The 128856-nt window shown below is 39.1% G+C and overlaps 2 protein-coding genes across 9 annotated transcripts; both read right to left on the reverse strand.

Moving 5' to 3' along the window:
* Positions 1–7151: 7151 nt before the first annotated feature.
* Positions 7152–60190, reverse strand: rnf44.S (ring finger protein 44 S homeolog). Of its 8 annotated transcripts, none has more exons than XM_018256095.2 (11): positions 60059–60148; positions 30476–30654; positions 30013–30214; positions 27124–27291; positions 21376–21543; positions 17538–17699; positions 17114–17229; positions 16557–16644; positions 16355–16476; positions 14606–14705; positions 7152–10662 (listed from the first exon to the last, which is right to left on the reverse strand). In XM_018256095.2, the coding sequence occupies exons 2-11, from the start codon at positions 30577–30579 to the stop codon at positions 10600–10602; spliced, it is 1293 nt and encodes a 430-aa protein (XP_018111584.1). In that variant the 5' UTR covers positions 30580–30654; positions 60059–60148; the 3' UTR covers positions 7152–10599. The 8 variants fall into 8 exon arrangements, with proteins under 8 accessions (XP_018111584.1, XP_018111579.1, XP_018111583.1 ...); XM_018256090.2 differs by lacking the exon at positions 60059–60148 and adding an exon at positions 35473–35838 and having other exon boundaries at positions 30476–30647; XM_018256094.2 differs by lacking the exon at positions 60059–60148 and adding an exon at positions 35473–35608.
* A 34799-nt stretch (positions 60191–94989) lies between these two features.
* LOC121402042 lies at positions 94990–118888 on the reverse strand. The gene is made up of 2 exons (XM_041587771.1): positions 118775–118888; positions 94990–98336 (listed from the first exon to the last, which is right to left on the reverse strand). The coding sequence occupies exon 2, from the start codon at positions 98290–98292 to the stop codon at positions 94990–94992; it is 3303 nt and encodes a 1100-aa protein (XP_041443705.1). The 5' UTR covers positions 98293–98336; positions 118775–118888.
* Positions 118889–128856: the final 9968 nt, after the last annotated feature.

Genomic DNA, 128856 nt, shown 5'->3' on the forward strand with positions numbered 1-128856 from the left:
AATCGGACTTTTAAAAAAAAAAATCACATTTTTTAGAATTTATTAAACTCTGGGAACAAAAAAGTCAGAATCAGAAAATCCGGCATCTCAGACCTGTTGAGGTTGCATATGAGTCAATGGGAGAAGTCCCAGTGATTTTTTGATGTGCTCTGGGTTTCGTGCAATACCCCAAAGTTTTCAGGCGAAAACTGTGAAAATCTGATTTTTTCCTGCAAAGCACGTTTTCAGGAAAATGTAATAATAAATAAGTGTAAAAACCAGAGCAGGTTTGATCCAAGTTTCTAGCAGAAAATATGGAGATAAATTTGGACTTTGATAAATAACCCTCCTAGAGTACAAAGAAAATGGAGCACCGAAAAGTAGAGGTTTATTGAAAAATCATTTATTCAATGATTGATACGAATTATATGTCCTATATGTTTAGGACATATAATAGGCTGCCTGCTTAACGCGTTTCGTGGCTACTAGCGACTTCCACAGAAGCTAACGGCCTCCTACCTTGATCACCCTTAAGAAAGTACAAACCCCTTCCATTATACACATTAACCCTTCCCACTAGAATTAGAATAATTTAATTTGATCTGGTTTATGCACTCCTTAAAACACCGAAAGGTAAACTTCATCGCCATTTAATTTCACTTTGAAACCCAACATGTTGAGAACCTTAAAGGGATCCTGTCATCGGAAAACATGTTTTTTTTTCAAAACACATCAGTTAATAGTGCTACTCCAGCAGAATTCTGCCCTGAAATCCATTTCTCAAAAGAGCAAACAGATTTTTTTATATTCAATTTTGAAATCTGACATGGGGCTAGACATTTTGTCAATTTCCCAGCTGCCCCAGTCATGTGACTTGTGCCTGCACTTTAGGAGAGAAAAGCTTTGTGACAGGCTTCTGTTTTTCCTACTCAATGTAACTGAATGTGTTTCAGTGGGACATGGGTTTTTACTATTGAGTGTTGTTCTTAGATCTACCAGGCAGCTGTTATCTTGTGTTAGGGAGCTGCTATCTGGTTACCTTCCCATTGTTCTTTTGTTTGGCTGCTAGGGGTGGGGAGGGAGGGGGTTATATCACTCCAACTTGCAGTACAGCAGTAAAGAGTGATTGAAGTTTATCAGAGCACAAGTCACATGACTTGGGGCAGCTGGGAAATTGACAATATGTCTAGCCCCATGTCAGATTTCAAAATTAAATATAAAAAAATCTGTTTGCTCTTTTGAGAAATGGATTTCAGTGCAGAATTCTGCTGGAGCAGCACTATTAACTGATTCATTTTGAAAAAATGTTTTTTTCCCAGTATCCCTTACACATCAGTTACATAAACCTGTTGCTATTTTAATATACAACAGAACCAAATTGCAACAGTATATATCAATTGTTAACAAATCAAAGATGGTAGAAGGACACTTCAAAAAGTATCCAAAATACTCGATACATTATGAGATAAAGCAGTTAGTAAAACCATGATATCTCCCACTCCCTATTCATGCCCCCATATATTTTGGTGGTTCTCAGTTGGTGAATCGAATAGGCTTCTCTTCTCTACTACACCTACTAGTAAATGATTTGCCATGTAGAAATATAATTTCCACCAAAACCAGTGATTGATCAGGTAAGTGACGTTGGACTGCGATTATTCTGAACACAACTGTATAACCATAATAGTGTTTCTGAACCAGTTTTACCCGTGCAGGAGAACAGTACATTGTGTAATCCAGTTTGGCACTTACAGCTACTATGTATTGTGTTATATAGGAAAGTTTAAACTCAGGGGATGTAAGAGTGAAGTCCCAGTCTTAGAGTGAGGCCTGACATTAGCCCCATGCCCTGTGCAGTAAATGTTGTGATCCCTCACTGTCCTGCTCTTCCACTCACCATCATTGGGCTCTTCCTTTCAGCTGCACTTCATCAGTTCTATATCCAGTAGAAAAGGTAACTGCACCTCCAATCAGATTTATTGAATGAAATATGGCAGAAGGTTTTTTTCTTTCTCATGGGCACTGTCATTTTGTAGGCAGCAAGTGCTGGTGAGGTCACTGGGGAGAACCAACTGATTTGACTTGTAATTGAATGAGCACTTCCACCATTATGTTAATGCTTTTTGGCACTGCTGTGAGGGGGAACTATTGGAATTCACATCATTTAATGCAAGTGGATATACAGGTATTGGAGCCGTTATGTGGAAACCCTTTATCCAGAAATCGCTCCCATGGACTTTTTCCTTTTTCTCTGTAGTAATAAAACAGTAGCTTGTGCATGATCCCAACTAAGATATACAGTAGAACCCCCATTTTACATCCCCTAATTTTAAGTTTCTCCTCATTTTACATTGTTGTTTTGTGCTCCCACCTTTATATTATGCCTAATACATTTCCCTGATTTGACATTTCCTGGATTACGTTTTCTGGTCTCCTGAAAAACGTAAAATGGGTAATGATGGGCAAATTTGTCCCGGAAAATTTTCCAAATGCAAATTTTTATGCCGGCGTCAATTCGCGGGCGTCAAAATTTCAAAAAAACTTTGACGCCGGTGAATTTTCACGTGGTTTTGCTAATTTATTCGCCCATGACTAAAAATGGGGGTTCTACTGTAATTAATCCTTTTTGGAAGCAAAACCAACCTATTGGGCTTATATAATGTTTACATGATTTTCTAGTAGACTTAAGGTATGAAGATCCAAATTATGGAAAGATCTGTTATCTGAAAAGCCCCAGGTCCTGAGCATTCTGGATACCTGTGTATATATAGTGAATAAAGTACCCCCTTTTGTAAAATATAAGGATATTATAAGTTACCAAGGAGTTTCATGACCATATAAAAACACGAGGCTGAAGGCAGAGTGTTTTTATACAGGTCATGGAACTCCGAGGTAACTTCTAATATCCTCATATTTTAGAACTGGGGGTACTTTATTTATCATAATACACACATTTTAGTGAGTCATGTAACAGAAATGACATCACTACTCACCGTTTATAACTGATGACATCACTACTCACCGTTTATAAGGATATAATTTACAAGATATTCATGGCTTCTGTGTATTATATATATATAATACACAAAAGCCATGAATATCTTGTAAATTATATCCTTATAAACGGTGAGTTCTGATGTCATCAGTTATAAACGGTGAGTTCTGATGTCATTTCCGTCACATGACTCACTGAAATTTGTGTATTATAATAAATAAAGTACCCCCAGTTGTAAAATATGAGGATATTAGAAGTTACCTCGGAGTTCCATGACCTGTATAAAAACACTCGGCCTTCGGCCTCGTGTTTTTATATGGTCATGAAACTCCTCGGTAGCTTATAATATCCTTATATTTTACAAGAGGGGGTACTTTATTCACTATATAATACACAAAAGCCATGAATATCCTGTAAATTATATCCTTATAAACGGTGAGTTCTGATGTCATCAGTTATAAACGGTGAGTTCTGATGTCATTTCTGTCACATGACTCATTGAAATTTGTGTATTATAATAAATAAAGTACCCCCAGTTCTAAAATATGAGGATATTAGAAGTTACCTCGGAGTTCCATGACCTGTATAAAAAAAAAAAATATATATATATATATATATATATATATATATATATATATATATATATATATATATATATATATATATATATATTTTTTTATTATTAAGCCTCAATGTTTCAATCCCCCACAGGGATCCCCCTGTGGGGGATCGAAACGTTGAGGCTTAATAATAAAAAAATTTTTTGTTTTTTCACTAAAACCCTGTGAGTGCCGCAATCCTTGTTCACTGCTTATTTCCCATGCTGGCACCCAGGTATTAATTTTCTCTACGGAGTGCACCATTCCTTTGGTTATATATATATATATATCTTAAAAAATCAACCATTTATTTTTATGGAAACTGCTCTCAGCACAGGTGCTGGTTCTTGTCTATTTCAGTGCAACAGTTTTGTGACAAGCACATGCATGCTTTATGGTAATTGCCATACAAGTGAACCAAAAACAACCCTGGAAATTGTGGTAGTTGTATAATTTGCTTTAATTTACTGCCTTTCTAACTTTTTTTTTTTTTATTGCTTTGCAAACTGAATAGCTGGGAAATAAAGTCAGGTTGAGGAACTCCAGTTGTTAAACCACTTGTTTTCAGTTCAGATCACAAGAAATAAAGAATTCTTTCAATGGCTTTCCATATTTTTGATTTTTCCAGTTTTTCCAAAATGTGATGTTTTTAAATGTAATGTTCCCGTCTGCTCGGTAATCCAGAAGCAGTTTCTGAACTGTTAGAATTTGCTCAGGAATTCTGCTCAGCAGGGCCAGACATAAGAAATGCATCAACTAAATGTATCATTTCAGAACAGTTAGGGGCAGATTTATCAAGGGTCGAAATTTCGAATTCATGGGAGTTTCTAAAAATTCCCATTAACTCTCAAACAAAAAAAAAAACGACCAATCGAAATTTATTAAAAAAAAAAAAATCTAATTTTTTTAAAAAAATGGGTGAATAGGATTCGATTGAGTTTGATTCAAGGTTTTTCACCCAAAAACTCCAAATTGATTGTAGGAAGTCACCATAGGCTAAAAAACACTAATTCGGCAGGTTTTAGATGGCGAATAGTCAAATTTGAATTCTTAAAGGGACAGTACATGATACATTTCAAATTCCTATTTTGTTGGACTTTTCGAATTACACTAAAATAAACTCGAAATTCGAATTTTCAATTCAACCCTTAGGGGCAGATTTATCAAGGGTCGAAGTTCGAAGTTAAAAAAAACTTTGAATTTAAAAAGACCAACCGAATAAAGGTCGAAGGTTTTTTGGGGTCGAAGTGGTCCGTTTTTTCGGCCTACTTCGAATCGTACGATCAAAGTAATAGCGCCTTCGATCTACTTAGATTTGAAGTTTTCCCCCCACAAATCCCCCATGGGCTAAAACAGCACTTCGGCAGCTTTTAGGTGGCGAATGGTTGAAGTTTTGAAAAGACAGTACATGATAAATTTCGAAGTTTTTTTTTCAACTTCAAATCGAAGTTGGACTATTCGATGGTCGAAGTACCCAAAAATTACTTTGAAGTTTTTTACATCGAAAATTCACTTTGACCTTTGATAAATCTGCCCCTTTGAGTTGGTGACCTTTAAAGGAGAACTAAACCCTAAAAGTGAATGGCTAAAAATGCCTTATTTTATATAGAGAACTTATTGAACCAGCCTAAAGTTTCAGCTTGTCAATAGCAGCAATGATCCAGGACTTCAAACTTGTCACAGGGGGTCGCCATCTTGGAAAGTGTCTGTGACACTCACATGCTCAGTGGGCTCTGAGCAGCTGTTGAGAAGCTGAGCTTAGGGGACGTCACAAATTATCCAGCAGAAAATGAGGTTGGCCTGTTATATAAACTGATGCTACAAGGCTGATTGAAACAAAACACCCCAGCACTCCCATTATATAGCCTTAAAGGGCACCTATCACAGCCAAAATCAAACACATATAAACAATCTGACCAGTACAAGCTAAACACATTTAATCAAACTACATATATATATATTTTTTTTTTTTTTTAAGATGCAGGTTTTAAAAAACAATCCCTTACTTTGTCAGATGGGTTCTTTCACTGAGGGAGTCCATACTGGCACTATAACAGTGACTATAACATGCACATTTCAGCCCAGAATGCCTTGTTTTAGTAAACTCCTCCACTAGAAGTATCAGGAGATTTCCCTATCTTGTGCCCTGCTGGTAAAGTCATTATGCAAATGAAGGGCACACACTAACTTCCAGCAGGTGGCAGCACTACTGAACAGCAGCTAAAACAAAGGTTTGGCTGATTTAGAAATAGCTTAGAAGGGTTGCTAAGCAACCAAGGAATTTCAACTGAGCATGTGCGAGATTTCAGAGCTACAGCTGGCTGGGACGATATAGGTAGGAGGAGCCAGTGAAATCCAAGATGCCTGCCTCAGCTAGAACTGCAGTGGAGATAGGGGAGATCTTGCAGAAGGCAAAGAGTGAGCTGATCATTACATTATACAAACAATTCTAACTGTTTTAAAAATCGGATTTCTTGAACTTTCAGTGTATGTAGCGCACCTGTAGGTGTTGGCAGTAGTATATACGAGTCTGCTTCAAGACCTTTAAATAAGCCTCCATGGGTCTCTACAATTTAGAAAGAAGAACCCTATTGCAAAGGCTCACCTCCACGAACTACACTATAAGGGTAAGGCCACACTGGGCGTTTTGGGGGAGATTTGGTCGCCTGGCGGCGATCAATCTCCCCAAACACCTTCCCTCACTATGCGCCAGCTAAAATGAAAAACCGCCGGCGCTGATTACACGCGGCGATTCGTTTTCCGAAGTCACCAGGTTTCCTTGTGAGGCAACTTTGGAAAACAAACCGCTGCATAGGATTAGTACTGGCGTTTTTTCATTTTAGCCGGTGCAGATTGAGGGAAGGCATTTGGGGAGATTGGTTCGCTGCAAAGACAAGGCGATTAGTCGCCAGGCGACCAAATCTCCCCAAAACGACCCAGTGTGGCCTTACCCTTAGACTGGCTTCTTTGATATGCACTCAGAATTTTGACTTATGTAAGTGCAATAAAGTTTTAAAACCTTTTAAAAAAAAATAAAGGCAAATTACACTATGGGCGCTGTACCTGCTTTTTAATGTCTTTACAGAAAAAGGAATACCCTGGAGTTGATATTGATCTGCTGTTTTGAAATCAACAATCTTATAAGTTGCCAATCCCACCAGAGAGTGGAGAAGTCCCATGCTGATTCTTACTGATTGAAGAAAACACCATTGCACCTTATTTTAATTCAATTTACCTTTTGAAGCAAGCACTAAAAGCACTTTGTTTGACTTCATTATAATTTTATTTTGGAGATAGCACCTTGTAGAAATCACTATAGCACTTTAAAATACACACAAAAAATCTGTGCATTGACTTTCAATGATTCAAGACACACTGTGTGATTGCACTAAATATTAACAATATTGCACTAGGTTCTGTTATTTGTTTTTTCTATAGCCTGTGGAGCTGATCTTTAAATGGAAAAAGTTGGATTGATCCCAATCCAAGAATTCTGCATCCTAGTGAAAGGTATAACATACAAAGACAGCAAGCTCTTCAGTCCTTGTGAAAGAAATCCAGGAGAAACACATTCGTTTTTGTCCTTGTACATTTATTAGTGAAGAACCCTCTCAATTCAGCCACAACATTAAAAAAAATAAATGATTGCACTACCAGGTCAAGCAAAACTAGCAACTTTCATTTTAAAAAAAGTACAAATCTGTTAAAAATTTCAATCAGTATACACATATATATAATACAATATTACTAGTTATGTTAAATGCTACAAACCAATATGATTCCAATGGAATGAAGGGAAAAAAAAACACACATACTTTGATAGCTTCAAGAACCATTTTCTATATATTAGCATTTTTTTTTTTTCAAATACATACATGGGAAATGAGGTAACCAGTAAATGTGCAAGTACCAAAAGCCCAAAATAAAAAGTTTATAGAGAGAGCTATATCTATATATGTATACACACACATATAGATATACAGTTGTAACACAGAAGACACCTCCGGGACCCTGAGTAAGGGAAGCCACGACTCTGGGGAGGAGCAGGAATATTAGTGGGAGCAGTAACTGAGAGAAAACAGCCCAGTGTGAGTAGGAGGCCCAGGAGGTTGGGATGATACAGTAAACAATCCACTATATCCCACCATAGGGGTAAAGAAAAAAGAATTTGCTTAAAAAAAGTGGCATCTATGCAGCAATCAGACATCCTAAACCAAAGGCTTGTACTTGGATTGATAATGAGGTTAGAAGCGCTGCTCTATGGTGTTCAGGTTCCCAGTCATCAGAACCTCGAGTTGACTCTATACAACGGAGCAAGAGGGCGGAAGGACGGCCAATCGTTTTATTACAGGAGACTTCGTTCATTTGTGTGACGGGCGCCTCCAGGAGTCGCTAACGGATAGAGGCAGCAGATACTGCGGTTGTCGGACTTGTGATAGAATTCTGAAAGTGTTGCAATATATACAGTAAGACCTTTGGTAACTTGTGTGCTGTAAAACAAGTGCTTTATGCGGTTTCTCTGCTGCAGTCCGACAGTTACCCCTGGAGACTTTAGACTGGCCCTGGGGATTTATCATGTGGGCGAGGGAAAATGTCTCAATGCTTCATTCATGCCCCGGAGAGGGAATATTAATCACTGGAGTCATATGGCTTCAAACACCAGGCCTGCAGGTCTATGGAGAGGACATTGGCAGTCGTGGTAAAACCCAGAGCGAAATGACAGGGAACCATAGAAATCACAGTTTGTACATACGATCTTAACTCAGGATAAAGATGCAGAGGGGACTGGGTTCACCATGTTGTGTATGTGTTACTACACTATATAATGTACAGTTAGGATTCCAGTGCATGACAAAACAACATACTGGGGCTCATTTATCAACACTGGGCAAATTTGCCCGTGGGCTGTTACCTATAGCAACCAGATTTCTGCATTCATTATTCTTCTTGCAGCTGGATTTAAAAAGCTAATCACTGATTGGTTGCTATAGGTAACAGCCCATGGGCAAATTTGCCCAGTGTTTATAAATGAGCCCCAGTGGACTGTGTGTTGATGATCTGCAATACATTTGCAAATGAAAAAGGAAGACATCTGTAAAGCTGGAAAAGCAGCCAATCCTTGAATGTCAATAGACAGCCGAGGGTTTGTGTGCCCAGAGACCCGGAATTTATCGGCGATATTGAGGGGTGTGCAGGATGGAACCTCAACAACTGAACATCTCGTCCCCTGTCCTGTTAATGAATTAAGATTAACCCCTTGCCGGTCAGCTAGAGGAGATGAAATGTGAGCCAGGTTTATTAGAATGATTTCTTGTTTTTACTTCCATGGTTCCAGGATTTGAGCATGGACAGCTGCATAAATGAGCCTTCTTGCCAAAAGGGAATGACCAGAAAAGAATGAGAATAAGGGCAGCCGTATATGTTGTGACACTATCCACCAACACATTCAGCGTTATCTGGTCCAGTATTCATTTCTCTTTTTATGGTGAAAGTAGTAAACGTTTGGTCTGAAAACACACAATCCCTGCCCGAGTGTGACCTTTAAAAAAAAAAAAAAAAAAAAAAACATTCATATCCCTACAAACAGTTCAGGTGCCTTCTGCTTGGCGAACAAGTGCACAGCAGGAACGAGCGCAGCAAGATACATACCCCTATATAATGCTTAATCCCACCCACCCCCCTCACTTCACTCCACACACGGCTGAGGGTTAGCGGATACCATATTCCAAGCTGCTCACACATGCATATTGTGAAACATTAAGACTTTCTGCCCGACCGTTAAACATGTACATAGATCGGAAATGCTTGGCTGGCTCTTGTCGTTTCTTTCTGTTCTATCATGCAAATTCAAACTAAAAAAAAAAGATACAAATCGATAAATAAGGCAGCCGCTCGCCCAGGTTCCCCCCGTGGTCCTGACTTACACGGGAGCTGTGGTGGGGAAAATGCAGGTACATATAGTGCAACACACCCATAAAAACACAGCTTGGCGTGCATCAGTGTGCCCTGTCATTGTGTAACCTGCTGCCAAACAAAATATAGTAAGGAGGCATTACCAGGGCTCTTCATAGCAGAAAATGACATTACAGGCTTCTGTTCCCAGTAGCACTTAGCCGCTAGCAGAGGGGACTAACCTAGAGCCCACACTGGGACAGTAAAGACATCACATTGGTCCTATGAAGGTGCAAAAACAAAGAATCATTCAGCTATAAAGAAGATACCTGGAAATTAGGTGGTGAACCAAAACATTCAACTGTGACATTGACATAACACTGAATGCAGCTTTTTCTAGTTGAACTGTGCCTGGCATGTTTTTGAGTAGGAAAAGTGCTAGAGAAGGAATATCAATATGACTTGAGCGATTCTTTCCCAGAATCGAAATCTCATTTTCTTTGCAAGTCTAATTCTTCTCACAAATAAGCCACCGTAGGGAACTAATCCATGGCAGGCAATCGTCGTGAAAAAGAACAAAGACCCTACCTCTGCAGTAAAATGGGTTAATGGAATGCTGCCATACAACAAGAATGAAAGGAAAATAAAAAGCGCAGCTAGGGCTCAGTGCAAACATATTTAACGAAGCAGCGGTGACTAGCCCCTCACACAGAGAGCTTGGCAGCAGAATGACTTAAAAACAGGGTTGTCCCTGGTAATGCCTCGAGATTCCCATAGGGAGCCAGCACAGGCCCTCATGAGCCAGTCTTTTTCCTCACTGGGAGGCGGAGAAGGAAACTGTTGCCCTTTCAGACCCAATATATCTCCAGCACACCTCCGATTCCTCCCCATGCCCACAAATGAGACAAAGCAGGGGCTGGAAAGAATTGGGGTGTAGAGGTAATAGGGTGGAGACGGTGGAATGTGCGACTTGACACCACCTCCAGATCCAAAGCTGCTATATGTCCTGGCCAAACGACAGACGCAGAAGAAAGGGGCAGCTGAAGCATCCGAGTCAGGCAAGGAGGCTGGTATGTTTTGTGTTCATCCCTCTGGGTTTGTGCGCCAGCTGGAGGAGAGGGCAATATCCTTTCCTCATTCCCCATCTCTGTGAGCCTCAGAGGCATCAGCCCGACAGATGGGACATGTGCGATTTGACTGGAAGAAAACCAAGACGTTAGTTCTATCCATTTAGCTGTGCATTATTTCACAACACAATTATAGCCATTCAACACTCCAGATCACTGCTGAGCTTTTTCTCTAAAATGAAGCCAAAGCATCGAAATCTATAGACGGCTTTAAATGTGAAAAAAAAACAAAAGATTAGGGAACAGAATCTGCACTAGGTTTTATTTTTAATGGCAATACTGTAAAATGCTACCGTATTGTTTGATGTAAACATTCATGGTGCTCTCTGTTCTCTTGGTTAATATTTTTAGCGGTTTGTGAGATACCAATTTTAGACTGCTAATACCTACCTGGCTATTGCCTCAACAACACTATCTGGAAGTAAGAGTCAGCGACTGATTTTACAGGAAGTTAAGTAAGGGTCATGGACACTATGGGGGATATGTAATAAAAGGCATTAAGTTTGCCCAGTAGCTGTAACCCACAGCAACCAATCAGCAGGAAGCATTTACTTGTCACCTGTTCAAAAGCTCCTGGACAAACTTACTGCCTTTTATTACATATGGGGGTATAACCTTTAAAGGGAACGGTTGAGCCAAAAGCCTGGTATTAGTCTAAAATGTATAATATCTCAGAAACTACATAGAATAGAATACTGTAAACTGAAAGTGGTCAGCAGACCTCAATGAATACATTTTTTTGTTCAGGCAAGTTTATTGAAGGTTGAGTGTACAAAGTAGATAGCAAATCACAAAGCAGGAAAAACCTTTTAAATGTACGTTGAAATCATTTATGAAAGCAAACACACGTTTGTCATTAGCAATAAATGGCTTATACCTCAGGAAGATCGTCGGGTGATTTGATACAGGGGGGGAATTTTTTAAGACAGGTACCCGAGATACAGTTGTATTCAGAATAATAGCAGTTCAACATCACTAACCTGATGAATCACTGGTTTTGGTAGAAATTATATTTATATATGGCAATTAATTTACTAGTAGTTGTAGTAGAATAATAGAAAACCAACAGACCCAACAGTCATGACATGCTGCTGATTCTGTGTAATCGAAACATTGATTGAGGCTTGTGCCAAATAATAATAGTGTGTTCCAAATAATATCAGTGTGGAGTTCAAATAGTGAGGTCATTCATTCTGGGAAAAAAACAAGTGTCAATTACAGCCCTTTTTTAAGGAAGGAAGGCAGCAAATGTTGTGCATACTGGTTATAATACATTTTTAAATTGGTAAAATTGGTCGTTCCAGACATTGTTCAGAAGAACAGAGTACTTTGATGAGTTGATTGAAGAGGGTAAAACATATAAAAAGAAGTGCGGAAAACAATAGGCTGCTCAGCTAAAATGATCTCAAATGCTTTCAAATGTCAACCAACACCTGAAAGACGTGGAAGAAACTGGAAAACTACCATTCGAGTGGATAGAAGAATAGCCAAAATGGCAAACAGTCAGCCAGTGATCTGCTCCAGGAAGATAAAAGAAGATCTAAAGTTACCTGGGATTTTTACAGTGAATGTTTGAGTTTGTAAAGAAGAATGCAGATATTATTTTGGAACAGGCTAATATTCCCTTTCTGTGAAGGAATGACACAAATTTGATACACATTTCTTCATGTTTTGATTTGAAATCGAATGTGCAGTGTTTCCAATGGATTTGCGTGTATGGAAATAAAAGCTATAAGAATTTCAAGCTTTAGTATTTATAAACACACTGGTATTATTTTGAACACAACTGTATGTTGATATCTTGTAATATGGCCCTTCTTTTAACATAAGGTATTTCATAGAGCCCAAGTTAGACATTTTAGAGATCTAGAGGTCTGAAGAAGGTGGCTCAACAGATCTCCAATTTAGGGATCTCCAATCAGCTTACGTGCTTTAAAGGAGAAGCAAACCCTAAAGTTAAAAAAAAAAAAAAAAACTACCCCCCACCCTACATAGACCCACTCTCTAGTTGCTACCCCGGGCAATTGCCCCTAAGTCTTTACTTACCCCTCGGTGCAGATTCTGTCCAGCGGAGTTCACAGGCGCCATCTTCAGCTGCTTCGGAAATCATTTACATGACTTTCAGCGCATGCACAGTTGTCGCGAAACAGAAAATTGGTCCAACTGCGCATGCGGCAATACGACACTTACTTCCCGAAGATAAGAAGATGGCACCCATGAACTCCGTTGGACAGAATCAGCACAGAGGGGTAAGTAAAGACTTGGGGGCATTTGCCCGGTGTAGCAACTCCCACACCCCCCACATGTGCATAAGTGCGAACGTGAGCACATGACGCATAACAGAGGGGAGAGTGGGGGAGGGGGGTTGAGGGTCCCTTGGGTGATGCTAGACTAAGAGTTCTAAAGCGGGAGAGTACCGATAATAATTGGGAAAGACATGTGCCTGCGAGACAAAGATTGTTTCAGCCTCATATAAAATAACCACTGTTGCTGGCAGAGCAAATTAGGTGTAAAACCTTAGGTGTAGAAGTAAGGCTTGTACTGAGGAATACCCAGAATTTAAATACCCAGAATTAATACAGTGCAGGGTCCCCCACTTGCAAAGGAATGTCACCAGAGATAGTTGCATAGCAAGGTATAATATAAAGAGTCAGGGAGCGCACCTCTGAATATATTTTTTTATTTTTAATTTAGGTAAGATCCCCTTTAAGATCCTGCCATGTTTCTAGGAATGGAAGATATTGCCATTCTCTGCTTCATTGCTAAAATAAAAGGACATGAAGTACATACATGGCATCAAATGTTCCCAGCAGCAGTAGTAGTTTAGACTGTGAAAATTCTATCAGTAGAACTTCACTATGCGCCTATGAGTAAGTGCCCATTTTATGCACAAAACATTAGGCTTATGTATGTCCTTTTTAACTTTACAAATATTTGGGCTACTGCTTAAATAGTAGTTGGTCTCTTTGTAATTTTGAATCCTCCGCATACTGTAAAAAACTATTGGCAACCCTTGGACTGGGGGTTTCCCTGACGAGAGACCACTTTATGACCTATAATGTTCTTTTCCTTTCTGTTTATCAGCAGAAACTTCCTTATGTCCATCTCCTGCTGCTTGAATTAATATATCTTTGAAGCCCCAAACTGTGCTGGAAAACCAAGTGTTTTTGTGTTAAATTATATTGCCAAACACACAGGACACTGCCCCTAGCGCATTTATTAAGCTCAGTCTACTGACACAGCAGAGTGTGATGTTCATTTATTCAGCAAAGTAGAAACGAACTAAAGAAGGATTAGCTTGTCTCTGCAGAATATTCAACAGCATATAGTAAGTAGCTGCTTTGTATTTCTATACATACTCCTTTGCGTTGATTTAAGAAAATCCACCACTTTTATTTGGTTTACATAAAGGTAGAACATTTTTCCCACAGCCAGACACTTGGAATTCACCAAAAGACATTTAAAGGAATAAAGGATGCCAGTGCTATTTGTTCAAGCTTTCTAAAGCAGACTATACATGAATCCTTTAGAATACACAAAAGCCATGAATATCTTGTAAATGATATCCTTATAAACAGCGACTAGTGATGTCATCAGTTATAAACGGTGACTTGTGATGTCATTTTTGTCACGACTCACTAAAACTTGTGTATTATAATAAATAAAGTACCCCCCGTTGCAAAATATGAGGATATTAGAAGCTAACTCGGTGTTCCATGGCGGCCTTGGTCATGAAACTCCTCGGTAACATAATATCCTTATAGTTTACAAAAGGGGGTACTTTATTCACTATATAAACAACAGTATGAAGAAGGCAGAAGCATTTTTGTTTAGTTCACCCATTTATCTGTCGCTTAAGCTACTGAGCTACAATTCTAGCATCCCATGACAGCAGCAGTGGTTACGTTCAGTAGTTGGAAGCATCAAAGAATTTCTTTTATTTTAAATAAAGCATATACTAAACCACACAGCCATTTTTTTGAATGTACAATAAATATATACAGGAAACCTACCTTGAGCCACTTGTCGACACACTTTGCGTGAAACTCGTGATTGCAAGGTAATACTCGGAGGAGCTGCCTGCTTTCAAAGTCACTAAAGCAAACCACGCATCTAACAGGAAAGATCAGAAGTGGTTGGAAATGAAGAACAGCCATGTGCAAGTGTAAAAACCGTGGAAAGTATTTAAAATGAGTTCATTGGTTTTTAATTATCTTCCTTCCTTTTTGAGGACAATGCAAGATAAAAAATCAGCAGGGGTTGCGAATTTGCAAGGCACCCCCAGATAATTCTAAATGTTAACAACAGTTCCCCAACAAGAGTTCCAATTCTGCAGAAATGAACACATGAGCACGTGTGCAGTATACACACAATTGTTATGTCTGGATTTTTTGCCTATTCAAGAAGGCATCCAAGCTCCTCCACCCTTTAAAATGCATCAAGGGAATCTGCAATCGTATCATCATAAGACAGCGTCTTCCTCATAGTAAAGAACCATTTGAACTGCTGCAGATCAAAATCTTTTTATAAAGGTCTCTCACATCTTTGCATAATGCCCTCTACCATATCTGAACAGTGTTATGTCCTCTTAAAGGTGCATCTTATCCAGAGAGAACAAACCTTGATAGTCATTATCCAATTCCCTTAAAGGTCATGTAAAGTCCCTCCACAAAAATTTAATCCGTGAACAGCATCTTTGAAATCATTAGATAACTGCCACTCTAGTTGTTAAAAGGCCAACAGTAAGGCTGCAGCATCATCTTAATCCTTAGAAATCCTTCTACTCCTCTAACCCCCTCCCTCAGGAATTTGCTTCGGCTGTTGGTTCATGAGCATGCTCAGTTCTTCTCAGCTCAGATTACTAAACACACCTTCCAGTTTAACAACCAATGAAGAGATAGCATTGCAGATTCCCATAGAAACTTTAGGGGGCACATTTACCTAGGGTCGAATATAGATGGTTAATTAACCCTCGATATTCGACCGTCAAAGTAAAATCCTTCGACTTCGAAGTCGAAGGATTTACCGCTATTCCTACGATTGAAGGAATAATCGTTCGATTGAACGATTAAATACTTCGAATCGAACGATTCGAAGGATTTTAATCCATCGATCGAAGACTATTCCTTCAATCAGGAAATTGTTAGGAAGCCTATGGGGACCTTCCCCATAGGCTAACATTGGCCTCGGTAGGTTTTAGGTGGCGAACTAGGGGGTCAAAGAATTTTTTAAAGAGACAGTACTTCGACTATAGAATGGTCGAATAGTCGAATGATTTTTAGTTCGAATCATTCGATTCTAAGTCGAAGGTCGAAGTAGCCATATTCGACCCTTCGAAATTCGAACAATTTTTCCTCTATTCCTTCACTCGAACTAAGTAAATGGGCCCCTAGCTGTCTGATCCTATTTTTTACCCAAACCACCTCTTCTAAGCTCAGCTTAACCATTACAGTGCTCAACCCCAGCAGAACTTTTTATCAAAGCATGTTGTGCCTGTGTAAACCTGCATTCAATGAACTTTACAGCGTACATGTCCTGTTTGCAGATGTCAAGTTACTGATGATGTGACAGACAGGTGAAAGCTGCTATTTGTTTTAGGAAAATGTGATGGTACTGGCAAATGGAGGGGGTATATGCAGTACAAATTATGTAGCTTGGGTGGGGAAAATATGCCCAACTTATATACATGGGAGGACAATGTAGGCTTTACATGTCTTTTAAGAGATATGCAACACAACCCAAATACCAAGCCCAATACTCACAGCGTCTGGTCAGACTGGTGGCTTTCAGCATTGAAGCGGTAAGAGGGAAGCTGCTCAATATTGGCTTTGGTGAGTCCCCGTGGCTTTGCCTCTCCTAAACGTTCAGCCAAGTTCAGCAATGCCTGGAAGAAAAGACAAACATATCAGCTATAAGTTTGCAGGGCTTTAGAAGATTTTCTTTCTGAACCATGGACAATCTTACCTCATAATTCTCCATTTCCACATCATCCACATCCAGATCAAGACTGATGGCTGGTCCAACTGAGGCAGGAGACACAGGAAGCATGGAACTGGGAGATAAATACATTTTAGAAAAGGTAAAATATAGATCTAAGAAAGAAAAATATAAAGTTTTTTTGGATTGATATTCTAGATGAAGGCCGAAAAACCTTTTGGAGCAGGCCCTTTATAAAGGTGAACTTCCACCAGGCCTTACGCGTTTTGTGTCATAAACACTTAATCATAGGCTATGATTAAGTGTCTATGACATGAAACTCATAAGGCTGTGGACACAATAAGCACTCTTCACTGTGAACCATTTGCCTGGTGGAAGTTTGTTTTTATTGAGTGCCTGCTCCAAAAGGTTTTTCGGTTTGTTTGTTCCCCGTGCTGAGGGCTCAGGGCGGTGCACCTGGGCCTCTTCGATTTTGTGGTGAGTAATCACTTTACATTTAAGACTTATCATTCTAGATGAAGGCAACTGAAATATTGTAGAACCAATGAATGTTAGAATATGTATATGGTGATAGTGAAACTTACAGGAAGTAGGGCAGGAAACTTGGGTAATAAGATGGGGGCAGTGGAGGTGGCGGCAGTGGTTGTTGCAGGCGATAACGCTGGGCATTTAGTCGCCGTGGCATCAGATGAGCATATGGCTGCAAAAAATTAAAAAGCACAATTTATATGCCATCATTTTAACCAGTCCTTTCAATAATTTAGCTGAAGGCAACAATTTGGCCAAGTATTGAAAGATAAGGTTAAACAATGACATTCCTTAACAGACCTACCTAATACAGTGCCAATGGGCTTTCATGAAACACTGAACAGTGTGGCAAATTTTATTCATTGAGTATGTCAGGAAGTCAACATAATAATAACAGAGGCAACACCAGGTAAAAAAAGATTACCAAATGCACAAAGATACTGCAACAAATAAATGTCTCTGCAAAAGAATCCAACTTACCACTGGAAAGGATAGCTCCTGGTGCAGGGCATCATGGGAGAGGTAATGCATGGGCATTGAAGGAGGCAGTGCAGGTATAGGATGGGAGTGGTGGAATGGGAAGTTGCCCATGTGATGTTGGTCCCCCCGAATATCCAGCTCATTGTCTATTCTCTGTAGAGGCTTCATTGTGAAAATGAAAATGGGAAAATAATCATTGAGCAATTGTTTAAAACACATACACACTGGATAATGTAATACGTTTTTCCAAGCTCAGTAATCTACTGCAAGTGAAAAGTTATTTGCTTTAAAATAAACCACCAAATGCTATTATTCTTAGAATTTACCAATACCGTTTATGAACTTTCATTCCCAGAGTCTCTGAGGCACACCAGTTGGAAACCACTATTTCACATGTATTTTCGGTTGGCAAAGAAGCTCCCCATTGTTACTGTTCAAACTGTCATTTACTTTAAAGGAATCTACTGGTCACTAGGAGTTTTCAGCACGAAAACTCCCAAATATGGTGTAGGTGGCTATATTCTGTATGCAGGGCCATCAGGGGGGCACAGGGGGTACAAGTGTACCGGGCCTGAAGGGGAGCATGGCAGTGCTGAACTTTTCGAAAGAGCCGGGCCCCCCTTGACAGCGCCGAAGCCGTGCCGCCTCCTTCCGAAGTCCCGAACAGCCGAAATTGAATTCCTGAAGCGGTGAAAAGACCCAAAGTCATGAAAGGAGGCGAAGTTGAAGTCCTGAAGCCACGAGTTCAATTCTTCTGAACACCGATGTGTGTTTTTTTAATCCCCTGGCCACCAATGTATTATTTTAATACTCTATAGGCCCCTGCCACCAATGTTTTTTTTAAAAAAAATATTCTTTGGGGCCCCAATTTATTTTTTTAACTTGTAAGGGGGCCCATTTATTTTTTTAACTTGTAAGGGGGCCCTGGCACCAATGCTTTAAAAAAAAAAAAAAAAAAAAAAATTATGGGGGGCTCTGGCCCAAATATTTTTTTTTTTACTTATAGGGGGGCCCTGGTCCCCAATAGCTTTTTATAACTTATCTGTGTGTGTGTGTGTGGGGGGGGTTTTACCTTTTTTAGCGCTGATGTCTGTGTGGTCTTTTAACTGTGATGTAGAGTGGGCGGAATCTGGGGCAGGGCTTGGAGCAGGGGTGGGCCCCATGATTATTTAACGACCGCCCTGCCTGTATGCCACTTTACTAGGATGTTGGAAGCTGTAGCTCCAACATATGTGACAGCTTAACAAATAGTTCTGCATGAAGCCATACTATTCTCCAAGCAGTTCTGCATGAAGCCATACTATTCTCCAAGCTTTCTTACAAATGTATTCTCCACTACACAGTCCTTTACAAAGATTACTTACAAAGTGATTTGTATTTTAGATGCTCTTAAAATATACAGACCGAATATGTTTGGGGACTTATCATGGCTAGATTTTTTCCATGCTAATCAATGAAACTTTTTTCTTAAGCATAGTTTAAATTCCTGCTTGCTTACTATATCGTTTTCTTGTACAAAAAAAAAAAAAAGGAGGCCTCAAAGCACCCGAAACCTTTCCAAATGCTTTTTATAGTTAGACAAACTGTACTCTCCCAGTAAATGTTTGTTTCCAGTAGGGATGCACCAAATCCACTATTTTGGATTCAACTGAACCCCCGAATCCTTTGTGAAAGATTCGGCCGAATACCGAACCTAATCCTAATTTGCATATACAAATTAGGGATGGGAAGGGGAAAACACTTTTTACTTCCTTGTTTTGTGACAAAAAGCCACGTGATTTCCCTCCCCGTCCCTAATTTGCATATGCAAATTCGGTTCCGGGCAGAAGGATTCGGCCGAATCCTGCTGAAAAGGCCGAATCCCGAACCGAACCCTGGATTCAGTGAATCCCTGGTTTCCACGCAACACTCATGAGAATCATACATACATACATACATACATAGTTTCACTGATTTTTTTTTGCCTGAAAATACACACTCTGTATAAACCGAGGGGGCTTGTCTCATTAGATACTACATGAGTGATCATTTGAATTTTTTTCAAGGATTGTCTTCACAGGAATGGGATTAAGACAAACTTTTCATCCTGCATTTACAGAGCCTCAGGCTCAACTTGATGTGTCATTGATCTGATGAAGCACTGTACAGGGGTTATTTATTAAACTCTAAATGCCTAAAAAACCCAAAATTTTAGTTTTTTTTTAGTGTAAAATACGAATTTTTTAGTGGGAAAAAAAAACCAACATGAATTTTTATGGATTTATTATACCCCGAGGATGGGAAAAGTCTGAATCCCAAATCTCACACCTGCCAAGTTTGCATATAAGTCAATGGGAGAAGTCCCAAAGATATTTTGACCTGTGCTGGGTTTTGTGCAATAATCAGAGTTTCAAGTTTTTGGGTAGAAAATGATTTCGGGTTTTTTTTGCCACATTTTTTTCCCCGCAAATAAAGTTTTCAGGAAAGTGTATTGATAAATAAGGAGAATAAACACGTGCGGATACGGTCTGAGTGGTTTTCAGAAAATGTTGAGATAAATTCGGACTTTGATAAATGGGCCTCCCCAGTTCAGAACTAAGTTACTATCATATTGATAAATCTGATTACTAGAAAATAGTAAAGTTTAATTATATCTGTGTCCATTCAAGAGCTTATAAGGAAGAAAGAAGTGTATTTTGGCCCTGGAACACACGGTATACAGAACTAAATGTCATGCTTGCAACTGAATGTACACAAATCACCCAAAACACTCAAGCAAGGGGACAGCTGCATGTCATCCACCAGAATAACAAACAGTAAGAAGCAGCGACATGTTTGTTCACCATTGTTCTCTGCTTAAAGAGGTGGTTCACCTTCAACCTAACTTTTAGAATGGCCAATTCTAAGCAACCTTTCAATTGGTCTTCATTATTTATTTTTTATATTTTTTAATTATTTGCCTTCTTCTTCTGACTCTTTCCAGCTTTCAAATGGGGGTCACTGACCTCATCTAAAAACAAATGCTCTGTAAGGCTACACATTTACTGTTATTGCTACTTTGTTTTACTTATTTTTCTGTTCAGACCCTCTCCTATTCATATTCCAGTCTCTTATTCATAGCAATGCATGCTTGCTACGGTAATAGGGACCATAGCAACCCGATAGCTGACATTACTAAATAGAGAGCTGCTGAATAAAAAGCTAAATAACTCAGAAACCACAAATAATAAAAACCAATTGCAAATTCTCTTGGAATAGCAATCTTTACACAATACTAAAAGTTAATTTAAAGGTGAACAACCCCTTTAAAGGGGACCCGTCACCCAAAAAAATTATTCAGAATCCTATTTTATCACATTAGTTAAGCAAAATGAACTACACTTTATAAATTATTTGAATCTTGTTTCCATCAGTCTGGGAATTCATAATTATAGCGAGCAGGCAGGAGCCATTTTGTGGACACTGTTATTAAGGCCAGTCTTGGATCATCTCAGAATCTTGTTTGTGCATCAGAATGGGGGACCTGATGTCCATTCCCATGCCCTGGCTACACAATTAAATGGTGATGAGAATGGGGGAATATGTGGAAAGCAGTGACATCTAGGAAGTGCTGAATGGAAAGTGAAAGTAATTGTCTGCCCCGCCTCTATGCAGAAGGCATAGATAAATGAGCTTAAAACAGCTACGAATGTTTTAATAAAAAATAGAAATTGGGAGTTCATGTTTAATTTTAAAAGGACTTTTATTATACAACTTTGTGTGTCTGGGTGACAGGTCCACTTTAAGGGCAGTGGTCAACAAAACGCCAACAAAAATGTTCCAGGAACCTCATATATAAAAAGAGGCAGTATGTGCTTACCATTCTCTGCGGCTGCACTGTAACAAACGGAGAAAGTGAAGTCAGGTGAGGTGGCTGGTGTGGAGGCAGTGGTGGCTGAGGATGTAAAATATAATGTTCGTTGGAGAGCAGAGGAGGAAATGGCTGGTAAGATACAGGAAGCTGCTGCATGGTGCATCCTGGGATCAGCTGGAATGGAAAAACAAGTTGCTGACGGGTAATCTATATCTCGCCTTCATTTCAGTCTAAACAGCTGGTAGCATAGCTTGTTGTCTTTACAGGTATGGAGAGAATGCTCGGGACCTGGGGTTTCCCGGGATAATGGATCTTTCTATAATTTGGATCTTCATACCTTAAGAAAATCCTGTAAACATGAAATAAACCCAACAGGCTGGTTTTGCTTCCAACAAGGATTAATTATATCTTAGTTGGGATCAAGTACAAGGTGCTGTTTTATTACTACAGAGAAAAAGGAAATCATTTTTAAAATTTGGATTATTTGGATAAAATGGAGTCTATGGGAGATGGCCTGTATTTAGGGGCTTTCTGGATAACAGGTTTTCGGTTATTGGATTCCATACCTGTATATACTACATTTGTACTCTAGTTTCCTACGGTACGATTGGAGTGTTAATTCTAGACACAACTGTATAAACTGCATAACAGGATTTTTTGATACTCACCGTTAAATCTGTTTCTCTGTAGTCGACACAGGGACAGATGGGGTTAAGCTCAACCCTCTAGGAGGCAGGACAGAATAGAATAATGAAAAAGGGGCGTGCCAGTATAGGGGCTTAACCTAACACCGAACCAAACGATCCAGTTTGTACCAAAGAGACTGCTGAAAAAAACTGCAGAACTAATAAACAGAAAAACTTTCCCCTTGCAGACCAAATGGTCAACTCGCTATTGGGACGGGAAGCCGTGTGTCCCCCTTATCGACTACAGAGAAACAGATTTAACGGTGAGTATCAAAAATTCCTGTTTTCTCTGTCGTTTCAAGGGGGACACAGGGGAGGTTGGGAACTTAAAGCAGCCCCAACAAGAGCAGGGTGGGAGCGAGATAAAGACACATTATTGCACCACTGAGTGCAATAGGCCAAAGGAGCCCTCTGCAGAGGAGAATGTGTCGACTGTAGAATTTTGTGAATGTGTGTGTACAGAGGACCAGGTAGCTGCTCTGCAGATCTAATCCAAAGAGGCTACATTGCGCCATGCCCAGGAGGCTCCCACTGACCTCGTAGAATGAGCTTGGATACCCTCTGGAGCCGATTTTCCTTTGGATAAGTAGGCCTTTTTGATGGTCTCCTTCAACCATCGTGCAATGGAAGTCTTGGAAGCCGCCATTCCTTGCCGAGATCCTGTGGGTAATACGAACAGTGATTGGAACGATCCAAATCCTTCAGGCAATGTCAGATACCAATGCAGTGCTCCGACGACATCCAGATTGTGAAGTCTTCGCTCATCATCATTTTTGGAATCCGGACATAGAGATGGTATTACAATCTCTTGATTGATATGAAAGGACGACACCTTTGGGAGAAATGAAGGTATAGTACGTAGCACTGCCTTGTCCTTGTGGAAAACGAGAAATGCTGGATCACATGATAAGGCACTGATCTCAGACACCCGTCTGGCCCATGAAATTGCTACCAGGAACACTACCTTCCAGATGAGCCATTCACCTGAGATCATCGCTAAGGGCTCAAATGGAGGATCCAGAAGAGCCTCCAAAACTATGTTGAGATCCCAACTTGGCATCAGTGGACGAAATGGAGGAGCGACGTGGGCTACTCCCTGGAGAAAAGTACGGATGGAGACGTCCAGGGCGAGACGTGACTGTAGCAGGACTGAGAGTGCGGAGACCTGTACCTTCAGAGAGCAGAAACCTCGTTGACAAGGATAAAACCCGTGGTATATTGCACTCCATGAAGGAAGATTCCGCTGAAGGTAAGGATGTCTCTCTGCACCAATTCTAATAACTGTGCCAGACTCTGTGGTAGGCCTTGAATGAGGTAGACTTGCGATATTTAAGCGTTGTGGTGATGACGTCCTCCACTATTCCCTTTTTTCTCCAGATGGTTGCGTCAACAACCATCACGTCAAAGCAAAGAGGCCCAGATTGTGTTGGGCTATGGGGCCCTGACATAGTAAGTCGCTCCTGAGGTTTAGTCGAAGGGGCTGTGCTATGGACATCTCTTGAAGATCCGAGAACCACGTTCTTCTGGGCCAAAAGGGGGCGATCACGATGACCGTGATTGTCTGATTTTCTGCAGCACTCAGGGGGGAGCGGAGGGAAGACATATGTTAGACTGATTCATGGCATCCACTCCCACTGCTAGTGGATCCTGAGAGCAGGCAAAGAAGGCTGTTACTTCGCAATTGGTTCTGGACGCCATCAAGTCGATATGGGGATGGCCCCAATGACTGACCAGCTCTGCGAAGGCTTCTGGGTGAAGCTCCCATTTTCCCGGATCCAGTAAGTTTCGGCTGAGGAAGTCTGCCTTGGTGTTGTCCACCTCCGGAATGTGTTGTTTGTTGATGAGTGCGATTGTAGTGGAATTGTCACTTTGCACCCGAACTGCCCTTGATTGCAGGTGGTGCGACCAGAGGTTGAGTGACAGTCTGACGGCTCGGAGTTCTAGAATGTTGATTGGAAGTTTGGACTCCCGGTAGACCATAGACCTTGTGCGGATAGGTTGTTCCATGATGCGCCCCACCCAAGAAGACTGGCGTCGGTCGTCATCACAGTCCAATCCGGTGCTGCCCAGGATGTCCCGAGGAGAGGTTGCTTGGCCTGAGCCACCAACAGAGAGACTCCCATGTAGAGGATAGGAGAGGTATCCTCTGTGATAAGGGTCCTCCCTTTCGCATGGCCAGAATGTTGGATTGGAGAGGACGTAGATGTAGTTGTGCAAAGGGTACCGCCTCGATGGAGGAAACCATCAGTCCTAGAACCTTCATTGCCAGGTGTAATGTGGGTCTTTGAGTATGAAGTAGTATATACAACTGACTTCTTATTCTCTCCTGTTTGTCCCTGCTGCGTAAGGGTGTTGAACTCGAGACCCAGAAAAGTCATCTGGTGACTGGGGATTAGGTTGGACTTGCTCCAATTGATGGTCCAGCCAAAGTCTGGTAGGAGATCGACCTCCTTCTGGAGATCCAGTTTGCTCCTCTCCTCCGTTCTGGCCTTCAGTAGAAGGTCATCCAGGTAGGGCGTCACTGAAATACCCTGTAGCCGCAGAGATGCTGCTGATGGGGGCTAACGAAAGGCCAAATGGGAAAAGTCCTCGTGACTTACCTTCTGCCATTTAAGCAGTGGCTGTGGTACCTGCTGTATGGTTGGGTTGAGGTCAGGGGGTTCTGCTGTTTATCTCCCTGCTGTTTATATGTTGCCCCCTGCCGAGCGCTGTGGATTCCCTAAGAAAGGCGCAGTGCTGAGAGTGGAGCTGTGCCCTTTTCCATGTGACCCCTTAGGCTGTCTGAGAAGTAGTAGCAGTGTGGAGGGAAGCGTGTAGTCCAATATGGCGGAGGAATTAGAACCGCCTCCTGGTAAGACACGTGAACGCTATGCGTTCCATGGGAGGCGCGCCGCAAAATATTGCTGGAACGCATGACGCGCCCTCAGCTAGCACCGGAGAGCGAACGCCATGCATTTCATGGGAGGCGCGCCGCAAAATAGCGCAATAGGTTTGTTTATGGAGAGGAACTTGCGCATCTAAAAGGGAGACTAATTCGAATAACGTGCTGCAGCAGTAGGGACAGGTGACACTGGGAACAGCAAAATGGTACATGAAGGGGAGAGCAACCAGTGAAATAATACAGATCGTGTCCCTTTGGCTAGGAGTATACTCACAACCTTGCCGCACCGGTCAGGCCCTCTGCTCCCTTCAGGAATGCAGGCATGCCTGAATAGTCAGTATAGCCAGTTAAGGGCCAGGGAATGACTCTGGTGGGGGGTCCCACGGAGGAGGTATACCCCAACAAATACAGGTAGCCCTGATTCTGATACCACCCCATATGTCAGTAATCTGACAAATTTCTTCCGCTGAAGATAGTCCATGCTCCTTGGAAGCAGGACACTTAAAAACTGGATGGTTTGGTGTCGGGTTAAGCCACTATACTGGCACACCCCTTTTTCATTATTCTAAGTGTCCTCCCCCCTAGAGGGTGGAGCTTAACCCCATCTGTCCATGTCCCCCTTGAGAAGACAGAGAAAGGGGCTTTCTTTTCCATTAAGGATTGACAAAAAACTATTTAAACGCAATAAAATAACAAGGCCACTCTAGTGATACTTCTATAATGCAACTCCAATGATCTTCAACAGCCATGCTGGTAAGGAGTTGGTGAATATGTTTATCAGTTTATTTTGCAGTACATCTTTACAGAAATATCTTCTCATAAGGAATGTTGAGGAATAACCAAGGGCATAGGTTGAAGCATACTGGCTATTTAAAACATTCTATTCTATAGGCTGGTTCCATATGTAGCACATCCTCGGCCTATGGATAAACAGAGGCCAAGAATGCAAACCTTTGCTCCTAAAAGCTTTTCAATGTCCATTGCGTCAGCCCAGATGGAAGGACATGAAACAGATTTTGGTGCGAAAATGCAGACACCAAAATCTACTCCACGTGCCTGCACTTGGGCTGATGAGGTAGCTCCTGGGTGCATGCATTTTAAACTTTTAGGACCCATCTGCTACCTTTGTTTACCTTTTTGCATCACTAGGCCACTTCAAATAACATTTGCTTTTCCATCATAGCCTTGTACGGACATTTAAGGAGAAGGAAAGGAATTTTTACTTGAGGCTGCCAAAACTTAGGAACCCCCAAGTGATCTTATCTTCTTACCTCACACCCCGGCCAGTGCTCCTATCAGCAGAAAAATGCACCGGGGTTATTCCATTAAGCACCACAGAGCGATCCTCTTCCTGCTTCTTCTTTCTTCAAATTTCCCAGGACAGACGAATGCACAGTAAAACGAAATAGCAGGCTAAGTTCGGCCTTTCACTCTACTGCAGTGGGTCGGGTACCCGCGGATTACCTACAAAAACCTGCGGTACCCTATGGGATGCAGGTAGAAGTTTCGGAAGCGGGTATAGACGTGGGTCGGCAGTTATCTGGGTTTGCGGGTCTTCTCAGAAGAGAGTTTTACTCCTTTTTTTCTGCTCACGCATACTTCCAATAAAGTCACTTCCGGTTTACAATGTCGGCACTTCCTGTTGTACTCCATTTTTTCTGATCACGCCAACTTCTAATGATGTCACTTCCGGTTTACAATGATAGCACTTCCTGCTTCTTGATGGTCAGCCAGTCGCGGATAATGTACTTGCGAGTCTGGTAGCGGGTCCAAGTGGGTTAGTATGCGGGTTTAACAAATTGGTTCTGCGCTGGACTCTACTGCACATGCGCAACCGTGAGAAGAAAGAAAAAGCAGGAAGACAATTACTTTGTGGTGCCCAAACCCCCCCCCCCCCCCGGAAGAACCCTGGGCCAGTGCAGTTTTCTGCCGATAGGCGGACCAGCTCAGGGTGTCAGGTAAGTAAATACAATCACTTTTGGCACCCCCAAGTATAACATGGCGTTCCTTCTCCTTTAATAGCTCAATTTGTTCAGATTGTTTATCTTACTTTAACAAGTGAATTTTTGTAGATATATGGCACTTCAACTATATGAGACCCTAAAAGCCTCACTTCTTCATATGGTTGCCATGATATGCATTGTTACTTTGCTATACTGAAGAAGTATTTTTTTAGATCCCACTCACTGGAGGTGGCAGGCAGCAAAGCGGGTAATGCTGCCCACTGATCATGACAGAGCATGCTGGCAGCTGCTGGGCACTGCATCCAGGAATGTGCTGGCCAGTGTGCAGGGGAAATCCTTGGGTGGTTACTGTGGTAACAGTGTAAGATAAAGGGACAGGTCCCTGATGCACCTGAAAAGACAAAAAGAAAAGTCTTAAAGTTCTTTTTAGGATATAGATATTACTATTACATATATAGTATTCAAAGTATGAATGTACAGCTTAGTAGGAAGAAGGCTGCAAAGTTGTAAATAACGAGCACAAGTAAGGATCCATGATACCAACTGATCTTCATGTCAGCCAAACCAAATCAAGCAAATCACGTGGCTATAAAGGGCTTGAAAATAGAAAGTAACAAATTATTGTTCAGAGATGGAGCAGTTTAGATCCTTTATGGAAGAAATTTAAAATTGTGAATTCATCACAGTCTCAATTATGTGCAACCCAAGGGCCAAATTAATCATATTGCCAATATAGCCGCCCATGTATTAAAAAGTACAATATTCTTTAATTCTGCCCACACTGCAGAAGTCTTGCCTATGTATAGCTCGCTAACTATACAGCAACACCCACTACAAACTGCAAGTACACAAAAATGAAGGGTTTTCTTCTGTTTGCTTAAAGGGGAACTATCACGAAAATGAAATACTGAAATAAGAAACTTTCTGAATACAATCAATTAAAAATGCTGTACGGATTCTGAAATAATCACGTTTATCTTCACTATTCCTCTCTCAGCATCTGTTTCTCTTCATTCTCTCTTCATGCAGAAGTTGGGTGTCAGACATTCATTTACAGTTAGATCCAATATATCTTATAGGGGAGATCATTTTGCCTAGAAGATGTATTACAGCTGACTAGTAAAATCACCAGACATGTCTCTCTACATGCAGAATTTGTGCAAAAGGCATTTGTTAGATTTTGTTTGTACTGGAATCAGTTATTTGAGTGAGCTACAATACATCTATGCAAAAGAAGAATGTACAAGGTACTGTTTAATTATTACAGAGGAAAAAAAAAAATCATTTTTACAAATTTGGATTATTCTGCTAAAATGGAGCCTATGTGAGACAGGCTTTCTATAATTCAGTTCTTTCTAGTTAACTGGTTTCCGGATAACGGATTCCATACCTGTATATATAAAATATACATGTCACAATATAAGCATGGGAATTTAATATCTGTCCAGAAGCATATTCTGATGGATAATTTGCGACAACCCCTAAGCTTTGCTTCACAACAGCCGCTCAGAGCCCACTGAGCATGTGCATGTCGCAGAGACTTCTATAAATACCCAAGAGGGGAGCTCCTGTGACAACTAAAGGCCTGGATCATTATATATATGTTAAACATTTAGGCTGGTGCAGTAAGTTCAGTATATAAAATATGGCATTTTCAGGGATATTAATTTTTAGGCTTTGGTTCTCCTTTAATAGTACAGCTTTACTTTTATTAAAAAATTCTGAAGTACTTCCATACAAATGAATAATTATCTGGCATTATCAGCCCTAGAAGGAACATAACAACTTGCAGCTCTGTTAAAGTCTATGTGCGGACAAAAAAAAACCAATATGAGACATCAAAATCCTAGTTCATGCCCAGGGGCATCCTTGAGTTTAAATTAAAGATCTAGAAAACCTCTCAGTTTGAAAGAATCTTAGATAGATGCCCCCTCTGCTGCTACGGCTTACAATTCATTACACTGTATGTTAATATACCTCAAATCTCCAAAAGTGCACGAGTGGAAATGTTTTGAAACATTAGTGTCTTTGCGTATGTAAATAGCCAATAGGCGTTCGTGAACTCTCTTTCCGTTTTCGAGAAGTCTGTCCCACATACTGGGTTTTACATTTCAGACATGTAATCAAATAAACAACATTTCTTGTGTTGCAATTAATATAATTGTTCGATCTTATATGATTTAGCACTAGCTGAGACTACAAAAGTATCGCCTACGTGCATATGGGGACAAAACAGTTTTTCTCCTTTTTTTCTAACTGTTTTCTGATTGGCTGTAATCTTGTTTAAATTCTCATCTCCTGAGGAGAGGTTTGAGCCCATATTTAAGTGCCTGTAGGGCACAAAACTCCAACAGCTTATGGAGAGGTGTACGTTTTAACTTGCAAAAATAAATATTGTGTTTTATTTATTATTTTTTGCCCTGTGGATTGCTTTGGGTGCCAGACAGCCCCAATTGTTTTATTTACCTTATTTCAGATTGGCGCTCCTTGAAGTGGAGGGTCTGGTGCACCTGGACTACTGGTTACAATTGGTGAGTTATCTATATTGGTACTGTAGCTCATTTTTCTTTTTTTTTTTTGAGTATAATATTAAAGTGGACCTGTCACTCAGACACAAAAATCGGTATAATAAAAGTCCTTATCAAATTAAACATGAAATCCAATTTCTATTTTTAATTAAAGCATTCATAGCTGTTGAAAAATCTCAGCTGTAAATCAAATATTGTCTGCCCCTCCTCTATGCCTTAGGCTTACTTTCACTTTCCTTCAGCACTTCCTAGATGTCACTGCTCTCCACACATTCCCCCAGTTCTCTTCACCATTTCAATGTGTAGCCAGGGCATGGGAATGGACATCAGGTCCCCCATTCTGGTGCACAAACAAGATTCTGAGATGATCCAAGACTGGCCTTAATAACAGTGTCCACAAAATGGCTCCAGCCTGCTTGCTATAATTAAGAGTTCTCTGACTGAATGAAACAAGATTCAAATAATTTATAGTGTAATTAAAGTTCATTTTGCTTGACTAATGTGATAAAGGATTTTGAATAATGTTTTTGGGTGACGGGTCCCCTTTAATGTTAACCAGCCATTAAAATAAAATTTAGAATTACCTGTTCATGGAGGTCGACCATGAATGGTGTCTGCTGGGTAGAGTGTGACGATGGGTGAAGCATTCGTGATGGAGCACTGGTGAGGGCCAAGATTCTATGTTCATCTACAGGAAAGAAGGCTGGTCGCAAATTGCCATCATCCTGACCAAGGACACCCTGCTGAGGTCTATCTCTCCGTCCCCACTGATGCCTCACTGGAGGGCTAAGAAAAGGGGAAATAGAGAAAAGAAGTATGCAGGAATGAGTTGGGAAGGGGTTTTGAGAATATGGAAAAATAAGAAATTGGCAGAGAAGGAAAACAAAGAGGGTCATAGAAGGTAATGGTTTTATCATGTAAGGAGCACTGCTTAAAAATACTAGACCTAGAGAACAATAGTATCAGTTTTACAAGGAGTAGGGAGCTGGCTTCTGATGACCACTAGGTTAGAAGGGGTTACCTTTTCCAGAGCCCCGCAGCTCCTACCTTCGTCTGAGGTGTGCAGGGGTGCTGCAGGGCCCCAAGAACCTCCGCTGGTTAATGGGGGCTGAGGTAGGCCACCTACTCACTGCCAGCTCCCATGGTCGCATTTGTGACGTCGGGAAGGCGGAGTGGTGAGAGGGGCTTCCACAACACGCCGTATCTTCACGCCTGCCGTCTGCACTCTGCCAAAAAGCAGATAACCATGAGACCATTTATGTAGGGTTGCCTCATACCTCAGTGGTCACTCATTTCAATACAAACAGGGACTAATATAAAATAAACAGGCACAAATATATAAGCAAAGAATTTGCAAATAAATATGTCTGAAAAACACAAATATACAAAAAGAAGGTAACAATTTTACTTTATTCCAATTGTACCAGCCTTAATGGAATTGTTCAAAGTTAAAAGGAACAGTTCAGTGTAAAAATTGGATAAATAGGCTGCGCAAAAAACCCCCCAAAAAAAAAACGAATATAGTCAGCTTTATCAGAAAGGTCTATATAAATACACCAGTAAACCCTCAAAGTAATGCTGCTCTGAATCCTCTGTCAAAAGAAACACAGCATTTCTTTCCTTCTATTGTGTAAACATGGGCTTCTGTTTCAGACTTCCTGTTTTCAGCATAAACTTATAGGGCTAGGGCTTGAGCATGCTCAGTTTCCTCCTCTCCCCCTTCCTCCAACCGCCCTGCTGCAATCTGAGCCCAGAGTAACGAGTGAGCAGGGAGAGACAAAGGCAGTTAAGTGATGTCACAACAAGCTTATATGGCAGCTGCTATCCTAAACAAACAGAGAGAACTTCTAAAGCGGTTTACTCAGGTAGGGGTTAGCATTCTGCAAAATAAATATAGTGTTATAGCTTGCACTATTGTGGCTAATCTATTGGCAATAAACTGCTTCAGTAGCTTTCCTTCTCCTCTAAGGGAGATACATTTAATGGTCATAAGCCTTTGCTTTTGAATATGACCTGCACGCTAAGGATCAAAGCAAACTCACTGAACAGTTAAGATCTATTTACCCAGTTTTTATTTTTGCACTGAACACCTTTAGGGTAAGGCCACATGAGGAGATTCGGGGGAAGATTTTGTCGCCTGGCGACTAATCGCCTCGTCTTTTGAGCGACTATCTCCCCGAACTGCCTCAGCGTTTTTCCTCATAGGCTACAATGAAAAGTCACCTGGGCTAATGCACATGCGGCGATGCGTTTTGTATAGTCGCCCGAAATTGACGAGGAAATTAGTCAGGTGACAAAATCTCCCTGAATCTCCTCGTGTGGACTAGCCCTTAAACTTAATTATTTTGCATAATGTACCCAGTCTTTTCACCTTAGATAGAGCACACACATTGCAGGTGCTTTAGAGATATAAATAACCCTCACAAAGCATTATGATGAAATTTGCTCGTGTTGCAAAAAATTAACGAGTTGTGTACAAAATACATCTGTTTAAAGATGAACAAAAAAAAACAGCAGTTAGTAAAGGAACAACACAATGGCTATCCCACTGCTCGGTGGGATGTGGTGGAGGGCAGTTTAATGTAACAAATGTTGGTGATGTGACCCCCAACACCTCCCAAACGTGGGAACAAATTGGAACACCACAAATTAATTCCAACTAAAATGCCTTTATTGCAGTGGTTGCAGTACATTCCTGCCGATGGACGTGCACTACCAGAAAAAGAAAACTTTTGTGCCAACTACTTGCTACCAAATGTTTATCCCAACACCTCCCTATACACTCCATGATCAAAAAATATGTTCAAAAAAAAACCAAAAAAAAAAACCCCTGTATATTTCATAGATGTGTTTTTACTAATGAACTGGCACAGCTTTTTTTTTAGATCCAAGCATGTAACCAGCAAGCACATTCCTCTCCTTATCCCGGGAGCACGTGCTGTCTAACTTCTACTGCATTTTATGCCACTGCACCGATATCACGTGACGTTGCTGTACCACACATCCAGGGAAGCACAGAAATCAAATAAATATCAGGTGTACACAACATGGTGCTCATAAAGGTCAAAAATAAAACAAAACTTCAGAGGTACACAGTAAAATTTATTAGAGGTTTTCAGTGTTATATAGTAAAAAAATAAAAACAGAGGGGGTTTATGCAATAAAAGGCACTAAGTTTGCAAAAGGGCAATAACCCAAACCAACCAATCAGCAGGTAGCATTTACTGGTCACCTGTTTAAAAGCGAACATCTTATTGGTTACTATGGGTTACTGCTCCTGGGCAAACGTAATGCCTTTTATTAAATATGGAGGATAGAGCTGTCAGGGCTAAGCAAGGTGAGCGAATTGTAAAGTTTTATCTAGTATAACTTCACATCATAATTCCTTCATGTGCCCTTTAAAGGAGAAACAAAACCTTTACCAAAGAAAAACCCTACTCCCGCCCGCCCCACCAGCCTAGATGCCCCCCAGGGAAACGCCCCTAACTTTTTACTTAACCTTTGCATTTGAGTTCACCGCAGCCATCTTCCGGGTCTTCGTGTCTTCTTCAGGTGCTTCGGCGATAGCCGTGCATGCGCAGTTGACGCAAACCGGTAAATTGCACCAGCTCAGCTTACCGAAGACCCGGAAGACGGCTGCATTGAACACCTATGCTGTGACTCTGCACTGAGGGGTAAGTAAAAAGTTAAGAGTCATCTCCCCGGGGGGGGGGGGGCAGGGTTTTTTTTGGGTAAAGGATTAGTTTCTCCTTTAACAACAGTTATGGTTACTATTCTGTTGTGAATATTTGTGTCACAGTATCAGTGTGAGTTTGAGATATTAGTAAGTATAAATGATCTTGTGCACAAGTATATTTAAAGTGGACCTGTCCCCCAGACATAAAAAGCTGTATAATAAAAGTAATTTACATGAAACCCAAATGAATTCCTGTGCTAGGTTAAAAATCTAAAAGGTAGCTGCTTTTATGAAGAGTTCATGAAATAAAATAAATGCAGACCACAAACGAATAGTTTGCTTATGTAGACATCAATGAAAGCCTTTTATAATATGAAGCTACTTGCTCTTTTGTGTGTGCCATCAAAAGTGGAATTTACACATATAGATTATCTAATAGACCGCTCTACTTCAGGGAGAACTAAAGCCTAACTAAAAAAGTAGCTAAAAATGTTGTACATTATGTTTTGGGCTTCTGTACCAGCACAAGACAACCACAGCCCTTTAGCAGTAAAGATCTGTGTCTCCAAAGATGCCCCAGTAGCTCCCCATCTTCTTTTCTGCTGTATCACTGCACATGTTCTGTGCTGCTGTCACTTACTGAGCGTAGGGACTGACACAATATACAGTACATATAGAATAGAAATGTCACAATATAAGGCCGATTAGTAATTAACACAGATAATTACTATATGGCAGCACAAAAACCAGTGCAACTAGCATCAGAATTTAATAATCAGCCCTGTAGCATCAGCATACATTAAAGGCCAACCTCATTTTCTGCTGGATAATTTGTGACGACCCCTAAGCTTAGCTTCTCAACAGCTGATCAGAGCCCACTGAGCATGTGAGTGTCACAGACACTTTCCAAGATGGTGACCCCCTGTGACAAGTCTGAAGTCCTGGATCATTCCTGCTATTGACAAGCTGAAACTTTAGGCTGGTGCAATAAGTTCATTATATAAAATACGGCATGTTTAGCCACGTTAATGTTTAGCTATCAGTTCTCCTTTAAACACAGGGGGAAAAAAAGGTGCACTGTTAAAGTCTTGTATTAAGAGTGAGAACAGGGCAACTAATGGCAGAAAGAAGAGGGAGAGGAGGAGAATGCAGCGAGTGTGGGCTACACTAAGAAAGGAGCATTTCGCAGCACTGATCTACCCTAGACACAATCACAAAGAATAAAGGAATTGTTGCTGCAACACGTGCATTCAGTGCTTTATTCATCTGCTGTTCTGTTACAGATGTAAGTAAAGCCAAACCTCTTCAGTTGTAACAGTTTATGTGGCCTGTATTGCACCTTACCTGTCCCTGGCTGCTGGATAGTCGCTCGGGTGCTGAAGCAGACAAGGTGGGCACAAGTGAGCCAGTCTGCATTGAAGCTGTCGCTTTAAGAGCAGCTCAGACTCAGACCATGTGCTCAGCAGGAACCACAAAGCAATAACAAAGGGAACGGCCCAATCGCTGGCCCCTGCTCAAAACACAGAAGGCATCGGCCATATGAGCCCCTAGTACTTGCCGGTGCTCAGCCGTCGCCCCCCGAGTTTGCACAGTTAGAGCCAGACCGAGACACAAAGGCAGGGAAGGGGCGGAGGGAAGGAAGCGGGAGGTGCGGAACAATAACAAGTAGCGCACTGACCAACACGTGTGGCCATCCGGCCGGGCACTGATCGCACAAATACAACTGCAGCAGCAGCAGCAGAACACGTGTCTAACGCCAACAATCTGCCATCGCCTCATTCCCTTCCTTCAGGATAAGCATTTCCCAGCATCCCCTAACAGATATCCTGATAAACGCGTAAAGCAATCGCTGAACCCACCGGGCTGCCTTCCAACTGTTACTAAAGGACACGCCGGGAGCTACGGGAGGACGGAAGGGTCAGCTTGCCCCACATCCCGCTGGTTTCAGCATAGGGAGCGAAATAAGGGGCTCACGTGTGCACAATATTAGGAAGGAAGCCGGGAGCTGCCAGTTTCTGAGGCGATGTGTCCCCAGGATACCTTAGAATAAGCGGTTATAGATTATACACGAAGGCGCACAGTTGTGGACAAACAAGCGAGAGAAAATAAGAGCAACTACAGGCAGAACACGGCCATTGCTGCTGTGTTTGGGTCACGTGTCCCAGGGCCACACTAGGGGAGTCTATTTCGCTCCTGTTCCACTAGCAGCACAACCACACTGATGCCCTTCAGCTACTCTTGGCAGAGACTCGTAATAGAGAGCTACAGGTCGCACAACCTGACTGGGGACATTGCTACAACACAAGACAGCCCAGCATTCCGTGCAAGGCCACTAGCTGCATACAAACACACTGATTCTATATCCCACCTTGTACAGGGCTATCACCTGCCCTGCTCAGGCCTCTTCTTTTCGATCCCCTTTGCACATTGAAGAAACCTCTTCCTATTCTTTCCGTAGCCCACACGACGACCGGTTTGAGTGCAGCACGGTCCGCGCTCTTTCTAGAACCGGTGTCTGTCACTTTAAGATCCCGGGCGCGGCCCCGATTAGGCAACAACCGAATTCCAGCCACAGAATAGCGAGGCGCGCACGCGGCGTGCATCAAACGCGGAGACGCGCACGGAAGCTTTACATATAACAAGTGACTCCGCCCCATGGCCAATCAGAAACAAGAGTTCCATAAGCGGAGCCGGATACACCAAAACGGTAGATGACGTAACACCCACAACAGCAGCCTTGCTACCAGCAGTCGCATGTTCTACACACAGTAGCTTTACTCACAGGCTATCCTCCTGTACCATACCATTTTTTTTCCACAGGCTTTTAGTTAGTAGCAACGTATGCGGATAGTAGCTAATGAAGCAAGGACCTTTTGTAACAATTGCTCCTGGGAGTGGTTACATTCTGTCAGTGAGGGTCATTTATCAAAACTGGGCAAATTTGCATATGGGCAGGAACCCATGGCAACCAATCAAATTGCTGCATTCATTGTTCTGCTTGCAGCTGGCTATAAAATGCTAATCACTGATTGGTTGCTATAGGTAACTGCCCATGGGCAAATTTGCCCTGTGTTGATAAATGAGCCCCACTGTGCCATGGTATCAGCACACAGTATACATCATGTATACATATAATGGTACAATCAGCACTCTTGTAATAACTGGAACCAGTACATTTAGTTTTTCTTCAATAGCAATAGGTTCGGTTTCTTCAAGGGCACTTTGCTTTGGCAAACCAGATGCCTTTTTTAGAACTAAAACGGCCCAAAAACACTGGGACAACACTTCACAGAACGCAACCATGCATTGATTTGAATAAGAGATTGGATATAAATAAGAGAGGCCTGGATGGAAAGATGACTAATAAAAAGAACCAATAACAAAACATTTGTAGCTTTACAGAGAATTTGTTTTTAGAAGGGGTCAGTGACCCGCATTTGAAAGCTGTAAAGATGCAGAAGTAAAAGGCAAATAATTAAAAAACAATAAAAAAATAATGAAAACCAATTGATATAAGTATAACATACTATAAGCATAACATACTAAAAGTTAACTGAACACTTTCTGCTGGTTTCAGTTTACCAGAAGTAAAGACTTTTTCCAACTTTCTATTTTTGACCGTTTTTTTCTAATGTTTAAAGTTAAATTTTTCACTTTCTAGCGTCTTTCTAAAGCCGGAGTCACCGACTCTGTAACTGTTATAATTGATTAATTTAGTTGATACTTTTTTTTTTTTTATCATTGGCCCGGCTGAGCAGAATCCTTGAGTTTCATTAACGGCAGCTGTTAGAATTGATACAATAGTTGCTACTATTCCACAGATACTGTTGAGAAATGTATCAACTAAATGTAGCAAATTGTAACAGTTCAGAAATGCACCTGGATTACTGAGCTGCCAGGCTGAGACATGGATATTAAAGGGGTTGTTTACCTTACAAACACTTTTTAAGTTCAGTTAGAATTTTAAGTTAAGATTTTTTTCAATTGCTTTCCATCTTTTATTGTTTTCCCAAAATGTTCAAAAAGTTCAAAGTTTAATGTTTGTGCCTCTAGTGTTTCAGTCTGGCAGCCCAGTGATCCAGGAGCATCTGAACTGTTACAATTTGCTACATTTAGTTGATACATTTCTCAGCAAGATCTGTGGAATATCAGCAACTATTGTATCAATTCTAACAGCTGCCTTTAATAAAATTCAGGGATTCTGCTCAGCAAGATAAGGAAGACAAAGATAACAAATGTATCAACTTAAGTGTATCAATTTAGAACAGTTAAAGAGTCAGTGACCCCCCTTCCCAGAGCTACTTTAAAGGTGAAAAATAAAGATTTACACTTCAATATTAGACAGCTACAAATAGTAACTAATAAGTTACATCAAGCAAGAAAGGCTAAGCAGTGTAAGGTTGGAACGTTATACAGTTGCCAGCTACCGTGGCTTTCTTTCCTTTCCAAATACATTGTATAATACTATAATGTACTTAATATGCTGGGACTGCTAAATGCAAATAGCCTGGCTTTTTTTATTCATTTTTCTGTGCAAGTGCATAGAGAAATGTATTCTCAGGGCCAGGAATTTCACATTTATCAGTCCCCATCTCTTTTGGCATGTTAAGAATTAACACTAGTTAGGCCAAAAGTATTTAGACACCTGCCTATCTGCATGGACATCACTTTCACATGGGGCATTTTTATTACAAAGCATTACGGTTTTCTTTCACTGGAACCAGGGGTCCTAGTGCAAACCTTAATAAAATTCAAAAAGAGATAGAAGAAGAAACCTTGTTTGTGACCGAGTAATACCTTCTATTTTAAAACCCACTTTGGGAGCTGTTTTTTACCTATGTACTGGACAAATCTCTCCTTTAGCTCAATTAATTCACCACTTAACTTTTAATTGATATAGTAGAACCTGCTAAAATTTATTGTAGTTCTCAATATTTACACAATCAACTTAATAGATAATTATTTTTAACAACATTAATGAATTATAAAACTCTTGTGATCGCTTTCTTGACCCCCACACATGTGATAAATAAATATAAAGTACCAGTGCTTTTTAATTAAAAAACAATAAATCCATGGAGTGATATTAACAATTTATTGGGGTTTTTTTTAACAAAAAGGGGTGAATTAATTGAGCTGAAGGAGAGATTTGTCCAGTACATATTGAAAAATCAGCTCCCAAAGTGGGTTTTAAAATAGAAGGTATTAGTCACAAACAAGGTTTCTTTTTCTCTCTCTTTTTGAATTTTAAGCAATGTGCAATCCTTGCGTGTCTGTAGAACTAGGATACATTTAAAGAAAGTTAGTGAAATCCTATTACAAACCTTAATATAAGACCTTGGTAGACCATTTGTCCCCCTCCCACTAAACTGTAGTCATCCTTACACAATTAGGCAAATTCTCTTCTAATAGTTCTTGTGTGGATGTTGCATTGAGATGGTTTGGAACGGTCAGTGAGTGTTACAACTGGGGCTATGTGACTGTTAAGAGTGGGGGGGGGGTGTTAGAGAGTGGTAGAACAGATATTTTAATAACTTTTCTTTATGTTATTTATAAAGCTACTTATCATATACAGTTACTTATTTCCCACATATTAATAATTATGATTCATGAAATGGTTTTAAGTTATATGTTTGTTAACAGGGACTGTTCCCTGGAAAATGGCACTGCTCCAAATGCTGCAGACAACAATGAAACCAGCATTCTCAGCATCTATTTCACTCCCCTCTATACAAACAACATTACCATGGAGAAGATTGCCTCCACAAACTTAAGATCACAGCATGACCTGAAGGAGTCTACAACTGGAGAAGGCAGATAAGAAAGACATAGCTGCCATGTTTACAGTAATTTACACTACAGCTTAGGCAAACAAACTACCTTCCATGCTAGAAGTATAGTGCTATTTAATAAAAATAATGTGTATATAGAACAGTTTTCATTTTTTGCATATGCTAATGATAAAACTTACATTACATATAAGTGGTAGTCACCTTTTATTTCTAAGATTTACTTCTACAGGCATGTGATCAGTTATCCGGAAACCCATTATCCAGAAAGCTCCGAATTATGGAAAGGCCATCTCCTATAGACTCAATTTTATCAAAATAATCCACATTTGTAAAAATGATTTCCCTTTTCTCTATAATAATAATAAAACAGTAGCTTCTACTTGATCCCAACGAAGATATAATTAATCCTTTTTGGAAGCAAAACCAGCCAATTCTTTATGCCTATGCTTACATTATTTTCTAGTAGACTTAAAGGAGAAGTAAACCCCCTTGCTAATAAAAACAGGTTGGGGGGGAGCAGCTGGTAATTCCTGTACTTTAAAATATAAGGGTGTCTTGCCCAATATATCAGATTAGCACCTTGCATCCCCCAACGCTTCTTGCTTGTACATACCAAATGGCACCTGTTTTTTTGCATCTTTTACCCTCTCAATTTCTAAATTAGACTGTAATTGCCGATTGTGTGTGCAATTCCACATCTGTAATAATATACAAGACTCTTGCTAAAAAAAAAAATCTATAATTTTTTTTTTTTTTTTAATAGAGACCCCAGACTTGCATCAAATACTTCACAGGACACACAAGAGGATTTTTAAAGTGCCATTCAAGAAATATATACTCTAGATTGCTAATGGACAATTTACACTGTAGTTCTCAAAATATGGCCACACAATCTATATTTTTCAAAATCAAAGCTTCATAAAAGAACCTATCACAAACAAAACTTTTTTTTTAACAAAGAATCAACACAAAATCCAAAATCAATACAAAAATCAAAGAAACCCAACAAGCTGTAAAGAAAACAAAAATTGAATTTTTTTATTTACTAAAATTACTAAATTTCTGAAAATCGACGGTCATTTTATGCCATCTTAGAAGACCCACAAAACCATTTAATTTTTAGAACTTATAGTTTCTGAAGAATCAAAAATGAGTAAATATGGCATGATACCCAAAAATAGCAAGGCAATCCACAGTGACTTTATTAACAAAACAAGCGAACACCATCATTTGCTAAACATTCTGGATTTTATGTTCGCAATCTCCACATATTACAGCCTCATGCATGTCATAATGTTTTTTTTGTACACAAAATTGAACACAATAATATTTAACAAGCCAGGCAACAGTATTGTAAAATCCACTTTGTTGATTAAGCAGTAACTTAGTGACAATATTATGTAAACTGCTTCAAGATTTTGCACCTCGTATACAATGATGGCTAGCCCCCATGGACACACAGGGGTTTATTTATCAAGGTCCGAATTTATCTCATCTTTTATCCCGAATGAACCAGATTTTAACTTTTTGTTTTTATTTCCTGAAATGTAGGTTATTTATTAATATTCCAGATGAAATAGCAAGCATCGTACGATTATTTCGTATTTGCAGTCCGAAAAGTCAGAATTTTTCAGTAGCAATCATACGATTTATTCATACACGTTTTCACAAAAAAATCGTGAAATTTCTGCAAACACCACGAAAAAATCGTGAAATTTAAATGAACGTTCCTTTATATATTACCTGTTTTTTTATCCAACAGGAAGTCCTCCAGCGGAAATTTTAGGAGCATAGGTGGACATTTGGCGCACTTTCATTTTGGATAGCAAAGGAGAAGGAGCTAAGTTTGGAAGCTGCCCGAAAAAGAAATCCTATACTTTGTGACTTTTGGGCGCATGCACAGTAGCTCCGTACCGGCAAATGCCTCCTACTGCGCATGCGCCATCAAATGCAGATGACTACAGGAAGAAGAGCGGTCGGGAGAAGATGGCTGCCATGAACTCCGCTGGAGAGGACCTAGAAGGAGGGGTAAGTAACAAGTATGGGGCATTTGCCCGAGGGGGGGAGGTAGGCCGGGGGGAGGGATTTTAGCACCTAGGGGGTTGAATTCTCCTTTAAGTTCAATAATTGCTAGCTCCTTATGGTTCTGAAAAATTTGGAGTCCAGCTTGAGTTTTAATGAAAGTTTTTTTTCTGTAGATGCTGCTGCTACAGTTGCTGCTGCTGGGGTAAGTGGGCAGGATGAACGCCAAGGGCTGGAAGTGTCATCTGTGGAGGGACCACCTTGGACTGTATGGGCCTCCGCGAGCTTGCCTGACACACTCCAGCCTACAATTGCGCAGCAACGCAGCCAATATCTCCGCCAAAGGCGCTGGATGGCTTGCATCGTTGGCCATCTGGTTGACCTGAGGCGGGAATTGGCTGCGTTGAGGCAAGACCTCATTGGTGAGCTGCGTGAGAGTAGGCTGGAAAGAGAGCCTCAACATCGTGAACGTCAGGTAAGTGAGGACCGGCACACACATGCTCTTCTCGCACTGCATGCCTCTGCCTCATCTGACAAGGGGTCAATCCCTGGGCCCTCTTCTGCACCTCTACCACCACCACGTGCTGCCCAACAGCTAGGGAAGGGGCGTGGAAGGGGGTCTGACCCTGTCTGTGGTTACGATTATTGATGTATGGCAGCGCACTCCAGACCACATTCAATAGTCACCAACACCGCAGTTGCTTGTTAAAAAGATAAATTTTATTCGAACATTAGGCTAAAAAGCGTCTGAGGTCTGACGCGTTTCGTGTTCACACACTTCCTCAGAGACCTCATGCTCACTACCATGTGCACCCCTTATATTCACAAAAACCCTCCCCTTAGAATTAACATATCAATTAAGAAAATCATTAAGACAATTACTTGTACACGAATAGTTAAAAGCAATGCTACAAATGTTCAAATACTTAACATATTGTTGCTCCTACACTTCTGGTCAAAAAAAAAAATTTTGTTCCTTTCATATAAGTTATATATCATAGATTAAATTCCCAAATCATGTAACACAAATATATGTCCAATCAACTTGACATTGTATTTTGGATCACTATAAAAGACATAGTAGTTTTTTATGTATATTCTTATAGTAAATTTTAATCTTGCCAGTAGCCAAATGATATTCAGTTACTTTTCTTATTAACATATTACATTGTATCTTTACTGGCACAGATCCCCAATTGTTACACTGTTATTCTCCTATAAGTTATTCTTATCAATTCATGCAGTCTATGTTAGTGACTAAATTATTTAAAGTAGCAATTTATGTCAAATACAGAGTTTAGTCCCTGGGGTTGTCTTGTCTGCAATTTAAATATCCATCTTACTTCTGCTTTTAGAAGTTTCGCTTGCAGATCTCCACCCCTGGGTCCTAAAGTTACTCGTTCTATTCCCTGGGCCATTAGCAATTTGGTATTACTATTGTTACATTCTTTAAAATGCCTCGAGACTGGTGATGAAGCGTTTCCTGTGCTTACGAGATTTAGATGTTCCCTAATTCTCTCCTTAAGTCGTCTCATTGTACATCCTACATACTGTTTGGAACATTTCATGCATGTTAGCAAGTATATTACAGATTGTGTATTACAATTAATATAATTTCTTATTTGATATGTTTCTTGTGTTACACTGCTTGTAAACTGTGTTGATTTTTTTAGAACTGTACAAGTCACACATCTTGGTCCTCCGCATTTATATGACCCTATACTTTGTAACCATGTGGTATTATTTGTCTCTTTTTGATAAAGACTTGGTGCTAATACTGAGCCAATTGTGGGGGCCCTTCTAGCTACTACTCTTATTCCCGCATCCAAAATTTGTTTATAGTCCCTATCTACCTGAAGTACTGGCAAAAATTTATTCACTATATTTTTGATTCTATTAAATTGTGCACTATACTGCATACTTAATGTAAGCTGTTCTTTTTTCGTTTCTCTCTCCATTCTCCTGCCCCGCTTTCTACTTCTCAGTAGTTCCTTCCTATCTATATTAAGGGCACGCTCAAATTCTGCCTGCAATATTTGCATATTATAATTTTTCTCAAGAAATTTGTCCCTTAGTTTGCATGACTCCTCTAAAAATTTATCCTCAGAACTGCAATTTCTGCGCAGTCTGAGGAATTGTCCTCTTGGTATGCCTTTATTTAGGTGTCCTGGATGACAGGAGTCCGCTCGTAGGAGGGAATTTCCTGTGCACAATTTAGAATATATAGTAGTCACAATTTCCTGCTCTTTAGTGGAAATCAACAGATCCAAATACACAATACTCTCTGTATTAAATGTACTGGTAAATTTCAAGTTAAGTTCCTCATTGGTTAGGCTCTCTACAAAACCCTGAAAGCTATCCTTATTCCCTGCCCAGATGAATAGCAGGTCATCGATGTAGCGACGAAACAGTATCACCCTCTCTAAGTTCGGATCACTACCCCCAAAGACGTGGTTCTCCTCCCACCAGCCCATGTAGAGGTTAGCATAGGTGGGTGCAAAACACGCCCCCATTGCTGTACCACGCCTCTGGAGGTAATGCTGTTTTCCGAACAGAAAGAAATTATGTGTTAGCAGATACCAAATTGCTTCAAGTATGAAGTTTTTCACTTGCTCTGAATAGTTACTATATACTAAGTAACTGAATATCATTTGGCTACTGGCAAGATTAAAATTTACTATAAGAATATACATAAAAAACTACTATGTCTTTTATAGTGATCCAAAATACAATGTCAAGTTGATTGGACATATATTTGTGTTACATGATTTGGGAATTTAATCTATGATATATAACTTATATGAAAGGAACAAAATTTTTTTTTTTGACCAGAAGTGTAGGAGCAACAATATGTTAAGTATTTGAACATTTGTAGCATTGCTTTTAACTATTCGTGTACAAGTAATTGTCTTAATGATTTTCTTAATTGATATGTTAATTCTAAGGGGAGGGTTTTTGTGAATATAAGGGGTGCACATGGTAGTGAGCATGAGGTCTCTGAGGAAGTGTGTGAACACGAAACGCGTCAGACCTCAGACGCTTTTTAGCCTAATGTTCGAATAAAATTTATCTTTTTAACAAGCAACTGCGGTGTTGGTGACTATTGAATGTGGTCTGGAGTGCGCTGCCATACATCAATAATCGTAACTTGGCGTTTATTTCTTGGCGACGGACTCGGGGCGGCTGCACCCGGGTCACAGCAGAAATCCGGTAAGCTAAATACTAAATTGAAGATTGGGGATATCAAAGTTGGGGACGGCTTTTCTCTCTCCCCCCTTCCTTAAGTGAGAGGCTCGGGGCAATTGGCACCTGAGCCAGTTTAACTTAACGGTGAGAAAAATTTGAAGTTAATAAACACTATTGAATAAGCTTATACCGGATTTCACAACTCTCTGTATGAGTGTGAAATAAATTAATTATCATTAATGTGACCCTGTCTGTGGGCCCATTAAAAAGGGAGAGTAGGTATCCTATCTGGGTCCCTACTGTCGCTTTCCAACCGACTATACTTCTTCAGCCAGTCGCTCTGTGACCACAAACTGAACTGATGCATCTCTTCAGGACTCACACGATCTGCTACACGATCCGATGGGAATGAGCACCAAACAACAAGTCCCACTGTTTTTAAAATCCTCATCCATTAGTACTGCATTCTCCTCACTGAGGGGCGCCATACTAACATCTTGTGGCGCCCTTTCCCAATAACATCTGGGAAACACTTATAACATCTAATTACTCTTATAGTGTGTTTGGCCGATTACTAATTTGCCTAGACCTGTGTGTTGGCCTCCTTGAACATACATGCACAAGAGAAGCAAATGTTTCATCCATACTTGCAACATGCCAAATTCAGTTTCTTTGACTAAATCTGAAACATCTTTCCATATATGGTGTGAATGTTATATGCCTGATCTTGTGCTGTGCTCAAACACAATTTTTGAACTGCATTTTGCTTTTGAAATATCTGCCTATTGTATTAAGTGCACTTAAGGGCAAGTTTTGTGTTAAAAGGCACATTTGTGTGTACAGACATGCAAAACATGCACTATTAACTGATGCGTTTTGAAAAAAACATGTTTTCTGATGACAGGATCCCTTTAATGTTAAGTATTGTTTGTGATGTTTTATATTTTTACATACTGTGTATGTTCAAAAGGAGTCGTGTCTTGTTACCCTCACCTGGCTGTTGTGCCTCATCAAATCTCTCATGAAGTAAAAGTGTTTGCTGGCAACTGAGTAACCTTTTCTAAAGCACTGACCTTTAGTGGTCAAGGCCCATTAGAGGATATAATGAAAGCTCAGACCAGGTTTATGATGTGCCCTATACCTAGGGTACCTATTTCTATTTCTTGTGCAATTCTTTTATACATTTTCTCATAAAATATTCCTTTGTCAGAAATACATCTTGTTGGATGTTTTGGAATATTTCTTGATATATTTCCTAAAATACTTACACTTGAAAATGTTTCATGTTTTATTTACTTTGGGTAATGATGATAATTATTTCAAGCCTATGAAAGGCAAGAAGGTGTAAAATATCTTGGTAAAAGATATTGCTTCAGTCAATAAGTAGCCAATCATTGGTAGAAACACGGGCTATGGGATTTCACACATGCAGGGCAAGCCTGACTTCACTTTAAAAAGTGAGGTCTCATATTAGCCTCACTTCCCCTTTAAAAAGTGGAATCTCATATATTAGCCTCACTTCCCCTTTAAAAAGTTAGATATATATTAGCCTCACTTCCCCTTTAAAAAATTAGATATCATATATTAGCCTCACTTCCCCTTTAAAAAGCGAGGTCTCATATATTAGCCCCACGTCCCCTTTAAAAAGTGCATTTGGACATTTGAGCATCAATATCTCTTTAAATAATCTTGTCTAAAATTAAAAAAACCTGTTTCAGTGTGTAAAGGAAAGGCTAATTTAAATTTAGAATAAAATTGGATTTTAAAAAAATCACAAAAATAGTGATTTCAATTCCCCTTCGTCTTCGACAGCTCAAACCTACCATGTTTTTTATTTTACCGTATATACCTGAGTATAAGCCGAGTTTTTCAGCATCCAAAATGTGCTGAAAAAGTCTACCTCGGCTTATACTCGGGTCAGCGGTACCCAACCCGAGTAGCTGAGATTGCAGTCACTTTTAATCATTCCTATACCAACAGTTCACTTGGGGAGAGACTGCAATATCCCACAATGCCCTGTTGGTTATATGAAAGAATAACAGAGCGCCCTCTGTTGGTTATATCAAAGAATAACAGTGACTGCAATATCACACAGCGCCCTCTGTTGGTTATGTCAAAGAATAACAGTGCGCCCTCTGTTGGTTATATGAAAGAATAACAGTGACTGCAATATCACACAGCACCCTCTGTTGGTTATATGAAGGATAAACAGTGATGGGAATATCACACAGCACCCTCTGCACATGGTAGTGGGACAGTGGGACAATGCACACAGTAATCCGTTTGGCAATTCTCTGTCACCATCAACTTTGCAAAGAAGTCCGGTTGATCGCTGGGGGGGTCGATTTGGCGGAATGTGCGCTGCTGGGAGACAGGGCTGTAGTTGTGTCTAGGCTTATACTAGAGTCAATAAGTTTTCCCAGTTTTTGTAGGTAAAATTAGGTACCTCGGCTTATACTCGGATCGGCTTATACTCGAGTATATACGGTACTTTACAGTCCGAATTGAAATTGAATTTCGATGTCTTTACTGAAGGCACGATGTTTTCAGCGTCAACCTCTGATGTTTACAGTAAAAAATTGTAAAAAGTCAGAATTTTTCGTGAAACCCGTCCGAACATATCGTGATGCTTTAATAAATTCCGAATTTATCGTCAACGTTAAAAAACCCCGAATTTTTCTCAATATACCTTAGTAAATAACCCCCACAATGTCAAACCCATTTGTTGAACGCTGTGTGATGTGAATGCATTTAAAAGGAACTATAATGTACATAGCATCAGTCACCAAAATGAAAAGACCCATATTGGGCTTACAATCAAGTGGTTTTTGAGCAGTCCATATACGAGTGCTCCCCCATTCATATATGTAATGGAATAAGCACCTAATGGAGCACATGTTTTTCACAGAAGGGCCCAGCTCTATAGCAAATGTAGGAAAGATAAGCAGTGCTCCCAAGAGCCACAAATCAAAGGGACAATGGCACAGAACATCTACAGTATGTTGCTGAACTTTCATTGTGGGAAAGGAAAAGGTGCCACGTTTTGTGGCTTTTAAAAGGTTAACACTCAGAATACGGCTGAACAGGTATGGGACCTGTTATCCGGAATGCTTGGGACATGGGGCTTAATGTTTACATGATATTCTAGTAGACGTAAGGTATGAAAATGATTTCCAAATTATGGAAAGATCCATTTTCCATTTCATACCTTACGTCTACTAGAATATCATGTAAACATTAAGGGGCCCATTCATTGAGTTCGAGTGAAGGAATAGAAGGAAAAAAACTTCGAATTTCAAAGTGTTTTTTGGCTACTTCGACCACGACTTCGAATCGAATGATTCAAACTAAAAATCGTTCGACTATGCGATAGTTGAAGTACTGTCTCTTTAAGAAAAAACTTCGACCCCCTAGTTCGCCACCTAAAAGCTACCAAAGTCAATGTTAGCCTATGGGGAAGATCCCCATAGGCTTGGCTATCTTTTTTTGGTCGAAGGATAATCCTTCGATCGATGGATTAAAATCCTTCGAATCGTTCGATTCAAAGGATTTAATCATCGATCGAACGATTATTCCTTCGATCGCTCAAACTATTTGCGCAAAATCCTTCGACTCGATAGTCGAAGGATTTTAATTCCCCAGTCGAATATCGAGGGTTAATTAACCCTCGATATTCGACCGTTGATACATTTGCCCCTAAATAAACCCAAAGAGCTGGTTTTGCTTCCAATAAGGATTAATTATATTTTAGTTGGGATCAAGTAGAAGATACTGTTTTGTTATTTCAAAGAAAAAGGAAATCATTTGGATTATTTCATTATAATGGAGTCTATGGGAAACGGCATTTCCGTAATTCGGAGCTTTCTGGATAATGGGTTTCTGGATAACGGATCCCATACCTGTACAACCAAAGGTAACAAAGCTGTGCTTTACCTCCCCGCCTCTTAAGGAGTCATTCTTTGCTTCAGATTAAAGAGGACAGCCATGTACGAGTATTAAATAAAGTGTTAAATCCTCAAAACACCTATAATTTCAATGTCAACCATTGCATGGTTTCTGAAACGCCAAGTGGCACTTCCCAGGCAGACTGCAGGAGATGCAACGTCATGCAGACTTATGCCATTGAATACAGTTAACAACATAAAAATCAAGGGGAAGCAAGATGTACCACAGTAATTAGGGTAGGAAAATACTAATACAAGTAGGGTCTTAGCAGCTCATTGCTATTATCAGCCCAGTACACTGTATTTATCTTGCAGCCGTGATTTATACTCTGTTCTAAAGCTACTTTAAAACACCTATAATTTCTATGTTCACCTTAGTGTAAAGTAATATGAAAACAGTTCTGTTTTTAACAGCTTGATGCAAACACGCCAGATAACAAGGCAAGGAAATCAAATTATACAATTTCTAGGCTGTCACTAAATTCATAATCTTCTAAGCAGATAGGTTGTGGCCAGTATATCACAGTTTTGGAAAATGGGCTGATTCTGAGCATTTTGTTACCAGTGCAATAGGCTAAAAATGTGGGATACCCTTTGAGGCATATTGGAAATGTTTTTTTGTTTGTTTCTCCTTTTTTTTTTTTTGTTTTGGATAAAGCTGGCCATAGATGTTGAGATTTTTAAAAGATCAGATCCTGATCGTGAGACCACGATCTTCTCGGAACGATCGTACGAATTTACCATCAACTAAAAAGACCAATTTGCCAGGAAAACAAAGGGGAGCTGCCTGCTTGGCCCTGCAAACATAGATAGACTGCACTGGGACCGACAAAGATTATATGACCTGGCCGATCAATTTCCTGACAGATGTCGGACGAAAAATCGTAAGATGTACGATCGTTCGAATCCCACTAACCGCACCATAATTTCGAAGGATTGGTCGGGCTTCCCTAAAATCGGTCGTTCGGCAAGAAGAATCGTCGCGTCTATGGGGAGCTTAAGATTGAAATTTGGATCTGTATTTGATTACCAGACACCTACAGACTTATGGCTTCCAATTAAATTCACCAAAATGAATGCGACAGGAACTTTAGAATGCAAGCTCCAATTGGGATTGATGTGATTGATGAATAATATCAGTAGAGTGTCACATAAATGTGTCAGCACTATAAAATTAATAATAAATAATAGTGATCTCACCTTACTAGCCCAATAAATCAGCCAATAGAAACACTGTATGACTGTCAAATAGTCCATTCTACCATTTTTTCTCCTTTAACAATGGTGTGTAGGCAGACATCTAGTTCATTATAACTGATCCCGTGTCTCCAGAAACAGCCAGCATGCTAGTTCTTTTAGATACTGTTTCAGCCATTTGATTTTTATCTCTTTGTAGTATACAACATAGTTTTTTCCCCTCTCTATTTCTCCTGCTCTGTGAAATTTTCACATCTGTGACTAGTTGGTGTATTTATGCATACTGATCAGTGCAGAATATTTCTTAGCTAATTTTGACCACTAGAAAACAAACTGCCTTTAGGCAACATGTTTTTTTTGTTTTTTTTTTAGAATAGTAAGGTGATGTCTGGTGTGTGGATACTGTCATGGGGGAAAAAGTTTTTTTCAAAAGGCATCAATGAATAGTTAATAGTGCTGCTCCAGCAGAATTCTGCACTGAAATCCATTTCTCAAAAGAGCAAACAGATGTTTTTATATTTAATTTTGAAAACTTACATGGGGCTAGACATATTGTAGGTTTCCCAGCTGCCCCCAGTAATGTAACAGGTGCTCTGATGAACTTCAGTCACTCTTTACTGCTGTACTGCAAGTTGGAGTGATATCATCCCCCTCCCTTTCCCCCCCAGCAGCCTAACAACAGAACAATAGGAAGGTAACGAGATAGCAGCTCCCTGACACAAGATAACAGCTGCCTGGTAGATCTAAGAACAGCGCTCAATAGTAAAATCCAGGTCCCACATTTAGTAGGAGAAACAACAGCCTGTCAGAAAGCTGGCTCTTTCTGGAAGCACATGATCAGGAATTACATTTTATATTGTACCGTGAATTATTTGTAGTGTAAACAGTGTAATTTAGAAATAAAAACTACATCATAAAAATCATGACAGAATCACTTTAAGATGCATTTCACCCCCTTCCACTGTAACATTTTTAGGGGGTACAGTTCCAACTACCCCCTCTGTATTTGAGGTGTCAGTTCCTTCTACATCTCCTTTTATAATATATTTAGAAAATAGGAATATTGCTCTTGGAAGTCACTGTACCATTATTTACAAGTGTATGTATGGACTTTACTGTACAAGCTAATGCAGAGATTTTAGGGAGAGCTATTCTCTTGTTACCTGCCATATCATTTGGTAGGGAAGGGTCTACCATCAATTTGAAGGACTTCAGCCAAAGCACAAGTCAGGTAGCTGAAGAAAAGCCCTGAGTAATGTATTGCCTAATGTATCCGTTTGAAAATAAATTTATTTAAAATGTATCGGATATTTTCAAAAATATGACATTTTTCCCCTTTACATCTAGGCTGCAAAGAACTGGTCCCTTTAAAAATCATACCTTATTAGCAGCGGTCTACCCAACCACAAGTTATTGACAGATATTATACAATGCAAAGCCTAAATAGCTCCAGCCCACAGCCCGGGAAAGCAACCAGCAGAAATGGCTAGCCTGAGAGTGGCAAATTATTTTTTTTTTATAGAAATAAATTATTATATTTATTTGGATGTCTTCTTTTACCAAACCACCCAAGGATTGGGATGCATTAAATCAGTTGATGTTAGAGGCATATGTAGCAAAATACAAATTTGTGAATTTTAGGTTTTTTTTGTCATTCAAATAAACTTTCAAACTTAGACGTAACTGGAGTGTGTGCTTCTTTATTTAAAAAGTAATTAAATAAAAACACGAAATAAAACTTGAACACAGTGAATTTGCATTCTACTCATCATTTTCAATTAGTCTACAAACTCTCAAAAAAAATAAATAAAAATCTACAAAACCCAGATTGAAAAAGATTCACTTACATTTTGCTAGAACAACTCCTATTGACTTTTACATCAAATGTGCACCCTTAAGATGCCAAATCTTTATATTGGAGTTTTTTGTGCTTACTAAATATTGAACATTCGAGTAGAAACAATAATTGTGAGTTTTAAAAAATTGAATTACGTTAAAAAAATTAGTCTGAGAGGCACATTTATTAAAGGTTGAATTTCAAATTAATGTGAGTTTTTTTTTAAACTCTATTATATCTGAATATAATCAAAATTGGAGGGTTATTTATTAAAAAAATAGAATATATAAAACTCGCACGCATTTTACTGACTTGAAAACTCTAATCAAATTTGACTAAACTCGACGTTAGGAAGGCTAGTAATATGTCCAAATTGGTGCCTGGACCTCTCCCATTGACTTATAAATGAACGCAGGAGGTTTTAGGTGGCGAATAGTCTAATTCAAATTTTTAAAGGGCCAGAGCGTGATAAATCTAGAAATTCGAATCAAGTATGTATAATTCACAAGTCGAATTTGAGAGTTTTGACGATTAAAAAAAAGTGAAAATCTGAATTTTCAATTCGACCCTTAATAAATTTGCCCCTGAAAGTTGATAAATCAGCCCCTTAATACACAGGCTGATTAAAACTGCCAATATAGTTCGATCCGGGGCAGAACGTTCAGATTCACCTGATATCACCCAGCCGTTAGTGGGTTAAGATCCACTCGTTTGGCAACCTTGCCAAACGAGAGGATCTTATAGGGGTATATTTATCAAAGAGTGAAGTTAATAGTTAAGTTCAGCCACTAGAGTGAAATTCCGCCACTTCCCATTCATTTCTATGGGGTTTTTAAAGGCGTATTTATCAAAGGGTGAAATTTCACTTTCACCCATTGATAAATACGCCTTTCAAAATCCCATAGAAATGAATGGAGAGCTACGGAATTTCACTCTAGTGGCGGAACTTCACTCTTTGATAAATTTACCCCATAGTGTATGGCCACATTTGGGGGCACATTTACTTAGCTCGAGTGAAGGATTAGAATGAAAAAAACTTCAAATTTCGAACCACGACTCGAACGAATCGAACTACAAAATCTTTCAACTATTCGACCATTCAATAGTCGAAGTACTGTCTTGATTACCTACTTTGCCACCTAAAACCTACCGAGCATCAATGTTAGCCTATGGGGACCTTCCCCATAGGCTTTCTAAAGGGATCCTGTCATGGGAAAACATGTTTTTTTCAAAATGCATCAGTTAAGCATTTTGTCAATTTCCCAGCTGTCCCTGGTCATGTGACTTGTGCCTGCACTTTAGGAGAGAAATGCTTTCTGGCAGGCTGCTGTTTTTCCTTCTCAATGTAACTGAATGTGTCTCAGTGGGACATGGGTTTTTACTATTTAGTGTTGTTCTTAGATCTACCAGACAGCTGTTATCTTGTGTTATGGAGCTGCTATCTGGTTACCTTCCCATTGTTCTTTTGTTTGGCTGCTGGTGGGGGGGGGGAAGGGAGGGGGTGATATCACTCCAACTTGCAGTACAGCAGTAAAGAGTAATTGAGGTTTATCAGAGCACAAGTCACATGACTGGGGGCAGCTGGGAAACTGACAATATGTCTAGCCCCAAAATTGAATATAAAAAAATCTGTTTGCTCTTTTGAGAAATGGATTTCAGTGCAGAATTGTGCTGGATCAGCACTATTAACTGATTCATTTTGAAAAAAATAAAGTTTCCCATGACATTATTCCTTAAAGGGATACTGTCATGGGAAAAAAAAAAATTTTCAAAAGGAATCAGTTAATAGTGCTGCTCCAGCAGAATTCTGCACTGAAATCCACTTTTCAAAAGAGCAAACAGATTTTTTTATATTCAATTTTGAAATCTGACATGGGGCTAGACATTTTGTCAATTACCCAGCTGCCCCATGTCATGTGACTTGTGCCTGCACTTCAGGAGAGAAATGCTTTCTGGCAGGCTGCTGTTTTTCCTTCTCAATGTAACTGAATGTGTCTCAGTGGGACATGGGTTTTACTATTGAGTGTTGTTCTTAGATCTACCAGAGAGTTGTTATCTTGTGTTAGGGAGCTGTTATCTGGTTACCTTCCCATTGTTCTTTTGTTTGGCTGCTGGGGGGGAGAAGGGAGGGGGGTGATATCACTCCAATTTGCAGTACAGCAGTAAAGAGCGATTGAAGTTTATCAGAGCACAAGTCACATGACTTGGGGCAGCTGGGAAATTGACAAAATGTCTAGCCCCATGTCAGATTTCAAAATTGAATCTAAAAAAAATCTGTTTGCTCTTTTGAGAAATGGATTTCAGTGCAGAATTCTGCTGGAGCAGCACTATTAACTGATTCATTTTGAAAAAATTTTTTTTTCCCATGACAGTATCCCTTTAAGTTATTTCTGATCGAAGGAAAATCGATTTTTCCTTCGATCGAACGAAATGCGGTAAATCCTTTGACTTCAATATTCGAAGTGGAAGGATTTTACTACGATAGTCGAATATCGGGGGTTCATTAACCCTCGATATTCGACCCATAGTTAATGTGCCCCTTAAGGTGGCCATAGATGCACAGATAATATCGTACGAAACGAATTTTCGCCCGATATTCGTTGCGTGTATGGTGGAAAAAGAGCCGACCGATATCGGCAGAAGACTTGGATATCGGTCGGCTCGTCGATCGGGCTGGACGGAAAATTTTGATCGGGTGCCTTTGAAGGGACCCAAACATCGCCCATTGTTAGTGCTGAATCGTCAGATACAGGTAGAATTCTATTGTTTCTTCCCGTATATCTACCTGTATATCTGACGATTCAGCTCTACACGTGTGTATTGAAACGAACGATCTTTCTTGGAAAGATCTTTTCCAAGAAAAATTGTAATTGTTACGTCTATGGCCACCTTTAGTGTATAGATCTGCACAGAGAATCATGGAGATAAGCTGTTAGCAATTCCAGGGGTTAGGCTAATGCCAAATGTGGTGCTTCTTGGCTAGCGGATACATTTCGCCCCTACCCAAATATATCTGCCCCTTCTTTGCCTGCACACGGAACCATTTCATTGGCCTGGGTGCTTCTACATGTTGCTGATTTCGGTGCTGAAATACAAACTTTCACATTTTAGCACCGAAGTCTGACATTAGCCTTATTGTTGTGGGTTCCTTGGTGTCAAGATTGTGGCCATCTAGACGCCATGTGTGACATCACCCTAATATAATTAAGCAGTATGTGATCAATAAGAAGAGTAAACAGTAGCAATGAAGCCCACAATAGAACTAAAAGCAAAATAAATCAATTCTGTGCATCAGATTACATTTACAAACACGGCTAGGACTGCTGTAACAATGATTATAAATTACGACATCTGGCTTGTTTTAGATTAATTTACCTATGGAAACACAAGTATTGCTTTTAAAAATTGCAGGTGGCCCTTACAGTACTGTGAATACAGAAAGAGCCATTTCTGCAGGCTACAGCGAGCAATTGTTCATTGATGAAAATTACAATTTCAAGTTGAATTCTATTTGAATTACATATGTCAATGTATGCAGTAACAAAAAAAAGCACCAGAGTCTTACTGCAGTGGTGCATACTGGTACACAATCATTTATCAGAGCTCCCGCTTACTGTTAAAGGGATACTGTCATGGGAAAAAAATTTTTTTTCAAAAAGAACCAGTTAATAGTGCTGCTCCAGCAGAATTCTGCACTGAAATCCATTTCTCAAAAGAGCAAACAGATTTTTTTATATTCAATTTTGAAATCTGACATGGGGCTAGACATTTTGTCAATTTCCCAGCTACCCCTGGTCATGTGACTTGTGCCTTCACTTTAGGAGAGAAATGCTTTCTGGCAGGCTGCTGTTTTTCCTTCTCAATGTAACTGAATGTGTCTTAGTGGGACATGGGTTTTTACTATTGAGTGTTGTTCTTATATCTACCAGGCAGCTGTTATCTTGTGTTAGGGAGCTGCTATCTGGTTACCTTCCCATTGTTCTTTTGTTTGGCTGCTGGGGGGGAAAAGGGAGGGGGGTGATATCACTCCAACTTGCAGTACAGCAGTAAAGAGTGATTGAAGTTTATCAGAGCACAAGTCACATGACTTGGGGCAGCTGGGAAATTGACAATATGTCCAGCCCCATGTCAGATTTCAAAATTGAATATAAAAAAATCTGTTTGCTCTTTTGAGAAATGGATTTCAGTGCAGAATTCTGCTGGAGCAGCACCATTAACTGATTCATTTTGAAAAAAATATTTTTTCCCATGACAGTATCCCTTTAAGTAAGTAGATTTTCCCCCAAACCACTGGCTTTCCCTGTACTGAGCAGCAATCTCTAGTACATGTATGGGACCTGTTATCCAGAATGCTCGGAACCTGGGTTTTTTTTGGAATAATGGATATTTTCGTAATTTGGATCTTCAAACCGTAAAGGGGAACTCCACAAAGACATAACGTAAGCTTTTTGAAAAGTAAAAGTAATTTCAAGCAACTTTGCAATATATATCAATTGAAGAATATGCAGACTTTTCATGATTTTTAATGGTTTGGAACAGTTCCCTTAGCCTAGCCCACTGCAGATCTCTCGTTTGCTGAGCTGACTGACTACTGCTACTTTGTATCAACAGCCAGCTGTCCTCAGCCTGCATCCACCAAACCCCACAATTCCGTGCACACGTGATCTCAATAAGCAATGGAACATCCCAGTGCAATGCATTGTGGGTTATGTAGTTCCTGCATGCTGTCTGTAAACTGTGGAGAAGTTATTTCAATTTGTAACATCAGTGTTTAGTTCCTCCTTCCCTGCCGGGATTATAAATGATGCAGAAAGAGAAGAACTGTTAAACAGCTGGATGTCAGCATAGAAAATGACACTTATTCATACTTTTTGAAGAAACAGGTAACTGTGATGGGTAAAATCATATAAACATTAAATAAACCCAATATGCTGCTTCCATTAAGGATTATTTATATGTTAATTGGGATCAAGTACAAGGTACTGTTTTAAAATTGGATTATTTGGTTATAATGGAGTCTATGTGAGCCAGCCTTTCTGTAATTTGGAACTTTCTGGTTAACGGGTTTCCAGATAATGGATCCCATACCCATAGTTAAAACATTATTTCAGTAAGCTCTATTTACACTATTTGCAATATATCAATGTGTTCTACAAACAGACTGCACAGATGCTGTAGGCTGTATCCTGCAGAAACAAACATTCTCCTCCTGATTTGACAAAGCTTTTTAATTTTTTTCTAAGCAGAAGAACATCAGAGCAGCCGCTTTCTTTTTCATGACAACTTCCTTGGCAACTCGGTGGCCAGACTGGTTGGAAACTGACCAGCAGGTGGCGCCGTTGTAACAAAAGTCATTCCTATTAACAGCACAGATTTCCCTTAATATCTTGGAATAAAAACAAAATAAATAATGAATGTGCACTGCAAAATTTCTTAGACTAGCCCCTCATCAATTTTACATATACTTAATTTAAATGTTTACTCGTGCATTAAGAGTTTCTAATGCGAACAGACTATTGCTGCACAAATATGGCAGCTCCCTCCTAGAGGAACACGGGGGTAAGAAAGGTAATGCAAAAGCATCAGGCAAATACTTTTATGGCAAAATTATAAATCATGACAAATACAAAAAAGGTTATTTTCTGGTGTCAGTATCTCTTTAATGTAAATAAATCCTCCAATCACAATCTTGCATGGTGCATGACATGTAACTCCATCTGTTGTGCATATAATCAACACTGGATGTGTAAACAAACCCAGATTCTAAAGCCATTTCTATTTCCACTTTTATGAAGTTTACCTATTGTAATATTGGCAAAACAAAACAGTAATCTCCCTATGTAAGATAATGAAATGACTGAGAAGTCAAGATGGGCAGCATTCTTACAGAACAATTATTTTGCAACTGTAATTAAATTAAAACTACCTACTTTCAAAAGCAGGGTATGTAACAGGAGAGATACAGAATTTAGACCTTTAAAATTATGATTTACAACACTACAGATATGTACATAAAATTCTGAAGATGCAAATGTTCATTTTTATTTTTCATACAATTCTATGTAGGTACCAGACCTTTGTAAACAACTTAAATCGCCAGTAAAAGGAAATTTCATAAAGCAGGGCTTTAGAAGATAATATTATTACAGCCTTTAATGACAGTTATCTTTAAAAACCATGTTCTTCTACAGCAAGAGTACTGTTGCTGCCAAAATGAGTCAGTAAAAATGTTTGTAGAAAAAACTCTGACCTTTCAGAAAGAAAATTTTAACTGGGTCAAATAATAACTTGTTGTCTACAAAGCTAAGGTTTACATTTGCCAGATAGAATAAATATTCCTTATACACCTGATAGGTCAACCACTAACTCTTCAGTGAGAACAAGAGGTCCCATACCCATGAGGTCCGCTACTGAACATGAGAATTGGTTACAGCTTTACTTACACACAATCTGGTTCAAATGCAACTTTGCCTATGACAATAATAAAAATAATAATGGGAGGATTAACTTTGTTCTGGTAATTGGATTATCTACCTGGCTGGAAAGAAACAAACATGCAGTAGATTCAGTTTCCCTTCTTAGCGGAAAAAAATAAAAAAACTTTAAAAAAAAAAAAAAGCCCTAATAATTGTACTCTGAGGCACAGGTCAGCTTTAGAGACTGGCTACAATCATCATGCATTCAGTGATAGGCTGTTATAATATCATGGTGCAGCATATAGTATGGAATACAACAGGAGTCATATGCGATATCCCATGGGCTTGACTATTTATACAACTCAGCCCTACCCCCTGCTGTTAAAACCCTCTCAATTTTGCATAGCCTGATCCTTGCTATAGCTGACTATACCAATAGACCCATGACAAGCATCTTTAGCCACCTTTGGCATCTTTAGAAGGAAGCAGCTGGCTTATACCCCTCTTTTTGGGGATATATTTATAGCCAGTCATTAACACAGTTTTTTTTTTTTTTGCACATTTAGTAAATAAAGATATTACCAGTAAATGGATGGCACATAAAATATCTTTCTTGGGTCAGAAGGAATCTTCGGATTCTTTCCTAAAACCAAGCTAAGTGAAATAAACAGAGAAGCTAAAATATAGATGCAACAATACTGATTCTAGTTTGTTTTTGCAACTAGCATTTCACACACTCTTAGTAAAGAAGGCCTTTTTTTGTATCACTTAAATTAAAAAGCTTTTATCTTCAATGTACAAGAGTAACACTGAAGCAAAGAGACTGCTCCCACTGGCTATTTGGTGTAAACCAAGCAATATTAGTTATGCAGCTGTGATGTTAAAAACTGAATTATAGTAATGCAACACTATTTATAAATCCACCTTATAGAACTGCATGAAAGATACAGGGTATTACTAGAATACCTTAAACTGGTGATAATGTAAAAAAAAGCACCCCAATCAACTTTTACAAAAAGCCAAAGAGAGAATGGCTACACAACAGCTTTTATGTTAAGGGCAGGGGCACACGGGTAGATTCGGGGAGATTTAGTCGCCTGGCGACTAATCGCCTCTTCTTGAGGCGACAATCTCCTGAACTGCCTTCCCCCTACTAAAATGAAAAAAATCACCTCTAGCAATGCACTCGCGGCACTTCATTTCCAAAGTCGCCCGAAGTTTACTCGAGAGGCAACTTCGGGAAAACGAAGCGATACGAGTACCATGCTGCAGCCAATTTTGCATTCTACCAGGCGGAAGCTGTTCGGGGAGATTAGTCGCCCCAAAGAATCTCCAGGTGTGCCCTTACCCTAAGAAGCTAAAAATGCAGCCGTGGCTGTTTATAATGTGGAACTGGAAATCATTGTAGTAGACCATCAACTACACAAGGATTCTCAAGCCATAGAAAAAAATGCAAACAAGCTCTCCATCCTTTAATAAATCGATAACAAAAGGACTTCTTAGAAAATATATCAGTTAAAGCTTCCAACGCAGGCTATAGAACAGTCATCCCCAACCAGTGGCTCGTGAGCATTGCTCCCAATTAGAAAAATGTTTCTTATATAGTTAGACAAAAATGTAATGTATAAAGGCTGGAGTGACTGGATGTCTAACATAATAGCCAGAACACTACTTCCTGCTTTGCCGCACTCTTGGCTTCTATTGACTAGTTACCCTGGTTACCAGGTAGTAACCAATCAGAGACTTGAGGGAGGGCCATATGGGTCATATCTGTTGCTTTTGAATCTGAGCTAAATACGGAGTATCAATAGCAAACTCACTGAACAGATATGTACCATGTGGCCCCCCTTCAAGTCGCTGACTAACTCAGAGTTATAGAGCTGAAAAGCAGGAAGTAGTGTTCTGGCTATTATGTTAGACATCCAGTCACTCCAGCCTTTATACATTACATTTTTGGCTAACTAACTATATTAGCAACCTTTTTTATTTTGCACAGCCTATCTATTTACACAGTTTTTATTATGTTCCTTTAATTGCATTACAACCACGTGTACTGCCAGCAGAGCCTCCTGTACGCTGCAAGTCCACACAGGACCCATAGCAACCAGTGCAGTAACCCATAGCAACCAGCCAGCAAGTACCACTTCATAAAATCGAAAAGAATCATCTTATCGCATGTTCTTCCCACCATTTCTCCTCTTTGTTTACATCCAGATATAGAAATGATAAATGATTGGATGAGCAGGAGAGAGCAAGCAGTAGTATCACTAGAGGACTAGTCTGACACTACATCCAGACACTTATGGAATAGATACATACTGTGCATTCATACAACGACTAGTCTAACCAATCCCTCAGCAGCTCTACCGGGACTACAACTTCTGTGACAGAACGAGCGGTACAGTAAGATGTTTAAGGCAAAGAACATGCAGGCACCCTCCCTCCCAGTCCCTGTCTGCAGCCCTGTGGCAGCAGGGGGCCCGACTACTACAAGTATGAGCACACTGTCCAACAGTCCAGCTTTTCCTAACACAACCCGCGGTCCCCGCTCGCTACTTACACCTCCGGCAAAGCTGTTAACTCAAAGCTTCTCGTCTCCTGTCTTGCAGAAAATCCCGACGCCACAAGTCTCATCACGCGAGAATGTGGCGTCATGATTACGTGGTGACGCATTACGTAGCCGCCTAGTGAGAGTGACGAGGGGAAGCGGCGTAGCTCATTGTTACGCAATCGGAAGCTGCTAGTAGTGTTGCCATGTCCTTTCTCCACTCATTCTAATCACCCAACATTTCCTCAGACTCGTTTATATTTTCTACTTAGAGCATACCTCCCAACATTTTGTGAATAAAAAGATGGAAATTGTATAACCACGCCCATTTATGTAACCACACACCCTTTAATTACCATGTTCATTTTACAAAATTTCAAAAAAGTTTGAACATATTTCTGTTTTTTTTTCAAGTTAGTACAGTTTTACTAATGAAGGTGAATTGCCCTTTAATCTGCAAGTCACAGTTTTCCCAAGGGACCTGTTATCTTATATTGTTACAATTACTTATTTGCTTATCTTGAAATTGTTACAAAAGTATCTTATCAGCTGCTCTGGTTGTTCTGGGCTCTCTGCCAAAAGCCAATTAATTTACAAACTTTGTTTCTTTTTCTGGCTGCTCAGTGCAGAGAGAAACAGGACTTTTCAGTACAAATGAGGGACTGCAGGTTGAGCTGTCAAAAGAGGGACTGTCCCTGAACTGCTTCCCCATGTCTGCTTACTCGTGAGGAAACTTTGGGCGACTTCAGAAATAGAAGCACTGCAAGTGCATTGGCGCAGGCGTTTTTTCATTGAAGCAGACGGACGACACGGGGAAGCAGTTCGGGGAGATTAGTCGCCCCAAAGGAGAGGCAATTGGCACCAAAATTCAAAATAAAAGTGCGCCCAGTACTCTCCATCACTGCCAAATTATAGGATCTGTTTATTAGCATTCCTGGGTGCTTTATTGTAGTTATTCTGGACTTTGAACCCTGCCTGGACTTTGATTCTGACCCTTTCCGCCTGCCATTGAACCTTGACTGGACTTTGACCTTGTATTCGCCTTAACCCTTGCCTGTACCTAGAATCTGAACTCTGACCCTAAAGGCTTCCTCCTTGGTCCTGACTTCCCCGTTGGGAGCCGATAGGTCCCCCTTACATTCTTATTGTTTTATCTGGTCATAACTGTGATGCAATGATGCAGGGGTTTTTTTTTTTTACAGTGGCATTGGTGGCTTCTATACATTTTGTTTGGTTGCCAACAGTATCTGCCGCCATCAGCGCCTCTTATACCAATCTAACCAAACCAAAAAATGTTTGTGTAAACTAGGGCCAGGTGAAATTGAGGAATCTTAGACATAAAGGCTTTTTTAAACATGTACTTGGGTTTAGCTGTGCATTAATATGATACATGTCCTTATACTTGGGCCTTGGAGGAAACATCTTCCTTAGCAGAATGATGGTAATCTCTGCTGGTGTATTTTCATTGCAGATCAAACAGTGATCATGAGACCATGAGCATAATCAAAAAGTTTAAATTGGAATTAATTGTCACCATTGAAAAATAAGCTTGTGTAACAGAAACCATCAATGATGTTACCAATTTGGGCATGAGCTACTTCCTTACAGCCTTACTTGAGTATATTGAAGGGTTCCCATCTGTGCTTGTTTTTAACCATCAGGACCTAATGTATGGTGCCCCTGTGATTTCTAATGGCAGCCCTGGGTCCAGCATTTATTTGCCCCATGTACAGTTGTGTTCATAATAATAGCAGTCTACACCACTAACCTGATCAATCACTGTTATTGGTAGAAATTATATTTCTACTCGGAAAATAATTTACTAGTAGGTGTATTAGAGTAATAGAAAACCAACAGTCATGGCATGCATGCTGCTGATTCTATGTACCGTAATTGAATCACTAATTGAGGCTTGTTCAAAATTATAATAGTGTGTTCAAAATAATAGCAGTGTGAAGAGGTCATTCTGGGAAAAACAGGTGTCAATTAGAGTCCTTATTTAAGGAAGGAAGGCAGCAAATGTTGTCCAAGCTGGTTATAATACATTTCTCTCTGAGTAAAATAGGTGGCTGCAGACATTGTTTAGAAGAACAGCGTACTTTTATTAAAAAGTTGATTGGAGTAAAACATATAAAGAAGTGCACAAAATGATAGGCTGCTCAGCTAAAATGATTTCAAATGCTTTAAAATGGTAACTAAAACCTGAAAGACATGGAAGAAAATGTAAAACTACCATTAAAATGGATAGAAGAATAGCCAAAATGGCAAAACCAATGATGAGCTCCAGGAAGATCAAAGACGAGCTAAAGTTACCCATGATACTGTTACAATTAGAAGACGTCTATGTGAAGCCAAGCTATCGGCAAGAAGCCCCCGCAAAGTCCATTGTTGGAAAAAAAATACTTGAAGAGGTAATGTTGCCTTATGTCGCAGAGCAAATGCCCTTGAAATGGGTGTTACAACAAGGCAACGACCCCAATTACACCAGTAAATGAGCAACATCTTGATTCGAGACCAACAAGATTGACATTATGAGTGGCCAGCCCAATCCATGGACCTTAATCCTATAGAAAACTTGTGGGGTGACATCATGCAACACAGATGTGCAGTAGTTTTCAAAAAACAGTGGTTATACAACTAAATATTAGTTCAGTGATTAAAAGGAAAGCAAAATCTTGAAATGTTTTTTAGTTTTTAAGTGAATGCAGACACTATGTTCCTTAATATTCCATTTTCTTCACAACCCGCACATCACTATTAGGGACCCACTCACAATATAAAGTACATATAGAATATAAATGTTACAGTATGAGGCTGATTAGTAATTAATACAGATAATTACTACATGGCAGCACCAAAATCAGCTTATGTTACAGACAAACTTAATCTTCTGCTTATAAATTTGTGATGACCCTTAAGTTTAGCTTCTCAACAGCTGCAGGTCTCAAACACATTCATACACTATAATTAGTAAACTTTTTTGTATGGTTTTGAGGTGTTGTAGGAAATCGGAGTAAATGGGAGAAAATAAAATTTTCTAGTGCTCATTCTGTAATCTTTTGGATATGCCAAAATTTCAGCCTTGGGCCTGTAGGCGCATCATTGTCAGGTAATGTAGAACTGTCTTGTGTATAATGCTAATAAGTCAGATAAGTCATTTTATGTTAGCAAGGTACCACATCATTTTTGTTAAAATGCTGGAAGTGTGAAGTATTCAGAAGATCTATTCTTGCCAGTAAATAGCTGTCCACTTTTTAGGTTTGTCAGCAATATTAAAGAAATATAAATCTGTGCTTGAAAACAATGCATATACCTAATGGAAAATATATTGACTTATTTCTAATAAAAATGTAATTTTATGGAGGTTAGGGTAGCTTTCGGCTTCTAATACCTTTGAGCAGGATGGACCCAAAAACCCCACATATAAGTGCACTGGTATGTGTAGATAACATGGGTGCTTTGTATATCCAGTAGCTTCACAGGTGGCTGATAAAATACTCAGGATGCTCTCCACTGATTTGATTGATAAATTACTTTTATCACAGACAAATCCACATCAGGTGATTGTTCAGTAACACTGACTGCTAAGTTTCTAAATGACAAATGGCTGACGTGCTGATTCACCCAAGTGTCCAGGATACACAATCACCCCATCAATTCCAGTGGGGAAGTGAACAATGCCAAATACTCACAATAACATTCTTGTTGGATAAAGGGATTTGCTACAAATTTATCTTTTTTTGTTTTTTAATCATTGCTCCGTTATGTATTATGCATTATGTCTGCCAATATTCTTGCATACCATGGTTCAAACCATGATTCAGACATGCTGGCAAGATGAGCACTTAGAAAGAGAATACTAAAATGTAGAAACTCAATGCAGACAAATTAAAAGGTGATAAATGAAAGAAAATAGCCTTGGAATTTTTGCCAGTAATAATAAATGAGAATTTCTATCATACTTATCGTAATTCTCTTTTCCTGGCGTTCCCCCATGGCAGCAACTAATGGGTTAATCCCCTATCATGAGAATGGACAGGCTTAACAAGTAACCAATTAAAGAACCCATAAGAACCCTCTCCATCCCCCTTTTCCATGTCTTTGTTTAAGTCCAGAGGGTGTTAGCGTGTGCTACCATGGGGGAACTCCAGGAAAAGAGAATTATGGTAAGTATGATAAAATCTCATTTTTCCTGGGTTCCCCCATGGAAGCAACTAATGGGAAATATTAAAGCTAACAGGGCGGGACAAATAACCACAAACACCATCTGTGATTCAAAATTTTACTGATGAGGAACTAAATCAAGAACTGCAGAAGCGAACTGAATAGCATCTGAAGAATTTACTTCCAACTTGTAATGTTTCAGGAAGGTTCTGGTTGATCGCCAACTAGCTGTCTTGCAAATGATGTCAGTAGGAACATTCTTCTCTGCTGCACAGGACATAGCCACTGCCCTAACAGAATGTGCTGTGATACCCACTGGAATCTCCATCGTCTGCTCTACATATGCTCTCTTAATAACCAAAACTAACCATCTGGCCAAAGTCGCCTTTGTAGCTGGCTGACCCTTCCTTATTCCAGCTGCAATGACAAACAGATTCTCTGAACTCCTCCAAGAAGCATATCTTTCCAGATATATTCTCAAGCTTCTCACAGGATCCAGAAGGTGAAGAGTATCCATACCTCTGTTCTCCATGCTCCAGCGTTAGGTACTGAGGGTTCCTTGGAGCCAACCTGACCTTTATTACAAGAACGGGACCTTTTAGCAGAGAGCCTGTGAAGAAAAAAAGAAATAATAATAGAGATAGAGAGAGAGAGAGAGGTTAAAAAAAAAAAAATTCAGATCTTTTGGTCTCACCTATAACCTGAGCGATGTGAACTACGGGCAGTGGGGGAATCCATGATAATGGGCTACTCAGACAAAACAGTCAAATCAGCAAGACAGCCATAAGCAGCAACCAGAACTGTTCTTATTGGCGTCTTTTAAACTAGCTTTGGAGCCACAATCCGGAAACCCGGAAGTGACAACTTCCTGCGAATGGAACGCAAAGGGCGCAATGGAACGCAAGACGCTACAGCCCTGCTTTCCCCCCACTACCACCGGTGCCTAGTCTCTCCCCACCCTTGCATGGATGAAAGAAGGAATTTGGGGGGGGGGAGACCCTCTGACAGGCAGAGCGCCAAGCGGATACCTTCTGCAGAGGCTTCACCGAACACACCTATCCAAACTCAGACAGGAAAAAAAAAGACAGAGAATAGGGGATGGAGAGGGTTCTTATGGGTTCTTTAATTGGTTACTTGTTAAGCCTGTCCATTCTCATGATAGGGGATTAACCCATTAGTCGCTGCCATGGGGGAACCCAGTAAATATCTTTTTATGGCTTAATGATACTCAAGGTACATAAATATATTCGGAGGCATCCTGTCTATAGCAATAATTAATACCTCATTGCTGGGGACTCTAGGAAATGGGGAATTGGCATACATTTCTGTGGAGCATCATTATATTGTAATACAAGATTACTGTTGGTGGTCAGGTGGGTGCAGGTGTTCCTAGTCTTAAAATTTGCACATCACAAGCTGGTTATAGCGTGACCACCCTAGTCCCTCCTTCAACATTTGTTTCACCCACAAGTCACTCTCTGCCCCCTTACCCCTAGGCCCCTGCAGCTGCAGGGTTCACTTTCCCTATCGTAATGCTACCTGTAATGCTATGTGTCATGTGAATTTTATGCTTTTTCTTCTGCACAAAACAAACACTGTGTGATGCTCCTGCATTCTTTATAACGCCTGCTAGCCATCTCTACAGTATTAGGATTCCATAGGATAATATGGCAATGCTGAACATCATGAATCAGGGGAATGGAATAATGAAACCATTTAATAAATATTTACCTGCAAGTTTGTGCATTGACTGTACAGAGAAGAAACACATCCAACCTAAGATCCTGTATCAGTAAAGACCAATGGTCATCCCTTCTGCAAAAATGTAATGAAGTACTCATTAGCAAAAAAATGAAAAGCCAATACCTTGATCAAACGTGGGGTGCTCCCAAATTTATTGTAGTGCTCCAGACACGTGAGTCATGTTCAACTGTGATGTCATGTGAACATGACTCACGTGTCTGGAGCACTACAATAAATTTGGGAACACCCCACATTTGATCAAGGTATTGGCTTTTCATTTCTTTGCTATACGTATAACTGGCGGTGGAGGAGGCCAGTACCAATACCTTTCCCCATCACCTCGTATTTTTACATATGAAGTACTCATTAGCCAGCTACAATTACAAATTACTTTAGTGATGCTATATTTATTATTTGCTTGCACAGACTTCCATGCTGTGCTCACATTACATACTGTCCATTTAAAGCTATAAGTATTATGTGTGTCTTTTCAGAGAAGTCAGGGATCATATACATGTGCTATCAATTTCATTTCATTGTAATCTTGTTGAAAATAAATAAAAATCTATTAAATCACTGGTTTACATACTGCCTTTAAAAATTATTTTCTAATGCTTTTCTAAGTTATCTTTATTGTAATTCTGCTGCATTACAAACTGTAGGTAGGTGATTTGTCCCTACTTGGATATCCTGTCCTTATACAACCCACAGGAGCCTGTATTGAGCTCAGAAATTCGCATCACGTTCTTTAGTATAACATCATGTTCTCAGTCCTCAGCAACAGCAGCTGCTGCAATGTTGTGGGCAGAGAGCTTGACAAGGTTACCTTTGAGAGGGGGGAAGCTGTGATCATCTCTAAAAAGGAATAGTTTAGGATTAGACTGACTAAACGCTATAAGAGCATCCTCCTCAATCCATCTCCCCCTCCACAAATTGGATTTGTTGGAATAGTCCTGAAATGAACAGCCACTTCCTTTCTTTGTTTTGAAGGGGGTTAGGAAGGAAATAGTTCTAGATATGTAAGTTCTGCTGCTCAAGCCCTAGTTAACAGTATGTTACTGGACTACATTCCTCAGCATTTAAAACATATTATTAAGGATTAAAGAATGCATAGAGCTGTACTCCTGCAACATCAGGGACAACTATTTAATCAATGCCCTTTTGCCCCTTGCACACTGCATTTCTTAAAGGGGTGGTTCACTTTTAAATTAACTTTTAATATCTTATAGAATGGCCAATTCGAAGCAACTTATCAGTTGGTCTTCATTATTTAATTTTTGTAGTTTATTTAAATTATTTTCCTTTTTCTTCTGACTCTTTCCAGCTTTCAGATGGGGGTCAGTGACCCCATTTAAAAAACAAATGCTCTGTAAAGCTATACATGTATTGTTATTGCTCCTTTTTATTACCCATCTGCCTATTCAGACCCTCTCCAATTCATATTCCAGTCTCTTATACAAATCAATCCATGGTTATTAGATTACTTTGGAAACTAGCAACCAGACTGCTGAAATTGCAAACTGGAGATCTGCTGAACGAAAAGCTAAATAACCACATATGATAAAAAAAATTAAAACCAATTGCAAATTGTCTCAGAATATCATCTTCTACTACACCATACTAAAAGTTAACTCAATGGTAAACAACTCCATTAAAATAAATAAGTCAGAATTCTCTCATTTCAATCTAAAAAGATTAAAGTGGACCTGTCACCTAGACACAAAAATCTGTATAATAAAAGTCCTTTTCAAATTAAACATGAAATCCAATTTATATTTGTTATTAAAGCATTCATAGCTGTTATAGGGTAATTTAATGGAAAACTATACCCCCAAAATGAACACTTAATCAACAGATAGTTTACATCATATTAAGTGGCATATTAAAGAATCTTACCAAACTGGAATATATATTTAAGTAAATCTTGCCCTTTACATCTCTTGCCTTGAGCCACCATTTCATGATGATCTCTGTGCTGCCTCAGAGATCACCTGACCAGAAATGCTACAACTCTAACTGTAACAGAAAGAAGTGTCGACGCAAAAGACAGAACTCTGTCTGTTAATTGGCTCATGGGTTTTACATATGAGATGTTTCATGCAATATATTTTTATAGACGCCTACATTGTTTGGGGGTATAGTTTTCCTTTAAAAATCTCAGCTGTCAATCAAATATGCTATTCTTTAGGCATAGAGGCGGGGCAGGCTTTCTAGATGTCACTGCTCTTCACACTTTCCCCCAGTTTTCTCAACCAATTTATTGTGTAGCCAGTGCATGGGGATGGACATCAGGTCCCCCATTCTGGTGCACAAACAAGATTCTGAGATGATACAAGACTTGTCTTAATAACAGTGTCCACAAAATGGCTCCTGCCTGCTTGCTATAATTATGAATACCCAGACTGAAGGAAACAAGATTCAAATAATTTATATTGTGTAATTAAAGTTAATTTTGCTTGACTAATGTGATAAAATAGAATTTTGAATAATTTTTTTGGGTGATAGGTCCCCTTAATGGGGTTGTTCACTATCCAAATACTTTTTCAGTTCAGTTATTTTTTAGATTGTTCATCAGAAATAAAGACTCTTTAAAAAATTACTTTCCATTTTTAATTATTTTACTGTTTTTTCCAAAATTGAAGTATGAAGTGTAATGTCACTGTCTCTAGTGTTTCAGTCTGGCCCTTCAATGATCTACGTGCAAATTCAGAATTGTTACCATTTGAACATTTAGTTGATACATTTCTCAGCAGCATCTGTGGAACATAAGCAACTATTGTATAAGTTCTAACAGCTGCCTTTAATGAAGCTAGAGCTGGCCATAGATGTAAAGATTGTTAAAAGATCCGATCGTCATCGTGAGACCACGATTATCTAAAACGATTGTGCGATCGTACGAATTGTTCATCAACTAAAAAGACCATTTGCCATTAAAACAAAGGGGAGCTGCCTGCTTGTCCCCGCAAACATAAATAGATTGCACTGGGACCGATAAAGATTTTTTTAACCTGGCCGATCAGGTTGTCGGACAGATGACGGACGAAAAATCGTAAGATGTACGATCGTTCGAATCGCACTAACTTCACGATAATTTTGAAGGATTGGTCGGACTTCGCTAAAATTTATGGGGACCTTAAGGGATTGCTCGGCAGGGACAAAGATAAGAAATGTATCAACTTAATCTATGAATTTAAAACAGTTACAAAGTCGGTGACCCCACCATGTGCTATTTCAGAAAGACATAATTAGGTGAAAAATGAAACTACAAACTTCAATAATAGAAAAACAGTTGCAAATAGAAGTTGATTTAAAAAAGTAATTATTTCTGGTGAATTATCTAAAAAAATAACTGGGTAGTTTAAAATTCAGTTAGTGTTCAGAATTTGTCAGTTAATTATTTTCCCCATAAACATTTTACTTCAATTCAAGGGCAAGTTTGTCTTAAAACCAGTGAGAACCTTATATCATGGAGCAATGTGCATCAGGTTATACGTTTCCCAAACTTTCCTGTGAAGTGAAATGCCACAAGTTTGCTAATCACTTTCATGAGTCAATCTAACAATATTTTAGAGGAACCATCACATAACACTAATCATCTCCTTGAATGCAGGACATTCAAAGCTATTGGAGAGTGAAAAGTTGATCTACCCATATCATTGACTGACCCCCAAACAAATCTGGAAAATTATACAAGATCTTCCCCTGTCCCTCAGATATCACTCACCGTAAACAACACAACCTTTCATTCCACCACACAGGCACGCTGCCTAGGAGTTATCTTAGACTCACATCTGTCTTTTTCACCACACATTCAAACACTTGCAAAATCTTGCCGTATTCAACTGCGCAACATTGCTCGAATTCGACCATATCTCAGTTCAGAATCAACTAAAACACTGATTCAGTCTCTCATCATCTCCCGCCTTGATTACTGCAACTTACTCCTCACAGGTATTCCAACAAGTCACCTTTCACAACTCCAATCTGTTCTAAACGCGGCCGCTAGACTCATTCATCTAGCTCGCCGCTCAACATCAGCTGCTCCCATATGTATGTCCCTTCACTGGCTCCCAATCTCTTCTAGAATCAAATTCAAATTACTTACACTCACATTCAAGGCCCTTAATAATGAAACCCCTCCATATATTTCATCTCTAATCTCCAAATACACTCCTTCACGAAACCTACGCTCTGCTTCTGATCTTCGCCTCACTTCTCCTCTGGTCACTTCTGCCCATTCTCGTCTACAAGACTTCTCTCGGGCTTCTGCTTTTCTCTGGAACTCTCTGCCACAAGCTGTCAGACTTTCTCCTTCCTTCCAAACTTTCAAGCGCTCCTTAAAGACCCATCTGTTTAAAGAGGCCTATTCGATGTACCTTAATTAATCATTGCTGTATCAAAAATGACAAAGTGTTTATACAATCCTAATGTCTCAATTGTACCCTAACCCTTTTAGTTTGTAAACCCTATTGTACTCTGTAATCCTTGTCTGTTATCCACCATTTATTCCCTGTTTGCTATAACTGCAGTAAAGCACTGCGTATCTTGACAGCGCTATATAAATAAATGATGATGATGATGATGATGATACATTAAGGGACAGAGCAGAACCGCAAAACTAATCAGGGATTAAAAAAAGGTTTTCTTTGTGGCAAATAATTACACTCAAGTTCTTAGACTATGAATACACATATAATGAAATTATTATTTTAATATAATTGTCACATTAATCCTGCAATTTTGGATTAAAATCAAACTCGCATAAAATAACAATAAATGTGTAGTATGTCTGCTGCCATCTCATGGTGAATTTGGTCCTGTACAGCTCAGTAAAATTAAATAGCTTAATATCTACAGTACACTTGTGTCTAACATGTCTGCCATAATGAGGGTGGGGGTGTCCGGGGAGGGATAGATTAAAAAATCTATTTAGGTATGCAAAAATAATCTAATCTAATAATTTTTAGTAGTATAGCTCAGGTACATACCAATATCATGCAGATATCAATTCTGCCTACCTAGTAATCAGTCTGTAACAGGGATCAGATCATTTGTCTGATTAAAATTCAGTGGCTTGTCAAAACTGTTGCTTTTAGGGTTTTGTACCAGAGGAGAAACATTTGATGCACGGAGGGTAAGGAAATATATTATGGCTAACATGTATTTTTTGTTGGTTTTGTGTTGTCTTTCAATGAAAGTTTCTAATTTGTGATGTGTACAGTTCAAAACCACCAAGAATCACTGGTTAACTATAATACCAGGAGAATTGTGAAAACCAGAATAAATATTTAATTTTATCTAATAATTTTAAACTGTTAAAAAACGTTTTTAACCCAGACTTCTTCATAGGCTGAAGAGAAGAACCTAAATGTAAATAAAGATAAAGCGACAAGTACCACTACTGTTAATGTTCGTGTCCTAGATCTTAATTACAGCAAGCCTAATTTCTATAAATGTGTTAATTGTGAATTCAATGCTGCCCCCACTTTGAGTTTTGTTGGAACAATAGAAGAACATTCCTCTATCCGTGTGCCAGTAGCAAACTTAGTAATCACTGCCCATGACCCAAATAAGGTAAGTGACATTCTTATGTATATAAACTTTCTCAGAATCTAAATATTAATAAAAATGTTCTATGATTCAGAGAGTGGGAGAATCTTTTTTCTCGCTGTAAACTGTAAAACTTCATGAGGATTTACAACCTGAAATATGGAATATATAGTAAACAATGATGCTTCTTAAAAATTTACATGTGTGCTGGAGCTCGACAATATCATATATTTTCTAGAGATATACAGCTAATAGATTGTAAGCTCTTGGGGCAACAGCCCAGCTGTGTACTGAAACATCTAGCACTTAGGCAAAGATTTATATATTTTTTACTGTCTAATTTATAATAACTACCCCATTTGTGTTTATTCCTTGTAAAGCGCTCTGAACATTTGTGGCACTATATAAATGAATAAATAAATACAATACAATACTGACGCGTTTTGTGTCTACCAGGGACACTTAGTCATAGATGACTAAGTGTCCCTGGTAGACACGAAACACATCAGGTCTTGGTTCTTAATTTTTGGAAAAATAAAATGTAAGCTTTTTTTAACCTTTTACTATCTGACTCTGGCTTTACTACTTCGTAGGTTCCAGGCTTGTGCCAGCCTCTTTTGAAGTTTCCTAAAATTAGAGGATGCTTATTTATTCTGTTATAGACATTTAGGGGCAGATTTATCAAGGGTCGAAGTGAAAATTCAAATAAAAAAAATTGGAATTTCGAGCTATTTTTTGTGTACTTCAACTACGGAATAGTCTAAATTCGATTAGAAATTTATCATGTACTGTCTGTTTAAAATTTCAACTATTCGCCATCTAAAACCAGCTGAATTGCTGTTTTGGCCTATTGGGGACCTCCTAGAACCTATTTGGAGTCAATTGGTGGAATCAAAGTTTTTTTTTAAAAGCTTTGATTCTAATTCGATCGAATGCGATATTACTTTGATTCGTAGGATTCAAATTCGAACTAAAATGGCCTATTCACCTGGAAAAAAATCCTTGGTGAAAGATTCGGCCGAATACCCACTCAGCAATACATGCAAAGTTATTATCGGCAACCGAAAGAAATCTATTAAACCTGTCCAATCGACCAAACGACTGATCTCCACCGGACGAAAAATGTCAGGACTCTCCACACATGGTCCAAAAATCATACCAATCCTTGTTTCATAGGATCTGATCTTTGTGTCTATGGCCAGCTTTATTCTTACTTGATCAATAATTCTAATACTGTGCGGTACCAGCCCAGTTTTCCGGGACATAAATGCGTAAGTTATTCAGCACTAAAATACAGATGCTGATATATAGTCCTATCAGCCGTTCACAGTACATGGCATTTCCTTTGCAGGTTCAGGCATTTTACCTGTGTAACATACACTTATATGTTAATTGTGTTTTTTCTGTTGATCAAATTGTTGCCAATGACACTGGACTCCAAGACTGCTGCTTTTGGCTACTGTAACCATCAACATCACAGATATTAATGACAACACACCTGAATTTTTTCAGGATACTTATTATATGGCAGTGATGGAAAACTGTAAGGATGGTGCCCAGATTGGAACCATTACGACGAGAAAGGGGAACAGAACCAGCAACTGATTACTGAAATTTGTAATGCAATAACTTATTACACACACCATTTGAGTATTTTCTAATTTATAAAGGGTCATTTTTGTTCCAAAATGTTCTCCTTGCTCTTCCTATAGTTGCACTCATGGCCACTGCCTTCCTTCTGCCTCCTGTTGCAAATCAAGTGCTGCTGTGACTTTTGATGCAGGGAAACCCTGGTGCTACTGCTACATCTGGACCAGGTGGTAGCTCCAGCATTCCCATAGCAGCTTGCATTAACCAGCACAGCACATTTATGTCTAAATGATAAGGTGCACAAGCCACTCTCACGGCCAAACACAAATTACTTTAGCTGGATGCAATTGTGTTTCATTTGCATTGAAGTGTGAAAACAGTTGTGTTCATTTTGACACATCAGTCTCAATTGAATGAGGTGCAAATACCACTGATGACTGCACTGATGACTGCAACAATACTGGGATTCTGGGGGAAAAAAACATGGAAATTATGCACAAAATTAGTGCTAATCTATCCTAAAACATAGTTGGGGTCATTTATGAAGTTGGTGCAGCGCATATTTTTCGCAAATGGTTGCATTGCGCATGTTTTTTCCTGTACGCAAATATATTGCACTGCTCTTCCCGTCTTTCCAGTTTTTGCAAATTCGCATTGTGAATAAATTTTCGCGAATGAGATGGGAGTTTACACGAGCGCACCCAATGTGCGAGGTTGTTGTGCGCGAAAATAGCGTTGCCAGTAACTTAAATTCGCAGTTTGCGAAATTGTTTTGCGAATATTTTATCCGCCACCAAAGTTGTGGCGTAATTGAGTTGTAGTTGAGTCGCAGAGTGTGCGCATAAATATTCGCAATTTGCGAATTGTGACATATTTAAAAAGCTCCTATAGACATTTGCATTTGCAAGTTTATAAATGACCCCCACTGATTTTTGTAGCTCTTGGGCAAATTGCATTGTTGGCAATGACATGTGAGAGAATGTTATACAAAGTCATCATCCTTTTTCTGTTGTTGTTTTGTTCCAGGCAACAGATTTGGACTCTGGGGATCTTGGAGAAATCACTTACCAGCTGTTACCAGAATCTACAGTATGTGAGTAGAAATATAGTTGGCTACTTATCTATAAGAGCAGCAGAGCTTAATTCATCTGATTTGAAAAAAGGTTTATTGTTTTTTTGCAGTAAATACATTGGACTCATGTACTGTATATGTAAATAATCAGATATTAAGCTTTTACAATTTTCAACATATATGAAATGCACTTGATTAAATCTTATAAAATCTGTGAGATGGTTGGAAATTAGAAGACGTGGGATCTAGTTTCCATTCAGCCCACTAGGCAGGCTAAGAATATATCTTAAAATCAAGCAAACAGGGAAAAATATAATATGCTGTTGGATTTTTATTTTATAAAATACAGACAAGCTCAGTGGTGAAATTTACCGATAACACAGATTTTTTTTTTCACGATGTACGGCTAAAATACCAGCCGTGATATAGGCAAAACTAATGCCACATATTATGTTTTTCTGCTGGCATATTTCATCTGGCAGTTAAATACCCAATAGCCTCTTGTTATTGACATGAATTGAAAAAACCTGTCACTGCATAAATATGCACTTTTGATCATTTCCCAGCAAAAACCCCCCCCCCACCTGTCAGGGGGGGGCAGGGAGGGAGGACGGAAGCCTTACTAGTAACTTTGCGCAGGGATCGGGTCTGGGTTGGCAGAGCCCACATGGTTTTCCAGCTGTACCAGTCTGTAATTCAGGGTTTTTGTTGTCCCAATGTATATTTGTTTTTTGTACCAGACATTAAATGAGATTACATTAAGGTCACTATTACCCAGGAGTTCAATTACTTGCACATTTGCTATACGTTCTGGGTCATTAGAGATCACTAGATCCAGTATAGCATTTTTTCTGGTTGGCTCCTCAACAACTTGTGCAATAAAATTGTGATGCAATAAGTTTATAAACTTGTTCTTATTAACTGTACTGGCAGTACTGTTGCTCCAGTCAATATCTGGATAATTAAAATCCCCATTGTCATCACTATCAATAATCTAGCATCCTTTTCTATTTGCATCAGGAGCGTAGCCTCCTCTTCTTGCATTTGCAAGCATACATTTAATACTGGTACCATATTGAACATATGTGTGGTCCTCCCTGTCCTTAAAGGAGAACTAATACCCCCACAATGTTCAGTCCCCACTGGCCCCCCTTCGTTGACCCCCCCTCCCTGCCTCCCCTCTGCACAGTCTTTCCCCAGAATTCTGTCCCCTCTTGAAATAGTGACCACACATGCAGAGTAAGTGCAGTACAGCTCACGGGCGACATCTTCTTCTCTTTGGTAATCTTCGTGTCTTCCTCCTCCCCTTTGGCAATTTCCATCTCTCTCAAAAAAGATGGATGCCGACCCCTCCTCTCTAAATAATCAGTTTCTTCTTGAAGAACTGTGGGTGAGGAGTTACTTACCACTCTGAAGACATATAATCCTGATACCATCCATGAACTAGAATTTCAGGTGCTCTCAGTGCAGTGCTTAAAAAATGGCATTGATATAGGCACCATTTGCTATGACTGGCTCTGGTTAGCTCCAGATGGGCAGCTTTTTGTCAATTTCACTTAAGTCGTTGACTATTAGCTGTGTGATGAGATGGGGATGATACTGCGTGTAGACGACAAGCTGACGTTGATTGGGGACAGATACAACAAGAATGGTATGCATATATAACTGATACTACTGCTTTATTTTTGTGCCTTAGACTTTTTGTCACTCCATCTCTTTTTCTCAGTACTCATGTCAAACTCATAGTCCTTCAGCTTTTGGGAACTATAACTACAGCCTTTGGTTAGATCAGTGTGTTTCAGGTCCAAACCCTCCATGCACAAGTTCTGGCTGTGATTAGGTATCCACTTAGCTTATAACAAGGTTACAGCTCTTGCTGCAGCAGTAATTTCGCAATGGTATTTATATAACGATATGCTATTAAAAGAGAATAACTTCTATGTACACTGTGAGACCTCTAAGGCTCAGATTTCTACCCTCAATGCAGGTATGGTTTCCAAAATTTCAATGTAATAACATGATCACGTCAAGCAGTTTCTGCTGCAACTTGTGGGTGATGTTTTAATATGACACACAAAGTTTTTTCAGAGGGTGGTGTCATTTCTGGCAACCAATGCCTGTGTTTATAATGGCATTAGTGTTTAATAAATTTTGGTCAAGTCACTTGCAACAATGAAAGCAACTCACTAAGAAAACCATGGAAGTAGTATAAAAATGACCAAACTTGATAGTGGGTTAAAAAAATGATTTTGGTCATTTTTATACTACTTTTTAATTAGCTAATGAATTATCTAGGTTGAACACTTTAAACTTATTGCACTGCACTTTAATTTGATAATCAATTGTTTTGTTAGTTAATTTGTGGATGAATTTATGAAGTATTATTAATTTATAGAGGAACTTAATTCCATAGTAATTGATTATTCTTATCAATTTTCTCACTTGAAGTTATTTATGATAACTTAATTTTAATATAACTGCACTAGCACTTTAATTAAATATTTAGCACACTATTTATTCAATTAATTCTCTATGCAAGTACGGTTGAACATTTATCAGAATTTTTTGTCAAACTTGATAATTATATAACAGCAACTATTGGTGGGGTTTCTTTTTCTATTTTTCTTATAATCATTTGTATTTTCTGACTTCGTCAGACCTCAACCAATAGCTTTAAAATAAAAAGTCGTTTTCGTTCGAATAAGGGCACCTAATTTGGGTTTTATTATTTTTTGAATATACTAGATATCAATGACCATGCTCCTGAGTTTTTGGATGTTGATGAAGTGTTCATAAACAAAAAAAAAAAGAGATTTTTACTATTTCATTATAATTCCATTATATTTTTCTGAATTTTACACCACTTTTTTCTAGTCCACTGAAAAATGTAAAATGTATTATGTATGTATTATATTATATTCAGTTTTTTGTACAATGTCCCACACAGTAGGCAAAGCCTTTTTTGCACTTTACACACTGCATGGGGCATTGTAAATGACCCCTTATATCTTACGGTTATTTCAGGTAGGTTATTTAAACTCACTTACTGGATTATGTATAGTATTCCCCTGACCCGTGGCAGGTTGGGGTAATCACTGCTAAGCACCTGATCTGAAAGGATTGTACACAAGGTTTGAGCGCTCCATTATTGTGTGGGGTTATTTAAACTCAGACAGAAAGCAAGCAAATACAGAAAAACTGACTTTATAAATCATAATTACAAAATGAATTTAAAAGTAAACATTGCAAAGCTAATAAAGAAATTGGATCTTGATCTGGAGCCATATGGTGGTGCTTTCTGAAACTGCAATAGGTAAACATAGGAACCTTCTGTCTCATCCATGGTAGGATATAAAAACATGTTGTGGATTGAGAGCAGCTGTTCCCCATAAAACTAAAATTATTTTACTGAAGAAAGTGCCAGTCATCTCTTAAACATCGGATTTGACGCAGGAAAAGAAAATAAATTTTTTGTGAAATCGGCAGAAAAGTCAGAAATGTTCGGATTATAATATGAATATAGCACGTCTCAAAGCACAGTTTAACCAAGAGATGGATGGTCTTTATTTATTTTCAAAATATAAAGCTCTTATCTCCCTCTATAAAACTAGTTTTATCAGCATTATGTCTACTAACTTGCATAGATAGAGGCTCCATTATATGTGTGGAGGAGCAGACTTTCTAGGACTAGAATTTCACATCTTGGATAAACTTAATAGCTACAGGCGACATCATTTTTTTAATCCCCCCTTTTGTACCTCCTAGCTACCCAAATTTTGCACCCCAATCATACACTGGGGTAAGCAAGAGAATCTGAAAGTGGGAAAGAAATCCATAATTTTTTGTTGTGAAAACATTGTCCATGATTAGTATATATAGTGAATAAAGTACCCCCTCTTGTAAAATATAAGGATATTATAAGTTACCGAGGAGTTTCATGACCATATAAAAGTACGAGGCCGAAGGCCGAGTGTTTTTATACAGGTCATGGAACTCCGAGGTAACTTCTAATATCCTCATATTTTACAACTGGGGGTACTTTATTTATTATAATACACAAATTTTAGTGAGTCATGTGACAGAAATTACATCACTACTCACCGTTTATAACTGATGACATCACTACTCACCGTTTATAAGGATATAATTTACAAGATATTCATGTCTTTTGTGTATTATAAGGAAATAATTCTGAATTCTTTTAAAAATGATTTCCTTTTCCTCTGTTATAATAAAACAGAATCTTGTGCTTGATCCTAACTAAGCTGCATGGATCTATACTGGTGGCAAAACAATTCTATTGGGTTTATTTAATGTTTAAATGATTTTTGGCAGACTTATTGTAATGCAAAGATCCCTTATTCGGAAAACCCCCAGGTCCCAAGCATTCTGGATAATAGATTCACAAGTATTCCCGTTGAATGTGGTACTATGTTACTTTATTTATCTTATTTACCAGCACCCGGGCAAGTCGTAAAACAATTTTAGGGTGTGCTCCTACATGTGTGTATATATATATATATATATATCTATATATATAATATATATATATATATATATATATATATATATATATATATAGGCTCTTACGCTATCTTTAGAGCGCACATTATATAACTGTGCAGAATAGTAGTAAGTACATGCCATCTACAAGAAATATAGACTTATCTTGTTTTTTCTCCACTGAATTTTACAGGCTTACCTTTTATTCTAATCATTTATAGGCGGGGGGCGCAGACCCCAACAAAAACAAATGAAATCCTGTATGTTATTGCAGGCCCGGCTGGTGCCTTGTTGCTCCTTGTGATTATGATCATAGCTCTGGCCTGCATGCGGAAGAGGGACTTATCGCTGTAATTGCTGTACTCTCATCTCTCGCTTAATTCGCTCCAACAGGAAGATATTAAAGGAGAAGGAAAGGTTAAAACTAAGTAAGCCTTATCAGAAAGGTCCACCTAAATATACCAGTAAACCCTCAAAGTAATGCTGCTCTGAGTCCTCTGTCAAAAGAAATACAGCATTTCTTTCCTGCTATTGTGTACTCATGGGCTTCTGTATCAGACTTCCTGTTTTCAGCTTAAACCTCATTGCCCTGGGCAAAAGCATGCTCAGTTTGCTCCTCTTCCCCCCTCCTCCCTTCTCTACTGTAATCTGAGCCCAGAGCAGGGAGAGACTCAGGCAGGAAGTGATGTCACACCACATTAATACTGCAGCTCCTATCCTAAACAAACAGAGATTTTCTAGAGCTTTTTACTCAGGTATGGTAAAACATTCTACAGAATAAATATAGCATTCTAGCTTGCACTATTGCAGCTAATCTATTGGCAATAAAATGCCTCTGTAACTTTCCTTCTCCTTTAAAAGAGAAATCAATAGTTAGTACTCAGTCATTCTGCAAGCGTTAAAGGTTTGTAACTTAATTTGCTTCTATTTGAATAGGTATTTAAATTGCACGTGGCATATTTATGCTTATTTTCTTCCTCGCCTGTGATGATAACTGCTGAGAGCATTGCTCGAAACATATCCCTACATCGTGTTTCTGCCGATTGGGAGACAAAATATTTATAATGTTTAATATTTCAAAGGCATAGTATAACTTTATTAAAAATACAGTGAAATATTTCCTGATCATGAGTTGTATATGTGTTTTGGAACTCCGAAGCAATTTTTAGTCTCATTTCTAATTTGTACTAAGTACCAAGCTATGCACCAATGTGCTTTTTTGTTACAAGACAATTTACAGCACACTCTAGACAACTAAATAATCAAAACATAAGGTTGTTTCAGGATAGGTTTTTTTTATAAGTACTGTCTGAGGAGTAAGCAAATAGTTTGGAGGAGACAACTTGAAAATAATGCCCAAGGTCGACAGAGAGAGAGACTGGAATAGCATGGGATGCATTAGCAGCAGAGTTGCAGGAGATATCTAGTAGACAAAAGTTGAAAAAGGTTGATAGAGTTAGGGTCAGACTGGGTCAGTGGGACACCGGGAAAAAAACAGATTGACCGTGACCCCCACGGGCCCATGCCCAAACTGGCTCCCCTGATTAGTGCGGCGTTGTTCGTGCATGCGTGTGAAGTGCAGCTGTTTGTGCATGCTGTTCACGCATGTGAGGCTGTTCGCAGCGCCGATTCTACTTACAGCTCCTTCAATGCCGCCCCTCCCTCACCGGCAGGAACACTAATGCGAAGAGCGCAATTGCGCTCTCTCGCAATAGTAAAGCCGAATTTCCGGTTTAAAACCCGGAAATTCGGCTCTTAAAGGTACCAGGAGCGGCTTTTTGCCGCCTCTGGAAACCTCTCCTGCGTTGTCGCCTGAGGCGAGTTTCTCAACTCGCCTCATTGGCGGCGCGCCCCTGGCTGTTCGCACATGTGTGCTGATGGCATAGTTTAGTAGTTGGGAAGGGGGCCCCAGGTGACTGCCAGGAGGGCCCTTTTGGTTGCAGTCCTGGTGGGCACCCAATGCTCCAGTCCAACCCTGATTAGGGTTAAAAAAAATTGTAATTCAAAAGCAGAACGCAAAAAGGGATATGTCTTCAGAACAGGGCTTCCAGGGTACTGTTTTCTTTCACCTTCTCACTGCCCCATGCTCACCCTCTCCTATGTTCTGATCAGGCAAGTGGAAAAGGTTGCCTGCTAAGAACATAATCCCTGATCCCCACTACTACTCTTTGTACATATTACGTAGAGTTCCCACAAGAGGCCTGTAGATGTTATATAAAGAAGTTTTCTTTAAGTTTCATCCACAGGCAAAGGTAGTTGTTTTTCTTCTGCTATGTGGATGATTAGTCATGTATGAGCTGGTGCAGACTGTGCAGGTGCTTGAGAAAGGGGTCACGCCCCGAAACGTTGCATCCGCAATAAACGAGCAAGGTTTTACCTGCTGGAATTACCCATGTTGTGCCGGTGTGTCCTATTTCTACGTTGTTTTTTGAGGTTGCCCATTCCCTCTGGCATCGAGCACCTGGGAGTCGCTGAAGTCTGGACGGCCAGGGTGTGCGAGTGTAAGTCTTTCTTTTTGCTGGTGCAGACTGTATTCATGTTAGAAAGGCCAAGGTCATATTTTATTTGTATTGCTTTATAACCTTCATGCTTTGCACTAACTGAATAATTCACATTGCATTAAAGTTTTACAATAACCACCTGGTGTATTTCAGCCACAAGAGGCAGCTTCGGGCATTAAAAGCTTTGAAAGTGGCAAAGACTTGGTGCAAAGATGGTGCAGGAAGTGGAGACCATACCTGGAACCAATAAATTGAATTCAGATGGGTGAGAGTCTTGGACATAACAATATACTTCTTTCAGACTGTAGATTAGATCTTTTTTATCATAAACATTTATATTTATAAAGTATAAAGATAACTGGTTATCTTATTCTTTATGATTATGAAGCTGTGATTTATGTAAAAATATATGCAGTTGTAAAACCTAGTGACTGTTTACAGAAATCTCCATACTATAAATTTGGACAAAGCTATGACCAAATGTCCCATGTACTCATTTGAAGCTGTGAGCAGCAGTCTCCTGTTGAGCTACATATTCTAGGATCAGTTGTAAGCTGTGGATTGTGGTCTCCGCTCATAAAACATGTAATTGTATGTTGAATTATTACTATTCCATACTTGGGCCACTTTATCTTCTTCATGTTTTCATATTTTACAGAGCCAACCCAATGCTGAATCTTGATGTGAACCCAATTATAGATCTGGGCTTTGAAGAAAGCAGTTCATAAAGTGACAGTGCCAAGTTTGTAATAAAAGCTCTACTCTATTGCCTTACCCCAGCTAATTACAGCGTTGTCGGAAGTAGTCGGAAGCAATGGGGCAGAAGTATTGTTTCTATCTGACAGTAGTGTTCTGTAAAAACTATGCACTGCTTCAGCTACTTATTATTCAGGGTGATTTACTGTCAGCATAGTGGTATTTCTGTATAGATGGTCGAATTTCGAAGTATTTTCCACTTCGAAATTCGACCCTTGATAAATCTGCCCCTTACTGTCAACAAAAGTTTTTTGTTTTGGCCAAATGGTGAACCAATTTGAATTCCAAATTTCTTCTTCTTTGTTCATCTTCTTCTTCATAACAATAATAATATTATGGATGGGCAAATCTGACCAATTTGGCTTCGGTGAAAATTCACAAAACGGCAAAAAGTTTGCAAAAAGCATGGACGTCAAACCACGCAACATTTTTAAAATTACACATTATTAACGTTTTTTCACTGTAAAATACAGTGAAATATTTTGTTCATTCTAATAATAATTTATATTCCAAGGGGAACTAAAAATTAAAGCTAAATATTTGCATATCTCATAAAATAAGAGACTTTCTAAATATAATCAGTTAAAAGTTCTGTACTCCTCAAAGAAAACCTGGAAGGCAAAACCTTGCCAAGTCAAGAAGTCAATAGGAGCTGAACTGATCCTATCAGACTGCTTTAAATCAATTTGGACTTTTAGAGGTTTAATATTTTTTTCTCCACTGCACTCTCTTTAATAAAAATTAATAAATCTGACCCTTAGGGGCCGATTCATCAAGAGTCGAATATCGAGGGTTAATTAACCCTCGATATTCGACTAGGAACTAAAATCCTTCGACTTCGAATATCGAAGTCGAAGGATTTAGCGCAGATAGTACGATCGTACGATCGAAAGATTATTCCTTCGATCAAACGATTAAATCCTTCTAATCGAACGATTCGAAGGATTTAAATCCAACGATCGAAGGAATATCCTTCGATCAAAAAAACTTAGGAAAGCCTATGGGGACCTTCCCCATAGGCTAACATTGACTTCGGTAGCTTTTAGCTGCCGAACTAGGGGGTCGAATTTTTTTTTAAAGGGACAGTACTTCGACTATCGAATGGTCGAATAGTCGAACGATTTTTACTTCGAATCCTTCGATAGTCGTAGTCGAAGGTCGAAGTAGCCCATTCGATGGTCGAAGTAGCCCAAAAAAACTTCGAAATTCGAAGCTTTTTACCTTCGAATCCTTCACTCGAAGTTAATGAATCGGCCCCTTAGAGTTTAGTCGTGGTTTCAAAAACCTCAAAAACCACTTAAATCTGAGCTATAATAAATAAGCCTCCACGAGTTTATATTTGAATAGGTGTTCTCTTCAGCACTCTGTCATGAATATTAGAAGCTTCATGGGACTTGGTGGGAGGTGAAATTCTATAAAGAGGAAAGAGTCATGGCCTCAATGCAGCATAATGAGCCATGGCTTCAAGGAAGTGCTAATATCCCTTTATGTAAGTAAGTTTTACTATAACTACATACTGAAATAAGCATCCGGCATTCCCAGTGCCTGAATACAAACTATTATGGCACTTGGTCTATGACCATTCTGTGTCTCAAGTATAACTTTACAAATGCCTGAACAAGCAATATGGCTGCTAGCATAGAGGAATTTTCTGCACATACCCAAGCTGTGCTTATATGTTACTGTCTATAGAGAGGTTTAATTTCCATATGATTCATATTCAGTCCTGGTTCTTTTACTGTTTACCTGTTAAGTACTTGTAATTATATTTATCAAGATAATTTTGCAACATAGTTGAAAAGCAAGAGATACTGACACCAGAAATTAAACTCTTTTATATCTAATATTGCCTTTGAAAGCTACTTATAACTTTGCCATAAAGTATTTGCGCAATGCTTTTACATTACCTGTCTGATCCCCCATGTGCCTGTATGAGGGGGCTGCCATATTTGTGCAGCAGGAGTCCGTTAGCATTAGAATCGTAACTGACAGGCTGAGATAAGACAGCCAGGTTGCCAAAAAAGTCAGGTTTAGGAACTTCAACTAACAATTACTTACAAAAACAAACCTTTTAGCAAAAAACTATCATTATAAGCTATAGGTAACTTTAAATGTACATTCTTATTTTAAAAAGTAGTTTTTTTAGTGTCAGTATCACTTTAGCTCTAATTTACACTCCACAGTACTGGACTATGGGGCAGATTTACTAAAGGGCAAAGTGGTCGTCGCCAGCCAGAAATCTCATCCACAGGGATATCGCCAATTTACTAACAAGCGTAGAGGACAATGTGCTAGTGAAAGAGACTGTCGCTAGTGCAGTTTTGCGTGGTGAAAAAAGCTCTATGCACGGTTAAATAATGATAATTCAGTATTTAAGAATAGAATGTTGTGCTGTTTATTGCAGGATATACGGCCCCCCACAAGCTGTGTTGCTTGTGCTATTTGTTTATAATATGCATGACAATATAGTTACAGCGCAGTGGAAATCTATAGATTTGTAGGCCATTTGAATATGATGCCAAGAAAGAAGAACAATAATAAATGATCATACAACTTGACATGCTTAAACCATGACATCCTACCTATGACAAACAACACCTACATAACTATATTTCTATTTAGGGATGCACCAAATCCACTATTTGGGATTCAGCCAAATCCCGAAACCTTCATATAAAGATTTGCCCGAATACCGAACCAAATACTAATTTACATATGCAAATTAGGGTTCTGGGAAGGAAAAAGTGGTAAACAATACTTTACCTCCTTGTTTTGTGACGAAAAGTCATGTGAATTCCCTTCCACCCATATTTTGCATATGCAAATTAGGATTCGGTTCTGCCAGGCATAAAGATTTGGCCGAATCCGAATCCTGCTCAAAAAGATTGAATCCTGGTCAAATCCCCAACTGAATCCTGGATTCGGTGCATCCCAATTTCTATTATTGGAACTGTAGTCCATCAGTAGCTGGATTAGTAGAGTTAAGGAATTAGTTTTTAACCGAAGTTTGAGAGTTTTCCCTCATTTTCGTTAAATATATTTAAAATTGTGCCTTTTCTACTTTAAGATAAGTTGCCTGTTCTTGTATAAACAGTATAAGTTATTTTTCAAAGTATACTTTTCCTGCAATAATGAACGAGACAAATGCAAAACATTCAACTTTGCACACAAATATTCTGATCCCTATGTATTTCTTGAAATACATAAGAAAAGTGTTTGTTGACCTCTGGGTTTGGTACAGACTCATATTTATATTTACGTGTCAGTCAATTGATATGAGAAAATCTGCATTGCAGACATATACCCATTGTGTGGCAATGGCCTAGGGCGAACATATCTCTAACTCTAGTTCTGAAGTCAGTACATACAATCAGATTAGAGCAGTGATGGCTAACTTTCAGTTCTCCGCCTGTTGTAAATTGCAAGAAATGATTGGGACTGTTAACAATCTTTTTAAGGTTATTTAGTTACATGCAAATAGCACATGCAAATTTTCACTTCATTTCTAACATCACCAAACCATTAGAATCTAACTGATGATTGGCTGCTTACTGGTTACAGGACCTTGTTCATGATAAATACATTATTATATACAGGACCAAGTACAGCACTCCTAGGATTGAAAGAATTTACAAGCAAAAAAAGTAAATGCACAACATGAAAGGTTTATTACTCAAAGTTTCTGTCTCACGCAGAGACCTTCATGTGAAAAACATTTATATACCTATTACTGACATTAGCAGTGTCTGTATATGTAAAGGGATAAAAAGAATAACACACATATGACTCAAATATTTTCCAGAAATTTTTATTAACCAATGTTCAGCTCTACAACTTTAACTAAATTGCTAGGGAAAATGGAAGGGAAAAAATGATGAGTCCACATTATTTCACTACCAATACACATTAAATAAAACTTCTATGGCACATTATAAACTCACATCATAATCAGTACAGTGAAGAGAGAGAGAAATGTAGACTTGGGGCCAGATTTATCAAGGGTTGAAGTGAATTCGAGGGAATTTTCGAAGCAAAAAAATTCAAAATTCGAAGTAATTTTTTGGATACTTCGACCATCGAATAGGATACTACGACTTTGACTTCGAATTCGACTCGAAGTTAAATCATTTGAATATTCGACCATTTGATAATGTCTTTTTAAAAAAACTTAGATTTCAATACTTTGCCAAATTAAACCCGCAGAAGTGCTATGTTAGACTATGGGGACCTTCTAGAGCATTTTTCTAAGTTTTTGGAAGTCGAAGTAAAATCATTCGATCGATCGCTGAAATCCTTCGAATTGTTCGGATCGAACGATTTTACTTCAACCGCAGGATACCCAAATTTGATGAAAAAAACGTTGACTTCAATATTCGAAGTCGAATTATTTTAATTCGATGGTCGAATTTTCGAAGTATTTTAAACTTCGAAATTCGACCTTTGATAAATCTGCCCCTAGGAGTCAAAAGTACAGGAATAATACAGAGTGAGGCAGGTGCCCAGCTCATACCCATTAGTCACTTGGGCTGAGGCATTGCTTGAGAGCAGCACAGACAAAATAAATCTGAACTGTGTTTGCTAATGAGATAGACAAGAAAAACTAGCCACATACCAAATACTGCTCTATTTACTAAACCTTTGATAGAAATAGCTCTCTGGTGTAGCCACTAAAAGTATGCTGAGCTACATGCTGTTATTTTGCTAAAGCATTGTGATACACTGGAGCGTGGGCTTTTGTAAATCATGATGTTGTTATAAGAGATTGGGCAAGTGGTTCCTGTCCGCAATTTTCAAACAACAAGAAAACATAAAACATTAGTCCTGGTTCGGTAGCAATGCTGAATAAAAGACTTGCCTGCTCCAAAGGCTGTATAAGGGCACTTCATGACTTGCAAAGAGAAGAGCTGAGAGTGGGGCCACTTTCTTTAAAATAGCTTATTATATATTACAATTGTCACAGTTCCACCACTTGTACAAAAATGTGTCAAAAAAAAGATGGACATGCCTAACTCAGCGGATGAGAACTGCCACTTGGCCATTAATTTGACACCCACCTCCAAATATAAATGACCACCATTGTGGATTTCCTGTAAAGATGACATACTCCTGATTGTCTGTTTCTCTATGATCATATTTACATTGAGAAGCCCTAGTCAAATCTTGATATTTGATTGTGTAGCTCAGTATTAAAATACTAAAACCTCTCTCTGGAAATATATCATAACTAATACTGTTTTGAAAGACATCAATCTGTTCTATGTACAGAAATGGTTAAACATTCTGGGGCAAATTCACTAAGCGCCGAAGCTCCGAACGCTAGCTTTACTTCGCTAGCGTTTGGCATTTTCGTTACTGCGCAAATTCACTAACGAACGCTGGCGTAGTTTCGCTAGTGTTACTTCGCACACTTACGCCTGGCGAAGTTTTACTAGCGACGTAACTATGCAAATTCACTAACGCTGCAGTGTACTGAACGCTACCTTTTGAGCTAGACTTCCTTCGCCACCTCAGACCAGGCGAAGCGCAATAGAGTAGATAGGGATTGCTTCAAAAAAATAGGCTGAAAAAGATCGAAAAATTTTTTGGGGCTCCCCTCCTTCCCCCCTACATTTCCTGACTCATGGCAACTTACCTAGACAGTGGGCACATGTGTAGGGCAAAATAAAATTTTTATTTGATGTTTTGAAGGTTTTCTAGGCATTTGTAGTGCTGATACGTATTCCTCCATTGAAATTTGAATTTGGCGCCGTATGCAAATTAGCCTTCGCTAGCGCAACTTCGCAACCTTACGCTACCCCTGAGCGCAACTTCGGATTTTAGTGAATTTGCGAAGCGCTGGCGAAACTACGCCTGGCGAAGTGTGGCGAAGTGCGGCGAAGTTACGCCTGGCGCAACTACGAATCTTAGTGAATTTGCCCCTCTTTCTGAGTGTTCATAGCGGACGACAGCTCCTCACTCCTAATTGATTGTCATTGACATAAACTAACCAACGGCAACCCACAAGGCATTTAATACAACCAGAGCAACTCGACTAATATGCCTTATGTCCATTAAGGTCACCCAGCCCTGCAGCGTATAATCCCCACTGTAAAGGCAACCAAACTGAGTGAAAGGAACACTTCCTAAATGGCACAAAAGAATAAACTAAGAAATTGTTGAAGAAAGCTAGAAACGCTTTTTAAGAGAACAGTACAAGTTACAAGCTTCTTCTTGCTTTCCAAATGAAGGTTTTAAAGAGGACGGGCATGTGCTACAGTTTGCATAAATACAGTGCTGTTTTTAGGACATTTTAAGACATTACAAAGCATATCAGACCCCAAGATGGGAGGGAAAATGTCCACAGGCCTTGATTGCAGCTCCTGAGACACACAAAAAAAACCTCAGGAATTTAGTAATAATCATCCCTGTTGCCTCCTATTAGGCAGACACACAAGTTATCACTGGTGAAGCAAGTATGTATGCTTATCAGGATATAGTTAGCAATAGTTAGCCACAAGAACTGAAGAAAAATAACCAAAAAACGTATTAAATACTTTACTATAATGAAATGTTTTTAAAAAAAGAGCCTATGATTAAGTGTTTGGAACACGAAACGCGTCAGGCTGGTTGACACAATAAACTTCTTCACATTTGAACATCTGCCTGGTGGAAGTTTTTGAATTTGAGTGCCTGCTCCATTTTGAGATTTCGGTTTATCCGCCCCTTGTGCTGAGGGCCCAGGGCGGTGCACCTGGGCCACTTCATTGACGTGGTGAGTAACCATTGTACTATCAAGAGACCCTACAATACAGAAGCTTTTTTCAATGAAATGTTTTTAGCCATAGTAACCTTAACATTTAACTTCAAAGGAGCCCCAGTATTGAAAAATGTTCCTGCTGAATTCTGTACTTAATACTTAAACATTATAATGACAAATCCTTAGCTGGCAAGTTGCAAAGAGATTCGGGGACTGTGAGATGAGTTAAGAAATAGTAATGTGTGGGTAGACAAAAATTTGACCCGCACTCGACCCTAACCTGACCCTAACCTGCTCGCTCCCTACCTGCATTTGATCCGAACCCACCTGGCACCTCCATTTATAGACCCGCCTATCTCTGATGTCAGTAAAGGGGCAGGTGTGCTCCTAGTTTAAATGTAGGCTACTGGAGCGAAAAGCTGTAAGGTCACGTACATGGAGAATGGAAAAAGAGCTCAACCTGTACCCTCTCCCGGTGTGTGAAAGTTGGCCCGATACCTATGGGTATTGGGCTGGTCTGAACATCACTAATAAGAAAGGTTGCGGCCACAATAGCAGAGAGAAAAAGAGAATTGTACGAAAAGCAGAAACTGCAAGCTGAATCGGTAATACCCCCCATCAAAACAAACCAAACATGAAGAAAATAATTATAAATATAATCCAGAATACTTCCATTAAACCATTACAAAATGTGAATTAAAAAGGTGGCCCTTCAAAGAAATAATGCAGCGTTATTCTGTGTCAGGATTAATAATCAGAATATGCAGACTGCACTGGGTACTGTGTTGTCATGTAATCTAATGTGAATTTTATAGTTTTTGCATTGTTTAATACAAACTTTCTCCAACTCTGCAGAACCAGTGGCTGCAGCAAAATGATGCTCCAAATAGAATCCCAGTTTATCTGTTTAAATCTGGCTCCATGATCTTTGTCCCTGCAGCTGGAGTTGGAAACAGTAAAGGGGATGTAAAGGCAAAAATAAAATCCAATATAAATTTCTACACAGGAGCCAACTGCTCTACAGGGAAACAAACAAAGCTGATTGAGTTCTGCACAGCTGGGAAGTAAGGAATGATTGTTTCCCTGCAGAGTAGTTAGAGATCATTTGACAATTCCTATCCACAGCAGTAAATGAAGGGAGAATTTCACTGCATACAGTCATGTTTCTTATAAAAACGGTACACATTTTTTAAATTGAAGTATATTGGAGATAAGTTTCTTTTTCATTATAGAAAGTAAAAATGGAATTTTATTGTTATGCCTTTACATGCCCTTTAATGTAGTTTGCTGTGCTCACTTCTTTCTAGCTCCTCTAGCACCTCTTTGAGCAAAACAAGATTAAGCCTGATATATCTAGTTTCAATATCTTCCATTTATGAGCACACTGATCCTATGTGGATAGGAGTAGTTGAACTGAAATCATTGCATGAAAAAATCAAAAGGCTCATTTCTGAATGCAGGACAGTGTGGCAAGTGCAATTTTCAGACATAGATCACCATCTTTTCATTCAGAATGCAATGTTTACCAATTTCTGTACAAGCTAACATTGTCAGAGTGTGAATTTCTTGAGTAAGCCCTTCAACAGCATAAGCACATGGTTTTTTTTTTGCATCTATTGATGCAAGCTATTGAGGGAGTCCTGGAATTAGGGTGCACAGGATGGTGGTAGTTCCAGGGTTCCCAGCATCAATAGGTTCACATGTGCACAATTCAACAGAAGAGGCAAGACAGACGCAATGGTTCTAAGTGCAAGAATATGGAAGTGCAAGGAGCATGCTTGGATGCAAGTATCTTTAATGAATTGTGGCCATAGGAAAATTTGTGTCCATCTTAGCATGACTTCATTTGTGGTTGCATTCATAAATGAGCCTTCAAGTCTACTCTATTTCAACATAAAAATATTATCAGACATTTTTACTATTACTGTAAATAAATTTCTATTTGGTACAGTGTATTATAATGCCCACGCTGTAATTCTATGTCCTCAGGTTACTCTTTGACCTGTGCTGCACCATATGTTTACTGGCGCCACGTGATGGGGAAAAATCACACACCTGCCTACCAGGTCAGTTGGGTTAAAGGCTATCGTGCCTAGGTATTGATAGTGCTTATTGGCAAATGCAAATTGTGCATTTTCTAATATACTTGATTTAAATATAAATACAACTCACAATTGACACATGCATCATAATCTTAGGGCACCATGTGTTTGCATTTTGCATATATCCTAACACGCAGCTCTTTGTGCTCCTAGGATACAGTGCAAAGGGACCATTTGTTCCTTTGGCTTGTGGGGTTTATAAGGAGCATGTGGTCAGTCTGCCTGGGAGAAAATGGCTGCCTAGGCAAATCTATACTGGTAGCTGAGCCAGTATTACCTGGGGAAATAAAAGAAAAATAATATTTAGTTCACTGTATTTTATTTAGACAGGAAAAATGTTTTTGCATTACTATATTTGTGAAATACCATAATGCAACACTACAGTACTAAAACTGAAAAGAACATGGCAAGGTTTCACGCAATAATGTAAAATTTCATGCAAAAGACCTGTACAAGTTCTGGTCATTGTGTTCTCAGGCTGACTGGCTGGCCAGCCCATAAAGACAGGATGTTTAGGAATACATGCAGTGATAGAGGTCGCCCATCTCCAAACCTTCTAAAAATAGTAATTACTTGGTCACATTTTTAAAAACCTCATTCTTTAGGAATAATGATCTTGGTTTATGGAGACGGTGAGGTTGAGGAATGTGCTGAGCACAGCTTCAATAATAGTGGTCTCCTCATTTATAAAATTTTAAATTAAACATACAAAAAAAGCAAAATGACTTCTTACAGGTTAAGAAATACATATGTGCGAGTGTAAGCAGCAAAAGGAATGCTGTCTAAAAAAAGGAATACAATGCTATTATAAAATATGTACAAGTGAGTCACTTTATCTATAGGCCTTACAGAGTAAGTGTATATAAACAAGAATACAACAAAAATGTCCATAAAATGACCTAGGTTTTTTTTTCTGTGGAAACTGAACTGATGCAGTATACAGTAATTGTAGCTGTTGATTTGTCAGTTAATTATATATCTTATATATATATCTTATGCAGCACCTTTACTAAGATTATACACCATTCCCTGCACCAGTGAAACTAAAATGTAAAATCCATAACACACACAGTTGGGTCATTTTTATCACGAGCCAGTTTACCTGCCTGTCTTTGAAGTAGGGATGCACCAAATCCAGGATTCGGTTCGGGATTCGGCCAGGATTAGGCCTTTTTCAGCTGGATTCGGATTCGGCCAAATCCTTCTGCCCAGCCGAATCCGAATCCTAATTTGCATATGCAAATTAGGGGCAGGGAGGAAAATCGCTTGACTTTTTGTCACAAAACAAGGAAGTAAAAAATGTTTACCCCTTCCCACCCCTAATATGCAAATTAGGATTCGGATTCGGTATTCGGCCGAATCTATCGCAAAGGATTCGGGGGGTCGGCCGAATCCAAAATAGTGGATTCGGTGAATCCCTACTTTGAAGTGTGGGATGAATCAATTTATACCCACAAAGACATAGGAAGAAAAGACAAACTCTACTTAAATACAGTTTTCTTAGATCTGTCATCTACAGCTACTGTATGTCTAATGTTATTGCAATTTAATTGTGACCCACCATACACTACGGAAGAATGAGGAATTTAAAGGGTATGACTTTACACCTTAAGGGAACTATCTACCTGTTAAATAAAAATTCACTACAATTGTATTACAATTATGAGTCTCAAAAAAAATGCAAAGAATATTTTTAAGGTTAAAATTTACAAAAAAATAGGTCAGAAGTTTTTCATTTAATATGCGTTAATTTATCTCTAGCCCATGTACTGTATAGTCCTTATACTGCACTTAAGTGTAAAATCATGTGCTTTTAATGTTCAGTAATGTGGATAGCATCTTAAACAAATCTAAAAAACCTTAAAAGGCACTAATCAGCATTCCCATGTCTGTAACACAAAACACATGTTCCTCTGGTATATAACAGGTATGGGATCAGTTATCTGGAAACCCCTTGTCCAGAAAGCTCTGAATTACGGAAAGCCTATCTCCCATAGACTCCATTTTATCCAAATAATCCAGATTTTTAAAAATGATTAGTATATTATAGTATAAGTATATTATAATTAAACAGTGGATGTGATCTGCAACGCATAGATAATGTCCAGAAAAGATTTTCTATTCCTTAGTGAGAGTCAAAGAAGCCTAAAAATGTTAAACTGCCCAGGGGAACAAATCTAAACAATTTGACTGGCATGAAATAGCTCATGTACCCTCTCTGCAAGCTCAATTAGTGAGTGTAAATTCAATACAGTATCTTTAAAATGTATGAGGGTAATGTCTGTTTGCTTTCACCTGGAGCAACCTCTGTTTTACCTCTAGCTGTTATTGTTTTTATTGTTGTTCTTTTTCTAATCTAAAGTAGGGATGCACCGAATCCACTATTTTGGATTCGGCCGAACCCCCGAATACTTTGCTAAAGATTCAGCCGAATACCGAACCGAATCCGAACCCAAATTTGCATATGCATATGTAAATTAGGGATGGGAAGGTGAAACCATTTTTTACTTCCTTGTTTTCTGACAAAAAGTTGCGCGATTTCCCTCCCCTCCCCTAATTTGCATATGCAAATTCGGATTAGGTTCGGCTGGACAGAAGGATTCGGCCGAATTCGAATCCTGCTGAAAAAGGCCGAATCCTGGCCGAATCCCGAACCGAATCCTGGATTCGGTGCATCCCTAATCTAAAGTAACCCTGCACCGGAAGCCTTCCTTGCCTTGTTCTGGAACAGTCTAAAGATTATTGATCCAGGAGAAGCTATAATTATAATCCTTAACCTTAATTTTATTGCTGCTACTGCTGTCAACTCAGTCACTCCTAATCCAGCAGCCTATTGGTCCATGTGTGCAGCATGCCTGACTATATTGGGTTGGGCCTTTGCTAGAGATCTAAATATTTCAATGAGTGAGGACTGCATTAAGGACTACATTGATCCATGAATATGGTCCTATCTCGTGGGCCTACATAGGCCCTTACGGTGTTAAGATAATTGGCCAAGGGTTCAAATGAATGCTCTACCATCTGGATTGCAAAATAAGGCATAATAATTCCCTACAGGTAGCCTCACCATTGAAGCAGAGCTTATTGTGTACTTAACACAACTTGACACTGATCTAAATCTGAGCTGACCAAGCTGCACAAAAGTGTATGATTTTTGAAGAGCAGCCGCAGATCGGAATGGTAAAAACATTGGTATTAAAAATTTGTCATGAAGGAGCATCAGCAATACAATTTTATCTTTTTAAATTGTTTTTTTATATTGAATGCAAATTATTTGAAAGAACTGATGCAAACAAGTATCTATAGCAGTAACAAGTTGCTTAATGCAGAGGTTATAGAAGTTTGTATGCTTGTTTCGGATCACAAGGAAGCAAATCAAACACCCTTTGTCTATAACATAACATAACACACCTGGGAGCTAGTCAGAGCTTGCTTACTAACATTCTTACCAACTTGTTCAGTAAAGATTAAAGAAACATTAATCCAATAAAAGATACACAAATGGTATCCCTGCGCTGCACGTTACAAGCAAATAAATCACAAACAATAAAAAAAATGACCAGTCAGTGCATATGACTATTCTCTGATTCTCTCTCTTCTCTGTATGCCGGCCCTCTTAATATTGTCACAAATCCTAAATGATTGTAAACTGATAAATATGGCTAAATGAAAAACGTAAAAACTACATATTAGTCTAAGGTATTTAAACATACATTATTTTTATAGTTTTCCTCTAAAGGTTCAATGTAATTGTTTCACCTTATTTACCTTTTCTTCACTGCTTTAAGCAAACCTTAAAAGTAAAGGCCTTTAAATGGTATGTTCCAATGGCACATTTGGCACATTGACTCATAATGCATCAATTCACATGTGATCCCTGTGACATTGCCTGATATTCCCAATTTCATTTTAAGGCTTACGTCATGTACAGAACCCATAGTATTTTTTGCAGATCAGATAGCTGTGCTTAACATTAAGCAATTCTATTTACTTTTCAACTATAATGTGGCCCTGCCAGCTATTCACTAGTGATTCCTTTTGATTTTAAATGATACATTCTTCCTTAAATTGGTCCTCATTTAACAAAGTTTAAGCTTTTTCTTTATCCAAAACAGCCACAAAAAAAGCATCTCTAATTCACTTTTTGAAGTGCTTTTTCCATCCTTCCTCAAAAAGCTAATAAAATAATCATAAATATTTAGAAAATGGCTTGAATACTTGTAAAATCATTCTACTGCTGGGCCAGCCCCTGAGCAGCAATGGGGTCGCCTGTGGAAAAATGTACGGAAAGCACCAGGTTGGCGCTTTCCCTCACTCCTAAAGGAGGCACCATGAACAGAACTACCTCTTGTATTCTGAGGTGTCATCACTTTCTGTCTCCCATGTTCCTCAATTTGTTTTTCCAGGTGTTTCTGTATGGCCATTCCTAGTACTTCTACTTCCATGGATGCTCCATAAACTTCCCATGTCATTCCTTTTTCATCCCAGCTGACTTCTCGCACCGGTTCTGGGTGATCTCCTTTAGCTTTAACTTGCACCTCAGGGTAAGAAGTCTGAGGGGATTTACGTATAGGTGTCATAGGATCTGTTGCAACGGATGTCATCTCTGCTGAAAAGGACACCTGCATCTCAGCATCTTTCATCACTGGCTTCTCTACAACATGTGAACATGTTCCATTTAGAGAGCTTTGACAGGGGCTGTCAGTTTGAAAATGGAAAGATGATTCTACTGTAGGTAGAAACGGGCTAACAGCTATTGATGTACACTGTACAGTATTGTCAGTCTGAGTCCCAAAATCTCGAATTTGGCAGCTCCTATTCTCTTTAGTCTGGTCTTGATGTTTTGAGGCCAATTCTTGATGCTTCCCCTCTGCTTGGAATGTAAAAGTCCCAGGACTCTGGGAAAACACAAATGGGCTAACGGCTATGGAAACAAATTCAGATATATTATCAGTTTGCACCCCAATATCCTGGCAGGGAGGCTTTAATGCAAAAGAGTATGTTTCAGAGAGAACATTAACACTGTTAGAGTTTTCTTTCCCATCCTTTTCTGCAAAGGAGTGTGTCATAAAGTAAGAATCATTTTTTTTATTTTCACTTTGGAAAGTAAAAGAAGACTCCTCAGGTGGCACTATAGGACTTACTGCAACAGATTTATATTCCACTCGGCTATCCTGAACTGCATCGTGATTAGGGGGAATGAGCTCAAATGAACAGGTTTCTGAAAGATTATCTATATGTTGACCATCTTTTGTTCTGCCCTGGTTTCCAGCAACTTCCTGACCTGTTCTCTCTGCTAGAAAGGTAAAAGTGGGGGATTCATCTGGTGGTACAATAGGGCTTACTGCTACTGACACATATTGCACTGTAGTGTTAGCCTTTCTACTACTATCTTGATTATTTGGTGTAAGCAACTCACAATCTGGCTTGTTTTTATAACCGCTAACTGTCCATTCCTTTTGTGTTTGATCCGACTGAAATATGAAAGACGAAGATGCATCAGGTGGGATGATTGGGCTCACAGCAACTGAAATGCATTCTGCTCTGATGTCTGCCTGGATTCCCACATCCTGATTCGGAGGTGTTAGTTCAAAAGAATATGTTTTCGAAAGTAAGTCTAAACTGTCTTTTTGATAACCCATTGCTGTGTTTGATAGAATTTGCTGCATCTGAAATGTAAATGTAGACTCATCAGGTGGAACTATTGGACTTACTGCAATGGATCGACACTCAACTCTGGTCTCAGCTCCAGCACCTTGATTGGGAGGAGCTAATTCAAAAGCATAGACTTTGGAAAGATTTGACGAATCTGTCTGATCTTTGGCAGGCTGGGAGTTGTGCTCAGACTGAAATGTAAAGGATGAAGATCCATCAGTTGGAACAAATGGACTAACAGCCACTGATCTATGTTGTACTTTAGAGTGTTCTTGAGTACCCATTCCACTCTGAAAAGAGAACGATGAGCTTCCTTCCGGTGGAACAATAGGACTCACAGCCACAGATCTATAATGTACATTTGATGTTTCCTGAGTACCCATTGCACTTTGAAAAGTAAAAGATGAGCTTCCATCTGGTGGAACAAAAGGACTCACTGCCACAGATCTATACTGCACATTGGGTTTTTCTTGAGTCCCTAATCCACTTTGATAAGTGAATGATGTGCTTCCTTCTGGTGGAACAATGGGGCTCACAGCCACAGATCTATACTGTACATTTGGTTTTTCCAGATTTCCCATGCCACTTTGAAAAGTGAATGGTGAACTTCCTTCCGGAGGAACAATAGGACTTACAGCTACAGATCTATATTGTAATTTAGAGGTCTCCTGGGTGTCAATTCCCTTCTGAAAAGTAAAGGTGGAGCTTCCATCTGATGGAACAATGGGACTTACAGCCACAGATCTATATTGTATATTGGCAGCTGTTCCACTCTGAAATGAGAATGATGAGCTTCCTTCTCCTAAAACAAAAGGGCTCACAGCCACAGTTCTGTATTGTATATTTGATGATTCTGGAATTCTTGTTTCAGTTTGAAAGGTAAAAGACAGGTTACCTTCTGGAGGAACAATGGGACTTACTGCAATAGATCTGCATGTCAATTGGTCAGATATTGCATTAGTGTTTTGATTAGACTCAGTCAAGGAAGTACCCCCTTCTTTTGAGATCAGTGGTGCTTCCTCGTGAATTGTTGTTGTTTCAATGTCTTGTCTAGATGGTTTTGTTAATGCATCTTCTGAGCTTTTATCTGCAGGACTAATATTTTTACTTTCATCTGAAGAAGGATTTGGCAAGACTTCTGTTTGTTCTTTGATTGTATTGACTTTGTTTCTGTATGATGCTGACTCTGGAACATCCTTGGGTGTTTCTTTTGTGTCTGGCTCCACTTCATGTAAAGTTTGGGAAGAACAAGTAGAAGATTCCAAATCTAAATGTTTTTCAATGTTTTGTTCAGGCACCTTAGTGGCTTTGCTCTCTGTTAACAATGATTCAGATATATGTCCTTCTCCAGCTACATCATTATCTGAATTGGGCTGCTGATTAATTGTAGTGCTAAGACTGTGCTGTTTACCTTCATCCCCTTTTGGATCTATTTTGCAAACCACTGAATTGTCCTTCTGTGATGTTTCCTCTAAGGTAGTGTATGGACACTCTTGAGATCTCTTGTCCTGAAATTTACCTGTGTCCCATCTGTTTAAATCTGAATGCCCATAATCTTTATTAAATGACAATTCCCCATGTTTAGGTTCTTGAACTGGAAGGTGACTAACGGATTCCACAGAGTTTTCTCTTCGGGCTCTTAAAATGCTGTCTCCATCCAGATCAAAGCTGAAACTTCCCTCCATTAATTCATGATCACTTTGCACCCTGATGCAAAAGTTCCGCATGCTAAAATCCTCTCCACTGCATGTAGGGTCTTCTTCCTGCCAGATCCTAGAGGAGATCGGTGAGCGTTTTTCTGGGAGATTAATATTGCCATTGTCAGCTTCTGATTTAGACAGCTGTAACCTTTGTGGCTTTTTAGGACTGTCCATCTCTGATCCAGACTTTTTCCATAATATTCAAAAATCCTGACTTTCTGAAAAACAAGATATTGAAATCGTTATATAGGAATCAATTTAAACACTTCAACAAACAATTGTTAGGAATGATATTTACAATAAAGTACATTTGAACCTATTTCCCAGTGTAAGAAAAATGTCAGATTTAATTAGAACTGTGACTTCACGTTCTATTCATTACTATGTGATTTTTGGAAGTGTATTTAACAAATGGTGAGTTCTAGTTTTAACCTATTGATACATATCCTCCTAAAAATCCCATAGGAATGAATAGAACGTGGGTGAGTTTTTATTTATTAAAATCTGAACTCACATTTAGATAAATCTGTCCCTAATTGATTAATGCTGTCATCTACACATGTACCTCTAGAAACTCTTAGGGCTCTTACACACGGCCGTTCCGACCTGCGCTCCGTTTTCTAGTCATTATTTGAAATGGGCCTGTACTCACTCAGGCGCGTGTAGGCGCCGAACGCAGGTTCAGACGCAACATGCTGCATTTTTCCTGCGTTCGGCGCCTACACGCGCCTTAGTGAGTACAGGCCCATTTCAAATAATGACTTGCGTCTATTCCTGCGCTCCCCTGCGGCTGAACGCCAAAAAACGGAACGCAGGGGAGCGCAGGTCGGAACGGCCGTGTGTAAGAGCCCTTAAAGGGATACTGTCATGGGAAAACATTGTTAATCAGTTAATAGTGCTGCTCCAGCAGAATTTTGCTGAACAAACACATTTTTGTTATATTTAGTTTTGTTTGTATCTCCTTTTTTTTTTGGATAAGATAGAAATTTTAATCTGTAAGAAGAAATGTCAGACACCTACAGACAGATGGCTTCCAATTAAATTCACCAAAATGAATGCGATAGAAACTTTAGAATGCAAGCTCCAATTGGGATTGATGTATAATATCAGTAAAGTGTCACATAAATGTGTCAGCACTATAAAAGTAATAATAAATAATAGTGATCTCACCTTACTAGCCCAATCAATCAGCCAATAGAAACACTGTATCACTGTCAAATAGTCCATACTACCATTTTTTTCCTTTAACAATGGTGTGTAGGCAGACATCTAGTTCATTATAACTGATCCGGTGTCTTCAAAAACAGCCAGCATGCTAGTTCTTTCAGATACTGCTTCAGCCATTTGATTTTTTTCTCTTTGTAGTATACAACATAGTTTTTTTCCTCTATTTCTCCTGCTTTGTGCTATTTTCACATCTGTGACTAGGTGGTGTATTTATGCATACTGATCAGTGCAGAATATTTCTTAGCTAATTTTGACCACTAGAAAACAAACTTCCTTCAGGCAACATTTTTTTTTTTTTTTTAGAATAGTAAGGTGGTGTCTGGTAGGTTTAAAGGGATACTGTCATGGGAATTTTTTTTTCAAAAGGCATCATTTAATAGTGCTGCTCCAGCAGAATTATGCACTGAAATCCATTTCTCAAAAGAGGAAAAAAAAGATTTTTTTAATATTTAATTTTGAAATCTGACATAGGGCTAGACATATTGTCATAAACACAGTTTTATCCAAAGATATGTGTCCCAGGCTTTTTCATTGGTAAAAAATATAAATTTATTTAAAGTTGCATTAAAAAGTTTTGATACATACCAACCCCACACGGTCCACCTTACGCATTTCGTACCAACCGGCACTTAGTCATAGGTGTCTCCATTGACTAAGTGCTGGTGGGTACGAAACGCGTAAGGTGGACTGTGTGGGGTCAGTATGTATCAAAACTTTTTAATGCAACTTTAAATACATTTATATTTTTTACCAATGAAAAAGCCTGGGGACACATATCTTTGGATATAACTGTGTTTATGCTGATTGCCTGGGAACTGGGGCAAGTCCCTTTGGCTTGGAATACATTGAAATTAGGTGTGGATTCCCAACTAAATATTTATATATAGACATATTGTCAGTTTCCCAGCTGTCCCCAGTCATGTGACTTGTGCTCTGGTAAACTTCAGTCACTCTTTACTGCTGTATTGCAAATTATAGTGATGTCACCCCTCCCTTCCCCCCAGCATCTTAACAACAGAACAATGGGAAGGTAACCAGATAACAGCTCCCTAACACAAGATAACAGCTGCTTGGTAGATCGAAGAACAGCACTCACTAGTAAAATCCAGGTCCCACTGCGTCAGATTCAGTTACATTGAGTAGGAGAAACAACAGCCCGCCAGAAAGCAGTTTCATCCTAAAGTGCTGGCTCTTTCTGAAAGCACATGGCCATTCAAAATAACCTGATGGCTGCCTACACCCAATATTGCAACTAAAAAAATATACTTGTTGTTTCATGAATAAAATGTTATATTGTAGAGTAAACTATTTGCAGTGTAAACAGTGTAATTTAGAAATAAATACTACATCATAAAAATCATGACAGAATCACTTTTAGTTTTGTTGTCTGGCCACAGGAAATGCCAGGAGTCCAAATGTGGCATAGAGGAGAAAGAGTATACAGAAGTCAGAAGAGCCAGAGCAGAAATTGCAGTACAGCATTGTCACTCCATGAATCAAATAGGTACAATAAGGTCAGCTAAAAACAATTAGGTAAGAAGCACAAAAATACTTCTGTGATTAAACAGAGATTTTATTTTCCACAAAATTGTTACTTAGCTTTTATACTTATAAATATAACAGCGTTTATTTTGTAAAACAAAATGATATTAAGCATTTTACTTCTGTGCCAGAAAATCTTGCTCCACACAAGTGCCAATTAACTATATTGTTCCATGGAACAGATCTTGTAAAAGCAATTGTGAGTCACATAATTTGGCTGTATTCAAAAGAGATATATAAAGTATTTGTTTCCAGAATATTTGGACAGAATTCACTTGCTAATGGTCTCTGCTTGCTGAGCTCTAAATTAAAGGGGATTTTAACCCCCAAACAAAATGAATTGCTGTAAACTTACTGACACTGGTGGTTTCAGTTTTAGACAGTTTTATACTGCTTGGTAGGCTTTCAGCTCAACAGCTTTTATAAGCTGTCTATGCTCTCTATGCAATTCCTGTATTTGGTTAACCTTCAGATGCTAAATCTAAGTTTACGTAAAACCCTGGTATTAGCAGTCTAAAATGCATACAGAAAGTTGATATAAATCACAAAGTAGTAAGATTACATTAAGTTCTTGTGATGTCATTGCACTTGTTGCAAAATTCAAAGTTAAAGTCAAAGTTAAAGATGCCAGTAACCTGAGTTCAATGCCTGAATATAGGCTCTTCTTAGTATCTAACAGACTGACATTACAGTTCAAGTCCTGTTCGCCAATCTTACACCTTACACTTTTTTATTTACACTTTAATTAAAATCAAAGTTAAAGTTAAAAATGCCAGTTCAATGCCTGAGTATAGGGCCATCTTAGTAAAATGCCTCGGTGCTCCTTAAAGGGGTTGTTCACCTTTGAGATAACTTTTAGTATGACGTAGAGAGTGATGTTTGGAGACAATTTGCAATTGGTTTTTATTTTTTTTTTTATTAAAGGTTTTTGCGTTATTTAGCTTTTCATTCAGCAGCTCTTCAATTTGCATCTTAACCAATCTGGTAACTAGGGTCCAAATTACCCTAGCAATCATGCATTGATTTGAACAAGAGACTGGAATATGAATAGGAGAGGGCCTGAATAGAAGAATCAGTAATAAAAGTTAAAATAACAATACATTTGTAGCCTTACAGAGCATTCGTTTTGTAGAAGGGAGTCAGCGACGCCCATTTGAAAGCTGCAAAGAGTCAAAAGAAAAAGGCAAAAAACTATAAAACTATGTATAAAATTAATAATGAAAACCAATTGAAAAGTTGCTTAGAATTGGCCATGGCCATTCCATAACATGATAAAAGTTACCTTAAAGGTGAACCACCGCTTTAATTGCTATTTTGACTTGATCCTTCGGTTCATGACTTCCGGGCTTGACTTTGACCTTCACTGTTTGCCGCCTGCCTTGATCTTTTGCCTGGATATCACTACGCACTTTCTAAATCATTTGAATACAGCAAATTGGACTTTTTTGTATACAACTTCCTCCTTGGTCCTAACTAAGGCTGTTGGCTTTGACAAGGAAGATGCTAATCACTACCAGGGCTCGTTGTTATCTAACAGACTGACATTACAGTTCAAGTCCTGTTTGCCAATATTACACCTTATACTTTTTTATTTACACTTTAAACATCAAAAGAATGGCTTGTGATGTCATTGCACTTGGTGCGAAATTCAAAGTTAAAGTTAAAAATGCCAGTTCAATGCCTGAATATAGGTCTGTCTTAGTAAAATGCCTGGGTGTTCCTTAATTGCTATTTTGACTTGATCCTTCGGTTCCTGACTTCTGGGCTTGATTCTGACCTTCACTGTTTGCTGCCTGCCTTGATCTTTTTGCACACTTTCTAAATCCTTTGAATACAGCAATTTGGACATTCTGGATACAACTTCCTCCTTGGTCCTAACTTCAACCCCAGTAAAGGCTGTTATGCCTTGACAAGGTAGATGCTAATCACTACCAGGGCTCGTTGTTATCTAACAGACTGACATTACAGTTCAAGCCCTGTTTTCTAATATTACACCTTACACTTTTTTATTTACACTTTAATTTAACATCAAAAGAATGGGTATAGTGTTATTTAGGTGTTAAGTGGTAGAAACTTAACCTAGCAGTAATTGGTCCATGGAAAGCTTTGAAAGTGGATTATTGTATGGTGCTGCATTAACAAATCATTCTCTTCAACTTGCCATATTTCAGGCCATATTTCAGGCTGCTGAAAAGTGCACATGATCACCTTGGATTCCAATCAGTTGAATTGGAAACCATAGGATTGCTTTCCGACGTATAAACACCCACTAGAGCATTTTCAGGCTAAAGCATGCTCACAACTTAAAGGTAAAGAGGGTGTGTTTCAATGGCCAATGTTTTATAATTGAGCGGCAATCAAAATGGTAATCTTGGCCTGTCACTGCTTCCCATGGGAATGTTATATTGGTACCTAAAGCACAAATAAAGATGGCAAATGGACCCATGCTCAGAAATGCTTCAGGTTTTTCAAACGCAGCATTTCTAATAGTTTACTAAGTGAAGTGGTGACAGACAGAGAGGTTTGTTTTGGCTATTTTGAACATGATACAACCGTCCATGTAGTGTAGTGTGAATTGCTTCCCTACTTTGCTAAAGAATGTATATTAGTTCAGGCTATATATCTATTACATAGGTCATGAGATCTAAAAATTCCAAAAGTGTCTATAGTTTTCTGATGCCAAATAATCCTATTCCAGTCTATAAAAAACACACTGATATCCATTGACTATAAGTTCAATCTCAATGAAAAAAAACATAATAAAAGCAGAATCAAATAAACACAAAAAAAACACATTGAAAGCAGAATCCATGAATGAGTGAATGATTTTGTTCCAACGAGCAGAAATAAGCCATTTTGGAGGCCATAAGGAAATACTTTACAATGGAAATTAACATAAAAAAAACCTCCTCCACAAATGTAATTTCGTTCTCAAGGCTGTTTCTATAGTAACAATTTCATAGACACTTGCAGAACTGTGATGTTCGCTAAACAGCAAGTATTGAGGTCTGCGATGAGACAATGCAGTGATGCTGCTCTCTCTTGTCACAGGCTCTCTAGTCAACCTCTCACCTCCTGCCTCTCCTGTAATTGTACCATAACAAATTTATTACATGGCAGATTAATTTTGACAATTATTTGAATCTGTATTTTAAGCATTGGGCATTTCTATCAACCAAGGATGAAACTTCTAAAGCAGGGATCCCCAACCACGGGGACGAGGACCAGTGGCGGGTCTTGGGCTGTGCCGAACTGGGCCACCTCTAGTCCCAGCTGCAGTCTATAATAGCTGCAAAAAAAATGAATTACCTGCAATCCCAGCTCACCGACGCACCATTGCCATGACAACAGCTGTGCTAAGCCCAGGAAGCTTTCGTGATAAGGACCAAAATACAGTCCTCATAAAAATTGTCTTGCTTGAAACTGGTCCGTGGTTCAAAAAAGGTTGGGGATCGCTGCTCTAAAGCACTTGTAAGCAAACTGTGCCAACTCTTCCGTTTCTAAACTACAATTGATATTAACTTACCTAGGGTTGTAGTGATTGTCACATCATCAGTTTCATGGATACAACAATAGTTATTGTACCATGTGAGTAAATGAAATGTCATATCTAGTGGTTTACTGACATGGATGATTTTTAAGGGTGGGATTAAGAAATTTGTCATAATTGGGAGCATGAGGTTACGAGGAAAACAAAGAGGCCCATTTACTAAGGGTCGAAGGGAATTTTCGATTCAAAAACTTCGAATGTCAAAGTAATTTTTGGGTACTTCGACCATCGAATAGGCCGAATTTCAATTCGAATTGAAAAAACTTCACAAATTCAACCATTCGTAAATTGCAGTACTGTCTCCTTAAAAAACTTCGACTTCGACACTTCGCCACCTTAAACCTGCCGAATTGCTGTTTAGCCTATGAGGGAACCTCTTATAACTTATATGAGCCGTTGGCTAATTTTTGAGAAGTCGAGGTTTTTTTTGTAACATCGTACGATCTTACGATTAAATCAATTCAAAGGATTTTAATCTTAAGGAAAAAACCTTCGACTTCGACTATCGTACTACACCTATTTGATGGTCGAATTTCAAAGTTTTTTCACCTCGAAATTCGACCCTTGATAAATCTGCCCCAAAGAGTTGGGGCCCACACCATAGATATTATTCCTGTGGCCAGTTGTCATGTAAGTTGAAATCATGTATTTAGTGACTATAAAGCAACCGGGAACACAAAGGTCACAAAGTATATATATGAAAGCACAGATCCAGATTCTATTCCAAGTTCTCTCACTTTTGTTCTGGGGTAAATCTAGGCAGGCAGTAACTGTTTCTGTTTCATTGATGTCCTACATATCAGATCACTAAACATAACATATCTAAGGCGGTGACAGAAACAGCTGCTACCCTACAGTATATCATTTCCTAAACAACACAAGGCTTCCTTTTAGGTAAATGTATTCAGTGATTTCAATCTAGAACATCTGAAACAATATTTAATAACTTAATTTCACAACTAAGTAGTCTGGTTACTAAAAAGAAAAATAACAAAAAATGTACCCTTTAAAAATGATCAATATTAAAGTATTCTGACGTTTATTAAAGTATAATTTCTACCACTTGTTTGCAAAACCCAACCAAGATTGTTCACTCACGCCACAAAAGCCCATGTTTTTTGATATTTCACTAGAGATATTAATGAAAAAAAAATGAAAAGTCTACTAAACATGTCGTACAGTTCCGTTAAGGCTATCAAACAGTTAAGGAAACAGAGAAATGTACATGCACCCTGCAATTAAAACAATACATGTAATTCCAGATGTTACAAGCACAGCTGAGAGAAATGGTGTCACAGATATCTGTCTGGTGCAAATTGCTCTTTCCATTTTAATTTTTGCTGCATTGAATGTTCTTTAAAGGGACAATATAAACCAAATTATATTTAAAAAAAATGATGTGCTGTATATGCTTGCACTGGGAAATATGCCTTACCTGCACCCTAAAGTTAAGTGGAGCAAGTTCTAAAAAAGGCTAAATGTGGCTAAGTGTGTTAAAGGGAGCAGTTTTAACAAATGAAGATGAGGTACAATAAAGCCTATATAAGGGTCACCAGGGTGTCCCCCTTTTAGCAGGACATCACAATCTGCACATCTGAAATGGTACAGAGATTGCAGAGGCAGAAGATGAGGAGCATGCTTTGTTGTAACTGGGTGCCACTTGTGTGAACTGGGATTGGGACCTGAAATTTTTATTTAGCCTACTATGTTGGGAGAACTGTGACTGAATAAAGGACATTTAGAGAAAGGATGGTTGCCAATCAATATTCTATGTGTTCTGTATCATATAATGACCTCTTTTACACTGATTGAAGCCTAGTAAAAACATACCAATTACAGTCAATGATTAAATGTTGCTGGGAAATGTCCCATCTTGACTTACTGTATCATACGAAAATACATCAACTGCATGTAAATTATAATCTGATATACATTATCATTCCACAATGAACCGAAATCTTCTCATATAACTACATAAAAAGTATATGCTACAGTGCATATGGAATAGTCAATAGACTGGAGCACTATAAAATGGTATCCAAGGATCACATATTATCCAGGAAAAGGTAAGATGATGCTCTGAATACTTGTTCCTTTAAATTTGAACCAAAATATGTCTCGGTGGTCATTTAGGGGCAGATTTATCAAAGGTCGAATTTCGAATTAAAAAATACTTTGAAATTCGACCAACAAATTGAAATACTTTGACTTCGAATATCGAAGTCGAAGTAGTTTTCACAGAGTTTTCACCAAGACTTAGAAAATGGTTGTAGAAGGTCCCTATAGGCTAACATAGCACTTCGGCAGGTTTAATTTGGCGAAGTATTGAACTCAAAGTTTTTTTAAAGAGACAGTACTTCGAAAGCTGTTGAATAAAAAGCTAAATAATTAAAAAACCATAAATAATAAAAAAAGGAAACCAGTTTCAAATTGTCTCAGAATAATATCACTCTGTACATCATACTGAAAGTTAATTAAAGGGTGGTGGCACAAGCTACGATTCAGGGAAGATTAGTCATCCAAAGACAAATCTCCTCTTCTTTGAGTGACTAATCTCCGCGAAATGCCTTCCTGCCAGCTAGAATGTGAGGAAACTTCGGGCGACTTCGGAAAGCCGAAATGATCGGAGTGCCATCCCGCCGGCGATTTACATTCTATCAGGTGGGAAAGCATTTCGGGGGAAATAAATCACCCGAAGAAGAGGAGGTTTGTTGCTGGGCGACTAATCTCCCTGGAGTAGCCACGTCTGCCACCAGCCTAAAGGTGAACAACCCCTTTAAGTATATGCGAGTTTGGTAAGATTTATTAAATTAATATGGATTGGGGGCCTAATGACTGCAGTGTGCAATATCACATGAAACACAATAATATAACCAGGTAGGAGATCTGGGAGATGATGAGCTGGCATCTCAATACAGAGCTCTGGTGGTTGTAGCTTGTAGCCATGAAAACCTGTCACCAAGCTGCATGAAATTCTTTGTTGTTCTGAAATGGTACATTAAGGGGCAGATTTATCAAGGGTGAATTCGAGGGAATTTTCCAAGTAAAAAAATTTGAAATTTGAAGTAATTTTTTGGATACATCCACCATCGAATAGGATACCATGACTTTGATTCGAAGTAAAATAGTTTGAATATTTGACCATTCGATAATCGAAGTACTGTCTCTTTAAAAAAACTTCGACTTCAATACTTCGCAAAATTAAACCTGCCGAAGTGCTATGTTAGCCTATGGGGACCTTCTAGAGCAGTTTTCTAAGTTCTTTGAAGTTGAAGAAAAATTGTTCGATCGATCGCTGAAATCCTTCGAATCGTTCGACCACAAATGGCCACATTCGATGAAAAAAAAGTCGATATTCGAAGTCGAAGTAATTCAATTTGATGGTCGAATTTAGAAGTATTTTCAACTTCGAAATTCGACCCTTGATAAATCTGCCCCTAAGCGTGTGTCCAAATGACATACACAGCTTTAGAATATAACAATAAATGCCTGAAATTCTGGAAATTAAAAACCTGCTAATAGCTTAACTACCATCCCAGTAGTAAGTATTGTTCTTGCTAAAGTTGTGTATTTTTTTTTTTTTTAAAGAAAACAAACACATTTTTGTAGAGTAAAAACCATTTTCAGCACTAATACATAGACCATGGAACATGCATCTGCACAATCCCTCAACAGAAAAAAGATGTTATATTTGTTTGTGTATATACTTTTCTCAGTTAAAAAAAGTGAGTGTCCCTTTAAAAAATTTATCGAACTGCGAACTCTCTACTAGTTGCTTGTTGTAACAGTCACACAAGCCCTGTGGGTGTTGTTGTCATCATCATGTGACCATTACAAACAGTAGGTATAATACCATTGAGCAGGGCCGGACTGGACCAGCGGGACACTGGGAAAAAACTGGGGGGGAAAGGGAGGCGGTGATATCACTCCAACTTGCAGTACAGCAGTAAAGAGTAATTGAAGTTTTTCAGAGCACAAGTCACATGTTTTGGGGCAGCTGGGAAATTGACAAAATGTCTAGCCCCATGTCAGATTTCAAAATTGAATATAAAAAAATCTGTTGCTCTTTTGAGAAATGGATTACAGTGCAGCATTCTGCTGGAGCAGCACTATTAACTGATTCATTTTGAAATTTTTTTTTTCCCATGACAGTATCCCTTTAAGAACCCCCCCCCGATAAAACTCTAATCTTAAACTTTTTTTTTATCTTGTTTAGTAGTGATTTCAAAAACATCTAAAACCACTAAAATCTGACCTTTATTAAATAAGCCTCCACAAGAATCAAGAGCTTAGTTGATCTATTTCAAGAATCATTTCACCTTTGCAAAATGAATTTTATTTCTGCAAATGACAGTTACATTAATGATGCTCCTCATTTAAGTGAATAAATGTAGAGTTTCAGATAATTAACCCATACTCACAACTTCGTGCTTTTGAGAAGATGCATATATTTGTTTGGATGATAGAAAACAAAAATGAGTTCAGTTGATGGCATGAGATCATCAACCAAAAGAAAGACAACCCTTGCTGATGTTTCTGCAGGTGCTGCTACTGTTAGGCAATGAAAAGCACAGGCAGCGAAACAATGTCGGACTGGGACATCAGGGGCCCATCCAAAAACCGTAGACCAGGGACCCATAGTCAGTACTATTATTCTTCCTTTCCTCACTCAACCTCTATTCTCCTAGTCTCTTTTCTTTACATAGTATATTCTGTTATTTAGCCTCTGTGTTCTCATAGAAATAGGGAATGGACAGTGGCGGAACTACCGTGGGAGCAGGGGTGCGATTGGGCCAGGGTCCGCACCCCCTCAGGGCCCCCGGCAGCTAACGCACTGCCGATTTCCAGCCACAGCGTTTTCGCAGCAAATAATCTTTTGCGGAGGGGGGCCCGGCTGTACATGTTGCACCAGGGCCTGCCCCCCTCCAGTTACGTTACTGGGAATGGAATTGAAATAGACCAAATGTTTAGCAGAATGATGGTCCGCTGACACCTGGACCCACCAAGAGTTTTCCTGGTATCCCCGTGGGCCAGTCTGACCCTGCAGCGAAAACAATGGATAATCTGTATGTCGCAAATCCATTTGCAGTAATATTACAAAGAAAACACACCAAAACACTACACCAGCATCTTATATAAAATGGCAATCTTTGTTATCTATAGTCTGTCAATAAACTCACACCCTATTGCCAGGAGACTTTTCACTCTGGTGAATGGTCGTTACTCCGCAAATTCACTAAGATGCAAATTTTTACCTCTATCGCCAGAGTTTACTTTGCCACCTCAGTCCAGGCGAACTGAAAAAACAAAGCTAGATCTTCCTCAATCTTATGATCGTGACCTCACATCCTGTGTGCCTAAAATGCATTAAAGTTGTATAAAACGCTGCAACTTTGAACTATTGAAGAATTTTTTTCCCAGACATTTGAGGGACATGCCACATTTGTTTTAGGGTGGGCTTATGTGTAGGACTGTAGAGGATCTCTTCTGTCTTTATTATGGTTCCTTGGACATTTGCATTAAAAAGTGGTCACTTCAAGCATTTGCACCAACATTACTAATAAAGACGTCCATACGGTTTTCAGGTACCCGCCTTATTTAAATTGAACTAAGCGTAGGAAAGCTAGGCAGAAATGAAAGCTAGTGAAAATTTGCTATGGAATGCTTGCCCAGCCGAAGTAGCACCAGCAAAAATCCGCCAGCATTCAGCTGCCGAGATGCAACTTTGCATATTAGCGAATTAGTGTACTGGTAACGAATTTGCACCTGGCAAAGTGGCACAGAGTGTGGTGAAGCGGTTGCTGGAAAATTCACCCTTTAGTTAATTTGCCCCCCTTGTCTTCTTGAGACAGCCTTACAGACAACCACAAAGGGTTTCTTAAACACACATATACACTAACCCAGGGATCCCCATCCTTTTGAACCCGTGAGCAACATTCAGAAGTAAAAGGAGTTCTGGAGCAACACAAGCATGAAAAATGATCCTGGGGTGCCAAATAAGGGCTGTGATAGGACATTTAATAGCCCCTATGTGGATTGTCAACCTACATTGAGGCTCTGTATAGCTGTACACCTGGTTTTTACTACCTGGTTTTAAGTAAAACTTGCCTCCAAGCCTAGAATTCAAAAATAATCACCTGTTTTTAGGCCACTGGGAGCAACATCCAAGGGGTTGGAGAGCAACATGTTGCTCGCGAGCTACTGGTTGGGGACCACTGCACTAACCCATCTTCCTCAACACCAGAGACTATTAGTCTGAATATTAAGGAGAATGCCACAGATGAGCTATGAGGGTAGCAGTTTGGATGCATGTATTCATGCAAATATGGGATGATTTTTGTGTTTTGTCCACCAATTAAGTTATGCCTTAAAGGTTTACTGTATATTTAATGGGAAATGTGTGTCTTATTGCATTGTCTTATAAATAATTCAGTCAGCTTCATGTTACCAGTGGTTACACCTTTGTTTAGTGCTGCATGAATTTTAAAGCATTCCTTTTAGAGGTATTTGCTGGTTATCCTACCACAAACCTCATGTTGAATTTCCCTATTCATTCTTTAAAGGCTCTCTAGTCGTGATTTAATTATCTCAATATATATAGCCTTCTGTTATTCACACCTTCCAGATTTCACAAGAACAGTGTGTGGTACTGACAAGTTCAATCTGATTCCTGTATGGGTTTTTAAATGGTCCTTTCTATCTTTCCTTTCTATCCAAGTTGTATTCCAGAATGACTGCAAATCTGTCATGCTCCTGATTTAAACCTGTCCCATAATTCCCTCTTTTATCTTCCACCCTTGTTCCATTTGCGTCAGATTTTCCATCTAAGCCTATTTAGTGGGTTGCTGTGTGGTCTGAAAGAATGGAAAAAACACAAATGGCTCTATAATTGTACAAATTCAAAAAAACAAATGCAACTAACCTCCATCTCTACCTTGTGTTAGAAATGATCACATTCTATTGTCTGTGAGCAACACTCTGGGGCCGATTCACTAACTTCGAGTGAAGGATTCGAAGTTAAAAAACTTTGAATTTCGAAGTTTTTTTCGGGCTACTTCGACCATCGAATGGGCTACTTCGACCTTCGACTACGACTTCGAATCGAAGGATTTGAAGTAAAAATCGTTCGACTATTCGACCATTCTCTTTAAAAAAACTTCGACCCCCTAGTTCGGCATCTAAAAGCTACCGAAGTCAATGTTAGCCTACGGGGAAGGTCCCCATAGGCTTGGCTAGCTTTTTTTGATCGAAGGATATTCCTTTGATCGTTGGATTAAAATCCTTCGAAACGTTCGTTTCGAAGGATTTTATCGTTTGATCGAAGGAATAATCCTTCGATCGTTCGATCGTACTATCTGCCCTAAATCCTTCGAACTTCGATATTCGAAGTTGAAGGATTTTAGTTCCTAGTCGAATATCGAGGGTTAATTAACCCTCGATATTCGACCCTTTTGTGAATCGGCACCTCTGTCTCTTGCCACTATTTGCCACGAAAAGCTATCATATGTGATCCCTCTTCTCTGTTAAACATTTTATAGGGCTAACAACAGTTTACTCCAGGCCTAGTAATCCAGAGCAGATTCTGGTACTTATAGAATACTTCCCAACATTTCGGAAATAAAAAGAGGGAAAAAAAGTTGCAGCGAGCAGTGCACGCCCATTTTTGTGACCACACCCCATAATTACCACGTTCACTTTACAAAATTTGGCAGGTTATGAAAGTTTGAACATGTTTTTTTCAGTTATTACAGTTTTGCTAACGGAGGTGAATTGCCCTTTAAGCTGTGAGTCTAACTTCTCCCAAGGCACCTGTTATCTTATATTGTTACAATTACTTATTTGCTTATCTCAAACTTGTTACAAAAGTATCATATCTGCAGCTGTGGCTGTTCTGGGCTCTCTGCCAAAAGCCAATTAAGTTAGAAAAATTGTTTCTTTTTCTGTCTGTTCAGTGCAGAGAAAATCGGACTTTCCAGTACAAATGAGGTTCTGCGGGTTGAGCTGTCAAAAGAGGCACTGTCCCTCTAATAACGGGACAGTTGGGAGGTGTGCTTATAGGGGTCAGCAACCTTTATTATCAAAAGAGCCATTTTGCCCCCTCTTTGACTAAAGAAAAATAGTCTGGAGATGCAAAAACATAACACAGCTTATTAACTTTTAAAAGTTTTAACCTTTTTTAATTTTAACTGTTACAATAACAGAACACAACAAACAGAAGTGCAGTGTGTAGGCAGGGTCGGACTGGCCCGACGGGACATCCGGAACAAACCTGGTGGGCCCCCGACCCTCATGGGCCCCTGCCGGGCCAGACCCCTTCTCCCGATATTGGGATTCGGAAAAAAAATTGTCGCTCCACCTGCGCATTTGAGCTGAGCGACGCAGTACTTGCATGTGCGTGGCGCCAAGCCATGCAGGCACATAGGGGGGCCCCTGACAGCAGTCCCGGTGGGCCCCAGGCCCCCAGTCTGACCCTGCATGTAACCCTACTTTGAAATAAATTAAATGCTAGTGTTCTCATCTGTTTAATGTGACTTCTGTTTCTGAAGCTCAATGCTGATCTTCCCTCTTTTGAATGTGTGACCGCGGTAAGGACCATGATGAATAATCTTGCTGCGGCTCGGTCTTGCCTGTCACTCCTGGGACATCTATACAGCTCTCGCACTTGCTGGCAGCTTCTGTTAGCTTAACGCGGTCGCACACTCAAGAAGCCGCCAGCAGGTGCGAGGGCTGTATAGAATACGTGTCAGGCAAATCGCAAGACCGAGCCACAGCAAGCAGGATGAAGAGCCACATGAGGCTCCGGAGCTGCGGGTTGCCTACCCCTGTTATAGTGCAATGCAAGCATTGGTTGGCTAGTTAAATGTGGCTGCAAATAATAAGGTTATACCACCTTGGGATGTTACTGGGTTTAAAATACAGTCATGCTTATAGTAATGTTAGAATTTAAAGGTATGTTGTCCATAATAGCTTCCATAGCAGTTAGCCTGTAGAAAACATGACATTCACATTAATAATTTGATCAAATTGCAGTATGTATTTCATGCTTTAATGGCAGTGCTTCCTTTATTTTGGCAGTACAGGTATGAGATGCCTTATCCAGAAACTTGTTATCTGAAAAGCTACAAATTGCATCTCCCATAGACTCCATGTGAAGTAAATAATATAAATTACATTATAAATGTTTTCCTTTTTCTCTGTAATAATAAAATAGTACTTTGCACTTGATGATAACTAAGATGCATAAACCGGTGGCAAATTAATCCTTTTGGGTGTATTTAATGTTACATTTTTTTAGCAGACTTAAGGTATGGATATCCAAATGACAGAAAGATCCCTTATATGCAAAATATCAGATTCCAAGCATTCTGGATAATAGATCCTATACCTGTGCTATATCTTTATTAGGTTTTAGAGGTTTTAAAATCCAGTACTGGAAAGTGCCTATTTTGGCAACAGGTAATTGGATACAGTCATCCTTTAAATACCCCATTTACAAGTATTTGAGTTTATCTATACACATCTAATTATTGCTGTTCAGTAGTCTGTTACTAGTTTTCATTGTGGATTTTTAAACTACAGTGGAATGGCTCTTCTGCCTAAAGGAGAAGGAAAGGTTAAAACTAAGTAAGCCTTATCAGAAAGGTCCACCTAAATATACCAGTAAACCCTCAAAGTAGTGCTGCTCTGAGTCCTCTGTCAAAAGAAACACAGCATTTCTTTCCTTCTATTGTGTACACATGGGCTTCTGTATCAGACTTCCTGCCTTCATCTTAAACCTCCTTGCCCCGGGCATGTGAGCATGCAGTTTGCTCCTCTTTCCCCACCCCCTCCCTTCTCTGCTGTAATCTGAGCCCAGAGCTATCAGTGAGCAGGGAGAGACTCAGGCAGGAAGTGATGTCACACCAAGCTAATACTGCAGCTGCTATCCTAAACAATCAGAGAGCTTCTAGAGCGTTTTACTCAGGTATGGTTAAACATTCTACAGAATAAATATAGCATTCTAGCTTGCACTATTGCAGCTAATCTATTGGCAATCTATTGGTGTTAGAGAAAGTAAGCATAACCACCGGGTACTGTCACCAAAGTGACTATAACTGTTAACAAATTAATATTAATAATATTTTGTATACTACCCTAAGATACGTCATGCATGGGATATCAGGGCCGCCATCAGGGGGGCACAGGGGGTACTTTCTTTACCAAGCCTGGGCCTTAAGGGGCCCGGCTGTCCTGCACTTTTCCAAAGAGCTGGGATCCCCTTGAAAGCCTGAAGTAGTAGCGCCTCTTCCGAAGTCCCGAACCAATGAAAAGCTGAACAGCCGAAGTCCCGAAGCTGTTGAAAAGACCCAAAGCCACGAAAATAGCCGAGTGGAAGTCCTGAAGCGGCAAAAAGACCCGAAGCCACAAAAATAGATGAAGTTGAAGTCTTGAAGCGGCGAAAAGACCCGAAATCACAAAAATAGCTGAAGTTGAAGTCCTGAAGCCACAAGTTCAATTCTACTGAACAGCAATATGTGTTTTTTTATTTAAACCCCTGGCCACCAATGTATTATTTTAATACTCTATAGGCCCCTGTCACCAATGTTTTTTTTTTAAACTTGTAGGGGGCCCTGACCACCAATGTTTTTGTAAAAACTTTTCTGGGGGCACTGGCACAATTTTTTATTTATAGGGGGCCCTGATAACCAATATTTTTTTTAAGTTATAGGGGGGTGCCACAAATGATTTTTTTTAACTTGTAGGGAGACCCCAACCACCACTGCTTTTTTAAAAAAACTTTTATGGGGTTTTTAGCGCTGGTGTGGACTTTCTACTGTGGTATGGGATGGGCAGGATCTGGGTGGGCCTTTTAAATGGGATCTGGGGTGGGCGGGGACCAGGGGGCCCAGAAAATGTTGCTGTATGGGGCCCCGTGATTTCTGATGGCGGCCCTGTGGGACATATATAAACTTATTTAAAATTATCATTATACTTATACATATCCTTAAGGAAAAAGCTCTAAAAATATAGCTTATTGTTTGAATTACTTCTTTCTTACCCCATAATATATTTTTAAGCCTTGCCTAGAGAAATATAATAGTAACTAACATGGACATCTTTGAACAAGTAATCAAAGCAATTTAAGGCTGTTTTATTGGGTTGCTGGTCCTCAGCACTGCTTATAACCTATTGCATGCACAGACCATTAATACTGTTTAGTTTTTTCTACTTACTATACACGTATGCTGAATTGTTGCTTGGTTCCACTTACCCACCCCAAAGGGGTGACGCTTTCATGGGATCAAGTATTAAAACCACAGGAAAGCAGTAATGCAGCTACAATCCATGAGTTATTGAATAAATATAAACACACATGTAAACAAGCATTCATTTATGTAAACGATTCACAGGAAGACATTTATACAATGGCACAGGAGGTGTATAACGTAGTTTTAGATCCCCTTCCTAAATGGCCGTCACTTATCAATGAATACCTTCAGAAGAATTGACTATATTTTCTGCCTAAAGGCAAATCTCAATTTCCATGGAAACCCGTGAAACATTTTAGTCAGACATTTCCTGTGCATTTTCAGCCTTTTGTGTTTCTGCAATCCTGGGGTTATATAATGAAACTCCAATCACATTGACATAAAATGCTGCCAGGTGCAGGCTCCCTGCTTCCAGAACATAATGGCAAGAGCACATGGGCAATGGATTACAAGGATTCCTAGACATGAGTCTAGGAAAGAGGGACATCACACCTGTACTCTGTACAGTACCACCTGCTGCATCTGCCTACACTACGGGAAAAAAAACAGCATCACTTGTGCTACTCTCTATATCAAAATTCCATTCAGCTAGCTCATGTTCATGAATTGTTTTCTTCTTCCCCCCATTCAACTGAAATAAAAAAAAATTGATCAAATATAAATGGATGAAAATGTTCTTTCAAATTAGGTTTTTCTCTTTAAAAATGACATTATTGCTTCATGTAGTTTGCCCAAAACCTTGGGATTCCATGTGTTCTAAGCAAGGAAAAACTCTTTAAAAAAAAATAAAATTCAAACCCAATGTGCCATCTGTATTCAATAGTCTTTTACAACAGTACTTTCAGCCTTACCTACTAAGCAGGAGGCTACGTCAAACATGTTCATATTGACAAGTAAATTAATGGATATTTTATTTTGTTCATCACACAAAGAAGAAATAATAATTGTTAGTATACTGTACAAGGTAACTGGAGCAGGCGCAGCTTACAAATGATCTGACGAGGAGATGAGGTAAGGGGGAAAAAAACACAAAGCCAAAATACTGAAGGCAAAGAGTGGGAGTGAGATAAGAGGACCATTCGTCTCCTTGGAAACACACACACAGAGCTGTATGAAAGTGCTAAGAAATGGAATCCCCTCTGTTAAAATACAAATCCATAGATCTGCCAATACATCAACCATAACAGTTGATGGCTTCACAACCCCACGCTTACACATCGACATGCACTCTAGGAATAGTTCTTTGCATGGCCGTAACAAAAACACGTGAGGCTAATTTATAAACACTGGGCAAATTTGCCCTTGGGCAGTAACCCATAGCAACCAATCAGTGATAGCTTTTTTTAGCCAGCTGCAGGTTGAACATTTTAAAGCAATCATCTGATTGGTTGCCATGGGTTACTGCCCAGGTGCAAATTTGCCCAGTGTTTATAAATAACCCCCGTGTTGGCTGTCTGGATATTGAAAGGGGCATGTACCAGATAAAAGATTTTTCAGACTCCTATCTGTTCTTCAAAGAGCTGGACAATAAAATAATATAGAAAACAAGCCCAATGTTTGGCATAGTAGCTTAACAAAAAACAATGGTAATGCAACAAGTGCTATGCTGGAAACAGAAGATGTCCTTTATGGAGTAATTGGCATCAAATGCTAACTTCTTTATATTAGCATGGAAATGTTGCCTGAAGTATTCAAAGTAACAAGAGTGTGTTTGATGGAGTTTATATATATATATATATATATATATATATATATATATATATATATATATATATATATATATATATATATATATATATATATATATATATATAGGGCTGTCCCTTTCTTCTTGCATTCTAAGAAAGGGTTAAAGGGGTTGTTCACCTTCCAAATACCTTTTTCAGTTGAGTCATTTTTAGATTGTTCACCATAAACAAAGACTTTTTTTCAATTGCTTTCCATCTTTTATATTTTACCATTTTCCCAAAATGTATGTTTAAAGTTTAATGTTGGTGTCTCCAGTGTTTCAGTCTTCAGTGATCCAGGAGCATCTGAACTGTTACAATTTGCTACATTTATTTGATACAATTAGTTGATACATTTCTCAGCAGCATCTGTGGAATAGTAGCAACTATTGTATCAATTCTAACAGCTGCCTTTAATGAAACTCAGAGATCAAGTAAATGTATCAATTTAGAACAGTTAAAGAGTCGGCGACCCCTCCTCCCAGAGCTGAAAAATGAAACTTTACACTTTAGTATTAGAAAAACGGTCACAAATAGAAAATAGAAAGTAATAGGAAAAAGTCTTTATTTCTAGTGACCTATCTGAAACCAACTGAAATGAGAAAATTGTATGAAGGTGAACAACCCCTTTAATATCTTATTAACTCGTTGTCATTGCTTAAGGGCACTTGTTTGCCTGCTATGTGACACTGCTTTCTATGATTACTTCAGGGAATTGGCGGTGCCATTATTACCTCTTTATCTCAATCTCTCTTGATAGTTTGCGAGGATTCAAATCTCACTCTCTGTGTCAAATCTTATAGAAAAGACTTGGAATATTGTTTTTTTCTAGGTCAACAGAAAACAAGAGAAAACATGTTTCTTCTAATTATTCATCATTATCTATATGGAGCTGACATATTCAGCAGAACTTTAGAGAGATAATGCATCATTCATATCAGTCCCTGCACAAAGAAAGCTTACAGTCTAATGTTCCCAACACATATGCACATGTGATCAGTTTTCAGTGTAATCTACAGAAATGAGTAGGTATAGGTGACTGTGCATTTGAATTCATAGTGAAGCAGAGGACTATATACACTGCTATCACTATTTCACCATGTGCCACCACTCACAGGTGTCATCACCAGCCGATATTGACAAAAATATGATTTTTTTAGACACCAGAAACCTAAAGACCAACAAAAGCAAGCTAAAGAAAATAAATACGTTTGTTTCTATTGCTCCCAGGACTGAGATCTGTGTTTAGATGGATACCATGGTGCCACAGCATGCCAATAGCTAAGAGGGAATGTAGTCAGGAGGTGACACAGGGAAGCAGATCACACAGAGCTCAGGTGTAATAGGAATAATGCAATTACCTGGTTGAGTCACAGCACAAGCTCTTCTTTCTGCAGATCCCTCTGCTCACTGGCACTTCTTTAACAGAGCTACTCTTAGCTGCGTGTTGCAGTCATGCCTGCCAGTGGGAGCATGCGTGTGGGAGGGGGAAGAGAGAGACAGAGAGAGAAAAGAGAGAGAAAAACACAAGTGAATGTTTTTCTGCCTTTGCATTATCACCCATCATACAAGCAATTAGCAAAACAAGGAACAAATGCAGGTTGGTTACACAACCAGAAAGCTCAAGGGATAAAGAGAAAAGGCAGCAAAGTCTTACTGAATTAGAACTTAATTATAAATCCAATCCCAATGCACTTACTGTAGCTGAAATACAGTATGCCAATAATTAGGGCACTTGAAATCCAGTCATTTGAAGGAACCTTTGAGCTGGTCTCCTCCCCCTAAATACATTAACACGTACAAAGTCATTAAGAAGCAATCTCATAACATAGAGGGACACTTACAAATGCAGAAAGTGATACAAACATTTGTTTAAGTACAAAAAGGCAACATCAGGACATCAGCATTGTCATGGACTACAGTGACACTGGACACAGTTGTAAGGAGCACTGCATTCACCCCCCCACTATTGTTTGATTGACATTAATCTTGTGATATGCGGGCTGGGCAGATTGCTAGTTAGCTATGAAATGCCATAGAGCCTGCAGTGGCAAAATACATAAGGCAAATAGTCACTTAATTCACTAAAATATCAATAAATGCAACACATAGTATATTTAACATTTACTTTCTGACATGTACATATCACTGTTATTTTAATGTTGTAGAATACTAGGGATGTCGCGGACTGTTCGCCCGCGAACTAATTCACGCGAACATCGACCGTTCGCGTCCGCCGAATGTTCGCGAACGTCGCGCGACGTTCGCCAATTTGGGTTCGCCTTAGCTGGCGCATATTTTTGCCCTCTCACCCCAGACCAGCAGATACATGGCAGCCAATCAGGAAGCTCTCCCTCCTGGACCACCCCCACACCCCCTGGACCACTCCCCTTCCATATATAAACTGAAGCCCTGCAGTGTTTTTTCATTCTGCCTGTGTGTGCTTGAAAGAGCTAGTGTAGGGAGAGAGCTGTTAGTGATTTGAGGGACAGTTGATAGTAACTTTGCTGGCTAGTAATCTACTTGATACTGCTCTGTATTGTAGGGACAGAACTCTGCAGGGATTTGAGGGACAGTGAGTTTAGGTTAGTTAGCTTTGCTGACTAGTAATCTACCTTCTACTGCAGTGCTCTGTATGTAGCTGCTGTGGGCACTGCTTCTGATCTCATCTGCTGACTGCTGTAATAACCCAATAGTCCTTGTAAGGACTGCTTTTATTTTCTTTTTTGTTTTTTTTACTTTGCTACTGTAAGAGCCCAGTGCTATTAGTCTAGCTGTGTTGGGGAGTGGGACTGGTGTGCTGCTCCTCCTAGTAGTTCACCACTACCAGCACCAAACAGAGTCAAAATTGTTACAAAGTATCTTATTTGCACCTGTTAGCTGTTCTGAGCTCTCTGCCAAAAGCTAATTAAGTTAGAAACTGTTTTTTTTCTGGCTGTTCAGTGCAGAGAAAAGAGGGACTGGTGTGCTGCTCCTCCTAGTAGTTCACCACCACCAGCACCAACCAGAGTCAAAATTGTTACAAAGTATCTTATTTGCACCTGTTAGCTGTTCTGAGCTCTCTGCCAAAAGCCAATTAAGTTAGAAACTGGTTTTTTTCTGGCTGTTCAGTGCAGAGAAAAGAGGGACTTTCCAGTACAAAAGAGGGACAGGGGGTTGAGTGGTCAAAAGAGGGACAGTTGGGAGGTATGCAAGTGCCACCTAGCTGTGTGAGCTTTTTCACATTCTGTCTAAATAACAATAATAATTCCGTGTCCGTAAACATCACCTGAGTGATGTTTTTACAGCAGCAATAATATATTCGGTATCCACTAACGTATACGTTGCCCTTGCAGGCATTGTTTGCCCAGTCTTTAACCAAGTGCCACCTAGCTGTGTGAGCTTTTTCACATTCCGTGTCCAGAAACATCACCTGAGTGACGTAGTGTGATTTCTGCCCTTTACAGCACAAAACGCAGCGCTGTGTCAACAATGTATTTTTCAGATACATTTTTGCCCTTGATCCCCCTCTGGCATGCCACTGTCCAAGTCCTTGCACCCTTTAAACAACTTTAAAATCATTTTTCTGGCCAGAAATGTCTTTTCTAGCTTTTAAAATTCGCCTTCCCATTGAAGTCTATGGGGTTCGCGACGTTCGCGAACCGTTCGCATTTTTGACGCAAGTTCGCGAATATGTTCGCAAACATTTTTTCCGCCGTTCGCTACATCCCTATAGAATACTGATTTCACAGTCATTCCGCAGAGCATTCAATAGATGGCTGGTGAAGATGTCACTTGGCCAAGGTCACATCAACAGCCAGTGCGTGTCCTTATGTAAGTAATTATCGGCATATGCCATGAACAGAAAAAAATGCATAAATAAGAATTTTCATGTTGCAGTATAATATTCTTTACTGGACAGTTATTGCACTTTTGTGAATTTTAATTTCATATGGCACATTTTTTTAGATCTGCTAGAAGATGGCTTACTTTTTAGGTGCACACTATAAATAAATGTATTCATCATTTTCACTTCTGCAGAATGGATAGTTAAATAATTTTGTTGTTCTCAAAACATATATTATCTATTAAATTGTTCAAACAAAGGGAATTGCCCCTATTTTGTCTTTTAATGATTTTAATTACTTTTCTCCAATATTTTCTTAAGGGTAAGTCCACATAGGGCGTTTTGGGGAGATTTGGTCGCCTGGCTACTAATCACCTCGTTTTTGCGACGACCATTCTCCCCAAACGCCTTCCCTGACTCTGCGCCGGCTAAAATTAAAAAAAAAAACACAGGCGCTAATCACACGCGGCGATTGGTTTTCCGAAGTCGCCCGAAGTTTCCTCGTGAGGCAACTTCAGGCGACTTCGGAAAACGAACCGCCGCGTGTGATTTTTTTTCATTTTAGCCGGCGCAGTGTCAGGGAAGGCGTTTGGGGAGATTGGTCACTGCAAAAACGAGGCGATTAATCGCCAGGAGACCAAATCTCCCCAAAACGCCCTGTGTGGACTTACCCTAAAGGGGACATATAGCCTCTCTATTAGCTCCTAAACTTCAAAACAAACAACTTTCCCATATTAGCTAAGTACAAATGTTGCATACTTTTCCAGAAACAATTGATTATTCTCTGACACATATCAACTTCTAGCTGAACTACTTATTTTGGAATGCTTCAGTTAAGCTCCAAGTGACCCAAAGTCCAAAGTTTACTTGTGAGGCAATGACCCCCCTCCCAGAGCTGCTTTAGAAAGTCATTAAAAAAAGAAAACTTTAGACCTTAATATTAGAAAAACAGTCACAAAGAGAAAATAGACAGTAATTGAAAAAAGTTTTATTTCTGGTGAACAATCTGAAACCAACTGAACCGAAAAAAGTGTTTTACATTATTGAAGCTCACGCCTTAATCAAAGCTTTGAACAGCATTGACAACTATTTTGATTTTGTTAAAACATTCTTGATATTTTTATTAATCCCAGTAGACCATTCATAATAATGTAATCTATGTATGTATGTATGTATATATTTATTTATATGGCGCTCCTATAGTGTACAGCAGATCTATCTACTTATCTATCTAGGGATCTAGCTATAATCTATTTCTGTATCTGTCTTATACCTAATATATGGGATAGGACAAATACTGTGAAATAAAGGGATATTAGAAGGCACAAGGCCCTTATATTCAGAATCTATGACGTTTACATTCTCTGCATTCCTGTCTCTGACTCCTGAAACAATGTTGGAAGCCAGCTGACTAACAGATCTGGGTAAAACCTGACTCTTTTTTTATATTGTTTTCAAGTCAGACCCAGAGAACAGAAAGGGATGAACAAAGACAACTTTTGTTAAAACAGCTGAACAGCTGATGAATAATAGCGCCATTTTTTTACATATATTATTCACTCTTTGACATTGAGACAATGTGTTCTGATATAAATATAATAAAAAGGCCAAGACAGCTTCTGATGTGTTTTTTCTTCCTCTAGATTGAGTAACAGTTTTAATTAAATAAGGAGGTTTATGTTGCCCTATTAATTGCTTTTATTTGACATATCCCATATCTTTTTATAGTTAATGGGTAGAACAAGTAAACACCTGAGGATTCTGATGATATTTAGGTCAGGGATCGCTATTCTCCTATCTGACTTCAACTCAACTATATACAGTATGTAGCAATTGTTACAATTTGCATTTTGTCCCATTTATAACTGTTATAGCTCTTATTTTGTTTCATATTCTGCTAACTCAGACAAAAAATGCTCATGCTGCAAATATTAATGCTTTTTTAACCCATTATATTTAAATACTTTTACACTCTTCAATCATTTTCATAGTTACATAGTTAAGTTGGGTTATAAAAGTTAAACACAACTTCGTCTCACAGCATTCCACAGTTTCACTGCCCTCAATGTGAAGAACCACCTACGCTACTTCAACTGAGTTATTTTTCTCTAGTCTAAAGGGGTGGCCTCTGGTGCATTGATCTTTTCTATAATGTCCTCTGATGTACTTGTAGAGGAGTAATCTTATCCCTTTGCACATGCCTTATACAATCTTTCCTCATAGTTTAATTCTTCCATCCAGCCTGGTCATGTGCTTTCAGAAAGAGCCAGCACTTCAGGGTGGATGTAGCTGAAGGAATCGCAGGGGGACATGGATTTTTACTACTGAGTGCTGTTCTTATATCTACCAGGGAGCTGTTATATGGTTACCTTTTTAAAGTGTTATGCTAATGGGCTGATGGGGGGGGGGGGAGAAGGGAGGGGTTGATATAACTTCTACGTGCAGTGCAGCAGTAAAGAGTCATTGAAGTTTATAAGAGCACAAATCCCATTGGGGGCACCTGGGAAACTGACAATATGTCAGATTTCAAAATGAATTATAGAAAAATCTGTTTGTTCTTTTGGAAAACAGATTTCAGTGCAGATCTCTGCTGGAGCAGCACTATTAAATGATGCACATGTTTTCCAATGACAGCATCCCTTTAAGGACTGGAACCCAAAACTGTACCTGCAATGCAAGGTAAGGCCTTACCAGGGACCTATAAAGAGGCAGAATTATGTTTTCATCCCTTGAGTTAATGCCCTTACTTTATTTACTTTATTTATTTACTTAAGTCGCCACTAATTGGCACTGCCTTGAGTTACACAACTTGTTATCCACAAAATCCCCAAAGCCTTCTCAGTTAAAGGAAAAGTAACACAAAAATTTTAAAGTGAAAAATCAATTCTACCCAAGGAGCAGACAGAAAACGAAGTCAAACCAGGCTGGATCAGTACAGGCAGAATACAAACAGAATCAGACAGGCAGGGGTCAAAAGCCGGGAAATCAATCATGAAAGGTCCAAACAGGCATAGGTCGGGTCACAGAAGTCAGAATAGTCGGTTACCAGGCAGGGGTCAGAATCACAGAAGTTAGAGTAGTCAGGCAGGCAGGGGTCAAAACAGGAATCAGATAATCAGGTTTGTATAGAACTGGCACCAGGAACTCACAGAGATGAACCTATAACGGGCAATGAGAAAATACAAAAGGTCCCTTTAAATATCTTTGAATTTCCCGCCATTCCGCGCTGGCATCATTACGCCAGCACAAATGCGCCTGTAATCCAAGAGGATTTGCGCAGCGTGCCCTAAGGAACCGGCACACAGGAAGAAGAGGAGCAGCATGGCGGGCGTCCCCGCCGAACCACTAGACCACCAAGGTGAGTTGTTACAGAAAGACTAACAAGAAAACTGTTGCGGCTGCGAGCAGTGAAAAGCGCACTGACTTTATGGGGTCTTCAATAGTACTTAAATTTATAGCTGACCTTAGTGCTGCCTTCACTGCTCATAGCTCTTACAGAGATAAATCATTCATACAGGAATTAAAATCCACTGTACAGTTGACTTATTTTGTTTCTACTTGCTCAGGCTAGGAGGAGAAATTGGGCATCGCGTTTAGGATCCTGTACAGTGAATGTTGCCCTTTTCCATTTTTGAGTAGACTGGAAGCATTAAAAATAAGAAACACTGTGCAGGATAGAGCTTGTATTAGTTTAGGGTAGAATTGTTTTTTAATTAACATTTTTAGTATTACTTTTCCTTTAAGGATACCTCCACCAACACACTACCATTTAGTGTATGACTTGCATTTATGTTGTTTCTACTAAAGTTTCTAGTGACAAATAAAATTACATTTTCCATTTTCAATTGCAGCTGAGAACCCTCTTGATTAATAAGTAGATGAAACTACAAAGCAGTAGTTCTGCTACAGATGTTTAACAGACGGCTGATGTCTATCTGCTGTTGCTGTCTGCAACCTATACATGTTTTGCTGCTGTCTGTACTGCCTACCATGATACAGTGCAACATCCTCCACCTGTTTTTCTCTATAAAAGCAGCATTTGATTGATGCCAAAGGGAAGGGAAAAATCAATGCACAGAAAACTACTTATCCATAAAATACACATAATAAAATAGATTACTCTAATGCAATGAATACTGTATTTACAAATATCTGCTTGTAGAAACCCTATCCTTAATTTTACACTGACCAGTATTTTCAAAAGTTATGAAATAATATTATTTATGATTTTTTTCTAGAGCTGTGTTCTTCAGCAGATCACCAGAAGTGATGGGCGAATAAATTTGCCAGGTGCAAATTCCCGGCGAATTTCCGTGTTTCGCCGCCGGCGAATAAATTCGCAAAACTGCCACGAAAATTCACAGGCGTCAAAATTTTTTGTATGCGTTTCAGAAAAGTTGCTCGCATCAAAACTGTCACACATCAATATTATTCAGATGCCCATTAACTTAAAAATTTGTTTAGCAAATTTTTCAGACGGAGCAAAACGGGACAAATTTGCCATTCACTAATCACAAGTAAAACTGTTTATGGCAACAGTAGTGTACAGGTATGGGACCTGTTATCTGGAATGCTCGGGACCTGGGGTTTTCTGGATAACAGATCTTTCTGTAATTTGGGTCTTCATGCCTTATGTCTACTAGAAATTCATTTAAACATTAAATAAACCCAATAGGCTGGTTTTGCTTCCAATAAGGATTAGTTATATATTAGTTGAGATCAAGTACAAACTATTGTTTTATTATTACAGAGAAAAAGGAAATCATTTTTTAAAAATTTTGATTATTTGGAGAAAATGGAGTCTATGGGAGACAGCCATTCTGTAATTCTGAGCTTTCTGGATATCGGGTTTCCAGATAAGGGATCCTATACCTGTACAGTGCCAAAATGCTTAATAATGGAAGAATATAGTAAGTAGATATAAAAGACTAGCAAAATAAAGAGGTTGAGTGAGGAGAGGAGGAATAATAGTTTGGAAAGTGTCCCATGGTCTAAGGTTTTTCTGGTGGGTTCCCTGGCATCCCAGTCTGACACTGGGTATTGGATCTATTATTCAGAATGCTCAGAACTTGGGGTTTTCTAGTTAAGGGGTCTTTCCATAATTTAGATTTCTATGACATAAGTGTACTTAAACATAATTTAAATAATAATTGAACCCAAGAATATTGTTTTGCCTACAGTAAAGATATCTTAGTTGGAATCAAGTACAAGGTACTGTTTTATTATTAAAGAGAAAAAGTCATTTTTAAAAATTTGATTTATTTGATTAAAATGGAGTCTATGGAAGACAGCCATGCTTTGATTCCAAGCTTTTTGGATAACTGGTTTCTGGATAAGGGATCCCAAACCTGTATCAACCATATTAAAAAAAGACCACCCAGCTCCTTCATACCAAACATACAAAAAATACTGATTTCTTAGGAGCTTATGCATTGCTTTATCTGTGTCCTAAGCACTCTTCTGCGATAACAAGTGAGGGCGAATCTGTCCCGTTTCGTTTCGCCGAAAAATTTGCTAAGCTCCGGAAGAATTTGTAAAACTGTGAAAAATTACGACTATTTTGTCCAAATGCGTTAAAGTCAATGGCATTTTTTTCCACTGCAAACTTTTGCAGCAGTTTCACAAAAACATGCGCGGGCGGCAAAGTGCAGAAATTCACCTCAAATCCATGCCTGGTGAATAAATCCGCCCATCAATAGCCATAAGTAAAGAGATGGGACATTTTCATATCATGTCTACATTTAAAATATGATAAAATCTAACAAAAAGAAAACTTTGCAAGTAGTGATGGGCGAATTTATTCGTCAGGCGCGAATTTGCGGCGAATTTGCGCGATGCGCCGTCAGCGAATAAATTAGTGAAACGCCCGCGAAAATTCGCCTGAAAAAAACTGGACGCTGGCGTAAAAAACGGCGCCGGCGTCAAAAAATGGCGCCGGCATCAAAAAACGGGCGCCGGCGTCAAAAACGGTGCCATTTCACGAATGTTTCGCTATTTCGCGAATTTCGCAAATTTTATCGGCGAAGCGAAACGGTGCAAATTCGCCCATCACTATTTGCAAGGACTTCTTATTCTTATTAAACCAGAAAGTTCAGATTCTGTAATGGTACATGTTTTCCATTCATGCTCTCTGTCATGGAGAGAAAGAACATGATGCCCAACAATGTAGATTGGCCAATAAAAAGCATGTACATATAGCCATTCTGAGCCGTTCCATAATATCTTTAGGAGAGATGAGATGCCTTCTGGAGAAAGCAAATCTATGACTATTTTTCTGGGTTGCTGATGCTGAAATGAAACTTCCATAGTTGGAATTAGGCATAGGACTAGTCAGAAGAGGAACATGCCTAGGGTCATAGTGTCCCCCCACTGTTGCACCATAGGTATGTGCCTGTTTTGTCTACCTCTCGTTGTAGGCCTGGTAGAAAGAGCTATAGGAGCATCTGAAGGATCATGTTTGCAGGCCAGAATAATATGACTGACACAACTGCTCCTTGCTCCAGGCCCTTAAAACCATGTTGGTGTGTCAGCTGTGGTTAATACCGCTGGGCTGGGGCGGCTTGGAGGCATATTTCTACAGGAAGATATTTATGCTCCTACTTTCTTAGTATGTCCAGGGTCAGACTGGGGGGCCCCCTCCGGAACCTGGGGCTGCTGCCTCAGGACCTCCCGTCCGGCAACCCACCCTCAGTCGCGCGTGTGCACTGCTGACTGGTTGCGTCAGGAAGAAAACCAGGGTACGGCGAGGGCCCACTAAAGCTGGGAGCCCACCGGGTTTTTTCCTGGTGTCCCACTGGCCCAGTCCGGCCCTGAGTATGACTGCCACATGCCTTTCCTTTTTCATAGGAATACTGTAAGTCAGTATCATTTTAATGATCTTAGTGAGGTCAAAACATGTCTTGCTCCTAAACAACATACACAAAAGAGGATTGAAGAGCTCTTTAGTCGACTCAGGTCTTGCTAAACAGTAGAACTGATCAAATCATTCAAAACTTGCAAACTCTAATGAGAAGGGCTCTTTTTCCCCTCTAGTATCTGTATTGGTCACTTTTTGTGTATAATCCAACATCATACACCCTTGTATTGTACAGCACTGAGGAATATGTTGGTGCTTTATAAATAATTGTTAATAGTAATAATGATAATTATGACTGGATTGGGAGCAGTGCTCTTAGCTTTACTAATAAACATGAGAATAGATGAAAATTTTCATTCTCAGAAACATATAACAGATGAACATAAAAGCTCATTTAGAATTAAGAGAACTACCTATCATTTATCACCAGTAATGCAGCTAATAATTATTTTGTTCCCAATATAATTTTTCACATCTTGTCATCTTTTATTACACCTCTCCTCTCTTTTTGGCTAATTTCCCCTCCTACATCCTTTCTATATTTTTCTTTTTACTTTTCACACTCTCTCTTTATGTGTATGTAACGTCCCTTAGTATTCATCCTACAGGCTGAACCAATCAGTATTCACGCTGGCTGCCTAGCAACAAAGGATGTACGTAGGAGTACATGCTGCTTCCAGTAAACAGTAGGGAGGATGGTGGAGGGGAAATAACTCTAAAAATAGGGGATAATAAAACATAATGAATAAATATAAGGTAGT

This window comes from Xenopus laevis, chromosome 3S, assembly GCF_017654675.1.
Source record: "Xenopus laevis strain J_2021 chromosome 3S, Xenopus_laevis_v10.1, whole genome shotgun sequence".
Classification (NCBI taxonomy): Eukaryota; Metazoa; Chordata; class Amphibia; order Anura; family Pipidae; genus Xenopus; species Xenopus laevis.

Excerpts from the sequence above, each read along its gene's own strand:
- rnf44.S (XM_018256090.2), bottom strand. The coding sequence starts at position 35,761 with ATGGGGCGGAGTCACTTGTTATATGTAAAGCTTCCGTGCGCGTCTCCG. Across the intron at positions 16,477-16,556 it reads TGGAAATGGAGAATTATGAG|GCATTGCTGAACTTGGCTGA; the intron begins GTAAGATTGTCC and ends CTTTTCTTCCAG. Across the intron at positions 14,706-16,354 it reads CACCAGTCTGACCAGACGCT|ATGCGTGGTTTGCTTTAGTG; the intron begins GTGAGTATTGGG and ends CTTTCCTGTTAG.
- LOC121402042 (XM_041587771.1), bottom strand. The coding sequence starts at position 98,292 with ATGGACAGTCCTAAAAAGCCACAAAGGTTACAGCTGTCTAAATCAGAA.